Source organism: Muscardinus avellanarius (assembly GCF_963383645.1).
Source record: "Muscardinus avellanarius genome assembly, chromosome: 1".
NCBI classification, from domain to species: Eukaryota; Metazoa; Chordata; class Mammalia; order Rodentia; family Gliridae; genus Muscardinus; species Muscardinus avellanarius.
In genome coordinates this window covers 141,753,225-141,878,453 of record NC_137786.1, presented here as the reverse complement: position 1 = coordinate 141,878,453, position 125,229 = coordinate 141,753,225, and the positions used below count along the sequence as shown (strand labels likewise).

Sequence of the window (125,229 nt, the reverse complement as noted above, 5' to 3'; positions counted from 1 at the left end):
TCTATTTTTTATTTTTTATTTTTTGAAATGGTCTCACTAAGTTGTGGAGGGCCTCGCTAAATAGTTAAGGTTGTCCACGAACCCCGGGATCCTCCTGTCTCAGCCTCCCAAGTACTGGGCGTGCACTGCCCAGGTTCCACTTGCCCGCTTTAGATGTGTGATATTGACATTCTATTTTAAATCTTTTGAGTCTTTAGTTTGGCTTTTTTTTCAATTTCTTTTATCCACACAGGTATGGTGCCGTACATATCTGTAATATTAGTATTTGGGATTCTGAAACAGGAAGATTGAAGATTCAAAGCCAGCCCCAGCAACTTAGCAAGACCCTGTCTTTTCTTTTTTTTTCTTTTTTTTTTTTTTTTAATGTGGCTCTGGGGATTGAACCCAGGGGCATTCTACCTCTGAGCTACATCCCCAGCCCTACTTTTTTAATTTTTAAAATTTGAACCCAGATCCTCCTATCTAAGGCTCCCATGTACTGGGATTACAAGTGTGTGCTACCACGACCTGGGTTCATGTCCAGCAACCCCCCCAAAACACACACACACACACACACACACACACACACACACACACACACACACACACTTTTTTTCCTTTATCCAGTCTGTTTAGAGGATGTCAGGATCGTTTTCTCTGGACTTATTTGACAAATCTAAGAATTCCTAACCTACTTCTAGGGTCATCTTGCCATCCCTGGACTATTTGAGCTGTGCCTTCTTATAATTTAGCTTCACCTAAATCAAAAGTATACTTAAAATGCAAACACTACTCTTTGAAAAATGCAAAACAACGTTTAAGCAAGCCTACATAAGTGAACAGTAAAACTGTAGATCACCTAGCACTTTATAACAAAGGCTTGGATTCAATTGTTAAATTCCAGTGCAGTAGAAGTAGCAAGATACTTTGGCTATTCAAATTAGTTGAGCCAGTCCTCTCTGGGTCTTGAAGAACAGGTGTCAGGCCAAGCAGAAGCTTTGGTGCTGGTTGGAGACAGGGCCTCCAGAGTTTTAGTTGATTTCATTTTCAGTGAGTCTAGGTTTGTTACATCAATTTCCCAATATAATATCAAATGACACTGGGTAGCTGAGACAAGAGGATCTGGGTACATGGGCAGTCTCAGATACTTAGGCCCTTTGCAACTCCATGAGACCCTGTTTCAAAATAAAGATAAATAGGGCTGGGGGTATAGCTTGGAAGTAGAATGCCCCTGGGTTCCATCCCCAATACCATAAAAAAAAAAAAAAAAAAAAAAAACGTTGAGCTGGGCATGGGGTACATACCTGTAAACTCAGTAATTGGGAGGCTGAGACAGGAGGATTGCAGGTTCGAGGACAGCCTCAAGTAGTGAGGATCTCATTAACCTAATAAGACCTGTTTCAAAATAAAAATAAGCCGGGTGTGGTGGCTTATAATCCCAGCATTCGGAAGGCTGAGACCTAAGGATTACAGTTCACAGAGAGCCTCAGCTACTTAAGCCCTCCGCAACATAGTGAGACCCTGTTTCAAAATGAAGAATAAAAAAACAGCACAGGGGGTGTATCTCGGAGGTCAAATGCCCCTGGGTTCCATCCCCAGACCTGAAAAAAAAAAAAAAAAGATTGGGCTGGGGGCAGAATGCCCCTGGGCTCAATCCCCAGTATCACACACACCAAAAAAAGTTGACATTTAATAATCATTTATAAAGTTTGCAGTATAAACCTTTTAATTATAATTACTCTACCACTACTGCTTCTTCCGTTTGTTATTTGCAAAGTTTTACATAAATTCTGCGCTTCATTTTCTTTCAAATATTCTTTTTCATTTACTCTGAAGATTTTATATTTCTCAATTATATTTTCTACATGTTATTCTCTTAGCAGTTGTGCCTGCTTAAACATTTCCAGTTTAAGTAGGTGGGAAATAGTCTCTCCTGGCTGTTTTAATATTCAAGTTAGTTATTAGCTAGGCTGAACATATTTTCAAATGTTAGGTTTTTCCCCTCCAATTTCTTGTTGTGTTCTTGGTGTTCTCTGACCATCTGTATACTGGGGACTTGGAGATATAAACAGAGCACATCCTTATTCCAAATTAATTTTTTGGGGGTACTGAGGATTGAATTTAGGGTTGTTCCACCTCCATGCTATATCCCCAGCACTATTTTATTTTTTATTTTGAAGCAGAGTCTCACTAAGTTGCAGAGGACCCCCTTAAATTGCTGAGGCTGGTCTGGAACCTGCAATCCTGTCTCAGCCTCCCAAGTACTGGGATTACAGACCTGTGCTGCCACATTCAGTTCCAGTTTTTTGTTGTTGTTGTTTGTTTTTTTGCGGGTCTGGGGATGGAACCCAGGGGCATTTGACCTCCGAGCTACACCCCTTGCCCTATTTTTTATTCTTTATTTTGAAACTGGGTCTCACTGAGTTGCAGAGGGCCTCACTCTAAGTAGCTGAGGCTATCTGCAAACTGCGATCCTCCATTCTCAGCCTCCCGAATGCTGGGAATACAAGAATGCACCACCATGCCCAGCTTCCTACGTTTTCTTTAGCTCAGAAATGATGGCATACGTTTGGCTGAGCGAGGTGGTGCAGCTTGTAATCCCAGCATTTGGGAGACTGAGACAGGAGGATACAGGTTCATGGACAGCCTCAGCTACTTAGTGAGGCCTTTTGTAACTCACTGAGACCCTGTTTCAAAATAAAGAATAAAATATAGGGCTGGGGGTGTAGCTGGGAGGTAGAATGCCCCTGGGTTCCATCCCCAGTGCAAAAAAAAAAAAAAAAAAAACTTTCTAAGTACCTGCCCACTACAGTGGTACACATCTGTAATCCCAGTACTTGGGAAGCTGAGACAGGAGGTTCAAGGACAATCTCAGCAATAGTGAAACTTATCAACCTAGCAAGATCCTGTTTCAAAATAAGAAATAGGGTTGGGGGTATAGCTTGGAGGTAGAATGCATGCAATCCCCAGTACCACACACACACACACACACACACACACACAAAAAAAAAAAAAAAAAAAAAAAAAACAAAAAAACGTACCTAACAAAATGTTTAAGTCTTAGTTTACTATTTATTTATTTATTGGAGGTTCTGGGGGGTGGAACCCAGGGGCTTTTCTACCTCTGGCCTATATTTCCAGACCTATATTATATTTTATTTGGAAACAGGGACTCACTAAGTTACTGAGAGCCCCAGTCAGTAGCTGAGGCTGGCTTCTAACCTGTGTGATCCTCAGGTCTCAGCCTCCCAAGTGCTGGGATTACAAGCGTGCGCCACCACGCCCGGCCTAGTTTATTATTTTAAAAGACACAGATTCAGCCTACCATTTACCAGGTATTACAATAAACTCTGGAGGCACTGAAGAAAAATACAGACTGGATTTTTGCCCTCACTAGTAATACAGTTCAGTTTTGACAGGAAATGCACTCATGAACCAATAGCAATGTGTAGCTAATGGCTTTCGAAAGGGCCTAAGATTACTTCGTCTAGTGACATTGTGGCCGTCTTAGTTGGTGTGAGTGAACTCTTAAGAAGTTCATACAACCACAAAACAGCTTTAACAATACATTTTTTTTACTATCTAATAAAACAACGCTTTTGGCTACTTAAAAGAGATTCTTTAGTCACTGGGGCGTAACACAAACCCGTTTTGCAAATCCTTACTTTTACCCAGGGCATAATGAATCCTGCAGCAATACCTGCGAATGCGGGGAAGCACCTTCCGCTTGGCTGCCCTTCACACCATTTGGCCGGAAAACCTGTCACTCCCGTTTCCGGTGGGGTTACAAACCTAAAATTCAATCTGAGTAACCCAGGGCTGCCCAGGGCGGGCCCGGGCCGGGTCGTTTCAGGACCCGCAGGTGCACGCCCGCCCGGGCCCCGGGGAGGCGGCGCAGACCTGGGAGTCTTCACCCGCCGGCTGCCAGGCCTGGCCGACCCCGGCTTCCCGCCCTCGCACCCCGAGGCGCCGTCCCGCCTTCGGGGTCGCCTCTCCTAGGCCCCCGCCGCCCCCCGAGCTCGCGGCCGGGCCCGCGGCGGGGCGGCCGGTGGCGGCGCGGGGGTCCCGGGCCGGCCGGCGGGAGGGGGCGGGGGAGGGGCGGCGGGATCGCGCGGCCGGTTTTACGACACCGTGCGGCTGCGCGCCGCGGCTGACGGCAGAGCCGCGCCGCTCCCGGAGAGGTCACTGCGGAGACCGGAGGGCTTGGGGCGTGGGAGCCGGTGGCACTATGTGGCGCGTCTGTGCGCGTCGGGCCCACACGGTGGCCCCGAGGGCAGGACTCGGGGCTCGGAGGAGCGCCCCGCGGCAGGGCCCCGGAGCTCCGTGCGGGAGCCGGCGGCCCGGGCCCGCTCCGGCTCGGTGCAGCAGCACGGCCGCGGCGAATGGCGGGGTCCGGGCGCCGTGCGGCTGGAGCCCCGGTTCTGGCGCCGCTCCGCGGAACCGCTTGCTGCTGCGACTTTTGGGATCGCCCGGCCGCCGCGCGTACAGTCTGCCCCCGCATCAGAAGGTGAGACCCGGGTCCCGGACGCGGTTGTCCTTCAGGGCACACTTGCTGGCCCGGGATCCTCCTTCAGAGGCCTCGGGGATCTTCCAGTTCCTTCCAGTGTCTGTCATCGCCCCCTGAGCTTTGCTATACTGAGCTGCCTTCTGGGGATCCGTTCCACTGAAGGAAGAGCTCCAGGCCTGGGGCAGTATGCTGAACGTCGGCTGAGGTTAGGGGCCTCGCCAGACCCACAAGACTGCAAGAGGCGCCCTGCTACTGGGAGTCATACACTTCTGGTGGGCAGGAAATCCCTTGGTACCTCCAGTGCCCGGTGTGCAGTGCGACTCCGTGAACCCTTGGCGTGAAGCTGATTGAATGAAACCTTAAACTAGACCAAGAGTTAAATAGCCTTTTTCAATTGAGTGCTTCTCCTTTTTCCCCCTCCAGGTTCCATTGCCTTCTCTTTCCCCCACAATGCAAGCAGGCACCATAGCCCGTTGGGAGAAAAAAGAAGGGGAGAAAATCAATGAGGGGGATCTAATTGCAGAGGTAAGTTTTAAAATATGGAAACGAGTTCTGTTTGTGTGTGTGTGGTACTGGAGGTGGAACCCAGGGGCTTTTCTACCTCCAGGCTATACTCCCAGACCTATTTTATACTTTATTTAGAAACAGGGTCTCACTAAGTTGCTGAGAGCCTCACCAAGTAGCTGAGGCTGGCTTCGAACCTATGCGATTCTCCTGTCTCAGCCTCCCAAGCGTGGGGATTACAAGCGTGCACCACCACGACCGGCTTGGAAATGAGTTCTAATGGACTGACTGCAGAACAGATGGAGCTTTACTTTCTGAGTGAGAAGTTTTAACCTTTGCTTAGGAAACATGATTTTCACAACTTGTTATTAGAATTAATTGGTAAGTTGTCAAGCAGCTGGCCAAACTGAGTTTTACGCAAGGTGCCTTTTTTTGGTAGTACTGAGGAATGAAGCCAGGGGCATTCTACCTCTGAGGTCCACCCTCAGCCCTATTTTATTTTTTATTTTGAAACAGGATCTCACTAAGTTGTAAAGGGCTTCACTAAGTTACAGAGGCTGGCTTTGAACCTTTGATCCTCCTGTCTCAGCCTCCCAAGTACTGAGATTACAAGTGTGGTCCACCACACCCAGCTTTACACAAGATGCTTTTTAATTCCTCCTCCTCTTCCTCTTTCTCCTTTTTTTTGGGAGGGGTACTGGGAATGGAACCCATGGGGGCAGCTACACCCCAACACATTTTTGTTATTTTGAAACCGGGCTCACAAAGTTGAGGCTGACCTCCAACCCGGGATCCTCCTGTCTCAGTCTCCCAAATACTGGAATTGCAGGTATCCACCATGATCCCAGCTAATTCCTTTTTTCCAAGTTTGTTATAGTGGCTTTATCTTCATTTGACTATTGATATCTGTAATTCTAGACACATGCTAATAAACTGTGAACTGGTAGTACAAACCTAAGCTATGGCTTTGTGTTGACAGGTTGAAACAGATAAAGCTACTGTTGGATTTGAGAGCATGGAGGAGTGTTATATGGCAAAGATACTTGTTGCTGAAGGTACCAGAGATGTTCCAATCGGAGCCATCATCTGTATCACAGTTGGAAAGTAAGTAGAACCCTCAATTTGTGAAAGTTTCATGTTTATCAGAATAATTTAACTCAGAATAGAGAAGTTAGTAAGGACTTGGAAGACTTCTGTGGGAGCTGAATCTGCTCCCCCTTATGTTTAATGCATTCTCTCTCTCCTTTAGGCCTGAGGATGTTGAGGCCTTTAAAAATTATACGTTGGATTCCTCAGCAGCGCCTACCCCACAGGCAGCCCCAGCACCAAGTCCAGCTGCTGCTGCTCCTCCTCCTCCTCCTCCACCACCTGCACCGTCTGCGCCTTCTGTTCAGGCTCCTGGTAGCTCGTATCCTACTCACATGCAGGTGAGGCTCAGCTCCTCGGTGTTTGCTCAGGATGGCTTATTGTTTATCCTTTTTTTTTTTTTTAGATGGCTGTAACATTCTGAAAACTGACATTAAATGTGTGGGGTCTTGTCATATGTGGGGTGGGGTATTGAGGGTTGAGCCCAGGGGCATTCTACCTCCAAGCTACACCCCCAGCCTTTTTTATTGTTTGTTTTGAAACACAGTCTCGCTAGGTTGCTGCAGCTCTTGCTGATTGTTGTGGCTGGCCTCCAACCTGAGACTCTCCTGACTTTGCCTCCCAAGTACTAAGATTAGAGGCATGTGCCATTGTGCCTGGCAAAGAGATTTAACTATGAAAATTGACAACTCTTTTAATTTTTTTGGTACTGGGGATCGAACCCAAGGCATTCTATCTCTAAGCTACACCCCCAGCCCCTTTTCTCTTTTATTTTGGAGCAGAGTCTTGTTAAGTTGCCGAGGCTGGCCTTGAACCTGCAGTCTTCCTGTCTTAGCCTCCCAAATCAAATCCTGGGATTATAGACAAGTATGTACCACTACACTTTGCTAAAATTTGACATTTTATTCCTAGTTATTTCCAGGTTTGTGAACTTGGATGATTCTTTGAACCTTTCTTTGAACCTTAGTGTAGTACTGAAGATAATGCTTGGTACTTTTGATTTAAGAGCATTATGTGGTAGATTTTGAGGATGATTTTTACTTCTGTTCTACTCCATATGTAAATAGAGTTTATGGCTTCAAGTGCCATCCATTGAATAAAGCCCCTTTGACATGTGGTGGTCTCTTTTCTACAAGTGGGTGAAGTATTCTGTAGTATTAATAAATGAGAAAACTTGACAGTTAAAGAGTGTGAACTGGGCATAGTTGTGTATGCTTGTAATCCCAGTACTGGGGAGGACAGCAAGTTTGAGGCTAGCCTCAGCAACTTAAATGAGACTGTTTTCAAATAAAATAATCAGGCTAGGGGTATAGTTCCAAGGTAGAATGCCGCTGGGTTCAATCCTTAGCACCACAAAAAAAGAAAAATAAAAGGGATATGTGTGAAATAGACATGTAGAATAGTTTTGCAACAAATCTGAAAGCCACGATTCTATTAGCAAGATTGGTTTCTAGGAAATTAGCTGAGTAGATATTAGGGGTATGTGGTGTGTGTGTGTGTGTGTGTGTGTGTGTGTATGTGTGTGTTTTGTGGTACTACGGATTGAACCCAGAGGCATTCTACTTCAAAGTTATACCCCCAGTCCTTTTTATTTTTATTCTGAAACGATCTCACAAAGTAGTTGCAGAGGCTGGCCTAGAACCTATGATCCTTCTGTCTTCAGCCTCCCAGGTACTGGGATTACAAGCATGCACCACTACACCCAGCTGTGGATTTATGTGACTTTTTGTCTTTGGAGGTGTTTCTGGTTCTGGGGGTTGAACCTAGGAGCATTCTACCTCTGAGCTATACCCCCAGCCCTTTTTCATTTTTTTATTTTCTTTTTATTTATTTATTTTTAATTCTTTATTTTGAAACAGGGTCTCAGTAAGTTGCAGAGAGTCTCACTAAGTAGCTGAGGCTGTCTGCAAATGACGATCCTCCCCTCTCAGCCTCCCAATTTTTTTTTTTTTTTAACTCAGGGGCATTGTACCTGTGAGCTACACCCCCAGCTCCATGTTTTAGTCTTTATTATTTTTGAAATGGTCTCACTGAGTTGCAAAGGGCCTTGCTAAGTACCTGAGGCTGTTTGTGAACTGCAACCCTCCAGTCTCGGCCTCCAGAATGCTGGGATTCCAAATGTGCACCACCATGCCCGGCTGAAGTTCTTTTTATTTTTTTATTTTGAAGTAGGGTCTTGTTAAGTTGCTGAGTCTGACCTCGAACTTGGGATCTTCCTGCCTCAACCTTATGAGTAGCTGGGATTACAGGTGCACATCACTTTTTCTAGGAAAAAAAAAGTTTGTATTATCCTAAATGCTATAAAAAGATGCAAACTGTGCTTAGATATTTATTGAGGAAATAATTTTGACTGTAAAAAGAAACTTTTTCAGTCAGGTATGATGACACATGCCGATAATCTCAGAATTTGGGAGGCTGAGACAGGAAGAATGAAGGTTAAAGGACAACCTTAGCAATGTAACAAGACTCTGAACAATCTTGTGAGACTCTGTTTCACAACAAAATGTAAGAACCAGGTACATGTCTGTATCCCCAGTACTTAGGAGGCTGAGACAGGAAGATCACAATTCATGGACAGCCTCAGTTAATACTTAGTGAGGCCCTTTGCAACTCAGTGAGATCCTGTTTCAAAATAAAGAATAAAAACTAGGGTTGAGGGTATATCTTGGAAGTAGACTACCCCTGAGTTCCATCCCCAGTACCGCAAAAAAACCATAAAATGGGCTAGAGGCTGGGTGTTGTGGTGCATGTTTCTAATCCCAGTTATTGGGTGGCTGAGACAGGAGGATCTCAGGTTCACAGCCAGTCTCAGCTACTTGGTGAGGCCCTGCACAATTTAGTGAGACTCTGTTTCAAAGTAAAGAATAGCCAGGCGTGGTGGCACCCACTTGTAATCCCAGCATTCAGGTGGCTGAGACTGGAGGATTGCAGTTTGCGGACAGCCTCAGCTACTTAGTGAGGCCCTCTGCAACTTAGTGAGACCCTATTTCAAAATAAAGAATAAAAACTAGGGCAGGGTGTGTAGCCCAGAGGCAGAATGCCCCTGGGTTCCATCCCCAGACCCACACACAAAAAGAAAAACAAAAAGTAAGGAATAAAAAATAGGGCTTGGGCTGGATCTCAGGTAGAATGCCCCTGGGTTCAATCCCCAGTACCACAAAAGGGTATAGCTTAGAGATAAAATGCCCCTGCATTTAATCCTAAGCACCACAAAACAAACCAACAAACCTTCCCTTCTGCCTATTGCTTTTAACTTTGGAGGCTGGGTCAAAGTATGTAAAGCTTGAGGTCTGAAGAAACCTAATATAACTGGTGGAAAGTAGAAAACTATCGAGACACCAAGCTTTTGCTGTGATGAATTTTAAAACTGTATAAGCTTGCCGGATTGCTCTTGCACCCAGTGCTTCCTTGTATTAAGCAGTGATATGTGTTTGTTTCTACAGGTACTTCTTCCTGCCCTCTCTCCCACCATGACCGTGGGCACAGTTCAGAGATGGGAAAAAAAAGTGGGTGAGAAGCTAAGTGAAGGAGACTTGTTGGCAGAGATAGAGACTGACAAGGCCACTATAGGTGAGATTTCTGCAGCTCTTAATAGTGGAAGCACTAAGTCTTCCAATGAGAGGAAGAGGATTGTCATCCTTTCCTGTAATGAGTGAGTGATAATATGAAAATTTCATATTTCTTAGGATTCATTTCCAGGGACAAGATACTTTATAACAAAAATGTATATAGTCAGATTTGTCACACTCATACTCCTCAGTGAACCAAGGGTACATCAGCTCAGAGATTCTTCTTTTTTTTTTGGTACTGGGGGTGGAACCCAGGGTCTCACTAAGTTACTGAGAGCCTCACTAAGTAGCTGAGGCTGACTTTGAACCTGTGCAATCCTCCTGTCTTAGCTTCCAAAGTGCGGGATTACAAGCGTGCTCCACTACGCCTGGCTCAAGAATCTGTTTTAAAATAAAAACAAAAAGGTCTGGGGGCTCAGAATGACCCCGCATTCAATATCCAGTACCACAAACACAGAAACTCCACATAGTCATTTGTGGTAATCCGCTGTCTTCTGCAGTGGTAGTTTTTATTTTTCTTCCAAACCCCACCATTCCTGGATGTCATCTTGGGGTAGAGGGGAATTGAAGACTAGACTCTACAATGCCCTACTCTTACCCCCAATCCACCGTAGTAATACTGTAATATCTCTTTATCTTTTACTTACCATACTACATTCTCTACAAGGTTTTTTGTTTTGTTTTGTTTTGCTTTTGTGGGTCTGGGGATGGAACACAGAGGCATTTGACCTCCGAGCTATACCCCCTGCCCAATTTTTTATTCTTTATTTTGAAACAGGGTCTCACTGAATTGCGGAGGGCCTAAGTAGCTGAGGCTATCTGTGAACCGCAATCCTTCGGTCTCAGCCTCCCAAATGCTGGGATTATAAGCATGCGCCACCACACCCGGCTCCTACAAGGTTTTATTAGAAGAAAGGATTTTCTTTCTTAAACAACCCTTGGGAATAGTTATTCCTCAAGGTTCATAGGAGACTGATACCAGAATAAAAGTCTGCATATATTCAATTCAGCTGCATTTTCCCCCAAAATGTTTTCAATCCTTTGGATGTAGAACCTGAGGACATGGAAAGCTTACAGTACTATAATTATTCCTATTTATTCTTTATTCTGAGACTCAGGTTGAATAGCTTTCAGAAAAGTTACATAGCTAGTTTGAATGAGAAAAGCCTTTTCCTTCAAAAGCCACCAGGAGTTTATAAGGATAGTGGAGTTTTTTAAAGTATCATAATGTTTTCTTTTCTCTCTATTTAAGGTTTCGAAGTACAGGAAGAAGGTTATCTGGCAAAAATCCTGGTTCCTGAAGGCACAAGAGATGTCCCTCTAGGAACCCCACTTTGTATCATTGTAGAAAAAGAGGCAGATATCTCTGCGTTTGCTGACTATAGGCCAACTGAAGTAACTGATTTAAAACCACAAACACCACCACCCACCCCACCCCCGGTAGGTATGCTTCCGTAATCAAGGGGACTTTTGTCCCGTTCATCTCTACATTAAAGGCATCTGATTAGATGGTGTCTTTGGAGCTCCTTTCAGCTCCTACTCAAGGTACCAGGAATAAGAAAGGAGACGGTTTGTAAACATTTGTAAACATTCGTGGAGACCTGTAGGCTCCGCTGCGCTGAGCCATCCACCTAATGGTCACTAGTGTAATCCTTCCAGCCTCCCCCATGCACCTGCTGTCTTGAGTTCTTCTAAGAACAAAGCTGAGGTGGCATGTTCCTTTTCTGCTCTAAGTGTAAATATAATACTTAAGGAAGGTAAGGTTTCATTCCCTATTTCCTGTTGATTTTGCTATATAATCTATCACTTTCAGTTCTCTTGGTATTCATATAGTGGGTCCAACATATATTTCTAGTACATTGGAACCTTGACATGTATTTGTTTTTGATTGACATGTAATGCATTTGTTTTGCTCAGAAGTTAGTGTACCATGATATACTTGTGCTGTACTCTGTATACCTATAATACCTTTAATATGAACTTATATTAACTCCAAGCATAGATTCTACTTTTTTTTTTTTTTTGCAGTACCAGGGATTGAACCCAGGGGCATTCTACCTTTGAGATACACCCCCCACCCCTATTTTTAACTCTTTATTTAGAAGTATTGGGATTATAAGCCTGCTCCAGCATGCCTGGCTTTAGATACCAATTTTTTTTTTTTTTTTTTTGCGGTATGGGGGCGGAACCCAGGGACATTCTACCTCTGAGCTACATCGTACCCTGCCCTATTTTTTATTCTTTATTTTGAAACAGGGTCTCACTGAATTGCAAAGGGCCTCACTAAGTAGCCGAGGTTGTCTGTGAACCGTGATCCTACTGTCTCAGCCTCCCAAGTGCTGGGATAACAAAAGTGTGCACACCACGCCTGGCTTTAGATACCACTTCTAAAGAAGCTTCTGCATATATGTCAGTTTTAGAAGAGTTGCACATTTATTTATTTTATTTGTTGTTTTTGTTTTCTTTGTGGTGCTGGAGATTGAACCCACGGGCATTTTACCTCTGAGCTACATGCCCAAACGCTTTTTATTTAAATCAGACAAAACTTGATTTCTGAGTTCTCTACATTCTTGGGGAGCTGGCAGTTAATGATGTTGGTTTATTTAAGATCGTTTTCAACATGGAATCTTCTAACATAATTTTGTATTTTGAAATTAGGTTAAGAAAAAATCATGTTGGTGACGAACTTAGTTGAAATAATGAAGGTGGCAAGAGATTAAAGTGAAGAAAGTTGGGCATGGTGGTGCATTTTTTTTTTTTTTTTGGGTGGTACCGGGGGTGGAACCCAGAGGCTTTCTACCTCTGGGCTATACTCCCAGACCTATTTTATATTTCGTTTGGAAACAGGCTCTCACTAATTTGCTGAAAGCCTCACTAAGTAGCTGAGGCTGGCTTCGAACCCGTGTGATCCTCCTGTCTCAGCCTCCCAAGTGCGGGGATTACAAGTGTGCGCCACCATGCCTGGCTTGGTGCATGCTTATAATCCCAGCATTTAGGAGGCTGAGGCAGGAGGATCGTGGTACACAGACAGCTTCAACTACTTAGTGATGTCCTTTGCAACTTAGTGAGACCCTGTTTCAAAATAAAGAATAAAAAATAGGGTTGGGGTGTAGCTCAGAGGTAGACATTTTATATCAGTCAGCAGTATTAAATTTCATACCTCTTAATGTTATCCTGGAATAAGATAAATTGACTTTTTATTGTTCTTACTATTTCTGTTGCTATATAATGTTGGTTAAACAGGAAAAAGTATACTACAATCTTTGGGGAAAAAAAGATAAATGTTACATAATTAAAATAGCTTTTACCTCTACTTTTTTTTTTTTTTTTTTTTTTTTTTTTTTTTTGTGGTACTGGGGATAGAACCCTTTTACCTCCGGACTACACTCCCAGACCTATTTTATATTTTATTTGGAAATAGGGTCTCTTAAGCCAGCGAGGCTGGTTTCGAACCTACACAATCCTCCTGTCTCCACCTCCCAAGCGCAGGGATTATAAGTGTGTGCCATCACGCCCGGCTACCTCTACCATTTTGTACCCCATTAAGATGTATGACAACAGCCAGGCGCGGTGGCACACGCTTGTAATCCCTGCATTCAGGAGGTGGAGATGGGACGATCGCAGTTTGCCGACAGCCTCAGCTACTTAGTGAGGCCCTCTACAACTTAGTGAGACCTTGTTTCAAAATAAAGAGTAAAAATTAGGGCAAGGGGTGTAGCTTGGAGGTAGAATGCCCCTGGGTTCCATCCCCAGACCTGCCTCCAAAAAAAGATGTATTGCAACAATATACCAATAAAAATAATAATAATAAATAAAAATAGCTTTTAGGCCGGGCATGGTGGCGTATGCTTGTAATCCCCGCGCTTGGGAGGCTGAGACAGGAGGATCACACGGGTTCGAAGCCAGCCTCAGCTACTTAGTGAGGCTTTCAGCAACTTAGCGAGACCCTGGTTCCAAATAAAATATAAAAAAGGTCTGGGAGTATAGCACGGAGAAAGCCTCTGGGTTCCACCCCTAGTACCACCAAAAAAAAAAAAAAAAAAAGCTTTTAAAATATAAAAAAAAAAACATGATGCAAATGTATTTACCATTTTCCTTTATTTAAAAAAAATATTTTTTAATAGCCAGGTGTGGTGGTTCACAGACAGCCTCAGCTACTTAGTGAGGTCCTTTGCAGCTCAGTAAGACCCTGTTTCACAATAAAGACTAAAAACTAGAGCTAAGGGTGGAGATCATAGGTAGTATGCCCTTGGGTTCCATCCCCAGTACCACAAAAAACAAAAAATAGCTTTCAACTTCTTTTTTTTTTTTTTTTTTTTTTCTCGTGTCTGGGGATGGAACCCATGGACATTCGACCTCTGAGCTATACCCCCACCCCGCCCTATTTTTTGTTTTTTATTCTTTATTTTGAAATAGAGTCTCACTAAGTTGCGGAAAGCCTCACCAAGTAGCTGAGGCTATCCCTGAACTGTGATCCTCTGGTCTCAGCCTCCCAAATGCTGGGATTACAAGTGTGTGCTGCCACACCTGGCTAGCTTTCAACTTTTTTTTTTTTTTTTTTTTTTTTTGTGGGTTTGGGGATGGAACCCAGGGGCATTTGACCTCTGAGCTACACCCTCTGCCCTATTTTTTTTTTATTCTTTATTTTTGAAACAGGGTCATCTCACTAAGTTGCAGAGGGCCTCATTAAAGAGCTGAGGCTGTCTGTGAACCGCAGTCCTCTGGTCTCAGGCTCCCGAATGCTGGGATTACAAGTGTGCGCCACCACGCCCGACTGCTTTCAACTTCTTCTTCAAACAGAAACTCTTAATCTTTCAGACCAATCTTTGCAGTATGAATGAATAATTTGTAACTTTTTTCAAAAGGTGGCCAGTGTTCCTCCAACTCCCCAACCTTCAGCTCCTACACCCTCAGCCACTTCTCCGACTACTGCTGGACCAAGGGGAAGGGTGTTTGTTAGCCCTCTTGCAAGGAAGTTGGCATTGGAGAAAGGGATTGACCTTTCACAAGTAAAAGGTAAGTCTGTTGCTGGGGTGTGAGGTTACAAAGTTAAAATTTAGTTGAGTTTCCTCCTTAAGACCAGTATATACAACTATATATTGAGCCCAGGGGCATTCTACCTCTGAGCTAGACCCCCAGCCCTATTATTTTTTCTTTATTTTGAAACAATGTCTTCCTAAGTAGCTGAAGCTGGTCATGAACCTGTATTCTTACTGTCTCAGCCTCCCAAGTACTGGAATTACAAGCATGTGCCTGGCTTGAATTTGAGATACCTTTTACAACTTTCCTCTACTTGTGGGGACTGCTTAATTATTGGTGAAAGTATACATGGTTGTTGAGCAAATTTGGGTTATAGGTTTTGGTTATGTAATAAGAAATCTCTCTAAGTGCTAGGTTGACGGTGTAGCAATAAGCAAAACAAAACATGATGGGGTATTTTAAAATGATGTAATAAGTGCCGGGCGTGGCGGCGCACACTTGTAATCCCAGCATTCGGGAGGCTGAGACTGGAGGATCGTGGTTTGCGGACAGCCTCAGCTACTTAGCAAGGCCCTCTGCAACTTAGTGACCCTGTTTCAAAATAAAAGAATAAAAAATGGGGCAGGTGGTGTAGCTCTGAGGTCAAATGCCCCTGGGTTCCATCCCCAAACTGGCAAAAAAAAAGAAAAAAAAAAGATGTAATAAAATTTCTATAAAACTGAACTAGAATTCCTTGAAAAATGCCATACAGGTTATTGAAGAGAACATGGGGTTTGGAATCTTGGCATTACTATTTTCAGTTTCATTTGTGGCCAACAGCAAAGTATTGAGGGAACACAGAAAGACACTCTGGAGCCAGAGTGCTTGTGTTTAAATGACAGCTCCTCCTTAGACTAGCCTGTGACCTTTTGTGTCTCAGTTTATTTGTGTATAAAAATAATAGCTGACAAATTGTGAGGATTAAATGAGCAAATAACAATGTTTGTGCAGAGGATGAATTTTGCGGCATTAGCTATCATGTTAGTCATGTCCTTATTATTAAATAAGATGATTTAAATGCTAAGAAAGAAATAAACTAAGAGATATACTAGTGATACCATACAGTCATGACTACTTAGACGGAGTATTGGGGAAGACCTTTCCTATGGAATGACCTTTAATCTGATCTGAAGGACACATCAGCTGGGAGCCAACCATGTGAAGTGCTGAGGAAAGGCCATTCCGGTTGGAGAGACCAGCAGTACACAATCTGAAATGGGAAAGAGCTCGGTACATGAAAAGTGCAATGGGGCAGGGGGAGCAGAGTGTAGAGGTAGAACAAAAGGTTGGAAAGAAATAGTTGAGACTATCAAGGAGAGGTTGTGTGAAATGGGAAGCTACTGACAGGCTTAAGAAGTGAAATAAAATCTTTTATATAAAATATGTTTGTTTTTATTTTTGGCATGTCTGGGGATGGAACCCAGGGGCATTCTACCTCTGAGCAACACCCCCAGCCCTATTTTTTATTTATATATAATATATTATATAAATATATTATATAATATATATATATATATTTTTTTTTTTTTTTTGTGGTACTGAGGGTGGAACCCAGAGGCTATCTACCTCCAGGCTATACTCCCAGACCTATTTTATATATTTTATTTGGAAACAGGGTCTCACTAAGTTGCTGAGAGCTTCACTAAGTAGCTGAGGCTGGCTTCGAACCTGTGTGATCCTCCTGTCTCAGCCTCCCAAGCGCAGGGATTACAAGCGTGCGCCATCATGCCCAGCTTTTATTTTATATTTTGAAACAGGGTCACACTGAGTTGCAAAGGGCCTCACTCAGTAGCTGAGGCTGTCTTCAAACCATGATCCTACTGTCTCAGCCTCCCAAATGCTGGGATTACAAGCCTGCGCCACCATGCCCAGCTTTATTATTTTATTTTCATTATTTTCTTTTTATATAGACTCAACAGAACTTAGTCAAGGATCCCATAAATGACAGTAATAATTTCAGAAGAAAGGTGGGGTGCAAGCCAACCTGGACGGGTCGAAAACTGGGTGTGAAGTGGAGATGGTATTGTGGATAACTCATGAAGTAAAGGTGTAGCTTTAGCAAGACGTGGTCTTGAGAGAGGGCTTCTGGAGGTGAGCGACAATAGAATGAGTCTAGTTCAGAATCTCTCCGCCGTGTCACTGTTAGCATTTTGGGCTGATAGTTCCTTGCTGTGTGTGGTGGTGTATCCTATACATTGGAAGATGTTACTGAAGTCCTTGGCCTCTACATAGTAGCAACCCTAGTCACTAAAGTAGAAATGTCTCTCACATTGCCAGATATCCCCAGAGGAGCAAATCTGCCCTCCTTGAGAACCAATGATCTAATTTAAAAAGATTAAAAGATGACACCAAAGGGGATTATTTGTAGTACCATATCTTAGGGAAGATGCAAAGTCCTTGAGAATATAAAAAGGAATGGTATTAGCCTTTATAGGAATTAGGGACATTTGATCTCTTTATTTTTTAATTTTTAAAAATTTTTTAATTTTTTTGTCACTAGGTATTGAACCCAGGGGCATTCTACCTCTGAGCTATATTCCCAGCTCTTTGTTTAATTTTGAAACAAGGTCCTGCTAGGTCTGACTTTTTGCTGAGGCTGTCCTGGAACCTGCTATCCTCCTGTCTTAGCCTACCAAGTACTGGAATTACAAACATGAGCCACCACACCTGGCTTACCTGTGTTTGTAGGAGAGAGGAAAAGATGTATCAGTTTGGTGGTAGAAGAGAGTTCCTCTCTGGTTGCTACTGTTTAGTCAATAAAATATGGAGTGAGGGTATCAGTTGGACAGTGAGTCATGGGAGGACTGAGATTATAGAGATTGTAAAGTAGTATAGTATTCTCAGAGATTAGAAAGGTGAATTTAAAGTAGACAATTTTCTGAGCAGTTTTGTGTGTCCATTTTAGGTTTGTGGTTCTATACTTACAGTATAGTCAGCCAGCATACCAGGTATGTGCTTTTTTTCCTTAGCAACATTAAGCTCCTCTGAGATGCTGCCACTGAGAAAGGTAGCATCACACTTTCTTTTTTGCGGTACTGGGGATGAAAACTGGGACCATTCCACCGCCAGTCCTATTTTTTATTCTCTATTTTGAAACAGGGTTTCATTGAGTTGTGTAGGGCCTCACTCTGTAGCTGAGGATGTCTGTGAACCACGATCCTCCTGTCTCAGCTTCCCAAATGCTGGGATTATAAGCGAGCGCCACCACGCCCAGCTTGCGAGCACACTCTCAGGTGTATTTTTGCGGGGAAGTGGTCATAACAATAGCCTGTGGCATGGAAGCTGGGTAGGGAGCAAAGTGAAGACAAGAAGGGTCACGGGTGATCAGAGCAGAGGACCCGGCGGAGTGGAGTCTTGAGGTTAGAGAGATTCTCTTCAGTGGTTGAGGGAGTGGTGTAGGCTGAGTGAACTCAGATGAGCTATTACTGCGATGTTTCCCCTGTAACCCTCAATTCTCTGACACCAACTGTGTATTCAGCAACTCAATCCAATTCTGACATCAGACTCCATAGGTGTAAGGACCTGGTCCCACAAGACTGTCCTTACTTCAGATCCACCTGCAAGGCCTGGGGGTCACCTATGTGTCTATCTCATTGGCTATAAATCAGGAGTTCCCAGGGCCTTTCCTTAGGATCCATTAATTTGCTAAATGATTGACAGAACTGAGGTAAACCCTTCACTCACAATTAGTTTATTATAAAGGATATAGCTCAGAAACGGCCAAATGGAAGTGATGTCAAATGGAATCTGGGGAGGGCCACACAGTGCCAATGCCCGCTCTGGGCGCAGTGCCCTCTCAGCACAGTGATGTGCTTACCAACATGGAAGCTCTCTGAATATCACTGTTCAAGAATTCTTATTTTCAGGGCTGGGGCTGTAGCTCAGTGGTGAAGCGCTCGCCTAACATGTGAAGTGTCAATTCCCAGTATTGGGGGAGGAGATTTTATTTTCATAGACGTATCATTACAAATACATGATTGACTACCTCATTGACCATTTGTCATTGAACTCTGTCTTCAGGAAATAGAGCAGTGAAGGAGGAAGAATATGGGGAGAGGATTGAGGGGGACTGAAAGTTACCGCTTCAAACACGTGTTGGTCTTTCTGGGTGACCATCCCTTGTCCTGGTAGCCATCTAGGAGTCCTATCACCTCCTTAGCATCAACTCTGGGGTGGTGTGAATGGGCTGGGTATGAATAACAGAAGACACAACTCATGGAATGCCAAAGGTTTTAGGAAGTCAATGCCAGGAACCTACACAAAAACCAAATGTATTTCTTATTATACCTCAGTGATGGCAGTCAGAGATATGGTTGCTTAAATTCTAGATTTTAAGGCCGGGCGTGGTGGCGCACACTTGTAATCCCCACGCTTGGGAGGCTGAGACAGGAGGATCACACGGGTTCGGAGCCAGCCTCAGCTACTTAGTGAGGTTTTCAGCAACTTAGTGAGACCCTGTTTCCAAATAAAATATAAAAAAGGTCTGGGAGTATAGCCCGGAGGTAGAAAGCCTCTGGGTTCCATCCCCAGTACCACCACCAAAAAAAAAAAATCCTAGATTCTCGAGATGTTTAAGTACTAGTGATAATCTGGTTTATGATTTGACTTTAAAGGCTGGGGGCAAGCGGGTGTGGTGACACACACTTATCATTCCAGTATTTGGGAGGATAAGACAGGAAGATTGCAGGTTCAAAGCTAGCCTCTGATTTAGCAAGGGCCCTCTACAACTTAGTGAGACCTTGTTTCAAAATAAAATAGGGTTGAAGGTGTAGCTTCAAGGTAGAATGCCTCTGGGTTCAATCCCCAGCACCACACACACAAAAACAGAGGACTGGGGAAGTAGCTCAGTGGTAAAGCCCTTACCTAGCTTGTGTAAGGCCATGGGTTTAGCCCCCAGTACCACAAAAGTTAGACTAATTTATAAAATATAAAAGCTGTATTCTGAGACAGAAGGCTGAGGGCAAGGCTGAGACTGCTTCCCACTGCAGTTTGGTAGTGAAGCTTGGGAACTTGTCCTTCACAGTCACGGTGTTGGCCTCTGTGGAGATCCATTGGCGTCCTGTCACACATGTGATGTTTATGTGTCTTTCAGGAACGGGACCAGACGGCAGAATAATCAGAAAGGACATTGAGTCTTTTGTGCCTAGTAAAGCTGCTCCTGTGAGTTATATTTGGCCTGTATATATTTTTTGCATTTTTGTCCATACATAATGCTTTGTTCTGCCTGTTAGACCATTTGATACATTATTTATGAATGTAATAATTTAATAAGAACTATGTTTTCTTCTAATTTTTGGTGCCTTAACAATTTTTTTTTTTGCATATTATCATTCACATACAAAATCACATACTACAGTGACATATATTGTATTGTTTTAGGTAGTGATACTGAATTTTTTCTAACATATCCTGTCCTCATTTAGCTCCTATATATTTTTTTTTTTTTTTTTTTTTGTGGTACTGGGGGTGGAACCCAGGGGCTTTTCTACCTCTGGGCTATACTCCCAGACTATTTTATATTTTATTTGGAAATAGGGTCTCACTAAGTTGCTGAGAGCCTCACTAAGTAGCTGAGGCTGGCTTTGAACCTGTGCGATCCTCCTGTCTCAGCCTCCCAAGCGTGGGGATTACAAGCGTGTGCCATCACACCCGGCTAGCTCCTGTATTTAAAAATCACATTTACAAGTTTATTGTCTAGGGTTTATGTGTTCAATTATTTACAAGATCATTGTCTGTGGTTTTAATTAGTCCACAAAAATTTAATCCACATATTCAACCTCTGTTTACTTTGTTAAAGTGCTAAGATAATCAGCAAATATTAAGGGAAATCATTTATTCAAATGTTTGCTTTAAAATGAAAGAGTTAAGCCTGGGCATGGTGGCGCTCATTTGTAATCCCAGCATTTGGGAGAGTGAGACAGGAGGATCACGGTTCAAGAGCAGCCTCACCTATTTAGTGAGGCCCTTTGCAACCCAGTGAGTCCCTATTTCAAATAAAGAATAAAAATAGAGCTGGAAGTGTAGCTTGGAGGTAGAATGCCCCTGGGTTCCATCCCCAGCACCGAGGGAAAAAAAAAAGCGAAAGGGTTGTTTTTCTTAACATTGCTTAGGGTAATGAATTAGCTTATGCTTACTTCCTAATCCTTTCAATTTATGAATGCTTTGATTACTTTTCTTTAAGATAATTTTATGAAAATAATATTATTTTTTACATATACTGTTATTTAATATACTCCCTAGCTCTGCCCCCTCCTTTTTTTTTTTTTTAGGCATTAAACCCAGAGGGGTTCTACTGCTGAGCTACCTCTGCAGCCTTTTCTTATTTTTTATTTTGTGTGCTACTGAGGTTTGAGCCCAGAAGCACTTTTACTCCAAGTTATACCATCAGCCCAATTTTTTTTTCCTTTCTTATTTGGAAACAAGATCTCACTAGGTTGCTGAGAGCCTCACTAAGTTACAGAGGTTGACTTCGAACCTGTGAACTTTCTTTCTCAGCCTCCCAAGAACTGAGATTACAGGCATGTGCCACTGTGTTCAGCTTATTTTTTATTTTGAAAAAGGGTCTTGCTAAGTTGCTGAGAGTGGCCTCAAACCTGCAATCCTCTTGTCTCTGCCTCCTAAGTACTAAAGGCATATGCCAGCATGCCTGGCTTTCATTTTTTTACTTTTTTTTGTCTCATAACTTCTAAATTTCCTTTATGTCAAACCAAAGGCAAAAGGTGTTTATATTGAAATACAAATGTATACAAAGAGTAGAGCCAGTGTGAAAAAATATGGAACATTTCACAAATTTGTATATCATCTTTGTGCAGGGGCCATGCTAATTTCTGTATTGTTCCAGTTTTAGTATATGTGCTGCCAAAGTGAGCACTATGTTTTTTGTTTCTTTTTTTCCTTTTTGTGGTACTGGGGATAAAACCCAGGGGCATTCTACCTCCAAGCTACACCCCCAGCCCTATTTTTTCTTCTTTATTGTGAAATAGGGTCTCACTGAGTTGCAAAGGGCCTCACTAAGTAGCTGAGGCTGGCTGCAAACCACGATCCTCCTGTCTCAGCCTCCCAGATGCTGGGATTTCAAGCATGCACCACCATGCCCAGCTTACTTTTTTTTTTTTTTTTTTTTTGAGACAGGGTCTCACTAAGTTACTTAGGCTAGCTTCGAACCTGTGAGCCTCCTATCTCAGCCTCCCTAGTTTTGAGATTTGCAGGCATGTGCCACCACTCTCAGGTTACAAACAAAACCCTTAGGCAGTCTAATACATGTCCCTTTTGCTCCCAGGGGATAGAAATAGCTATTCTTCTTTAAGACTTGTATTTTTACCTTGCCAGCTGTAGAGTCACTGGTAGTTTTTTTATGCTAAGGTTGAGCCACAATTACTAAGTGCTTTTTCTTTCTCCTTGTAGGCCCCAGCAGCAGCTGTGCCTCCCCCAAGTCCAGGAGTGGCCCCAGTTCCCACAGGTGTCTTCACAGATATCCCCATCAGCAATGTTCGCCGAGTAAGCGCATCGCCGTAATCTGCAGCCATGCTGTTGGGGCATCTCGACTGATTGTTCAATTGTGTCCATAGTTTAAAATACTAACAAAGGCCTTTTGGGTTGTGAATACTAGATGATTAGTTTAAAGTAAGTTAGGTTTGGTCAGTTGAATACTTGGGATAAAGAAATTACTGTGTTGTGGTTACATCTGTTAGAAGGTATAAAGAGTTATGGTGCAGTCCTTCATCTTGATATTCTGAAAATGCTTGAGATTAGTATTAGCAGGCAGCAGAGTGAAGAGGCAAACAGGTCTGAACTAGGTAAGGTTTCCTCTCAACTCGAGATAATTGATTTTAATCTCTGTGGCTTTAGGTTATTGCACAGCGGTTAATGCAGTCGAAGCAAACCATACCTCATTATTACCTTTCTATCGATGTAAATATGGGAGAAGTTTTGTTGGTACGGAAAGAACTTAATAAGGTAAAAGTTCTGGAAATTCTCACTCTCTCAATTCTATCTTTCCCCACCAAACGTTTCTATTTTGCTTATGTATTTTGTTACATTATGCCAAGTGGTAATAGAAAATGAGTTTCATCTTAATTTTAACTTGCAGAGAATGTCCTAGAGAATTTTCCTTTTCTAACACTTTATTTATTTATTTATTTATTTATTTATTTATTTATTTATTTATTTTTGGTGGTACTGGGGTTCCTGGAAACCCTTCTACCTGCGGGCTACACTCCCAGACCTATTTTTATACTTTTTTATTTGGAAACAGGGTCTCTTAAACCAGCGTGTGCGGCTGGCTTCAAACCTGCGCGATCCTCCTGTCTCCGCCTCCCAAGAGTGGGGATTACAAGAATGCGCCACCACGCCTGGCATTCTTTTTTTTTTTTTGCAGGTCTGGGGATGGAACCCAGGGGTATTTGACCTCTGAGCTACACCCCCTGCCCTATTTTTTTTTTATTCTTTATTTTGAAACAGGGTCTCACTATGTTGCAGAGGGCCTCACTAAGTAGCTAAAGCAGTCCAAGAACTGCCAATCCTCCAGTCTCAGCCTCCCGAATGCTGGGATTACAAGCGTGCCCCACCACACTTGGCTAACCCTTTATCATTTAAAGTTGACTTTGCTGTGGGTAGATTTTAGCTTGGCAAAGTCACTATGTGATACTTGAGTTATCCTTTGGTTGGTTAAAAAAAAATTGTAATTGCTTTCTGTTTACAGTCAAGTACCATGCACCTGCTTAGTGTTTAGCTTTAGCCTAAGTCGCTTTCTGGAACCTAACATAAGGCTCAATCTTTTTTCATGATTGAATTTGTAATCCAGTTGGGGAGATAACACATGTGAAAAAGAGAAAAGGCTTTTTTCTTTGTTTTTCTTTTTTGTTGTTTGTTTTTTGTTTTTGTCAGTGATGGGGATTGAACCCAAGGCCACAGGCATATGTTAAGTAAAAATATTCATTTCCGGATCTGTCTCTATGGTAGTTGTTTGTGGTAGTACCCCTTATTTGTCTGCTCAATTATATTGTGTAGGTTGAATGTTACAGGAGTTCAGAGAAGGGATGGACAAATGAGAGTAGTTGGGGAATTCATAGTGACCGAGGACAAACTTAGTTGAATCATGGAAGAAAGGAAGTGCTCGGATTGGCAGAGAAGTTGAAAGTGGTTCATTCTAATGATGGTGCATCAGAAAGATAAAGTGCTTTAAAAATGGAAATAAGCTTAACATATGTAGAATACTTAGCAGGTATCACAGTAGTCGATTTAAGGAAGAGTTTGGTTTCAAAGGAGAAGAATTTGGATATAATGAACTAGATATTAAATGTAAAACCAGTATTTATTTATTTATTTATTTATTTATTTAATTTTTAGTACTGGGGATTCAGCCAAGGGACATTTTGCCTCTAAGCTATACCCTCAGCCCTTTTTATTTTTTTACTTTGAAACAGGGTCTCACTAAATGCTGAGGCTAGCCTTGAACCTGCAATCCTCCTGTCTTGAACCTGCAAGCCTCCAAAGTACTGGGATTACAGGTGTGGGCCACTACACCTGGTTGTTTTCTGGTGTGTGTTTGGCAGGCAAGTAACTGGGGACTGAACCCAGGGGTGTTCTACGTCTGAGCTGTACCCCAACCTTTCTTAAAATTTTCATTTTGAAACAGTCTCACTAGGTTGCTTTGAGTCTTGCTATGTTTCTGAGGTTATCTTCAAACCTGTGATCTTCCTGTCCCAGCCTCCCAAATACTGGTGGTATGTACCACCACACTCAGCCTTTGTTTTTGAGCAGAAAAGTGACAGGATAATAGCAATATTATAAGAAAGGCTAAACTGATAGGGGTATACTTGTACATATTATTACAGAGACTAGTTAGTTACACCTTTATTGTAATCCAAGCAAAAAGAGATGGCACTGAGAGTGCATTAAGAATGGAATAAGAAGCCTGGCATGGTGGCATACATCTGTATCCCAGTACTGGAGAGGCTGAGACAGGCTCACAGGTCCAAGACTAGTCTTGGCAATTTATCGAGACCCTCTTTGAAAATACAAAAGACTGGGGGTGTAGCTTGAAAGTAGAATGTCCCTAGGTTTAATATTCAGTGCCAGAAAAAGAAAAAAGAGGAAAAACCCAACAGTTTCCTTAAAATGTTGAACATGAGCCGGGCGTGGTGGCGCATACTTGTAATCCAGCGTTTGGGAGGCTGAGACTGGAGGATCGAGGTTCACAGACAGCCTCAGCTACTTAGGGAGGCCCTTTGCAACTCAGTGAGACCCTGTTTCAAAATAAAGAATAAAAAATAGGGCTGGAGTGTATCTCGGAGGTAGAGTGGCCCTCGGTTCCATCCCCAGTACTGCAAGAAGAAAAAAAAAGTTGAACATTGAGCTAGGTGTTGGTGGCATAGTACTTGGGAGGCTGAGACAGGTGGATAGCAAGTTTCCACCTAGCGTCAGCAACTTGGCAAGATCCTGTTTCCAAAAAAAATAAAATAAGGCTCGAGATATTATAGCCCAGAGGTAGAAGGCCTGTGGGTTCCACCTCCAGTACCACAAAAAGAAAAGAAAAGAAAAAGTGCTGGGCGTGGTGGCACATGCTTGTAATCCTCACACTTGGGAGGCAGAGACAGGAGGATCGCGCAGGTTTGAAGCCAGCCTCACTGGCTTAAGAGACCCTGTTTCCAAATAAAAATATAAAATAGGTCTGGGAGTGTAGCCCAGAGGTAGAAGGGCTTCTAGGAACCCCAGTACCACCAAAAAAAGGGGAAAAAAAAAAAAGAAAAATGCTAGGCGTGGCAGTATATGTAATCCCAGTATTTGGGAGGCTGAAACAGGAGGATTGCAGGTTCATGGCCAGTAGATCCATGGTGGAGTACTTGCATAAAATGCACAAGGTTCTGGTGTTTATCCCAGCAATGTGCACACACACAAATATCATATGATATAAAATTCTACTCCTAGGTGTATGCCCAAGAGAAATGAAAAATTATGTCCCCACAAAATTTTTATAGCAACAGTATTCATAACAGATAAAAAGTGAAAATATAACCAAAATATAACCCAACTATCCCTCAGCTGATAAATAGCTAAATAAGATGTAATATATTCCATTACAATAGAATACTATTTAGCAGTAAGAAGCAAAAACCCAAGTACTGCTATTACCTCTAAGCTACATCCCTAGCACTGTTTTATTTTCTTATTTGAAACCGCCTCAATAAGTGGTTGAGTCTGGCCTTGAACTTGTGATCCTTATGTCTCAGCCTTGTAGTCACTGAAATTACAAGTTGCATCACTATGACTGGATTAACTTTTGGTTTAATTTCATCTTTTTCACTTTGGGTCATTTGTTCCCCTAGTCCCTTTCTCAAGATCATGTATATAGTCTTAGAGAGAAAATTTGAGAAAACTATAATGATCTCTTGTCTCTACAGATATTAGAAGGGAAAAGTAAGATTTCTGTCAATGACTTCATTATAAAAGCATCAGCTTTGGCATGTTTAAAAGTTCCAGAGGCAAATTCTTCTTGGATGGACACAGTTATAAGACAGTAAGTATAACTGGGGAAGTTTATATAGATCAGCAGCTTTCTGGTGTTACTTAGTGTGTAACTAGGAGCTAAAGGGGAGGTGACATTCATGAGTGAAATAATTTGAGAAACACAAAACTTCATGAGACAGTGCTGAATTGAGGTAGTAAAGGCTACAAACTCTTTGTACGAGTTCAGGAGAGGGAGTCACTGTACAGATATATTCAGTACAGATGGATATATGACAAAGACTCACAAAGCAAGGTTAAAGGGTTTTTTGTTTGTTTCTTTGTTTACCAATGAGTTCTGGTGAACTTTGAGGGTATGAAAACAGTATTTTGCCAGGTGTAGTTATGCACACCTGTAATCCCAGTACTTGGGAGGCCAAGACAGGAGGATTGCAGGTTCAAGGCAGTCTCAGCAATTTAGCATGACCTTCAGGAACTTAGCAGGACCTTATTTCAAAATAAAAATATAAAGGGCTAGAAGTGTAGCTTGGAGATAAAATGCTCTTGGGTTCAATTCCCAGTGCCACACACACACAAAAAAAAAACCCAGAAAATAGTGTTTCACATGACTGGCATGGTACTCATTATATTTCACATGTTTCATTTCAACATTATGAGCATTTTATGAGTTAAATGCTCTCACTTCCATTCATTCATTCATTCATTCATTCATTCATTCATTCATTGGCTCTGGGAATTAAACCCAGGGGATTCTACCTTGAGCTAAACCTCCAGCCTTATTTTATTTTTTTATGGAAACAAGGTCTTGTTAGGTTAATGAGAGTCTCACTACTTCTTGAAACTCCTCAAACCTGTGATCCTCCTGTCTCAGCCTCAGAAGTACTGAGATGACAGGTATATGCCACCATGCTCAGCTCACTCCCATTTTTTAGATGAGAAAACTGAGGCTCAGTGAATTGAGTAATTTGTCTTATTTTATTAAGTTAGTAAAACTATTTTTGGAACCAGGATTCTGACTCCTCTAAGTGTAGGCCTTTTGTAGTATGTAGATAGATGCTTTATTATCATCATTATATTATTTGTGTGTGTGTGTGTGTGTGTGTGTGTGTGTGTGTGTGTGTGTGTGTGTGTGTGTGTTATTAGGAATTGAACCCAGAGGCATTCTACCTCTGAGCTACATCCCTAGACCGATTTTATTTGGAAACAGCGTCTTAACTAGGTTCCCAAGAGCTTCATTAGGTTGCTGAGAGCCTCTGTAAATTACTGAGGCTGTCCTTGAACCTGTGATCCTCCAGTCTCAGCCTCCCAAGTACTAATATTACAAGTATGTACCACCACGTCTGGTTTTTATTATCATTATTGAAAAAAACAAGCTTTTTTCCCCTTCTTTTCTTACATACTTACATTACCACTTCCATGGCTGGATGTATGTGTGTTTTGGGGTAGAGAGGTCCCCACTAATCAACCAAGCAATCAATTCTATAGTGAACATTAGGCAGGTATTCTTCAGTTCAACTTAATTCTGACTCTATCGGGAATAGTGTCAGATCCCAGAATATGGGGACTTACTCTTTACCTGCCCCCCATCAGATGCCAGTCTCAAAACCGGCCACCCATACTTCTGAGTAACTAGTTATAAACCGAGGTTGCTATGACCCCCACTTATATTTGCTGGCTTTGGTAATAAAGAATATTACAAAAGACAAAATGAATACCAGATGAAGAGATGGAGACAAGCCAGTGTGCATGCTTGTAATCCCAGCATTTGGGAGGCTGAGACAGGAGGATCATAGTTCGAGGACAGCCTCAGCTACTTAATGAGGTCCTTTGCAACTCAGTGAGACCTTGTTTCAAAATAAAGAATTAAAAAATAGGGCAGGAGGTGTAGCTCGAAGGTAGAGTGCCCCTGGGTTCCATCCCAGCACCACAAAAGACAGACAGACAGACAGACAAAGAGAAAGAGAGAGAGAGAGAGAGAGAGATGGATGGAGACGGTATGGGGTGGGTGCAGAACTTCCATACCCCCTTGGGTGTAGCACCCTCCCATCACTTCCATGTGATAGAAACTTCTAAAATACTACCACTGAAGCCGGGTGTGGTGGTGCATGCTTGTAATCCCAGCATTTGGGAGGCTGAGATCGGAGGATCATGGTTCACGGACAGTGTCAGCTACTTAGTGAGGCCCTCTGCAACTCAGTGAGACCCGGTTTCAAAATAAAGAATAAAAAGTAGGGCAGGGGGTGTAGCTCAGAGGTTGAATGCCCCTGAGTTCCATCCCCAGACCCGCAAAAAAAATAAAATAAAATAAAATAAAATACTACCACTGAATATAAATAAATTTGAAAATGTCATGGAAATATAAATTATATTCATATCAATATTAAATATTTAAACTTTTTTTTTTTTTTTTTGGTGGTACTGGGGTTCCTGGAAGCCCTTCTACCTCGGGGCTACACTCCCAGACCTATTTTTACATTTTCATTTTGGAAACAGGGTCTCCTAAGCCAGTGTGCGGCTGGCTTCGAACCTGCGCGATCCTCCTGTCTCCGCCTCCCAAGCACGGGGATTACAAGCGTGCGCCACCACGCCCGGCAATATTTAAACATTTTTATGGCTTCTATGTATCTAAAATAATTGTGTACAGTTAAGATATATATTAGCCAGGGATGGTGGCGCCCGCTTGTAATCTTTGCACTTGGGAGGCTGAGACAGGAGGATCACACAGGTTTGAAGCCAGCCTCAACTGGCGTAAGAGACCCTGTTTCCAAATAAAAAATATAAAATAGGTCCTGGTGGTAGAGGCCCCTGAGTTCCATCCCCAGTACCACCAAAAAAAAAAAAAAAAAAAAAAAAAAAAAAAATCTATCTATCTATCTATCTACTATAGCCTGATTTTAATGACTGCTTAAGGTATATGTTGGGAGGGGGTGGTTTCTATGTACATATTGTGAATTCTTACTGAAACTACCAAGAGAACTTAAACCATTTCTCTATGAGTCAGACATACCGGGTAATCTATTGGTTTTTTTCCCCTTGTCACTCTCCTCTTATAGAACATCTGAATGTCTAATATTCCTATAAACTGTTAGTTTCCTAGGGCTGCTGTTATAAATTATTACTAAATTGATGGCTTACGACAGAAATGAGGACATGAGGTGTGGCACAGTGCTTACCTAGCATGCTTAAGGCTCTGTTTTCCATCCCTAGCACCAGCCAAAAAAACAAACAAAAAAATCCAGACATTTTTCCATCACTGTTTTGGAAGCCAGAAGTCCTAATTCAGGATGTTGACAGGGCTGTGTTCCCTCCAGAGATGGTACAGGGACATCTTTCCTTGCTTCTTCTAATTCCTGAGGTCACAGGCATTTATTTGTTAGCCCTCCATCTTTGCACAGCCTTCTCCTGTGGGTCTGTCTTCTCTCATTTAAACACTTGGATTAGCCAGGCATGGTGGCACATGTTTGTAATCCCAGCATTCGGGAGGCTGAGACCAGAGGATCACGGCTCGCGGACAGCCTCAGCTACTTAGTGAGGCCCTTTGCAACTCAGTGAGACCCGGTTTCAAAATAAAGAATAAAAAATCGGGCTAGGGATGTAGCTCGCAGGTAGAATAACCCTGGGTTCCATCCCCAGTACCACACACAAAAAAAACCGCTTGGATTTAGGGACATTCACATAATCCTAGATGATCTCATCTCAGGATCCTAACTATATGTCTAAAGGTCTTTTTCCAAGTAAGGCCACATTGATAGGTTCTGTAGATTAGGATATATATGTCCCTTATATATGGTGTTTTTGTATGTGTGTGTGTGGTGCTGGGGATAGAACCCAGGGCATTCTACCTCTGAGTTATACCCCCAGCCTGATTTTATAATTTATTTTGAAATAGGATCTCACTAAGTTGCTGAGGCTGGCCAAGAACCTTCGATCATTTTGTCTCAACCTCCCAAGTACTGGGATTACAAGCATATGCCACCGCTCCTGACTAGACCATTTATTTATTTATTTATTTACTTACTTACTTACTTACTTACTCACTTAATTTTTTGCGGTACTGGATATGGAACCCAGGGGCATTCTATCTCTGAGCTACACCCCCGGCCCTATTTTTCATTGTTTTTTTGAAAAGGGTCTCACTGAGTTGCATTGGGCCCCACTAAGTAGCTGAGACTGGCCACGAACCATGATCCTTCTGTCTCAACCTCCCAAATGCTGGGGTTACACCATGCCCAGCTTTTAAGGGCTACTATTTAGTCCACTAAATAGGCTTTACTTCAGTCAGTCTTTCTGGTTTTTGTTTTGTTTTGTTTGTTTTTTTGGTGGTACTGGGGTTCCTGGAAACCCTTCTGCCTCCGGACTACACTCCCAGACCTATTTTATACTTTTTTATTTTTGGAAACAGGGTCTCTTAAGCCAGCACGGCTGGCCTCGAACCTGCGCGATCCTCCTGTCTCCGCCTCCCAAGTGCGGGGATTACAAGCATGCGCCACCACGCTCGGCCTTCAGTCAGTCTTTCTGTTTTCGATACCCTGCCCATACCCCTGACTCATGGACAGCTTTCTGGGGTCTAAGCAGAAGTGTCTCATCGTATCACATCGAGAGCTTCTGACATTTGGTCAAGGCTTGCTTTCTACTGTTGATCCTCTTCCTGTGTCAGTCCAAGTTAGCCATGCTGCTGACCATGCTATTTGCATCTCTCCTTTTTGGGTGGTATTTGGGTTTCTCCTTGTTTTTAGATATATTCCTTTCCTGTGTTTTGATGATGACCAGCATCACAGCAGCTAATGTTTAATGAATACTTAAATCATTTATAGTCATTATTCCTCATGAAAATCTTGGGAAGTGGTTATCATTATTGTCTTCATTTCTCATGTGAAGAAATTGGGGCACAGAGAAGTTTAGTAACCTGCCCAAGGTCACACATCCTGTATGGTAAGCCAGCATCTGAGTCTCAGCTGTGTTGCTTAGGTTTCATCCCCGTGACAAACTTTCCAAGATAACCAACTTAAAAGGAGGAAAGGTATATTTTGGCTCATGGTTTAATAGGTTTCAGTCCCAGTCTCTGTTGCTTTGGTGGCACAGCACATCCTGGCAGGAGCAGGTGGCAGAGGCAGCCTATTCACCTCATGGGGCTGAGTGCCAATGTCCCCTCAGGGTCACTTCCCCACAAGGAAATTGTGACCTGATTTCCTTCCACAAGGCCCTACACCTCTGAGGTTCCACCACCTGCCAGTAACACCATGGACTGGGAACCAAAGTTGTAACAAATAGGCCTTTGTGAGACATTTCACATCCAGACTATAGCACCAGCCTTCTGAACCAAGACTACAAAGTGTGTGTGTGTGTGTGTGTGTCTGTCTGTCTGTCTGTGTATGTTACTAGGGGTTGAACCCATCCAGACTATAGCACCAACTTTCTGAACCAAGACTACAAAGTGTGTGTGTCTGTGTGTGTTACTAGGGGTTGAACCCAAAGGCATTCTACCTCCAAGCTACATTCCAGCCCTTTTTATGTTTTTTTTGTTTTGTTTTGAAACAGGGTCTTGCTAGGTGGTTGAGTGTCTCACTACATTGCTGAGCCTATCCTTGAATCTGCAAACCTCCTGTCTCAGCCTCCCAAATACTGGGATTATAGGTGTGCACCACCATGCCTGGCTGTAATTGTGCCTATTTTTAATGCAACCTTAAGTTCTACCTCTTTTAGTATCTTAGGAAAAAGTAAGCTCTCCCTCTGAATATTGTATATGTTACTCATTTTGAGCTTTCATTAATGCAATAATTATTAAGTACTGTTTTTAACTTTACCTTTTGTCTGCATGTAGGAAGTTTACCAGTTTCTATTTAAAGTGTAAGTATCTTGAAGGCAGTCTGTTTCTTTTACCTCTCTCTCTTTTTCTTTTCTTTCATGGAACTCAGGGGCATTCTACCTCCAAGCTACACCCCCCAGTCCTATTTTATTTTTTATCTTGAAATGGGGGGTCACTAAATTGCTAAGGCCTCAAACCTGCAATCCTTCCATCTCAGCCTCCCAGGTATTAGGATTATAGGCATTCACCACTATGTCTGGCTTCTATTTTCTTCTATTCCTTTCATGCTCCTTTCTGTCCAGCATTTAGGCAGGTTTTAAGCAGTTTTAATTAGCTATCATTTACATACCATAAAATTGAACACCCCTACATTTCTTTTTATAAATTTACAGAGGGCTGGGGGTGTAGTTCAGAGCTAGAATGCCTCTGGGTTCAATCCCCAGTGACAGACTATATGAAAAGTCCACACTATTGCTCAGAGTAGTTGCACCTTCCCGTTAACAGTGGATGAAAGTTCCAGTTTCTCCACATCCTTTCCAATACCTGTTGCTTTGTGTGTGTGTGTGTGGGGTATATTTTATTTAGAGTGTGTGTGTGTGTGCGTGCGTGCGTGTGTGTGTGCGTGTGTGTGTGTGTGTGTGTGTGTGTATTTGCGGTACTGGGGCTTGAACTAAGGGTCATTCTATCTCCGAGGTATACCCCCAGCCATATTTTATTTTTATTTTGAAACAGGGTCACTCTGGGTTGATGAGAATCTCATCTCGCTGCTTGCTGAGGCTGTCCCTGAACCTGCACGCCTCCAGTCTTAGTCTTCTAAGTACTGGAAATACGGTCATGCGCCACCACACCTAGCTGTGTGTTTGCTTTTTAAGTAGCCATTCAGGTCTGTGTGAAGTGAGAGCCATCAATTTTTAAGACTATATGAAAGCTGGGTGTTGTGGTACATGCTATACTTGGAAGGATGAAACAGCAGGATCACAGGTTTGAGGCCAGCCTCACCAACTTACTGAGACCCTGTTTCAAAATAAAAGGGTTGGGCATATATAACTGAGAAATAAAATGCCCCTGGGTTCAATTCCCAAAGTTCTGAGATAGGGCCTAGATACATAGATGCCCCTGATTCACTCTAGAAAAGACTGGAAGTCTCATTTCCGCATTCTTGAGACTCCACCACTTCTGCATTCTAAGCATTCCCATTTCTCCACATAGTGCAGCTCTTTTCCGCTATTCTTTCATCTGCTCAAGTTCTGCCTGCAGAGACCCAACTCCAGCTACTGCTCTTCCTTTAAAATCAGAGTATGTGGCACATGCTCATAATCCCAGCACTTGGGAGGCTGAGACAGGAGGATCACGCAGGTTCAAAGCCAGCCTCAGCTACCGAGTGAGTCAGCAACTTAGTGAGACCCTGTTTCCAAATAAAGTATAAAATAGGTCTGGGAGTATAGCTTGAAGGTAGAAAAGCCCCTGGGTTCATAAATAAATAAATAAATAAATAAATAAATAAATAAATAAATAAATAAATAATTTAAAATCAGAGTATCTAATTGAGTTGGGTGATTCAATTCTCACTCAATGTTGAGCTGCCTTTTGTGTGTGTGTGTGTGTGTGTGATACTAGGGATGGAACCCAGAGGCTTTCTACCTTCAGGTTGCATTTCCAAATTTATTTTATATTTTATTTGGAAACAGAGTCTCACAGAGTTGCTGAGATCTTCACTGAGTAGCTGAGGCTGGCTTCAAGCTTGCACAATCCTTCTGTCTCAGCCTCCCAAGTCCTGGGATTACAAGCGTGCGCCACCTCACCTGGCTTGAGCTTGTTTTTGTTTTTTTGACAGTTGCACTCATGGTTTGGTCAAAGATAGTAGAGGGTGTTAAAAGAGTGTGTGAAACCAACCTAATCATTTAACATTTATTTTTTGTTTGTTTGTTCCTTTAATTTGCCTTTTGTTTGTGGTGTTGATACCCCCAGCCCTTTTTAAAAAAATTTTATTTAAATTATTTTTTTAAATTGAAAATGGTATACATTTAAATTGTGTTTTGTGTCCTCTCCCTCCTCCCCGTTTTCCCTCCCCACCAACATTGAGTGTCCAAGTTAACCATGCTATATTCATATTTTTACACATATTCTGATATAACTCATCCATTAATCAACCTCAGCCTTCTTTCTCTCCTATCCTTCCATTCTAGCTTTGCTGAGATTTCACCTCTGTTATCTGGGGTCCCTCTGGTATCCCCAATGCTCCCTAGTTTGGGCATATTAGAGAAAACATATGTCCCTTCAGCCGGGTGTGGTGGCGCACGCTTGTAATCTCCACGCTTGGGAGGCTGAGATAGGAGGATCACGCAGGTTCGAAGCCAGCCTCAGCCGGATTAAGAGACCCTGTTTCCAAATAAAAAATATAAAATAGGTCTGGGAGTGTAGCATAGAGGTAGAAGGCCCCTGGGTTCCATCCCCAGTACGACCAAACACACACACACACACACACACACACACACACACACACATGTCCCTTCTCTTTCTGTGCTTGGCTGATCTCACTTACCATAATGTTCTCCAGATCTTTCCATCTTCTTGCGAATGGCATGATTTTGTTCATCTTTATAGCTGAATAGAATTCCATTGTGTGTATTTCCCCATAATTTTGCAATCCATTCATCTGTTGATGGGGGCCTAGATTGGTTCCATATTTTGGCTATTACGAATTGTGCTGCTATGAACATAGGTATGCATATGTTACTGTAGTTCTCTGATTTCAAGCCCTTTGGAAAACAGGGTCTTGCTAAGTTGCTAAGGCTTGTCTTGAACCTCAGTCCTCCAGTCTCAGCCTCCCAAGAACTGGAATTACAGGCCTGCACCACTACACCCAGCTGGTTCTCAAAAATTTGAAGTAAATGTCCATTTGCTTGTTTAATCTGGGGTGGATAGTTGGTTTTTTTTTTTTTTTTTTTTTTTTTTTTTTAGTACTGGGGATTGAACGCAGAGGCATTCTACCTTCAAGCGGTACCCTCAGCCTGATTTTATTTCTTATTTGGAAATAGGATCTCCCTAGGTTGATGGAGTCTCACCTTTTTGTGAGGCTGTCCTTGAACCTATGAATCCTCCTGTCCCAGCTTCTCAAATCCTGGGATTACTGGCATGTGCTTTGTTATTTGTTTTGTTTTGTTTGCTTTTTAGCACTGGTGATCAAACCCAGGGCCTTACGTTGCTAGACAAGTAGTCTACAAAAGCCCTAGTCCTTAAGCTTTTTTATTTTTTAATTTTTATTTATTTATTTATTTTTGGTGGTACTGGGGGTGGAACCCAGAGGCTTTGTACCTCCAGGCTATACTCCAGACCTTTTTTTATATTTTATTTGGAAACAGGGTCTCACTAAGTTGCTGAGAGCCTCACTAAGTAGCTGAGGCTGGCTTCGAACCCGTGCGATCCTCCTGTCTAAGCCTCCCAAGCGCAGGGATTACAAGCGTGCGCCACCACGCCCGGCTCTTAAGCTTTTTTAAAAAAAGTAAATGTTAATGACTGCGATTTCATTTTTCTTTTTAAACAGAAATCATGTTGTGGATGTCAGTGTTGCTGTCAGTACTCCTGCAGGACTCATCACACCTATTGTGTTTAATGCACATATAAAAGGACTGGAAACCATTGCTAATGATGTGGTTTCTTTAGCAGCCAAAGCAAGAGATGGTAAACTACAGCCACAAGAGTTCCAGGTAAAATATTTTACCCTGACCTTTAAGGCTTATGTTTAAGGTCAGCCTTATGCTTTTATTTCATTTTCCACCTTTTGATTCTGCCACATATTCTTAACTGACACAAGGTCCCAAAAATAAAGAAGAATTGTATGTATATGTCAAAATTTGGAAAAAAGACTTTTTCCAAATAGTGTGCAAATAGTGTGCACAACTGACTCTTATAGTGCAGTAGTGTATATTTTTTAGTAACGTGTATTGTATTTAGGCTTTTCTTAAAATTTTCACAGCTGGGTGTGGTGGTGCACATCTGTAATCCTAGTACTTCGGAGGCTGAGACAGGAGGACTGGAGTTTTGAGGCCAGCCTGAGCAACTTAGCAAGACTGTTTCAAAATAAAAAATAAAATAGGGCTGGGAGTGTAGCCAGAGGTAGTCTTATTTGTGTTGGATGCAGTTAATATGATCTTTTTTTTTTTTTAACAATTTTTCCTTTAGGGTGGCACTTTTACAATCTCCAATTTAGGAATGTTTGGAATTAAGAACTTCTCTGCTATTATTAACCCACCTCAAGCATGCATTTTGGCAATTGGTGCTTCTGAAGATAGACTGGTTCCAGCAGATAATGAAAAGGGGTATGTGCCAACGTGGAGAGAAAGTTAGAAGCTCACTTCCATTATATTATATACTGTGTTTGACTTTCAGTTTTACAGATAGTTACTGGTATGGTATATTGGAGCTTTGGTAGAATCAGATATAAATATAGAAAAAAATTCACCAGGGCAACAACTTTGTATTTTATTAAAGGCAGTCAATCCTACTTGATACAGGATCCCACTTGAGATTTACTCTAGGTGGGAATTTTTTGTAGAGTCAGACAGTAAATATTTTAGGTTTTATGAGCCATTTGGACTCTGTTGCAAATACCCTGCCATTATTGTATGAAGGTAGGCATAAAAGAATTCCCACGCTGGGCGTGGTGGCGCACGCTTGTAATCCCTGCGCTTGAGAGGTAGAGACAGGAGGATCACGCAGGTTTGAAGCCAACCTCGCTGGTTTAAGAGATCCTGTTTCCAAATAAAAATATAAAAATAGGTCTAGGAGTGTAGCCCGGACATAGAAGTTTCCAGGAACCCCAGTTCCACCAAAAAAAAAAAAAGAATTCCCCAAAAAGTAAACCTCTGTATATGAAATCAGGCAGAGGGCAGGATTTGGCCCATTCAGTAAGTTTGCCAACCCATGTTGCCAAGGGTCTATTTGATCTTTTTCTTCAAGCTAGTAATTTAAGCTACAGATAGGACACAAAGAGTGGGTGGAAAATAATATTACCTGAGTGGGATTATAGGGTATGATGGACATGTAGGTATCGACTGGCTAAAACCCATTGATTACTTTTAAAATGCCTAATGATGTTTTTACTTTTTCTAGGTTTGATGTGGCTAGCATGATGTCTGTTACACTCAGTTGTGATCATCGAGTTGTGGATGGAGCAGTTGGAGCCCAGTGGCTTGCTGAGTTTAAAAAGTACCTTGAAAAGCCTGTCACCATGTTGTTGTAATTAATCCAAGCATTTCCAGATTCTTCCAGATCACACTGATTTATTCTTATCAAGATATTTATATGTTATTAAACAGGTGGTTCTTTTAATGTTAGCCAGTTATTTTCATTATTGAGTCTGTCTACTTAAGTTATTTGTAATGGGCATTACTGGATTTTTTTAATGCCAATTTTACCCAAATATTATGCACATTTAACAGTTAAACACCAGATTTTAAGCTATGTATTCTGAGTCAAGGGGACGTGTGGCCTAGCCTGGTAATAAATACTTCCTTAAGAGAAATGGGATAGGCAGAACTGTGGTTCCCTAGAGACAGGTACATAAAAGTAATATGGATAAAACCACACAGTTCAAAATTTAGTTGCTTAAAGTTGTTTAGATGTGAGGGAAAGAGAAGTCAGGAAAATTGCTTCTCTTAGGGGAAGGTTTTGAGTTGAAGCTTTAGTTTGAAATTTAACACTGGTTTAAATTTTTCTATTACATGATTTTGATTTTGGTTTATCATATTTGGGAAAGATAGTGAACTTCCAGAGAAGTAAGTGAAACTTTAAGAGTTGAAATTTTCTTAGACCCCTTCAACCAACTGTTCTTTATTTTTCTATAGATTCTTAAGTGAAATGATTGTTTTCCTCTCTTAAAGATATAACTATAAACTACACTTTTTCTATAAATGAAAATATATGTGGGTATTTGTTTAAACATGTAATTCTGAGAGCAGGATTCTACAGTTACCTCCAAATAAAAGAACATGCTTAGAGAATTTAACAGAAGTTAGTAGCCGGGCGTGGTGGCTCATGCTTATAATCCCAGCATTTGGGAGGCTGAGACAGGATGAGGATCGTGCTTCATGGGCAGCCTCAGCTACTTAGTGAGAACCTGTTTCAAAATAAAGAATAAAAAAATAGGACTGGTGGTGTAACTCAAGAGGTTTAATGCCTCTGGGTTCCATCCCCAGTACTGAAAAAAAAAAAGGAAAAAAAAAACGTAAGTTAAGTTGAGGTAGAATTTTCCCTGTAAAATGGTTAATTGGAAGCAAACTTGATTTTCAGAATGTTACTCAAATAACTGGAATACTATAGGAAGTAACTATGGGATCATATATAGAATAGTGTACATATGTAAAATATGATTACCAGAGTTGATATGTGCCAAAGTACATTTATCCTCAATCATGTCTGAAGAGAAAGGGATACTGGGTGAGTGGTTTAGAATGCTAAATAAATGATGCTCCAGCCAGGCTTCCCTTTTGCTCAGGAGCCTGATGCTGGAGGATCTTAAGCCCAGGAGTTTAGGGGCCAACATGGGAAATGTAGCAATACCCCAGCTCAAAAAAACAAAAGTAATGATGACCCCCCCAAAAAAAAATAATAAAGGTAATTTCTGGTTGGATAAAGTAAAAAAAAGTTAAATGTATATTAAAAAGTGTTTTTTCTACCCCAGCATTGTCTCATGTAAAATAAGATAGCTCCAGAATCCTGCATTAGGTGACTACCTTATCAGCCTAAATACTTTCTTCCATTTTACTATGTTTTACCTTTCTTTCGGAGGGAAGGAAGACATGATATTCAGGATAATAAAAATGAATTTGGAACATTATCACAGTTCTAGACTTTCGGTTGAATTGATACATTTTAACAGATATTTGGAATTATTTTTGACTATTTAAAATAAACCTGACCAGTGCTTCCTTGTATATGTAACGTGTACCTATCCCTGAAATTTCCTTTGTTTCAGTGTTGAATATGTTTTTAAGTGTTCATTATTACATGGTGCACAAGTGACACTCCATATATTCCACAAACATTCACTTTGCTGTACTATTATGATGATAATTCAATACATTATTCTGATTTTTCAGTACTTAGTATTTTAGGTTGAACTGAAGATGATGCAAAAAGAGTAAACTTCTCACAAGGGACCATAATTAGTATGAGCCAGACTGGTTCAAATAAGAAATTTCAAGGAGAATTCATCCTTTGCTAGTGCTTATGGCTCTGTTGTTCCCTTGAAAGAAAAATAAAAAGTTGCCATCTAATGAAAGTTGTTCTGAGTTAAAAATTAATCTCACCTATAATTTAAATCTGGATTTAGTATCTTTCTGTGTTAACAGAATGGAAAGAAGAAAAATAGAAATAGTATTTTGGGTTCAAATAATATCGTTTGAAAATTAAACTCTTTTCAGTGTGTTTGATTTACTATTTGATCTGTTGAGAATTTTTTTAGTTGATTAAGGTCCAGCATCAGCTATGTAGTTTTAAACTCTAATAGAGATAAATTGGTAAAATAAGGAGTGCATTTAGGAAGATATAATTAAACACTTTAAGCTCAAGGAACTGTTGATGCATCCCATGTTAGAACTTGGTACTTACTACCAAAATGGAAAGAAAGTAAGGTCTGGCTCTATTTACTCCCAGTTCTGAGGTTAGTGAGTTTGGAGTTATGGTTTCCTGCGGGATGGTCTATAAGAGTAAACCAGCATGTGAAAGACGCTAGGACTGTGCTGCGGGGAACTGTCATCAAGCAGTGCACAAACTGAGATATACGGGGAGATCATCATCATGCTGACAGGCGATCAAAAAACATGTGTGGAGAAAAATCTGGTCTTTGTTTCTAATATTGAGGGGGGAAAAGCCTTAAGAGAGTTCAGGTTAAAACCAGTCCACAGCCAGGCAAACAACTTAGACCCTCAGCAACTTAGTGAGACCCTGTTTCAAAATAAAAATAAAAGTTGGGCACGGTGGTGCATGCTTACAAACTCAGAATTTGGGAGGATGAGACAGGAGGATCGTGGTTTGCAGCCAGCCTCAGCTACTTAATGAGGCCTCTGCAACTCAGTGAGACCCTGTTTCAAAATAAAAAATAGGGCTCAGGGGTAGAATGCCCCTGGGTTCCATCTCCAGTACTACAAAAAATTAAAATAGGGCTAGGGATGTAGTTCAGAGGTAGAATATCCTTGGGTTCAATGCCCAGCAATATTACACATACACTCCCCCCCCCCAAAAAAAAAAGGCTCCACATTTTACTAATGCCATTCCTGGGCAACATTATGCTTTTTATAAAGAGGAAGAGGGGGCCTGGACATAGTGGTGTGTGCCTGTAATTCCCATACTTGGGAGGCTGAGATAGGTGGCTTGCAGTTTTGAAGCCAGCCTTAGCAATTTAGTGAGGCCCTCAGCAAGTTAGATCCTATTTCAAAATAAAAAAATTATAGCCCCTGGGTTCAATAATTGATACCACAAAAAGGGAGGGTAATAATGTTTTATTAATATAAAATTCATTAGAATATGAGAGGATATTTTTAAATTTCTAGAATATAAATTTAAAATTAAGTATATTAGACGTTGATACAGGTTTTATTGATGAGTATAGAAACACTGATCCAAGTTACACCAATATGTTGAGTGCTCAACATATTGGGACATATTTGATGGGGGATTTTCTAGAAAATACATTTTGGCTCTCTTTTCGTAAAATAGATAATGGTGAAGACATTCCAAGTGTTTTGAGGAGGGAGAATATAGTAGACTGGTTAATTTTAGGACATCATGCCATTTCTGAAAGCTTTTTAGGAGATAAATTATCCTCTTGAAAGCCTTTAGAATGTAAATTATTATCTTTTATTTTTTTTATTTTTATTTATTTTTTTATTTTTTGCGGGTCTGGGGTTGAAACCCAAGGGCATTTGACCTTCAAGCTATACCCACTGCCCTACTTTTTTTATTCTTTATTTTGAAAAAGAGTCTCACTAAGTTACAGGGTCTCACTAAGTGGCCGAGGCTGTCCACGAACCATGATCCTCAGGTCTCAGCCTCCCAAATGCTAGGATTATAAGCGTGCGCCACCACGCCTGGCTGTAAATTATTATCTTTCTAATAGAATTCAAAAGCTTAAATGTCATATAAGAATTATTTCTACTATACATACATTAGTTTCTAAAATTAAAGTTTTGGAATTAGTAAAAAGCCTTATAAACCTTATGTTGAAGTACACACTAATAATTATAAGAAAGCTGTTTTATCTAGAAAAGGCTACAGAATGTTTAAAATGTGATGTGTATATTGTTAAATTGGAATACAGATTAGATAGTTGATACTGTTCTGATAGCTTATTGGACATGTTTGCAAAACAAATATTACAATTTCTGTAGGAGAAAAGCACCTGCCCAAAATGAGAGATGGATATATTTTTGCTTATGATGTGCAATAACATCCAGTTACTGTGTCACTTTATCCAATCGAGAGACACCTGTCTGCCACCAGGAGTGCCGGGTAAGGTGGCACACACATGTAATCCCAATACCTGGGAGGCTGACACAGGAAAATTGGCAGGGTCAAGGCCAGGCTTAGCAACTTAACAAGACCTCAGCAATTCAGGGAAGCCTCATTTCAGTATTAAAAATAAAGCAGGGCTTGATGGTACATTTCTGCAATCCCAGTATTTGGGAGGTTGAGACGATAGAGGATCAGAGAGGATCGCAAGTCCACAGCCAGCCTCAGCAACTCGTCAAGACCCTGTTTCCAAATAAAAACTAAAATAGGGTCCATCCTCAGTACCACCAAATAAGTAAATAAGTAAAATAAAAATATAAAGGGCTCAGGGTATAGCTTGGAAGTAGAATGCCCCTGGGCTCAGTCCATAGTTACAAGGGGGTGGGCAGGAATCTGGCTGGGTTAGAGAGTCAGAGAAGCATAGGTTTGAATATTCTTATATTGCATCCTTTATCTGAACTATTGGAGGAAACTAACTGCTAGAGTCCATCCTGATATTAAAAAACTTTGCACAGCTGGGCGTAGTGGTGCATGCTTGCAATCCCAGCATTCAGGAGGCTGAGACCAGAGGATAGCGGTTCTAGGACAGCCTCAGCTACTACTTAGTGAGGCCCTCTGCAACTTAGAACCTGTTTCAAATTAAAGAATAAAAAATAGGGCAGGGGGTGTAGCTCGGAGGTCAAATGCTGCTGGGTTCTATCCCCAGACCTGCAAAAAGAAAAAGAAAAAAAAACTGCACAGTCAGCAAATTTTTTTCAATGCAAAACCTTACTAGAGATTTTTTTCCAAGTAATAAACCAAGAATTCAAGTTAATAAGATCACTACACATATCTTCAAGGATATCCTGGTTATGCTGTTTGTTTTTTAATACTTTCTGGTTGATGCCAAATTTGAGAGAGGGGGAAAATGAGTTAAAAATCATATATAACAGCTGAAGGGAAAATGTTACTCCATCAAAAGGAACTCTTAAGCCAAGCATGGTGGCACATGTGTGTAATCCTAGTATTTGGGAGGCTGGGATAAGAAGATGGAAGGTCCGAGGACAGCCTCAGCTAGTAGTGAAGCTCTCATCAACCTAGAGAGACCCTGTTTAAAAATAAAAATGAAAAAATAGGAAGCCAGATCACAGGCATGGTGGCGCACACTTGTAATCCCAGCATTTGGGAAGCAGAGATAGGAGGACCCTGGTTCGTGGACAGCCTCAGCTACTTAGGGAGGCACTTTGCAATTCAGTGAGACCCTGTTTCAAAATAAGGAATAAAAAATAGGGCTGGGGGTATAGCTCGGAGGTAGAATGCCCCCTGGGTTCAATCCTGAGTATGACACACACACACACACACACACACACACACACACACACACACACACACTATGGAATATTAGAAAATATGAAATTAAATTTTATACAAAAAAGATAGAATGCTCCCTGAGTTCAATCCCTAACACCCCCTACACAAAATAATCAGAATAAATTTATGACTAAAAAAAATACGGAATTAATGTTTAAGACAAACCACTACCTCTACCCATAATGTAGGTCCTATAATTCACATGACTTGCAGCACTAAAAACCCAAGACACGATGCTCTTATTTCACACCAATGGCATTGTGACAATTAATGTAGACTTCTCTTTGATAAGTTTTGCTGTAGTCATTTCAGTATTAACAGATTCTGGAAGGTTCAGGTGTAATCGGTACTTCTCAGAGACCTCGATCAGCAAATCATCCTAAGAATAAGAAAGCAAGAGGTTTGTTTGTTTTGCAGTACTGGGATTGAACCCAGAGATACACTACCTCCAAGCTATAGTTCCAGCTTTCAAATATTCTTTATTTTAGCTGGGCGTGGTGGCACATGCTTGTAATCCCCGCAATTGGGAGGCTGAGACAAGGATCACACAGGTTCGAAGCCAGCCTCCAAATAAAAAAATATAAAATAGGTCTAGGAGTATAACCTGGAGGTAGGGAGCCTCTGGGTTCCACCCCCAGTACTATCTATATATATATATATTCTTTATTTTGAAATAGGAGCCGGGCATGGTGGCGCATGCTTGTAATCCCCGTGCTTGGGAGGCGGAGACAGGAGGATCGCACAGGTTCGAAGCCAGCCCCGCTGGCTTAAGAGACCCTGTTTCCAAATAAAAATATAAAATAGGTCTGGGAGTGTAGCCCAGAGGTAGAAGGGTTTCCAGGAACCCCAATACCACCAAAAAAAAAAAAAAATACAGGTCTGTATTTTCTTTGTTAAAATCTCTGGATTAAAGTAGACTTCAGTAAATCCTTGCATTTGGATAAAATGACAATTAAGTCTAAGAGGACAGTCAAGTCGGCCGGGGGTGGTGGTGCAGTCTTGTAATCCCCATTTGTAATCCCCACGCTTGGGAGGCGGAGACAGGAGGGTCGTGCAGGTTCCAAGCCAGCCCCACTGGCTTCAGAGACCCTGTTTCCAAATATGGGGGCGTGGTGGTGCACACTTGTAATCTCAGCATTCGGGAGGCTGAGACAGGAAGATTGCGATTTGTGAACAGCCTCAGCTACTTAGTGAGGTCCTCCGCAACTCAGTGAGACCCGGTTTCAAAATAAAGAATTAAAAAAAAAAATAGGGCAGGGGGTGTAGCTTGGAGGTCGAATGCCCCTCCCTGGGTTCTATCCCAAGACCCGCAAATAAATAAAAAGAAATATGTGGTATAGAACTTACTGGAATAAAAGAAAAACAGCCTGGACTAAAGGAACTGACTTCAAAATTTAAAATATCCCTTTGGACCGCCGGGCGTGGTGGCGCACGCTTGTAATCCCCGCGCTTGGGAGGCGGAGACAGGAGGATCGCGCAGGTTCGAAGCCAGCCGCGCTGGCGTAAGAGACCCTGTTTCAAAAATATAAAATAGGTCTGGGAGTGTAGCCCGGAGGAAGGAGGGCTTCCAGGAACCCCAGTACCACCAAAAAAAAAAAAAATATATATCGCTTTGGACCACTAAAATTCCATGAGCAGAAAACAGGCTGAGCGCCCCTCAGTGCCTAAGAATGACATATTATACAACATTCCAAGGACTGGTGTTGCCAAGGTAGATACTGCAGAGGAAAGAACCTCCCAAAAAATAGAGTTGAAGGTCAAGGTGAACAATGGACGAGAGAGCCAGGCAACTGATCTTCTGGAGGCATCTAAGCAAGAAATCCCCTCCACTGCAGCGTAGGGGCCTCAGGGAGTTTCAGAATTGCAGTGTCCCAGTTAACTGCAGTACCCCTCAAATTTTTCCTACTTCTGAAAGGTAGTCTGGCTACCTGGGCAGACTGGTTAACTGGTTTTCTCTACCCATTTTACTTTGCTGTCTTCTGCCATGGTCTGTGGTTCAAGAGAAGAGCAGATTTCAAAGGCAAAATACTGTACTTTGCCAGGCATGGTGGCACATGCCTGTAATCCCAGTACTTGGGAGGCTGAGACAGGAGAATCACAGGTTCGAGGCCGGCCTCAGCAACTTAATGAGAGTATTTCAATAAAATAAAAATAATAAAATAAAGAGCTGGGGGGGGCAAGCCTGGCGTGGTGGCGTACGCTTGTAATCCCTGCGCTTGGGAGGCTGAGACAGGAGGATCACGCAGGTTTGAAGCCAGCCTCAGCTACTTTAGTGAGGCTCTCAGCAACTTAGTGAGACCCTGTTTCCAAATAAAATATAAATAGGTCTGGGAGTATAGCCCAGAGGTAGAAAGCCTCTGGGTTCCACCCCAGTACCACCAAAAAAAAAAAAAAAAAAAAAAAAAAAAAAAAAGAGCTGGGGGCATGGCTTGGAGGTAGAATACCCAACCACAGGGGAAAAAAAAGAGAAAAAAAAATTCTGTACTTTGGAGTCAATTAATGAGATCAGAGGATTGACTGAGGAAACAAAGAAGTAAATATACTATGACCAAGAGGTCAGACTGGTTGACTATAAGAATGTTTACTGTTAAGAATGTGTATTTGCTGCTTTTCTATAAGGTAAGAGGATTCTACTTCTCTGCCATTTGACTTCCTTTGATTACCTTGAGAAGATTTTACATTCCAGTCCTATTGATAAAAGGCTCAGCCAATGTAATGCAAGCATGTGCTATATCTGGTCTTTTTTTTTTTCTTTTTTTTTTTGGTGGTACTGGGGGTGGAACCCAGAGGCTTTCTACCTCCGGGCTATAATCCCAGACCCATTTTATATTTTATTTGGAAACAGGGTCTCACTAAGTTGCTGAGAGCCTCACTAAGTAGCTGAGGCTGGCTTCAAACCTACGTGATTCCTGTCTCCGCCTCCCAAGAGCGGGGATTACAAGCGTGCGCCACCACGCCCAGCTGCATGTGCTGTATCTGAAAGATAGGTTCTAGATCTACTACAGGAGCTGGCCATTTCTGTTTCCCTTCTGCCATGTGAAAGGCGTATCTCAGCTGCGAGTTATTCCTTCACCTGGATCATGGAAGAGCAGGCCTACCTGATTAAACCTTAACAAATTATAAGCCCCTGGAAAAAGGGGGTACTTGGGATTGAACTCAGGGGTATTCTATCTCAGAGCTACACCCCAAGACTAATTTTAATTTTGAAAGAGGGTCTTGCTAAATTGCTGAGGTTGGTCTCAAACCTGCAATCCTCTTATCTCAGGCTTCCCAAGTACTGGCATTACAATCATGTACCGTCATGTCTGCCAAACCCCTAAAATATTGGAGTTTCTTACTACAACAGAATAACCAACGACACCCCCAGCTCTGTTTTATTTCATATTTAAGATAAATATGCAACTGGGCATGGTGGCACACACCTGTAACCCCAGTATTTGGGAAGCTGAGACAGGAGGATTGCAGGTTCAGAGTCAGCCCCAGCAACTTAGTGAGGCTATCAGCAATTCAAAAAATAAAATAAATAAATAAAATAGGGCTGAGGGTATAGCCCATAGGTAGAAAGCCCCTGGGTTCTACCCCAACCATAAATAAATAGATAAATGAATAAATAAATAAATAAATAAATAAATATAACAAGGCCTTGCTAAGTCGTGGCACGGTGGCCTCAAACCTGTGACTCTGTCTCAGCTTCCCAGATCCTGGATTACAGGTGTTGCCAATGCACTGAGCTCCAGACATTTTCTTCTCATTAGTCCTTAAACAGTATTCTAACTACTTGCTATAGTTTGGGTCTTACGTGTCCCCAGGCATTCATATGTTAAAGGTCTGCTCCCTGGAGAAGCAGCTGGGAGACAGAACCTGGTAGGGGTGCTTAGGTGGCTAGAGGTGTGCCCCAAAGCAACTCATGGACCTTGGGCACTGCTTTCCTCCCTCTCTTGCTACCTGGCTGTGGGATGGACGGTTCTGTCCTACACACGCTCTGGCCCTGACGTGATGCTTTGTCACAGGCCTAAATCCTACTGCTTGGGAGGCCGACACAGGAGGATCACAGCTTTGCAGCCAGTCTCAGTCTCAGTCATCTTCAAAATGGAAAATAACATAGGGCTGGAGTTATAGCTCAGAGGTGAGAATGCTCCTAGGTTCAATCCCCAGTACAAAAAAAAAAAAAAAAAGCAAGCAGAAAAGGAAAGCCACCTGATTGTGTACTAGAACCTCTGAAACTATAAGCCAAAATAAACCTTTTCTCTCTTGTCTCCCTCGTTTTTCCCTCCCTTCCTCTCTGTCTCTCTCTTTCTCTGTGTTACTAGGGACTGAACCCAGGTGTGTGTGTGTGTGTGTGTGTGTGTGTGTGTGTGTGTGTGTGTGTGTGTGTACACCACCAGCCCTAGTTTGGAGGGTCTCACTAAGTAGCCTGAGGCTGGCTGTGAACGTGATCCTCCTGTCTCAGCCTCCCAAGTAGGATTACAAGCGTGCGCCACCGCGCCTGGCTAACTATACCATTTTATATAAGGGACTTGGGCATCCATGGATTTATGTATCTGTAGGAGTCTCTGAAAACAATCCCCCATGGATACCAAGGGACCACTGTATAATTGACTCAACGTACCTCAGAAACACTAAGGTCACAGAGAGAGACTGAATTAATACCAGGTAATTCAACTTGCAATTCAATTGTCAAAGGTTTCTTGTTCTGATCCTTCACGATATTCAATGCATAGGCTGGCATCCTCATCTCCACCTGGGTTTCAGTACTAGAAATCTCTTCTATCAAGCATCCTGTTTTCCCTGCAACTTGGTCTTTTGGCAGTAACAGCGGAGGCAGGTGAGCCGGACTGATTTCAGTGCTGCTTTTTATCTGTCCAAGAGTATGTTCTTTATGGGAAAAAATGGAAGAAGTAAAAATACGATGAGTTTGTGAGCTATAAGACATGTAGTGTTAGAGGAGACGGCAGATAAAGCGGCAGTTAAATTGCTTTGGGAATATTGAACCAAAAGAATCTGAGGACATAGCTCAAGGTAGAGGGATTGCCTGGTATGTGAGGCCCCGGGTTTGTTCCAAAGTGCTGCAGAAAAATTAAAATAGAAAAAAGAATTTGATTAAAAATTATCAGGATTTATAAATCTTCATGAATACTCTTTTTTTTGTGTGGTACTGGGGATCCTGGAAGCCCTTCTACCTCTGGGCTACACTCCCAGACCTATTTTCTATATTTCTGAAACAGGGTCTCTTAAGCCAGCGCGGCTGGCCTCGATCCTCCTGCCTCTGCCTCCCAAGCACAGGGATTACAAGCGTGCGCCACCACGCCCGGCTTCATGAATACTCTTTAACATTTCTATTATCTAATATATATTTATATTTTTAGATTTATTTATTTATTTATTTATTTATTTATTTATTTAATGGTACTAGGGATTGAATCCAAGGGCATTCTACCTCTGAGCTACATCCAAAACCCTATTTCACTCTTTATTTTAAACAGGGTCTCATCAAGTTGCAGAGGGGCTCACCAAGTTGCTGAGGCTGGCTGGCCGGGAACCTGCAACCCTCCTGTCTCGGCCTCCCAAGTACTGGGATTCCAAGTGTGCACCACCACGCCCGGCTTATCTTTGAAAACTGAAGAATTCTATCTTGCAAAATGTACACAGGTTTACATTGGAGAAAAAAATCTTAAGCCAATTTAATTTAGTGTTTTGTTGTTGTTATTTTGGTACTGGGGATTGAATTCAGGGCATTCTACCTCTGAGCTATACTCCCAGCTCTATTTTATTTGGAATCAGAGTCTTGCTAAGTTGGGGAGAGCCTTGCTAAATTGCTGAGGCTGGCCTCAAACCTGCAATCCTCCAATCTCAGCCTCCAAGTACTGGCATTACAGGCATGTACCACTGCGCTCAGCAAAATCAGTTTGGTTTTAAACTAAATTTTAAACTAACTATTCATCTTACCCTTTGTCATCTTCTCTCTCACATCTCTGCAGTCAGCTTGGATTCCCATCAGGTTTCGTTTCATTCTTTGAGTGCTTCCTTTTATTCTAAATTTGGTAATATAGTAAGACGGTGAGAGAGTGAACTGGAGTTTCTCTTCAATGCATTTCATGGCCATTTTTATTAACTGATCTTTTTTCAATTGGTCTTTTTCTGCTGCCTGGAGAATGTCAGGATTGTAGGCAACATCGACAACTGTGTAAGTATCTGTGTGTAATTCAGAAGACATGAAGTAAAGACAACTGGCTTCTCCAATGACACTGCCTCGTAGTATATGAAACTATATTCCTGATAAAGCTAGAAAGTGAAAAATCCCTTGACTGTATTTTCAGAGGCAATTACAATGACACTATATACATAAAATTCCAATTAAGGCACTGCTTAGCATTTTTGGATGGGTTAAACGTAGCTCCTATTAAAATTTGTTCTTTATACTGAGGATTAAACCCAAAGGCATTCTAATCTCTTTCTTTTGTTCTTTCTTTCTTTCTTTTTTCTTTTTTTGTTTTTGTTTTTCTTTTTTTTCTTTTTTTTTTTTGCGGTACTAGGTACGGAACCCAGGGGCATTCTACCTCTGAGCTACACCCCCAACCCTATTATTTTTATTCTTTATTTTGAAACAGAGTCTCAATGAGTTGCAAAAGGCCTAAGTAGCTGAAGCTGTCTGCAAACAGCGATCCTCTGGTCTCCACCTCCCAAAGTATTGGGATTACAAGTGTGTGCCACCATGTCTGGCTTCCCCCAGTCGTCGTCGTCGTCTTCTTCTTCATCGTCGTCTTCTTCTTCATCGTCGTCTTCTTCTTCATCGTCGTCTTCTTCTTCTTCTTCTTCTTCTTCTTCTTATTATTATTATTATTATTATACTGGGTGTGAAACTCAGGGGCTTTCTACCTCTGGGACTATACTCCCAGACCTATTTTGTATTTTATTTGGAAACAGGGTCTCACTAAGTTGCTGAAAGCCTCACTAAGTACCTGAAGCTGGCTTTGAACCTGTGTGATCCTCCTGTCTCAAACTTCCAAGTGCTGGGATTACAAGCGTGCATCCCCACGCCTGGCTATTATTTTTGTTTTGAAAGAAGGTCTTGCTAAATTGCTGAGGCTGGCTTTTAACCTGCGATCCTCTTGTCTCAGCCTCCCAAGTACTAGGATTATAGGTTTGTGCCACCATGCTGGCTTTTATTAGAAAATTTCAACAGTATCAAATTTGCATGGAGCTAGATGTGGTGAGGCACATGTGTAATCCCAATACTTGGGAGGCTCAGACAGGAGGAGAGCAGGTTTGAGGCTAGCCTCAGCAACTTAGACCCTGTTTCAAAATAAGATGTAAAATCTGGCTGGGCATAAAGTTTGGGGGTAGAATGCCCTTGGTTCAATCTCCAATAACCATACTCCCAATATTTTTTGCATGGAGGTAAATTAATTGGTCATTAATTATGTTACCACCAAATAAAATATCTTTCTTAAAATGCTTTTACTAAGAAAATATGACCCATGCTTATTCCCAATAAAATTCATGAAATGCTTCCTCTTCTTCAGTGCCATGTACCTGATTTCTCAGAGATATCTTCTGGTCTGCCAACACTTAGAGGTACAGGATGAGTGGCTGATTTGGGAGCAGGGATACTTTTCCACTGACACAGGTTGATAAAAAGCATTTTTTCTTCTGGTTTCTGGAAAGCAAATAATTTGGACATCTCAAAAAGTAGTTTTTTTTATAGTACTGGGAATTGAACTTAGAGGCATTCTACCTCTGAGCTACACCTGCAGCCCTTTTTGTTTTTGTTTTGAAACAGGATCTGGCTAGGCTGCTGAGACTCTTGCTATGTTGCTAAGGCTGTTCTCGAGCTTGCAACCCTCCTGTCTCAGCCTCCCAAATACTAGGACTACCGGAGTGCATGGTGATGCCTGGCTAAAAGAACTAGCTTTTGCTAGTATGCTAAAAGCAATGCATCACAGGGCTAGCAGAGAGAGAATTTTAGGCACAGAACCATTCCAAACTGTATTTCATCAATTATATGTTTACTACTTGATTTCTCCAAAGCTTCTCACTTTTCATCATGAATCCAGCTGCTGTTCCCTCCCAGAAGAACTTGAGAGAAGGGGAAATTGAGCTAAGCAGCTGTTTCAGGTGCATTTGACCCTACTTCATCACCTCATTATCTAGCCAACAAAATAAATTCTCTAATCCCAGTATTTGGGAGGCTGGGACAGAAGAATCACAGGTTCAAGGAAAGCTTTAGCAAATAGTGAACCTCTTAACAACCTAGTGAGATCCTGTTTCAAAATAAAAATAAAATAGGATAGGGGGCTGGAGGTGTAGCTAGGAGGCAGAATGCCTCTGGGTTCAGTCTCCAATAACACACACACACACACATACACACACACACACACACACACACACACACACACACACACACACACTTCTGACGAGCATGGTAGTGCACGCTTGTAATCCCAGTGCTTGGGAGGCTGAGACAGGAGAATCACACAGGTTCTAAGCCAGCCTCAGCTACTTAGTGAGGCCCTGTTTCCAAATAAAATATAAAATAGGTCTAAGAGTATAGCCCGGAGGTAGAAAGCCTCTGGGTTCCACCCCCCAGTACTACCACCACCAAAAACCAAAAAAACAAAAACAAAACAACAACAAAAAAAAAACACCTTCAATTCCACGATTCTCTAGTAAATCTTCCTAGAAACTCATGTTGAGATTTACAGAAAAAAAACTCATTTACAGAAAACAAAACTCATGTTGAGATTTACAGAACATATTGGACACGAATTTCCCATTCTTACTCCTTCAACACAATCTTACACACTGTGTTTTATTTTCTGTTTACAGTTTCCACCAAGTTTTTTTAAGTTGGAAATAGCCACAGTTAGAGGTGAGGTATTCTCTGGTTATTCCAGGATCATTTAAGACCTCCCCATCTCAGGCACTAACTCTACATACCAATATCCTGGTGCGTAGGCAAAGATGCGGTTCTGGTCCAGCATAGAACTGTTTCCCCTCTCTCATCTCCTGTTGGATGAAGTTTTTGTATCTCTCAGGATCACTTTCAGCCATGTCATCTAGGAGGGTCCAGAATTGACTAAGTTGGGTGAATAGACCCTTTGAAGATATCTCCATGATTGATGGTGAAATTGGCCTCCGAAAAACACAATTGAAGGAAAAATATGTGTAGCTATTAACTCATTTCCTGTATTTAGGAAAAGAAGAACACATCAGGATTACTTTGGTGATGTTAGCTGTCCTTAACACCTGTGTCTAAAAGATTGTGGCTTAGCACCACGTTTGTCTTTTCAATTATTAATACCCCTTCCTAAATTCTCAAGTTGTCTCTCAGATAAGGCCTTATCTCTACCTGGACCTTCACAAACCCCAAGGGAGCAGAGAAGCCCATTTTAAATCAGGGCTTTCTGGTGATCTTCTTCCAGCACGTTGACTGGCTGACCAGTCCACAGTCCTGAAATTGCCAGAAGTTTGTGTGTATGGGGTGAAGGACACATGATATTTCCTTAATCCCCAGTGTAGATTTTTTTTTTGTGTGTGTGGTACTTGGGGTGGAACCCAGAGGCTTTCTACCTCCGGGCTATACTCCCAGACCTTTTTGTATATTTTATTTGGAAACAGGGTCTCACTAAGTTGCTGAGAGCCTCACTAAGTAGCTGAGGCTGGCTTCAAACCTGTATGATCCTCCTGTCTCAGCTTCCCAAGCGCGGGGATTACAAGCGTGCGCCACCACACCCGGCTATTCCCCAGTGTAGTTTAACAGTAAAGCGCAAGGACTCTGGAAGGAAGATGTCTAGATTCTAATTTTAGATCTGTTTCCTGCTAGCCATATGACTTGAACAAGAAATGTATATATATGCCTCAGTCTGTTCTGCTCAAAATGAAGATGATAGGTATCCTGTAGAATTATTGCGAGGACCAAGTAAGCCAATATAGAGAAACTGGGCCACTTGGCATACATATAAGAGTAATATATTTTTTCAAAGCCTACACAAGTATTTTCATATCTGTGTATACAGACCTCCCACAGCTTGCAAAGGCCATAGAGGAAGCATCTCTACCACAGAGGGGTCCACAGTCATTGTCTTCCCCTTGATGTAGGATAGAAGGAATAAGTAGGTAGAAAGGAGACAGACAGGAAGGAAAAGTAAAAATATAACTTTGATATAAGAACCTGGGGCTGAAGTGCTTCAGCCTCTAGTCCACAAACCACTTCTCTTTCCCAGGCCTGACTCTACCATAAATTCCTGGGAAACCTGTAGATCCTAGAATTAATATCTCTGAGAAAACCTATAATTTAGGATATCCTAGCTTATCCATCAATCAACTAATGAGGACCCCAATCAGCCCAAGATCATCCATCCTAAGGCTGACGAGACTACCAGAACATCAGGAAGCGCCTTGGGACCACTGGACTGAGCTCATCCACCCTAAGGCCGACCAGAACACCTGCCCCTCATAAACCGCCTTGGGACTACCGGACTGAGCTCATCCTCACATACCTTCTCTAGCCCACCCCTCACAAAAGTCCCCTATAAGAAGAAAACCCTGAACTCCCCAAAATGCTTTCCTCATCTTGAGGGGCCCGCATTCTCTCTTGAATGTGTATTTCCTCCCCTTTTCCCCAATAAACCTCTGTCTATGTCTCTAACTGGCACGTGCTGAAATTCTTTTCTGACACGTTAGCCAAGGACCCTGCAGACCCCGAGTTCCTGAGCCAAGAACTCACCCCAACATCTTTGGCACCCCAACACCCTCACTAGTTCTTTGCCCTTGTAGCCTAGCCTACCTTCACCCTGTATCAGCTTCCTGAAGCACAACTATTTCTTTTCAGCTCATGTCCAGAAAATGGTCACAGAGAACAAACTTCACAAACCACCTGGGCCACCTGTGTTCTTCTATGTTGGGTACTCTTTCTCCATTGTCACGTTTCTATGGTATTCCCCCCCCCCTTTGGTGTCTTTTCTTCCTTTCCTTTGTACTGAACCCAGGCCCATTTTATCTTCAGGCTACACTCTTGCCCCACCTTTTTATTTTGAATCAGGGTCTCGCTAAATTGGGGAGGCTGGTTTTGAACGTGCAATCCTCCTCTTTCCAAGTACTGGGATTACAGGCATCCTCCACCACACCAGTACTTTTCCTTTGCTCAGCCTCTGGCCCTGCAGGCAGAATGCTCTTGACAGTTTGGAGAAGAGCTTCTTTCTGTTCCTCGGGAATTGTTTACTCTCTCCCACTATCAGCTAGGATCTCCACAGCAGTCACAAGCCTGTGATTCAGCACCTGCAGCCTTTCATCTTTGGTCAATTGGTTTTTCACTGTTGTGCTTGTAATCCCGGTACTTGGGAGGCTGGGACAGGAGGATCGCAGGTTCGCGGCCAGCCTCGGCTACTTGGTGAGCCCCTCTGCAAATTAGTGAGCCCCTGTTTCAAAATAAAAAGAATTTAAAATAGGGCTGGGGATATAGCTCGGAGGAAAAATGTCCCTGGGTTCAATCCCCAGTACCGAAAGAAAAAAGAAAAACTCTGACAATTTCAGAGTGCTGTGGCTTCAGGGTATTTTTTTTTAGTGTGTATTTTTAATGTTTCCTAGATGATAATATTAAAGTTCTATGGCCCAGAACTGTGTTTATTCTTTCCACGTCTTTTATGCTATTTAAGATCCGTTAGTAACTGGAACACCTCCTAGTTACTACGCAGTGCAGAATGTGCACCCTTTACTCCCATGACGTTTTCATAGCACCTCCAGGAGCCCCAGTGGAAGAATCCGAGGCCGCATCGACCACTACAGCAACAATATTCTTTCTACTTCTCAAGATAACCCTCCTCGCTCCTGCCTCTCCCACTTAAAGAGGTGTCCCAGAGCATCCATAGAATGAGGCAAAGAGGAAGAGACCAGAAAGCTATATTATGTTTAAACGAAATAGTCATTTTATCTAGTGGACAATCTTTCCAAAAGTACAGCAACCCACCTCTCCTATCAGTTCCGAGACAAACCGCGATGTCTGTTACCAAGGTAACCAGACTGTGTACAACATCTAATTGAGTCCGGAAAGCTCCGGGTAGAACGATCTCTTAAACTCAGTTCCGGACTCTCCCCCTCGTGGGGCCGGGCTTTTTTGACTGGACCCGACCCACTCCTCCAAGAAAGCGCCGGCTTTCTTTCCACGCCCGTCGGCATCTAGCGTGTCAGGAAACCCTCCCACTGGGAGTGTCCGGGACTCCGGTCGGAAGGAGGGGTTTCTCGGGAGCACGACTTCCGGCCTGAACAGGAAGCCTCCGCCTTTTTCTCCCCGGCGGCTTCCTGCCCCCTCCCCCGCCACGCGAGGCTGCGGCGCACGGTATGGGTGTGTTTGTGTGTGTTTGTGTAGGGAGGGCGTTTGGAGGGAAGACTGCCGGGAGCGCCGAGGCCGCCGCGGCGCGGGGATTCCCGTGACAAAGATGGGGGCGCTTCCTCTGGCTTCCCCTGGGGAGCCTCACCCCCTCCCTCGGGCGCCCTAGACGCTTCCTGGGGGCGCGGAAGGCCGCGCTCCGGGGCGGCCCCGTCTTTCCTGGGGCGAAGCCCAGCCCCGGGCCGGCCCCGCGGCGCCCGCGGGGGATGCGCGTGCAGCCCGGCTCCGCCTCCGCGCCGGCGCCCCCTCTGGTCTCCGCCAGGCGGTCTGGGCTGGGAGGCGGCCGTGGCCTGCGCCACGCTCGGGGGCAAAATACCCGGTGGGAAGGCTGCGTGTTCGCGGAGGACGGGGTGAAGCTGCAGAGCTGCCTTTGAGCCTTGACTCCTCGGCTTCCCGGGGCGGAGGAGATCTTATAATGGAGTGGTTCTTCGTCTCACACTAACAAGATGCCTGATCTCCTCAGGATCGAGGGGTGAGTGAGCGTTTGGGGGTGGTTACACAAAGCCCCAGCCAGCTGCATTTGTGAATATCTTTGCCATCTAGCTTGGGAAACTTACGTGCAGAATAGGAAATAAAATGCCTCGAATCAAGACATTGAGGAGTCATTTTCTGTTATTGTTGACTTGTGGTTTCTGACACTCTTAAATTTAAGAATGTGCTTCATCGCAAACTAATTTTGGGGACTCGAGATTTGAATCCTTTTTTTTTTTTTTTTGGGTGCTACTAGGGATTGAACCCAGAGCTATTCTACCTCCCAGGTTTTTGTTTGTTTGTTTGTTTTGTTTTTAACAGCTTCTAGCTAAGTTGATGGGACTCACTACTTGATGAGGCTGCCCTTCAACCTGCGGTCCTCCTGTCTCAACCTCCCAAGTGCCGGTATTATAGGCCTGTGCCACCACACCCGGCTGGAGATTTGATTTCTAAACTGGACAGTGATATACATTGTTTGCATATATGAACTTTAGGGCAAGGCGTGGCTTTTTTAGGGAACTTTTTTAGGAACAAAATAGGAATGGAGATGCAGTCTGCCTTCTGCGGTATCCAGAGTTTTCCATTTTTGCATGTTCTGTTCAACCAACAGCCAATTGAAAATATCAGGAAAAAAAGTTGTCTTTGTACTAGTAACCATTTACATTTACATAGCATTTGCATTGTATTATATGTAATCTAGAGATGTGTGTAGGTTATATGCAAATACTACACCGTTTTAGTTTTTTTTTGTGTGTGTGTGGTACTGGGGGTGGGATCCAGAGGCTTTCTACCTCCGGGCTATACTCCCAGACCTATTTTATATTTTATTTGGAAACAGGGTCTCACTAAGTTGCTGAGAGCCTCACTAAGTAGCTGAGGCTGGTTCAAACCTGTGCGATCCTCCTGTCTCAGCCTCCCAAGCGCAGGATTACAAGCGTGCGCCACCACGCCCGGCTACTACACCATTTTAAATGAGAGACTTGAGCATCCCTCACATATTCCAGGACCCTCACAGATTTTGCTGTCTATGGGGTCCTGGAACCAATCCCCCTTGGAAACTGGAGGACAACTATTTGCCTCATTAAAATATTGTGGGAATTAAATAAAATGGTGCTCATGAAGGCATTTAATTTGCTGGGCATAGTGGTACATGCCTCTAATCCTAGTACTTGGGAAGTGGAGACAGGAAGATCGCAGTAACTTGGTGAGGCTTCCAGCAACTTAGCCAGACCCTGTCTCCAAATAAAGAATAAAATAGAATCCCAGTACTTGGGAGACTGAGACAGGAAGATTGTAGGTTTGAGGCCAGCTCCAGCAACTTAGGCAGACCTTGTTTCAAAATAAAAAGGTCTGGGGGTGGAGCTCAGAAATAGAATGCCCCTGAGTTCAACTTGCAGCACCATGCACACCATACCCAGACACACAAGCACTTAAGTTTGTGAAGTCTTGTACAGTTTTAAAGAACTTTAATGTAGTTTATTTCCTTTCATCCTTACATTAATTGTGGACAGGTGTTTCTCCCTTTTAATGGTGATGGAAAAACTATTCCTCACTACCTTTGATTTCTAGTTCAGTTATCTTTACTTCATACTTCTTTATAAAGTTTAATAAAAAGATAAGATAGTCAAGGAACTTATTAAATGTTTATGGATTCATTTCAGATTGAAGAATGTCCCGGGTTCCACTGGGGAAAGTCCTCCTGAGGAATGTCATCCGGCACACAGATGCTCACAATAAGGTGGGAGGTACAACCCAGGCATTCCTCAACACTTATTGAGAGAATACAGTGTACCAAGCATTCTTTTTGCACAGTTGGAAGATACAAACATGAATAAATAGTCAGTTTGATAAGTACTATATAGAAGAGACTTATAAAGTGCCTTAGAGCACTGAAGAAGAAATGAAATCTGCCTTGGGAAATCAGAAAAGATTTCACAGAACGAATGGTATTTGAGCTGCTGATATTTGAACTGGATCTGGATGAATGGCTATATATTTATCAGATAAAAAAGATTATTCTAGACAGAAAGGCTTCATGTACTTAATAAGTGACAAGAAAGGGCCTGGGCCAGGGAGTATATCTAAGTGGTAAAGTGCTTGTTTATTATGTGCAAGGCTGGGTTTGATACCCAGCATGCCACTCAAACAGAAGACAGCATGAATTATGCAGGAATAAAATGTGTTCTTGTTCTTTGAGTTGTCATAGTCTGTTTTACAGGAAATTCTCTAGCAGCTATACTTTTTTTTTTTAATTTTGCTTTTGACAAGAATTACAATATGAAAAGAGAAGTAGCCTAGAGAATTTAAAGACCTATCCTTACTAGGTCATTGTTTTTTGTTTGTTTGTTTGTTTTGGTGGAGTTGGGGTTGAATTATTCAGAAGCATTCTACCTCCTAGCTACACGTACATCCCCAGGTCTCCTTTTATTTTGCTCTCCATTTATTTTTTGGTACTGGGAATTGAATCCAGAGGCATTGTACTTCCAAGCTATACCCCCAGCTCTAGTTTATTTTTTAACTTTGAAACAGAGGCTCACTAAGTTGCTGAGGATGGCCTCGAACCTGTTATCCTTCTGTCTCAGCCTCCCAAGTACTGGGATTAAAGTGGTGTGCTGGTATGCCCGACATCCCTATCCCTTTTTACTTTATCTATTTTGTGGTACTGGGATGGAACCCAAGGGCATTCTACCTCTGAGCTACACTCCCCAGCCCTAATTTTTATTCTTCATTTTTAAACAGGGTCTCACTAAGTTGCAGAGGGCCTCATAAGTTGCTGAGCTTGGCTGGGAACCTGTAATTCTCCTGTCTTAGCCTCCCAAATACTGGGATTACAACTATGCACCACCCTTCCTGGCTACATTCATTCATTCATTCATTTATTTATTTATTTATTTATTTATTTATTTATTTATTTATTTATACTGGGGTGGAACCCAGGGGCTTTTCTACCTCTGGGCTATCCTCCCAGATTATATTTTATTTGGAAACAGGGTCTCACTAAGTTGCTGAGAGCCTCACTAAGTAGCTGAGACTGGCTCTGAACTTGTGTGATCCTCTTGTTTCAGCCTCCCAAGCACTGGACTTACAAGTGTGAGCCATCATGCCCGGCTACTTTTTAAACAGGGTCTCACTAGGTTGCTGAGGCCAGCCTTGAACCTGCAATCCTCCTATTGCAGCCTCCCAAGTACAAGGGTTATAGGTATGTGTTATCACACCCGGCTACTAGGCTTTTTTTTATTACTGTGGTAAAATCTCTTAAATCTTCGTTTCTTAGTCAAATGTAATAATGACATGTGCCTTGATTTCTTCATAAGATTACTTAAGGCTCAGTTGAGATTAATTACACAAGATCACATTGCATCTTAGAAACGTGAGATTATGATTTGCTAATAGTAGCATGATTATAAAATTGGTAAGGTGATAGATGCATTTATGCAGGGGTTAAAAAGTTCTGTTGCTGCAGAATTCTGCATAGTTGAGATTTCCTTGGTTACATTATTTAACTACTTATTTTAGAAATCAGAATTTATTTTCCAGGTGCCTCATCATAGCCTAGTCTATAACCCTTAATTAGTGTAGACTTTTTTCAGTTAGTTACTTTTCTGTAATGGAAAGTGTTATTTTCCATTGTTTTTCTTTCTTTTTAAAAAATTCTAGATTCAGGAGGAATCGGATATGTGGAAAATAAGAGAACTAGAGAAACAAATGGAGGATGCTTACCAGGACACCAAAAGGAAAATGTTACCCAGCAGTTCCAGGTGAAGTTGCAGCTCTGAGAACCAAAATAATTCTCATCTTTTTCATAAACATTAACTTTTGCTTAAAAACATTTTAAGATGTTAAGGTAGATGAGTTCAGTTCTGTGAGTTCCTACAACTTCCCTGTTTCACAGATCTAGACCCAACCATAAATAATAGTGATGATGAGTAGGGCCAGACTCTGTTTATTTGAATTTTTGGTGGCATTGGGGATTGAACCCAGAGTCTCCTGTATGCAAGGCAAATGCTCTACCACTGATCTACACCTCAATCCCCAGTTAATTAATTAATCTGCTGGGGATTGAACCAAGGTTATATCCCCAGTTCTGTTTATTTATGGTTCTAGGGATTGAACCTGGGCATTCTACCACCTACCTACATCCCCAGACTGTTTGTTTGTTTATATCTTTTGGCAGTACTGGGAATGGAACCCAGGGGCATTCTACCTCCAAGTTATACCCTCAGCCCTATTTTTTATTATTCTTTATTTTGAAACAGGGTCTCACTGAATTGCAAAGGGCCTCTTAAGTAGCTGAGGCTGTCTACAAACCACTATCCTGTCTCAGCCTCCCTAATGCTGGGATTTTTTTTTTTTTTTTTTTTTTTGCCGGTCTGAGGATGGAACCCAGGGGCATTCAACCTCTGGGCTACACCCCCATCCCTATTTTTTATTCTTTAATTTGAAACAGGATCTCACTAAGTTGCAGAGGGCCTCACTAAGTAGCTGAGGCTGTCTGCGAACCCATGATCTTCCAGTCTCAGCCTCCCAAATGCTGGGATTACAAGCATGTGTCACTACACCCGGCTGGTTTTGTTGATTTTAACCTTGCCTAGTAGCTTTTTTTTTTCTCCTCTGGTTCTGGGGATTGAACCCAGAGCATTCTATTTCCAAGCTATGACCCCAGCTCTTTATATTTTGAAGTACAGTCTTGCTAAGTTACTCTGGGCTGGCCTTGAACCTGATATCCTTCTGTCTTAGCCTCCCAAGTACTGGCATTACTGGGATTTAGGACTGTGCTATAATGCCTGGCACCTAAAGGTTTTTTTTTTTTTTTTCCCCAGTGTGATACTGGGGATTAAACCAGAGGCATTCTACCTCCAAACTACACCTCCCAGCCCAGTTTTATTTTTAGTTTTGAAACTGAAACAGGGTCTTACTAGGTTGCCGAGAGTCTCACTACTCTCAGCATCCTTGAACTTGCAATCCTCCTGTTTCAGTTTTCCCAGTACTGGGATTACAGGTGTGAACCACCATCTGGACTGCATCTAACGCTTTTAACTGCGGATGTTATATTGGAATTTTATGGTCACTGAACTGATAAGTCACTCCTTTTCTCTTTTAATCTTTTATTCATTTCAGCCTTTTCTTTACTTAATCTACTCCCTGTCTTTGCCAGGCCCATAGCCTTTTACATTTCCTTCATAATTTTTGGTACTGGGGATTGAACCCAGGGGCATTCGACCTCTGAGCTACACACTAGTCCATTTATTATTATTATTATTATTATTATTATTATTATTATTATTATTATTATTATTTTGGTGGTACTGGGTTTGGAACCCTTCTACCGCCGGGCTACACTCCCAGACCTATTTTATATTTTTATTTGGAAACAGGGTCTCTTAAACCAGCGTGGCTGACTTCGAACCAGCGCGATCCTCCTGTCTCCGCCTCCCAAGCGCAGGGATTACAAGTGTGAGCCGCCACGCCAGGCTTTTTTTAAATTTTGAAACAAGGTCTCACTAAGTTTCAGAGGGCCTCACTAGCTTGCTGAGGCTGGCTGCAAACCTGTGATCCTCCTGTTTCAGCCTCCCCAAGTACTGGGGTCACAGTTGTGTGCCACCACACCTGGCCCCTTTATAACAATTTGAATGTGAATATGAAGGGTTATGCTGGTATAGTCTTTTACCTGTGGAGGTATAGAAATGTCTTGAGTAATTAGGAGCATCTCTTAGGCCTCATAAGCCTATAAGTATAGGTGCTGTTTGTATGAGAAATGAATATAAAATTATCCTGATTTTGTAAGCCACTATGGGAAATAAATAGTTAAAAGTGAGATAATTAAGGATAATAAGGGTTGCTAGCGCAGTATGTGGACTTTTGTGTTTGGCTATGTGTGAATGGCTTTAGACAAGAAATATTTAGGGTATACTTGTTAAAAAGGCTGAGTTCAACATAAATATCTTAGGTTTTTATTTTTTTCTTTGAGAATTTAAAAGTACAGTTAGAGCCCCGCATGGCAGTGCATACCTATAATCCTAGTACTTGGGAGAGTGAGACAGGAGCATCTCAGGTTTGCAGCCAACCTCAGCAACTCAGGCTTTCCACAACTTAGTGAGATCCTATTTCAAAGTAAACAATTAAAAGGAGCTGGGGTGTAGCTGAAAGGCAAAATGCCCCTTGGTTCAATCCCTATTACCACACATTGAAAAAAAAAGTAAAAAATAAATGAAAATAGAGTTAGTAAAGGTGATACATATGTATATGGTGCTTAATTCCAAGTGGCACTTCCAAAAACAAAATGATTGCTTTTGTAGACTCTACTTACTTCCTGACCTGGTACATAAATCTTTTCTAAAAATTATTTTATTTTATTTTTGGGGGGTTACTGGGGATTGAACTCAGGGCATTCTACTCCTGAGCAAACCTTGAGCCCTTTTATTTTTTGTTTAGAAACAGGACCTTGCTAGGTTGCTGAGGCTGGTTTTGAACCTGTGATTGTCCTGTCTCAGTCTCCCAAGTACTGGGATTACAAGTATGTGCCATCACGCCTGGTTTAAAAATTGTTTGTTTGTTTGTTTTTTGGCCAGTCGTGGTGGCGCATGCTTGTAATCCCCGTGCTTGGGAGGTGGAGACAGGAGGATCACGCAGGTTAAATTGCAAAGGGCCTCACTAAGCAGTAGCTGAGGCGTCCGCAAACAGCAATCCTCCTGTCTCAGCTTCCCAAGTGCTGGCTTAAGAGACCCTGTTTCCAAATAAAATATAAAATATGTCTGGGAGTGTAGCCGGAGGTAGAAGGGCTTCCAGGAATACCAGTACCACCACCAAAAAAAAAAAAATTTTTTTTTTAAATTGACAAAGTGAAGACATCTTTAAAACAGCCTAGCACAGTGATACATACATGTGATCTTAGTACTTAGGAGCCAGAGACAGGAGGATGCAGTTCAAGGCTAGGCTCAGCAACTTGGTGAGACCTTGTTTCAAGATTTTAAAAAAATGGGGGTTTATAAGCCCAGAGGTAGAAGACCCCTGGATTCTATCCCCAGTACCAGAAACAAACAACAACAACAAAAATATACATATATATATATATATGTTAAAACATAAAATCAGATAATTCTGATTGTCTCATTGCTGTTATATTCTTCACAACTAGAACAATAATGTCTGGCATGTAGGAGCCTCTAATAGCTGATGAGCTGGCTTACTGGCTGGTTAATGGACATTGTAAGCAGAGGCAAAATTAATGGTTTTCGACCTTTTCCCTACCTTAACATTCCCATGGGTTTCTCTTTGTCCCCGTTGTTACTGTGACCTCGTTATAGCGAGTTGCTGGTTTGCAGGGGAGGGAGATGTCTTTCAGAGTCTCTAGAATAAGGTTCCACAGCTGTGATTTTGCTCTGCTTCTCTCTTTGCATGTCTTCCTAGTTGAGAATCAGTGAGTGAGCTACAGCAAGACACAGTCCAGAAGTTATTTCATCTGTACTCTACAATAGGATGGGTGGTAATGGTCAGAATTTTTTCATTGGTTTTTTTTTTTTTTTTTTTTTAATCTCCCGGTTGGGTCTAATCATTGGTCTTTACAAATATATAGAGAGTACCAGGCATTATGGCACAGTCCTGTCTCAGTACTTGGGAAGCTGAGACAAGAGTTTTATAGGTTCAAGGCTAGCCTCAACATGCTTGTAATCTCAGCACTTGGGAAGCTGAGACAGGAGGATTGCTGTGTGCGGACAGCCTCAGCTACTGCTTAGTGAGGCCCTTTGCAATTCAGCGAGACCCTGTTTCAAAATACAGAATAAAAATAGGGCTGGGGGGGGTGTAGCTTGGAGGTAGAAGGCAGAATGCCCCTGGATTCCATCCCCAGTACTGGGGGGAAAAAAAAAAGTATAAGCTGGGGATGGTGGCACATCCTTGTAATCTTAATACTTGGGAGGCTGGTATAGGAATAGTTCAGAGGTAGAATGTTCCTGGGTTCAATCTCCAGTACCAAAACAAAACAAAAACCCAAGTACATACAATGTGTTAGCTCTATATCACTGTAACAAGCTATCAGAGATCATCAATTTATAAAGAGGTTTATTTTGGCTCATAGTGTTGGAGGCTTCAGTCCATGATAAATTGGCCTCATTACTTCGGCCCAAGAATGGACAGTTTAGCAAAACTGCTCACTTCATGACCAAGGGTCAAGAGGAGAGCTAGGGATGGGCCAGGGCCCCATCATTTCCTTTGAAGGCACACACACAAATGACCTAAAGATCTACTAGGCCTTACCTACTGAAGGTTCCACCACCTCCCAACACCATCATTCTGAGGACCAAGCCTTCGATATGCAGGCCTTGGGGAAGCTATAGATCCAAACCATAGCAATTTCTAATATATGTGTTTTTTTCTTTTCTTTTTCCTTTTTTTTTTTTTTTTTTTTTGGTGTGTGCGCGCATGTGTGTGGGGTATTGGAGATTGAACCCATGGCATTCTATCTTTGAGCAGCACTCCCAGGCCTTTTTATTTTGAAACAGGGTCTTGCTGGGTTGCTGAGAGTCTCACTAATTGTTGAGGCTGGTCTTAAACCTATGATCATCCTGTCTCAGCCTTCTAAGTACTGGGATTATAGCTGTTTGCCACCATGCCCTCCTTTTTGTTGCTTTTTTTTTTTTTTTTTTAACAGTATTAGGTTGTTTTGTTCTCTTAGCCTGTTTCTTGAATTTTATTCATAATGTCCTATAAAGTAACCTCGTGATTGTGTTTTGAAATCTAAAAGTTCTTCTCTTCTATAGTCGGATGCGTAGTGATGGTTTTGATGAAGAGAGTCAGAGAGACTACTGGAGGCCAAAGAATGAAATTTCTGGGACACTGGAAGACAATTTCCTTAAGGGCAGATCCTGGAACAAGAAGTTATATGATTATGAAGCTAACATGCCAGACAGGTTTGTGACTAAATTCCTATGACCTGAAGTTGTATTTTGGCTGAGAATCTCTACAGAGACTTGTACACAATGTTCTTAGCAGTTTTATTATTAATGGCCAAAAAGTAGAAACCCAAATGTCTGCTGGTGAGTGGATAAAAAAGATATCCATACAAGAGGGTATTAGTTGTCTGTGAAAGGAATGAAGTACTGATACAAGCTACATCAATGAGCTTTGAAAGTCTATGAGTTGAAAGAAGCCAGACACAAAGACCGCATATTACATAATTCTGTTTTTGAGGCATGTTCACAATAGACAAAGCCATAGAGACAGAAATTCAGATTAAAGCTTAGTGTGGTGGCACACATCTATAAGCCCAGTACTTGGGAGGCTGAGACAGGAAAATCATAAGTTCCAGGCCAGCCTCAGCAACTTACCCTGCCAAAGGAAAAAAATAGAAATCATTGTTACCATGGTTTAGAGGCAGAGAGAGAGAAAAAGAGGGTGTGGGTGTGGTTGTGTGTTTTACTGAGTATTAAATCCAGGGACATTCTATTCATTCCCTTCCTCCCCCCCCCCCCTTTCTTTTTTTCTTTTGTGGTCCTGGAAAAAAATATTTTTTTGAGGTGCTGGGGTTCCTGGAAGCCTGTCTGTCTACCTCCGGGCTAAAACTCCCAGACCTATTATATACTTTTCTTAAATTTGGAAACAGGGTCTCTTAAGCCAGCGCGGCTGGCTTTGAACCTGCGTGATCCTGTCTCCGCCTCCCAAGCGCGGGGATTACAAGCGTGCGCTACCACACCTGGCTGGTCCTGGAAATTAAACCCAGAGGTATTCTACTTCCAAGCTACAATCCTACCTCAATTTTATTTTGTATATGGAAATAATCTCATTAGGTTGCTGAGAGCCTTGCTAAGTTGCCAAGGCTGACTGAACCTGTGATCCTCTTGTCTCAATCTTCCAAGTACTGGAATTACAAGCATGTGCCAATATGGCCAGTGGCCTTCTACCTCTGAGCCATACCCCCAGCCGTATTTTATTTTTAATGTTTAAACAGGATCTCACTAAGTTGCAAAGGGTCATGCTAAATTGTTAAGGCTGGCTGCCAACCTGTGATCTTCCTGGTTCAGCCTCCCAAATACAGGGATTATAGGTGTGCACTATATTTTAAAAGGATAATTCTTTTTTAGCTGGATGTGATTATGCACACCTGTAATCCCTGTACATGGAGACTGAGACAGGAAAGGACCACCTCAGCAACTTAATTAAAATTCTCAGTAACTTAGCAAGACCCTGTTTAAAAATAAGGACTAGGGGTATAGCTTAGAGGTAGAATATTCCTGGGTTCAATCCCCAGTATCCAAAAAAGGGGGGCGGGGACAAATTTATTGATATATGGATTATATTTGAATAAATATTTGAAAATTAGTCCTTTTTAATAAAATTGTTCCAGCCGGGCGTGGTGGCACACACTTGTAATCCCAGCACTTGGGAGCCTGAGACGGGAGGATCGTGCAGGTTCGAAGACAGCCTCAACTACTTAATGAGGCTCTCAGCAACATAGTGAGACCCTGTTTCCAAATAAAATATAAAATAGGTCTGGGAGTATAGCCCAGAGGTAGAAAGCTTCTGGGTTCCACCCCCAGTACCGCCAAAATAAATAAATAAATAAATAAATAAATAAATAAATAAATAATAAAAATAAATTTGTTCCAGTGTAGATAGCATTATGTTATGAAATGTGTTTAAAACAGTGCTTCACCGCTAAAGAACAGTATTTCTTTTTTTTCTTTTTCTGTTTTTTTGCGGGTCTGGAGATGGAACCCAGGGGTATTCGACCTCTGAGCTACACCCCCTGCCCTATTTTTTATTCTTTATTTTGAAACCGGGTCTCACTGAGTTGCAGAGGGCCTAAGTAGCTGAGGCTGTCCGTGAACCGCGATCCTCTGGTCTTAGCCTCCCGAATGCTGGGATTACAAGCGTGCACCACCACACCCGGCTAAAGGAACAGTATTTCTTAAAAAATAGAAAAGGGGGAAGCCGGGCTAAAGAACAGTATTTCTTAAAAAATAGAAAAGGGGGAAGCTGGGCGTGGTGGCGCACGCTTGTAATCCCAGCATTCGGGAGGCTGAGACCGGAGGATCGCAGTTCGCGGACAGCCTCAGCTACTTAGTGAGGCCCTCTGCAACTCAGTGAGACCTGGTTTCAAAATAAAGAATAAAAAATAGGGCAGGGGTGTAGCTTGGAGGTCAAATGCCCCTGGGTTCCATCCCCAGACCCACACACACCAAAAAAAAAAAAAAAAAAGAAAAGGGAAAAAGAGAGAAAGGGAAGTTTTCTTACAAATGGACAAAACAATCCTTTGTACCTGAAATGAAAATGTGTAGTACCAAACATGTAGCTTTTACTGAGCTTTAATAAGGGTATGGCTTTATCATGTCTCTGTTTTGTTCTGTGTGCCTGTATATGCATATACTCTAAATTCTTTGTAGTTTTCATTTCCAAATTGTATGCATTGCTTCAATAACATCTTTGTCATCTTACAGATGGGGTCACAGTGGTTATAAAGAGTTGTATCCTGAAGAGTTTGAAACAGACAGGTAAGGTAAATGAATAGGCTTACTGTAAAATAATTAAAAGCTAAGAGTACAAAGTCTGTACTGTAAACTGTACCTTTCTTTCTTTTTTTGTTTGGTACTAGGATTGAATCCAGGGGCATTCTACCTCTGAGCTACACTCCTAGCCTTGCTTCATTTTCATTTTGAAACAAGGTCTCACTACTTGCTGTGGTGTCCTTGATCTATTTTAGCCTCCTAAGTACTGGGAGAAACAGGTGTGCACCACCAACCTGGCTTACATTGCATTCTCTTTTCTTTTTTTTTTTTTTTTTTTCTTGGTGGTTACTGGAGTTCCTGGAAACCCTTCTACCTCTGGGCGACACTTCCAGACATCTATTTTATTCGAAAACAGGGGTACATTGCATTCTTTTACAAATGACATATTTGCCATTGAAAAATGTAGCTACAGCTGGGACTTGTCCCAGCCATTTCAGAGGCTAAGGTTGGATTGCTGAGGCCTGGGAGTTGGAGACCAGCCTGGGCAACTTAGCCAGACCTCCATTTCCAAAAAACATAAGCCAGGCGTGGTGGCGCACGCTTGTAATCCCCGTGCTTGGGAGGCGGAGACAGGAGGATCGCGCAGGTTCGAAGGCAGCCTCGCTGGCTTAAGAGACCCTGTTTCCAAATAAAAATATAAAAAATAGGTCTGGGAGTGTAGCCCACTAGCCCGGAGGCAGAAGGGCTTTCAGGAACCCCAGTACCACCAAAAAAAAAAAAAAAAAACCACCATAACCTTTCTTGCCCCCCTCCATCCCCAAAATTCTCGTGACTTAATTGGGAGGAAGCAGTCCCTATTGTCCCTTTCTCTGATTGATGTTTGGCATGTTTGTAAACATTTTGCTTACATATTAGTAGTTCCCCCATTAGCCACAGGGGATATACTTCAAGACCCCATTGAAACCTCAGTACAAAACCCAGTATGTTCTGTGTTTTCTTCTGAACCTACAAAGTTTTGATAAACTTTCATCTTTTCACTTTAAGGACACATTTTATGGCTTCTCTTTGGCATATCTGAATTGTGAGCATCATTACTTTCAGCTTTGGGGCAATAACTAAGCAAACATGAGGGTTTCTTGAACACAAGCACTGCTATACAATGATAACTGATCTGATAACCTATATGCATACTAAATGACTGAGGGATGGGATGATTCAAGTCCCAGGTGGGATAGCAAGAAATTTCATCATGCTCCTCAGAATGACATATAATTAAATTATTTCTGAAATTTCCTATGTAATATTTTCAGACTGTAGTTGATCACAGATAACTGAAACCATAGAAAATAAAACTGGATGAGGGGAGACTGGTGTTTACTGTTTCGTATAGTAACTCATGGCAGGTTAGAAGTTTATCTTTGTTTTAATGATAAGAAAACAAAGTTGAAATGTCAGTGTCATAGTAAGCCTCTGTCAGAGTTGATACAAAATTCAGATGTTAACAGTTTACCATATAGCATGCAGAATATTAAAATATAAGTGTACTTTTATTTTCTGCGTAAAAGTTTTATCCTTTTTACTGTTTTATTAGTAGTGATCAACAAGATATTGCCAATGGGAAAAAAACATCTCCCCAGGTAAAATCATCTACTCATGAATCTCGCAAACATAAGAAGTCAAAGAAATCCCACAAAAAGAAGCAGAAAAAAAGGTCACACAAAAAACAGAAGAAAAGCAAAAAAGAAGCCACAGATGTAACAGCAGATTCCTCGAGTGAGCTCTCAGAAGAAACTGGGGCTTCTAGTACCAGGAAAAGGAAACAATCACATAAGCGCAAGAAAAAATCAAGGAAAAAGTCTCTCAAAAAATCTGCTTTGTTTGTAGGAGCAGAAAGTGACACTTCCCGTTCAGATGATTCAGCATCCAGCAGTTCTGAGGAAACTGAGGAAAGAGACACTAAGAAAACCAAAAGGAAAAAGAGTGATAAAAATGTTCACATCCCTGTAGCCAACAACGAAGTACAGACAAGGACAAACAAACGCACAAACTGGAAAGTAGCTACAGATGAAAGGTCTGCCGAGAGCTCAGAGGATGACTAAGCGGGAAGGAATATGCACTTCACACCTGAATGGTTTTTTACAGCTCTTACACCTTCAGGTTTTTGCCAGTAACTCCTTCAGAGGCGGCTCTGAGGTTAGAGCTGTTTTGTGCCATCTACTCTTTGTCTTCTACTTTGGCCTGTTAAACTTGATTCCATTTTCTTGTTAATAGGGAATCTGGTATTTTGTTATGAAGGTTTCCTGAAGAGATTATTTTTTGCAGTCACATCTAGCATAGAGAACATATACAGCAAATTAAAGGACTTAGAAAGCTGATCCAGTAGTAACCTGGATACACCAATTGGAATGTTGAATTTGGGGATAGAGAGCTAGAATCAAGAGGTGGACTGACTGGAAGCAGTGCTATGTAGAATGGCTTGACAGGCAAACACTATGTTGCTTTCTATTTCTATTGCAGGTGTCATAACTGACTTCCGCCTTGGTGCTTTGATTCTTCTGTATTTTGACCCCACAGGTGTGGTCCAGTTTAATTAGGAAGTGGGCATAAGAACAAACCATTTCTCTTGGTGTTAACATCTACAGACAACTGTTAGAAAGGACTAGGGTTTGTTTTTTTTTTTTTCCCAAATTTCCCTGCTGGCCGGGGTCCATACTTAGTATACCCTACACTTCTGACACATGGTAACTGGATAGTAAATGGTTTTCTAGTTCCATTTGCTGTATATTGCCTAAGTGGACTTGTGTTGAATTTTTTTTTTTTTCATTTGTCATATATAATCTCTACCAAACCGGGAAGAATTAGGAATTAGTCATGCTAATGATGCTCTGAAAGGGATTCAGGGTTGCAAGCCATCTAAATGTTGTCTTCCTTGTTTTTCCCCAGTACTGGGGATCAAATCCAGGGTCTTGCGCATGCTAGGCAAGCACTCTACCACTGAGCTATACCCCCCAACCCTGTTGTCTTCCTTGTTCATTTCTAATTCTAGTAATGAATTTTAGGTTTTCCCTGAAATTAAGTTGAATTACTTCCAAAATGAAACAGGCTTCTCAGGGACATGTCTACTTTTCCCAGTCTGCCTTTGAGTTGAAGCACCAAGTAGAGACCACCATTATATCCCTTTGTTAAACTGTGATCCCTACATTAGTTCTTAAGAAACCAAAATACACTAAAAGAAGGCTGGCAGACATAGGGTTATTTTTCACTATGAGGCAAAAGGCCAAGTGATACTGTCAGTTTTTTCCTGTTTCACTTTATGAGCTGAGTTTAAAAAAAATCTGCTTGAAAAATCAGACTTTTGATCTTGGTCTGCCACTAATTGAGTTCTAGAGCAGGTAAAGTTAAACCCCCCAGCCTTACTTTCCCCATGTGTAATACAGAAATACTTCATGGTAGCATGACAATTTGACACCAGCAATAGAATACAATTATGACAATATTCCATGAAGTGGTATTTTACAGTTCTACTAAAGTTGTTCTCTTTACAGAACAGATTTCTAATAAAGTTCTTGGTTTTAAAATACATGGTTGGCCAGAGGTGCCCTATCACTTGGCTGAGTGGGTGCTACCTTATGGTATATTTATTTGAAATAGTAATACTTTGGTACTTATTTGCCAATGTTGGATGGAGTGTATTTTTATCCTTGGGATTGGTGGAAGCCTAATGGGAAGAGGAGTCTATAATTACTACCTCTTAACCTTGGAGCAAATGAAGTACTTGTTAGGTGTTTTAGTATGCATTTCTTAGCAATGTTTTGGTGCTTTAAAAGTTCTCTTTATAGATTTCTAATAAAAATAACTAAGCACAGATTGAAGAAAATGAGCGAGTGGAATAAGGCACCTCCAGGAAGTGGGCTCTATTTGAGTCTGGACCTTTCTCTCCTATACTAGCAGGCTCATCTCTTTCCCAAGAATACATATTTTTCCTGTTTTTTTCCTTCCTCTTTTGTCATGTTTACCTTTGCTTGGTCATGTATAAGCAATAAAGCCATTTTGTTTTCCACATTTCTTAACCCCCAAACCTCTTCTCTGCCTTAGGCTGAGGCTCTTGAGGTTCTTCCAATCCCTTTAACTATGGCTTAAAGCAGCTCACCAAAACCTATGACCTCTCATTTGCACTAACAGCTTTGGAACATGCTTATTTCTTTTTCCTTTTTTTTTTTTTTTGTGGGTCTAGGGATGGAACCCAGGGGCATTCAACCTCCGAGCTATACCCCCTGCCCTATTTTTTATTCTTTATTTTGAAACCAGGTCTCACTGAGTTGCAGAGGACCTCACTAAGAAGCTGAGGCTGTCCGTGAACTACGATCCTCTGGTCTCAGCCTCCTGAATGCTGGGATTACAAGCGTGCGCCACCACGCCTGGCTTGTAACATGCTTATTTCTAATGTCCCTGCCAAAGAGATCTTTACATTAAATCTAAAAAGGGATTTAGAAGAAAAAAAAAGTTGAAAAATTCACATTTATTGAATAAGCTGATGTGATAGAAACTGGAATTTATGAATTCCAAATAAATAAGTTTCACTTTTTGAACATTTGGCTGGTTACTACTTAGCACAGACAGTTATGGCCTGATACTGAGCTGACAATGGGCTGACAACTTCTCCCACTGCCCCTTCAATCTGCTTAAGTCATTCAATCTGCTCCTGCTGTCATTCTCCTAGAGGATGGCCTACTGTCCTCCCTTCTGTACAATCTGGGCAAACCGACTGGTGATAGCAAGAGTAGTGTCGATGAAGCGGTCCACACAGCTAGAGAGGCAATTTTCAGTGCGAGAGTCTAGGCGATTCCCTGGCTTCTCCACACATTTATCCCAACATAGTTCCATGAAGTGATGCACCTAAGAGGAAAGAAAAATAGTAATTACTGGGCATGCAGATATATCAACTATGTCTACTTTCTTAATTCTCGATAAAATCATTCAGTCAAATCATGGGATCACTTTGGGCTCACCTCTTGACTTTCTAAAGTCATCAGTATTGTGAAATTTTTATCTCTACAGGTAAATTCTCAAAACCAATACCTTCTTTCATAGTCCCCAAAGCAGCCAGCATCACTGTAAAAGGTGAATGTATGGTACCAATTAATTTTGCCAAACCACGGTTAACTTTTTTTTTTTGGGGGGGGGGGATCATGGATACATTTAAGAATTTGATAAAGGGTGTTGATTCTTCCCCCAGAAAAATACATATGCAGGCAAAGAAAATGTGTGTACCTTAAGCATGTTGAGAAATTTTTTTTTTTTTTTTTTTTTGCGGGTCTGGGGATGGAACCCAGGGCATTCAGCCTCTGAGCTCACTGAGTAGCTGAGGCTGTCCACTGATCCTCAGTCTAGGCCTCTCGAATGCTGGGATTACCAGCGTGCGTCACCAGCTAGGCTTGAGAACTCCTTTCTATCCAGGGTTCTTACACTTGTCCTGTGTGGTCCCTCCACATATTCCCAACAAAAAGACAACCGTTCACGGAGAGATTCTATTTGGGAAGCTAAGTACTAAGTTAACTCCGAGGTCCTAAAATACGCCACAGTAAGTATTCTTAGGTCTTGCACCCAGTAAGGGCCACACCCAGGTCTGAACCACTTCTAAAAAGTCTCCAAGAACTTGGCCCCAAACCAAGTCTACACTGTTAACTGCAGAGCCCACTTTTCTCCAATGATCATCTAGTGTTCGCTACTTTCAAACACGTTATTAATATGCTGCCCACGATCCAGTAAGGGAGAGAGCGATGGCGAACCACAAATCAGTGTATTTGGCCTCTGGCCTGGGGGCACATGGGCTCCCAGGAGGGCGGGCAGGGGTGTTCGAACGCCAGCCCTGACGGCTCCACCGGCTAAAGTGGCTCCGGGGCCAGCGGGTCGCCCAACATTTCTCGCTGCTTTACACCTCTCCTCGCTGGGCACAGCGGTCGGTCACCTGAGGCCCGAGGGCCGTGACCTGTCTCGAGAGGGGGCCGGGGCGCCCGGCAGCGAGCGGCCTCAGCGCGCCGCCGGAGCTCCGCGGAGGCCCGGAACCTGTACTTTCCTCTCCGCCCCACGCGCCAGGGCTGTCCCTGTCCTCCAACCTGTGCGGTGAACTGCGCCTTCTGCTGCTCGGCCGCCACCAGGCGCTGCAGCTCCGCCTCGTCCGCCTCTCCCAGCTCCGCCATGCTCGGGGTTCCGGCGCCCAGCTCCGCGCCGCGGTGTGCGCATGCGCGGGGCGCGCCGCCCCGGCTTCCGGTTCCTTCGGCGCCTTTTCTCTGGCGTTCTTTTTCGTCGCCGCGGGGTAGGAGTTGTCGCGAAACTGCTTCCGGGGTGGTGGATGACCTTGAGCTCTCAAAAGCGAGATGGCGGTTCTGTTGAGGCTGAGTGTCCTCTGCGGCGCCCAAGGAGGCCGAGGTGAGGGTGTGTGTGCGTGTGAGTGTGTGTGTGTGTGTTACTGGGGATTGAACCCAGAGGCTGTCTCCCTCCGAGCCACTCCCTTTTTAATGTTTTGTTTTGAAACAGTGTCTCGCTAGGTTGCTGAGAGGCTCGCTATACAGCTGAGGCTGATCTCGAACCTGCGATCTTCCTGTCTCATCCTCCCTAGTACTGGGATTACTGAGCGCCACCACGTCTGCGTAATGGGGTAATTTGAAAGCAAGCCCCCTCTGGAAGTTACCGTGCTCCCGAGGGTATTCCACAAAGACCTTCCTCTCCCTTTCTGCCCTCCTCATCCACTGTTCTGAGAATGTGCCCACCTTGAATCGGGAAAGAGGACCAAGATCTGAGCCCCAATGCCTGGTCTTGGTGTTTCCCCTGCCTTGGTGTATTTGAGTGCAGGTGTAGAGGATCCGTTTGATAATTGTTTAACCGGGCATTTGTGTTCTTCTAGGTACTCTAGTAATTCTGGGATACAAACATGAATAAAACACAATTTCTGTTCTCAGAAAGCTTTTTTCTTTTAGGGAAAATACAGGTAGTCAGACGAGTTGGCACTTGTCTGTATTGATCCCAGTGCTTGGGAGGCTGAGACAGGATTACAGGTTCGAGGCCAGCCTCAGCAACTCAGCTAGACCCTCAGCAACTTAATGAGATCTCGTTTCAAAATAAAAAAAAATTATAATGTGAGACTGTAATGCACCAATAAAAGTATAAAAAATAAAATAGGGCTGGGTGTAGCTTAGAGGTAGAATGCCTCTACTTTCAATCCCTCCCCCCAAAGTGTCAATTATTTGCAGAATAATAAAACACTTTACAGAAGTAAATTGGAAAGAGAAAGACGAAAGAGAGCAGGGGAAAGGTTGAATGAGCGTTCTTTAAAGGACACAGAATCAGGGGAAGGGTTGAGTATAGTACATTGAGGGGAAATGGCCAAAGGGAAAGGAGGAAAAGTTAAAAGACACTGGACAGTAATTACCTTTTCATTTGTGTTTGTTTCTTTAACATTCTGGTGACTGTAACCTCCTTGCATACAGCATCTTGATTTTTAACAGTATCGTGAAGTAAGTGCTATTATTCTTTTACAAATGAATAAATCAAGGGTTAGCCTATTTTAGCTCTTTTCTCCCAGCTAATAAGTGCTACAGCTGGTTACACTTATGGCTGACTTCTTTTAGTTGGTTGGTTTTGTAGTGCTGGGGATTGAACCCAGAGTCATTCTACCACTGAGCTACCCCCTACAACACCCCCATTTTAAAACTTTGAGACAAGGTCTTGTTAAGTTGCTAAGTCTGACCTTGAACCTGCAATCCTCCTGTCTTTCCACGTACTAGGATTACAGATATGTACCAGTGCTCCTGGCTGTCTGTTTTTTAACCAAGAGTTCTGTTTTAAAACTGAAAGGAAGCCAGGTGTGTGGTGCACACTTGTAATCCCAGCATTTGTGAGGCTGAGACAGGAGAATTGCAGTTTGCGGCCAGCCTCAGCTACTACTTAGTGAGGCCCTTTGCAAATCAGTGAGACCCTATTTCAAAATAAAGAATAAAAAATAGGGCTGAGGTATAGCTTGGAGGTAGAATGCCCCTGGGTTTCATCCCCAGTACCACTAAATAAATAAATACCAAAAATTGAAAGGATTTAAAAGGGGATAGAAGTGGTCGAAGAGTATAAGTAGAGGTATTGGTCTTGAAGATTACATAGCAGGTGAACTTCCTGAACTAGACTGAATTTCTTCTTGAGTGTAGCAAATATTAGATGTAAACAGATAAACAGAGAGAAAGAAGATATCTTTTTGTGTGTGGTATTGGGATATGAACCCACGGGCATTCTACCTTTGAGTTACAGCCCCCAGCCCTATTTTTTTCCTACTTTTTTATTCTTTGTTTTGAAACATAGTCTCACTAAGTTGTGCAGGACCTCACTAAATAGCTGAGGCTGTAAGCCAGGCATGGTAGTGGACGCTTCAAATTCTAGTACTTAGAAGGCTGAGACAGGAGGATCACAGGTTCCTGGCCAGCATCAGCAATTTGTGAGGCCCTCTGCAACTTAGCAAGACTCTGTTTCAAAATAAAGAATAAAGCCAGACATGGTGGCGCATGCTTGTAATCCCAGCATTTGGGAGGCTGGGACAGGAGGATCATGATTTGCAGATAGCCTCAGCTACTACTTAGTGAGGCCCTTTACAATTCAGTGAGACCCTGTTTCAAAGTAAAGAATAAACACACACACACACACACCTTAGGCTGGCTGTGAACCTGTGATCCTTCTGTCTCAGCCTCCCAACTACTGGTATTATATGCATGCACCATCATGCCTGGATTAGAAGCTGTCATTTAAAAAAAATAAAAGAGAGGTCCTTTTACTTAAGTGATCAATTGATTCTTTGATCACTTTTGTTTGTTTTTGTAGTACTGGGGATGGAACCTGGGGGCATCCTACCTCCAAGCTGCACCCCCAACCCTATTTTTTATTCTTTATTTTGAAACAGGGTCTGTCTCACTGAGTTGCAAAGGGCCTCACTAAGTAGCTGAGGCTGGCCGCGGTCCTCCTGTCTCAACCTTCCAAATGCTGGGATTACAAGTATGTGCCACCATGCCCGGCTGATTCTTTGATTTTTTTTTTTTTTCTTTTTGTGGTACTGGGGATGGAACCCAGAGGCATTCTACCTGAGTTACACTCCCAGCCCTATTTTTTTTATTCTTTATTTTGAATCAGGGTCTCACTGAGCTGCAAAGAGCCTCACTAAATAGCTGAGACTGTCTGCAAACCACGATCCTCCTGTCTCAGCCTCCTGAATGCTTTGATTACAAGCATGGACCACCACATCCGGCTTCTTTGATCTTTTGATGGCTACTATTTGACTTAATTTACTGTTAACTTCCAGTAAAATCAATGCTATCTTCATTTCACAGATGACATATTACCATTATTGCGATCATTTAGAAAGTCTGTCAATCCTGATAAAGAAGAGGTTCTTAGCCAGCTATGATAACACATACCTGTAATCCCAGTATTTGGAAGGCTGAGACAGGAGGATCACAAGTTAGAGGTCTGTCTCAGCAATTTAGCAAGACTGTTTCAAAACATATATAATAAAATGGGGCTGGGGGTATAGCTAAGAGGTAGAATATCCCTGGGTTTAATCACAAGTACCACACACAGAAAAAAAAAAAAAAGGGAAAGAAAAGAAAGAGAAGGAGAAGAGGTGCTTATGATTGTTGTAATGTTTCTTTCCTCAGCTCTGCTCTTCCGACCCCCACTGGTCAGACCTGCCTGCGTCTCAGCATTTCTCCAGGACCGCCCTACCCCAGGATGGTGTGGAACACAGCACATTCACCTGTCACCGAGCCGCCACGGTATGGTCTTTCCATCACTGCCTCTTTCCTGGCCCTGACCATCTTTGCCATGTCTTTGTTTTGTTTTGTTTTTCTCTTTGTAGTACTGGGGATTGAATCCAGGGGCATTCTGTCTCTGAGCTATACCCCCAGCCCTATTTAATGTGTGTGATTTTTTGTTTTTGTTTTGTTTTTGTTTTGGTTTTTTTTTTTTGCAGTCCTGGGGATTGAACCCATAGGGATTCTACCTCTGAGTTACACCCCCAGCCCTGTATTTTATTCTTTATTTTGAAACGAGCTCTCACTAAGTTGTAGAGGGCCTCACTGAGTAGCTGAGGTTGTCTGTGAACCTGGGATTCTCCTGTCTCAGCATCCCAAGTACTGGGATTACAAGTGTGCACTGCCATGCTTGGCTTCATGTCTTTGATAGGTGTCTATTAGGGGAACTCTCAAGTCCATCTCTGTCAAATGAAGATCTAGTTTCCACCTTAGGGCAAAGGGCAGCATGGTTGATACCATTAATACTCATAGAGGACCTTCTGGCCTAAGTCTTTTTTTTCTTAAAAATTTTTTCTTAAAAATTTATCTTGGCTGGGCGTGGTGGCGCACACTTGTAATCCCTGCGCTTGGGAGGCGGAGATAAGAGGATCGCGTGGGTTTGAAGCCAGCCTCGCTGGCGTAAGAGACCCTGTTTCCAAATTAAAAAATACAAAATAGGTATGGGAGTGTGGCCCGGAGGTTGAAGGGTTTCCAGGAACCCCAGTACCACCAGAAAAATCAAATAATAATAATAATAATAATAATAATAATAATAACAACAACAACAACAACAACAACAACAATAATATTTTTTCATAAAAAGCCAGGCATGGTGGTGCATGCTTGTAATTCCAGCATTTGGGAGGCTGAGACAGGAGGATCACAGTTCACAGCCAGCCTCAGCTACTACTTAGTGAGGCCCCTTGCAATTCAGTAAGAGCCTGTTTTCAAGTTAAAGAATAACAAATAGAGTTGGGGGTGCTGCTTGGAGGTAGAATGTTCTTATTTAGTTAATGGAGAAGAGCCAGATGTGAATAATTGACAGTTTTAAAAGTTATATCTTATGAACTGCATAGACTGTATAACTAGAATTGTCTTGCTTATATGTTGATTTTTTTTTTTTTTTTTTTTTTTTTTTTGCGAGTCTGGGGATGGAACCCAGGGGCATTCAACCTCCAAGCTATACCCCCTGCCCTATTTTTTATTCTTTATTTTGAAACATGGTCTCACTAAGTAGCTGAGGCTATCTGTGAACCACGATCCTCCGGTCTCAGCCTCCCGAATGCTGAGATACAAGTGTGCACCACCACGCCCAGCTTTTTATATGTTGATTTAAAGCAGTATGGTATTCCTAGATGAAAACTGTTCAGATATTAGCCTTAGAAAATATGAAGGTGATTAACAGACTGGCTGAGACCAGTATTTTATGTCATCGACTTTCACAGTTATATCTGAGCTGGGAGATAGTAGGCAAGTGTAGTTGCCCGTGTTTTTTAAACTTTTTTTGAGGAGGGTGCTGCCCATGCACATTTTTCTGGGAAGAAACTCAATCCTTTTATTAGAATCCCTATAGAGTCTCTAAACCTCCTCCCCCAAGAAAAGAGCCTCTCAAAGAGATGTTTGAAGCTTATGTTTCACTTGTTTAAAACTTTCACATTTCATTTGTATTGGACTAATAAGTAAAAGGACAGAAGAACTATGATCCTAAGAATTGACCTCAGACTTTTGCTTCTCTTAAACTTGACTGGTTTAACTTTGTTTCAGGAGGATAATACGTATTACTTCCAAAGATTAGAAAGTATCAATAAACGAGTATTGTTTTAATGGAATTTATCAGACACCACCAACTTATATTCATAGATATGTATTTCACTGAAATTCAAGATTGGCTTAATACACAAAGATATTTTGGCCACTTCTTGCTTAGAAAAAGCAAGACGATGGTAGATCTGTCTCTCTTCTAATCAATATATTCAGGCACGGAGGCACCTTGTGCTAAAAGACATCAAAGAAAGGATGTAGCTTCTCTCAGGGATGTGTGTTTATATTGTATCCTCTTGATGCTCAGAGTTAAATCTTACATGTATACAGTTTGCCATTGGTGAATGTTGAAGGTGAGAAGTGTGTGTATGTTCCCTCAACTCTTCCTCATCTGGTCTGTCTTGAAGCTGGTTCCAAGGCTGCATCTCTCCATTGGACTGGTGAGAGGGTTGTCAGTGTCTTGCTCCTGGGCCTGATGCCAGCTGCGTATCTGAATCCCTGCTCTGCGGTGGACTACTCCCTGGCTGCGGTTCTCACTCTCCACAGTCACTGGCAAGTACAGCAGTCCCTTCATATTATGTTATCTGCCGACTTTGTTTGCTGTGAGCTTGCCTCCTGTATATGAGGGAGAAGTGGGTGGAGGTACTCAAGAACTGTAGAAAACTTCTTATTGATTGATTGATTGCAGTACTAGGAATGGAACCCAGGGGCATTCGACCTCTGCGCGACACCCCCAGCCCTATTTTTTATTCTTTATTTTGAAACAGCGTCTCACTAAATTGTGGAGGCCTCACTAAGTAGCTGAGGCTGTCCACGGACCAAGATCCTCCTGTCTCAGCCTCCCAAGTACTGAGATTGCAAGTGTGAGCCACCATGCCTGGCTAAAACCAGAATTCTTAACCGTGGTCTATGGACTCTATATGATCTGGGGGTGTGGTGGTCTGCCTGTAGTTGTAGCTACTTGAAGGCTGAGATAGGAGAATCTGGAGCTCAAGGCCAGCGTGGTGACGTAGAAAGACTTTCTCTTTCTCTCTAAATGACCCCCTCCCCCAGCCCCACTTCCCTTTTTGCAGGCTGTTCTCTTTCATTCACATGAGCTTCCTTGATATTTCTCCAACACACCAGGGACACTCTGGGCTTCAGAGACTTACTCTTTCTGTTCTTTCTAGCTAAAATTTTTTTTTTTTTTTTTTGCGGGTCTGGGGATGGAACCCAGGGGCATTCGACCTCCGAGCTACACCCCTGCCCTATTTTTTATTCTTTATTTTGAAACCGGGTCTCACTGAGTTGCAGAGAGCCTCACTAAGTAGCTGAGGCTGGCCACGAACCGAGATCCTCCGGTCTCAGCCTCCCGAATGCTGGGATTACAAGCGTGCGCCACCACGCCCGGCTCTAAAATTCTTTTTTTGTTCCCTCATTTCCTTCAGATTATAAATCCCACCTTTCAAGAAAGCCTTCACTAAGCACTTATTGATAATTACAGTGTTTTTTTGTGGGTTTTTTTTTTTTTGTTGTTTGTTTGGCGGTACTGGGAGTGGAACCCAGGGTCTTTCTACCTACAGGCTGTACTCCCAGACCTATTTTATATTTTATTTGGAAACAGGGTCTCACTAAGTCGCTGAGAGCCTCACTAAGTAGCTGAGGCGGGCTTCAAACTTGTGCAATCCTCCTGTCTCAGCCTCCCAAGTGCTGGGATTATAAGCGTGTACCACCACACCTGGCTCAAATTTAAGACATTTGCTTTAATTATTTATGTATGTATGTATGTATTTATGTATTTATTTTTGTTTGTGTGGTACTGAGGGTGGAACCCAGGGGCGTTTCTACCTCTGGGATATATCCCCAGACCTATTTTATACTTCATTTGGAAACAGGGTCTCATTAAGTTGCTGAGAGCCTAAGTAGCTGAGACTGGCTTCAAACCTGCATGATCCTCCTGTCTCGGCCTCCCAAGTGCTGGGATTACAAGCGTGCACCACCACGCCCGGCTATGTTATATTCTTTATCTTTCTCTCTTGTTTGAATTTTCTTAGTAGCACACATTACCTTCTAATATGCTATATCTTTTATTATTCTGTATATTTATCATTTTGCACCCACACTCCTTCCTCATAATGAAAGTAGCTACAGAAAAATCACAAGAATCAGATCTACTGTTTAATGAATTATCAGGAATACTACCCAGGTCAAAAATGGAATTTTAACCTGGCTTGGTGGTGCACACCTGTAATCTTAGTATTTGGGAGGCTGAGACAGGAAGATCACAAGTTTTCAGATAGCCTTAGCAACTTAGTGAGGCCCTTTGCAACTTAGTGAGACTCTGTTTCAAAATAAAAGAGCTGGGATTTAGCTCAGAGATAGAATGAGCTAGCCCCAGTACCACCAAAAATAAAATAAAATTTTGCCAGGTTTGTGGTGCATGTTTTAATCCCAGTACTTGGGAGCTAAGACAGAAGGATCTGGGTTTGTGGCCAGTCTCAGCTACTTAATGAGGCCCTTCGAAACTTAGTGAGACCCTGTTTCAAAATAAAGAAAAAATCGGGATGGGGGTGTAGTTCAGAGGTAGAATACCCCTAGGTTCAATCCCCAGCACCACAAAAATAAAGTAAAATTTTGCCATGTATTCCAGTAGCCTCTTCCTTGTGCTCCATCTCAGTCATAACTGTTCAATATTTTCTCTTGCCTGGAACCATTTACCTGGCTTTCATAGTAATCACTTTCTTGCATTTTGTTATAGTTTTATTTTTGAAATGTGCAGCCCTAGATATTATAGTGCAATCTTGCCTTAAAAAAAAAAATAAGCTGGGTGTTGTGGTAATGCATGCCTGTAACCCAGTGCTTGGCTAAAAACAGAAGGATCTAAGGTTTGAGGCCAGCCTCAGCAATTTAGCAAGACCCTGTAGCAAAATTAGAAGTGCTGGATGTGAGCTTGGCGTGGTGGTGCACGCTTGTAATCCCAGCATTCGGGAGACCAGAGGATCGCAGTTCGCAGACAGCTTCAGCTACTTAGGCCCTCTGCAACTTAGACCCTGTTTCCAAATAAAGGATACAAAAAAATAAGGGAAGGGGGTGTAGCTTGTAGGTCGACTGCCCCTGGGTTCTATCCCCAGACCTGCAAAAATGAAAAAGAAGTGCTAGATGTGTAGTTCCAAGGTACAATGCTCCTGGGTTCAGTCCCCAGTACCGTAAAAAGAAAAGATGAGTTTTTTACTTTCTTTGATTGCTGTTGTAACTTTTGTCTAGAATAGTATCTGACACAAAGCATATGCTAAATACTTTCTCAGTGAATGAACATTTAGCTTCTATTTATATTATCTTATTATTACTATTTTAGCACTGGGGATGAAACCCAGGGCCATTTCACCTCTGAGGTACACCCCCAGCCCTATTCTTTAATTTTTATTTTGATACAGGGTCTCACTAGGTTAGTGAGAGTCTCAGTACTTGCTAAGGCTGTCCTTGAACCTACAATCCTCCTGTCTCAGCCTCCCAAGTACTGGGATTATAAGCGTTCACCACCACACCTGGTTATCTTACATAATTTAAAGACTTTCTAAGTAATGAACCTTCTAAAAGAAGTGTGAGTAACAGGTTGAATTCCTTGAGTTGTGCCTCTGTCTGTTGTTTTTACACTTTTTTTTTTTTTTTTTGGTACTGGGGATTGAGCCAAGGCCTCATTCATGCTAAGCAAGTGCTTTAACACTGAGCTACATCCTCAGCCCTTTTATTTATTTTTTATTTTATTTTATTTTTGGCGGGTCTGGGGATGGAACCCAGGGGCATTCAACCTCCGAGATACACCCCCTGCCCTATTTTTTATTCTTTATTTTGAAACCGGTTTTCACTGAGTTGCAGAGGGCCTCACTAAGTAGCTGAGGCTGTCCACAAACCGTGATCCTCCGGTCTCAGCCTCCTGAATGCTGGGATTACAAGTGTGTGCCACCATGCCCGGCTCCTCAGCCCTTTTAATTAATTTTGAGATTGGGTCTCACTAAATTGCCCAGGTTTGCCTTCAATTTGGAATCATTCTCTCCTGAACCTTCCCAAGTGGTGAGTAGTTGCCATCACACCAGACTGAGTCTTGAGTTGTTTTGCAAAGACAATATGTCATCATTGGGCAGAGATGGACGATGTTTTGAGGTTGTTAAAACTGGAAAGTCTTGGAATATCTTAACTTTTTTTTTTTTCTTCAAAAGTGTGAATTAAAGCCGGGCATGGTGGCGCACGCTTGTAATCCCTGCGCTTGGGAGGCCGAGACAGGAGGATCACGCAGGTTCGAAGTCAGCCGTGCTGGCTTAAGAGACCCTGTTTCCAAATAAAAATATTAAAAAAAAAATAGGTCTGGGAGTGTAGCCCGAAGGTAGAAGGGCTTCCAGGAACCCCAGTACCACCAAAAAAAAAAAAAAAAAAAAAAAAAAATCCCCCCCAAAAAAAACAAAAAGAAAAAAAAAAAAGAAAAAAAAATCCCAGGGAGGTTAAGTGTCTTGTCAGAGTGGTAGTCTGGATAATGTTAGAGGGGGTTTTACTTACCAGGTTTTATAGAATTGGTTAGGTCTTTCTTACCAGATAGACCTTTCAAAATAAGGGATTCTGGTTGCATATGGAATACTCAGACCACAAGTACAGTTATATTTCTCTAAGTCTATTTCTTGGAAAGAGATCTAGCTAAATTAATAGAATTTCAGAATAAGAGAATAATCCTAAATAAATACATTTTTATTTGAGTTGATTTCTTGACTCCCATTTCTCCTCCACTTGCTAATTTTCTTACCCCCCACTCCCTTTTGGGTACTGTAGATTGAACCCAGGGCATTCTATTTCAAGCTATGCTCCAGCCCCTTTTTATTTTGAAATAGGGTCTCACTGAGTTTCCAAAGCTGGCCTCAAACTTGTGATTCTTTTGTCTGAACCTCCCAAGTATTAGGATTATAGATACGTGCCACTGCGCCTGCCCCTCTTACTCTTTTCACAGAAAAAATATTATTTGAAGTCAGGTATGGTGGCGCATGCTTGTAATCCCAGTGACTGGGAAGGTCTGAGGCAGGAAGAGCATCTATATGAGGCCAGCCTTGGCAATTTAGTGAGACCCTGTTTAAATATTTAAAAAAAAAAAAAAAAGGAGCTGGGTTTGGTGGTACATGCCTGTAATCCCAGCACTTGGGAGTTTGAGACAGGATCATAGGTTCAAGGTCAGCTCCTCTACTACTACTTAGCAAGACCCAGTTTCACATAGAAATAAAAGGGAATGGGCTGGAGGTGTATAGGAGGTGTATATCAGTGATAGAATACTCCTTGGTTCAATACTCAGTTCCAATGAATCAATGAATGAGTGAGTGAATGAATATATAGTTCAATAATAGAACACCGTGAAGCTGGCGTGGTGGCTGGGGTTGTAGCTCAGAGGTATAATGCCCCTGGGTTCAATCCCTAGTACCGCAAATAAATAAATAAATAAATAAGTAAGTAAGTAAGTAAGTAAATAGTATAGAGCACCCTGAGTTTTATCACTGGTAACACACACACACACACACACACACACACACACACACACACAAAAGAATTACGTGAGTTGTCTATAATTGTGCTACTGGAGACGGAACCTGGGGCATTCTACCTCTGAGCTATGCCCCTGTTTTTTATACTTTATTTTGAAACAGGGTCTCACTGAGTTGCAAAGGGCCTCACTAAGTAGTAGTTGAGGCTGCCTGCAAACCGTGATCCTCCTGTCTCAGCCTCCCGGCTTCCAAGTCCTTTTGTGTGTGTGGTGCTGGGGGTTGAACCTAGGGGCAATCTACCTCTGAGCTTCACCCTTAGTCCTATTTTTTAGCATTTTATTGGAAACCAGATCTCACTAAGTTGCTGAGGCTGGCCTCAAAACTGCAATCTTTTTGTCTCAGCTTCCCAAGTTCTGGGATTACAGGCAGGTCCTGCCATGCCCGGCTTCCAATTCCTTAGCATACAATCTCATTTAACTGATATAAATTGGGATTTTATGTCAGCTGTGTAACTTGAGTCATTTGTACCATGGTGGCCAAGAACTTATTTCCAAATCCAGTTGTCTATTTTCTGCCTTGCACTTACTTAAACTCTGAGCAGCATTCAGTTCCATTGACCATTATCTCCTTAAATCACTTTCTTTGGCTCTCTAGATGTTTTCTCTGCCAGCTTCTCTTTTCTGACCTCTGCATGGTAATATCCACAGGGCTTCATCTCAGCTTTCTTCACCTCTTTTCCTGTTCCCTTTAAGTAGGTGAACTCAGATTTGACTTCTTGAGGTGTAAAAGTATATACCCAGTTGTTTAATTAACATATCCACTTGATCTCTGATAGTCATTCCAAATTTTTTTGGTGATACTGAGGCTTGAACCTAGGGGTGTGCTCTATCTATGGTTGTTTTTGTTTTTATTTTGAAACAGGGTCTTGCTAAGTTGCTGAGGCTAGCCTCAAACTTGAGGTCCTCTTTTCTTAGCCTTTAAATTACTTGGATTATGGGCCACTGCACCCAGTTGTCGTTCTTTTTTTTTTTTTTTTTAACCCAAGGACATTGTACCTCTGAACTACGCTTCAGTCTTTACTAAATTGTAAAGGTTGGCCTCAAACCTGCAATCTTCCTGTCTCCACCTTGCATGTACTGGGATTACAAGCACACACCATCGTGCCTTACTTGTGTCATTCCAAAAAAGAAATAAACATTTACTTTTAACATTGCCCAAATCACTCTTTTTTCCTTCTTCCAAATTACTTTGCCTTACAACCTCCTCCTCAGTTAAATCCAGTTGCTCAGTCTAAAAATTCTAGGAGTCATTTCAGCTATTTCTTTCTGTCTTACCTACATTTGAACCATCAATGCTGTTGCTTCTCTCTTCAGAAATTAGCCTCAATTGTGACTGTACATCATCTCCTTGGTCATAAATCTAGGTGATACCGTCTTGCCTAGGTTACTTCAGTTACCTTTTAACTAGTGTTTTGCTTTTGTTTTTGTCCTTTCTCCCTGCTTTTCATTTCCCACACTATAGCCAATTTTTCTAAAGAATATACACAAATGGTCAGTAAATACATAGAGAATTGTATATCAATTTGTCATTAAAGAAATGCAAATTTGTAAAAAAAAACTGTAATGAGATATCACTTCACACCTAGTTAGGATGGCGGTGATAAGAAATAAAAATGGGCAGCCATGTGTGGTGCGTGCTTGTAATCCTAGTATTTGGGGAGCTGAGACAAGGGGATCACTGGTTGCAGCCAGCTTCAGTAACTTAGTGAGACTCTATTTCAAAAGAATAAAGTAGGGTTGGGAGTGTAGTTCAGAGGTGGAGTGTCCCTGGGTTCCATCCCTAGTCTCTCTCTCTCTCTCTCTCACACACACACACACACACACACACACACACACACACACAGCCAATAGGAAGTGTTCCTGAGGTTGGTTTTATATTTTGGAATGTAAAACCTTGCAGCCTCTGGGGAAAATACTTTGGCAGTTCCAACAAAAGGTTAAACAGAGAACATATAACTCAACAATTCCACTTTTAAGTATATAGCTAAGAGAATTTAAAATATGTGTTCACACCAAAACTTGTGGAAAATGTTCATAGCACACTATATATAGTAGCACACTATGTAAACTAGCTAAAATGTACAAGTAGTCCTAGTGTCCAGCAACTGAATGATACCAAAACAAAATATGACATGTTGTTACAATGGATTATTCAGTCATACTAAGGAATGAGGTACTGATGTATGCTACAGTATGGATGAACATTGAAACATTATGCCATATACTGTATGATTTCATTTATATGAAATGTCCAGAACAGGCAGATCTCGATCTACAGAGACAGAAGCAAATTAATTGTTGATTATGGGCTAATCCATAGAAAGTTTCTTTTTGGGGATGATGAAAATGTTCTGTAATTAAATAGCAGTGATAGTTCACAACTCTATTAAAATAAAAAACACCTACTTTTACAGTTAAAAAGATAAAATGTATGGTGTGTAAGTTACATCTCAATAAAACTGCTATAAAGGTAGTAGAGTTAGATCACTTCTTACTTAGGGCATTCCCTGCTTAAAACATGTCAGTTGTTCCTATTATGTTTCAAATAAAAAGTATAAATTTGTTTTGTTTACTTCAAGGTCTTCTCCAATCTGCCCCTGTCAACATACCCTGATCTTTACCCACGTGCTCCAGCTGAACTAACTTCCATACTGCTGCTTAGAGATGTTCAGGTCATAGTCACATTTGTTTGGAAGGTTCTTTTCATTAAGTCATCCTTTTTAACATATTTACTCATACTACACATAATTTACTTTTTCTTTTTCCACTAGACTGTTTATTCCATAAAAGTTGGGATGGTATCTAGATTATTGTACTCTCAACATTTACGACATGTATCTGGTACATAATACCTGCTTAATAAATTCCTTTTGAATTAATGAACAACTATATAAAGCTGGGCATGGTGGCACACACTTGCAATCCCAGCATTTGGGAGGCTAAGACAGGAGGATCGTGGTTCACGGACAGCCTCAACTACTTAGGCCCTGTTTCAAAATAAAGAATAAAAAGATTTGGCTGGGGGTAGAAGCTTGGAGGTAGAATGCTCCCAGGTTTCATCCCCAGTAACGCAAAAAACAAAAAACAAAAACCCTGTAGACTATTTGTACAACATGTACAATCAACCACCAATTTTAAAAAATTGTAAATAGAGAATTTAGTTACTGCCCCTGATATAAATGACTGAAAAATTTTTTCAAAGAATGAAAAAAATCTTTATTAAATATTAGAAAACTGTTGATTCCTTCTTTTTGATTTTTTATTTTTATTACCAGGAGTTTCTTTGGTTTATTGTCTCAAAAAAAAAAAAAAAGTATAAATAGCCAGATGTGTTTGTGCACATCTATAACCCCCAGTACTTGGGTGGCTGAGACTGGAGGGATTGCAGGTTTGAGGATAACCTCAGCAACCAGTGAGGCTCTGTTTCAAAACAAAAAATAAAATGGACTGAGAATGTGGCTCAGAGGTAGATTGCCCTAGATTCAATTCCCGGTAAAACACACAAGCGCGCGTGTGTGCATGCGCACGCGCGCACACACACACACACACACACAGAAATAATTCTTCCTATAAAAATGGCTGCACAGAATCCCCTAAAGTAACAATTAATGGAGTAACATTTCATTTTGAACCTAGTGTTGTATTTCTGCAGCAAGATTATCTTATGACTTTCTAACTTCACTTGTGATTTTTCATTTGTGCTTTTGTTTTTTTTTTAGGGGCCTTGGACAAATTGTTACTGACTATGTTCACGGGGACATGTTGGAGAAAGCTGCCAAGGCAGGCCTTTTGGCACTCTCAGCTTTAACCTTTGCTGGGCTTTGCTATTTCAACTATCACGATGTGGGCATCTGCAGAGCTGTTGCCATGCTGTGGAAGCTCTGACCTTTTTGACTTAATACCTTAAGAATGGATTGTATGCCTCTGCCTCTGCTCTGTCATGCCATTCAGCTTACAAGGAGGAGGAAACAGCAGATAAGTCCACGAGTGGACAGACCTTTTCTTAACCACTTGGTTATCTTAAGAATTTAATTGTTGAGGAAAAGGTTAGAGAAGAAATTTATCCAAGCAGTTATAAAACTGAATTTTGTATTCTGATGAGTTAATGGGGTTGTCTCCCAGCTCACAGTATAGCCAAACTTTACATATGAGCTTTTGCCTTCTAATTTATCGATCTCTTAAAGAGAATTCAGCTTTATTATTATTGATACATGGTCATACGTCTGTATTCTTCTTGGGAATAATAAAAAAAGGGAAAGACTGTTAATTCATGAGTAAAGACCTTGCAGAATTAGTGTTTAGTTTTTGGAAATGTCTCTCTGTTCATTTGATACCAGTGACGTAATAGTTCCATGTCCTAGGGAAACTTTAAAATTAGGGGATGCTGAATTCTCACATTACAGATTTCTAAATCCCTGGAAGGAAAATTTAGAGAACTCCTGAATTTAGAGAAACTTTAGGGAATTTTCCTTGTAGATGAAGATTCGCTTGTAGAAGTATCAGTATATTATAGGTTATAAACAGATGTAATCCTCAAATGTGTTTTACTCATCCTAAAATGATCTGTTCATAAATATAAAACTATGAGTAGTAAATGATTTTCTCATTGTGGGAATTGGTAATGAGAAAATTTATTCCATGAAAAGAAGAAAATTTTTAAATAAAATTTGTATGATAAAAATGTATTCTACTTTTTATTATTTTTGTGGTACTGGGGGTTGAACCCAGAGTTATTCTACCTCTAAGCTAAACCCTCAGAACTATTTTTTTATTCTTTATTTTGAAACAGGGTCTCTTAATCCTAAGCTAAGTTGTTGAGGCTATCCTTGAATTTGCGATCCTGTTGTCTCAGTGTCCCAAGTACTGGGATTACAAGTGAGCATCACCACGCCTGGCTATATTCTACTTTTTTTTTTTTTTTTGGTGGTACTGGGGTTCCTGGAAACCCTTCTACCTCCGGGCTACACTCCCAGACCTATTTTTATACTTTTTTTATTTGGAAACAGGGTCTCTTAATCCAGGGAGGCTGGCTTTGAACCTGCGCGATCCTCCTGTCTCCGCCTCCCAAGCGCAGGGATTACAGGCGTGCTCCACCACACCCCGCTATATTCTACTTTTTATGTATTTGCTGTCCCAAGGTTTTTGTTTCTTTGAGATGAGAGTCTATTGCCCGGGGTTGACTCTGGTTCCTGGGCTCAAGTGATCCTCCTGCCTTAGCCTACTGAGTAACTGGGACTACAGGTGTGCACCACCAAGCCTGGTCTTAGTTTTATTCATTAGAATTAAGTGTTGTATTTCTATCTCTAAAATAGAACTGTTTATATTTCCTTCTGGGGCTTAGCAGTTAAGCAAATCAATAAAAAGTACTGTAATAAGATAAAGCTCACTTGTAGCCAGGCGTGGTGGCACATGCTTGTAATCCCAGTACTTGGGAGGCTGAGACAAGAAGATCTGGGTTGGTGGCCAGCCTCAGCTACTTAGTGAGGCCCTCTGCAATTTAGTGAGACCGTTTCAGAATAAAGACTAAAAAATAGGGCTGGGGGTGTAGCTCAAAGGTAGAATGCCCCTGGGTTCAATCTCTAGCACCATAAAAAATAAAACAATAAAAAATCAGATAAAGCTTACTTATGATAGGCAGAAGTAAATAAGCATAAAGAGTTTGGTATGAGTAGAATATGAAGATATAGTAGTAGAAATTAGAATTGTGTTCATATAGCTTAGGCATGGTGACACACTTGTAAGACTGCAAGGATTGCAGGTTTGTTGCCAGCCTCAGTTATTTAGGCCCTCTGCAACTGAGACACTGTTTCAAGATAAAAGAATAGTCTCAGCACTTAGGAAGCTCAGATGGGAGGCTCTCAGGTTTGTGGTCAGCTTTAACAACTTATGAAGGCCCTCTACAACTTAGACTCTGTTTCAAAATTAAAAAAAAAAAAAAAAAATAGAGCTGGGGGTAGAGCTCAGAAGTAGAATGCCTCTGGTTTCCACACCCAGTTCCACACACACAAAAGTCCATGATCTAGCTTCTGAAAGTCATGATGTTCTAGCCTTTGAAATTCAAATTATGTTCTGTATGCTGTCAGTCTGAGCTAAGAGTCAAGTGTAAGACTTGATGGTTTTCTAGTAATACAGAATATTGGAATAGCACATCTCACTCATTGAGGACTTAACTGAGTAGCTGAGACAAACTGTTGAAGTGTTAGTCTATGAATGAAGTTGGAGATCCCTTTAATGTAAGAGCTTCAGATGTGCATTGGGGGTTTTGGAAGAAATGATTAATTGTGCCTCAGAATGGGTAACGTATCTTTCAGAAAGGAGCCGTACCTGAGTAACAGTGGCTCATATAGGGTAATGGTGGTGGGACCAGTAGGAATACTTTTATTAATGAAGTTGTTTAGAATTGTTGGTGCTTGATGGTGATGAAAAGCAGATTGACAGCTGGGTGTTGTGGCACACACTTTAATCTCAGTGCTTGGGAGGATGAGACAGGATCACAGGTTCTCGGCCAGCCTCAGCTACTTAGTGAGACCCTCTGCAACTCAGACCCTGTTTCAAAATAAAGAATAAAGCCCGCTACCCGTGCACTCGGGGCCCTGGACATGGGTGGCCTCTTCAGGCACGCGGCGCTGCAGGCGCTACTGTGTGGCCCACGCCCCCTGGTGCACCCCACCTCTGGAGGGCCCTCACGGACCCTGGTTGCAGTGAAGCCAGATAGGGTGCAGCGGTGGCTGGTGGGGGCGGTGATTCAGCGCTTTGAGAGACAGGGCTTCAAGCTGGTTGGGATGAAGATGCTTCAGGCCCCTGGAGCATCCTTGCTGAGCACTACCAGGACTTACGGAGGAAGCCCTTTTACCCAGCCCTCATCAGCTACATGAGTTCTGGGCTGGTGGTGGCCATGGTGTGGGAAGAGCACAATGTATCCGCTCCTCGAGGACCATGATAGGACACACTGAGGCCACCTCTGGGACCATCTGGGGGGCCTTCAACATCCACATTAGCAGGAACATCATCCAGGCCAGTGACTCCATGAAGGGGGCCAGAGAGAGACCCAGCTGTGGTTCAAGAACAGTGAGTGGCGCCAACAGGGGTCAGCACAGCAGCAGCTGCCCAGCCTGAGGGCTGGTGCTGCCCTGGTGCCCCAGCATCCACCCAGAACAACTCCATTGGCCAACAGAGGTGGTGTGGGCCCAGCCCAGCCCACACCATCCTGTCTCCCCCAAACCGTGTTCTTGTTCATCTTCTACCCAGCCCAGAAAAGTCTTAGCCCCAACTTTATGTGCCTTTCTGTACCTTAAGCCAGCACAAAATTGGACCAAATCCTGTACCAAAGTGCCAGACAACCTTTGGGTGTCTTCAAAGATAACCTTCCCTGCCCCACAAAAGAGGCATTAAAATTCACTGCTTAGTAAAAATTAAAAAAAAAAAAAAAAAAGAAAGGAAGGAAGAAAGAAAGAGAAAAGGCTGGTAGTGTAGTTCAGAGGTAGAAGGCCCCTGGGTTTAATTCCCAGTACAAAAAAAAAAAATTGAGCCGGGCGTGGTGGCGCACGCTTGTAATCCCCGCACTTGGGAGGCGGAGACAGGAGGATCGCGCAGGTTCGAAGCCAGCCGTGCTGGCGTAAGAGACCCTGTTTCAAAAATATAAAATAGGTCTGGGAGTGTAGCCCGGAGGAAGGAGGGCTTCCAGGAACCCCAGTACCACCAAAAAAAAAAAAAAAAAAAAAAAAAAAAAAAAATTGACTTCCTGTCAATTTTATTACCATTTTAAAATTCTCTTTTTGTTTTTGGTAATAGAGATTGAACCCAGGGGCATTTTGCCTCCAAGTTATGTCCCTATCTTTTTTTTTTTTTTTTTTTTTTTTAATTTTGGAACAGGGTCTGAGTTGCTGAGAGTCTCTGGCCTCAAACCTGCAATCCTCCTGACTCATCCTCCTAAGTACTGGGATTACAAGTGTGTGCAACCATGCCTGGCTTGTTTAAAATTCTCTATAGGCAGTGACTCCACCTTTAGTGTATTTTATGTTTCCTCTCCTCCAGCCCCCAGTATATCACTGCTGTATGATGGAGTGATGAAATGGAGTTCCATAAATTAAAAATGGGGAGGGAAGTGGCTGGATAGTACGGGAATCCCGTCGTCATCACCAATGGCAGACCCTAGTGTGGATGTGGAGTGCTGAGTGCTGATCGGCCTTGGCTGGTAAGGGAGAAGTGTGAGTGCCCCAGGTCCCAGTGGGTGCTTAGGACAGAGCTGAGTGCCCCAGGTCCCAGTGGGTGCTTAGGACAGAGCTGAGTGCCCCAGGTCCCAGTGGGTGCTTAGGACAGAGCTGGGAAATCTGGGTTGCTGTGAGCTGCAGAGCAGCAGGGGAAATGGCACAAAGGCCAACAGCAGTACGAGGTTTCTGAGGGTAGGCAGGACATGACCAGAACTTGCTTTAGGAAGATTTTTAGGTGACATTAAGAAGGACCCTTTGATAATAAGCTAGATGTAGAACATGTGAGAGGTCTGAAACAGACAAAAGGACCTGAACTTTGGCAGTGGAAAGTGGGAGTCAATTCCTAATTCATTCTACTTGTGAGACTGAGTCAGGAGGATCAGAAGTTCAAGGACAGCTTCAGCAATGTAATGAGGCACTCAGCAACCTAGTGAGACCCTGTTTCAAAAAATGAAAAATAGAGGCCGGGCGTGGTGGCGCACACTTGTAATCCCCGCGCTTGGAAGGCAGAGACAGGAGGATCACACAGGTTCGAAGCCAGGCACATGCGCTGGCTTAGGAGACCCTGTTTCCAAATAGAAAAATGTAAAAATAGGTCTGGGAGTGTAGCCCGGAGATAGAAGGGCTTCCAGGAACCCCAGTACCACCAAAAAAAAAGAAAAAAGAAAAAAAAGAAAAATAGCCGACACACGCCTTCACTCCTGAGAGGCTGAGACAGGAGGATTGGAGGTTTGAGAATAGCCTCACCACCACGCCTGGCTCAGAAACAATATATATATATATATATATATATATATATATATATATATATATATATATATATATTTTTTTTTTTTTTTTTTTTTTTTTTTGTGGTACTGGGGTTCCTGGAAGCCCTTCTATCTCCGGGCTACACTCCCAGACCTATTTTTACATTTTTTAAAATTTGTAAACAGGGTCTCCTAAGAGAGCGTGCGCGGCTGGCTTCAAACCTGCGCGATCCTCCTGTCTCTGCCTCCCAAGCGCGCCACCACGCCTGGCTCTCTCTCTCTCTCTCTCTCTCTCTCTCTCTCTATATATATATATATATATATATATATATATATATATATATATATTATTTTTTTTTTTTCGGGTCTGAGGCTGGAACCCAGAGGCATTTGACCTCTGAGCTACACCCCCTGCTCAATTTTTTATTCTTTATTTTGAAACAGGGTCTCACTGAGTTGCAGAGGGCCTCACTAAGTAGCTGAGGCTGTCCATGAACTGAGATACTCCTGTCTCAGTTTCCCAAATGCTGGGATTACAAGCATGCACCACCATGCCCGGCTTCAGAAGCATATATATATGGTTTTGTTTTTTTTGTTTTTGGTGCTACTGGGGTTCCTGGAAGCCCTTCTACCTTCGGGCTATACTCCCAGACCTATTTTTATATTTTTATTTGGAAACAGGGTCTCAAGCCAGCGCAGCTGGCTCTAAACCTGCGTGATCCTCCTGTCTCTGCCTCCCAAGCACGGGGATTACAAGCGTGCGCCACCACACCCGGCCAGAAGCATATTTTGATTTACTACATTTGTTAGATAAAACAGAGGAGCTAAACTGGGCGTGGTGGCACATGTTTGTAATCCCAGCACTTGGGAAGCTGAAACAGGAGGATTGCACAGGTTTAAAGCCAGCCTCAGCTACTTAGTGAGGCTTTCAGCAACTGAGACCCTGTTTCCAAATAAAATATAAAATAGGTCTGAGAGTGTAGCCCAGAGGTAGAAAAGCCCCTGGGTTCCACCCCCAGTACCACAAAAAAAGAAAAAACAGGAGCTAATGTTTTAAAAATCACTGAATTTTTTAAGCTTCTAAATCATGAGAGGAAATAAACCAGTGATAAATAAACCCCTAATCCTTCTCTAACAGCCTTGAGGGAGAGAAATCAGTTTGGGTGAGGGGAGGCAGGGCCTTGTCCACAAACCTGAGTTGTGGCTCAGGTCATACTCATCGTTAGACTATCAGACCAGGAAGAGAGTTGGTAGACAATAGAAAATGCCACTTCCTACCAGGCGTGGTGGCGCACGCTTATAACCCCCGCGCTTTGGAGGCAGAGACAGGAGGATTGCGCAGGTTCGAAGCCAGCCTCTTTGGCTTAAGAGACCCTGTTTCTAAATAAAATATAAAATTGGTCTGTGAGTGTAGCCTGGAGATAGGAAAAAAAAAAGAAAAAGGCTGGGTGTGGTGGCACACGCATATAATCCCCGCGCTTGGGAGGCAGAGACAGGAGGATCGTGCAGGTTCGAAGCCAGCTGCGCGCGCTGGTTTAGGAGACCCTGTTTCCAAATAAAAATGTAAAAATAGGTCTGGGAGTGTAGCCCGGAGGTAGAAGGGCTTCCAGGAACCCCAGTACCACAAAAAAAAAAAAAAAAAAAAAAAGAAAAAGAAAATGCCACTTCCTTATTTATTCACAGCAGCTGTGGTTGCAGTTTTCTTTTACTTTAGTGTATGGTGGAAAAAAAAAAAAGAAAATCATATTGGTAAAAACAGAGATAGCAAGAAAAGATTTGGACATACTAGTTCTGATCTTCTTTTGCAGCAATACTCCTTCCTTCCAATAGAAGGAGCAGTTCCCTTATCCATAGTTTCCACTACCCTGGAAGTTACACCCACTTCTCTCCACCAAAAATCACAAAAGGATAAAGAAAGAAAAGAAAAACCCAGGAGCCTTCTCCCCCCGGGGTACACCCTCAGCCCTACTTTATTTATTTATTTATTTTTTGGAAACAGAGTCTCACTAAGTTGTGGAGGGCCTCACTAAATTGCTGAGGCTGGCTTCAACCTGTGATCCTCCTGTCTCAGCCTCCCAAGTACTGAGATTACAGGGGTGCACTGCCGTGCCCAGCTAAAAACAAACTTCTGATAATGGCCTTTCTCCCCTCCCTCTCTTCCTCCTTCCTTCTTTTCTTCCTTCCTCTCCCCCTTCTTTCTTTCTTTTTTTTCCCTTCTTATTGAACCGAGGGGCACTCTACCACTGCGCTACATCCCCATCCCCATCCCTTTTTATTTTATTTCTTTATTTTTATGGTACTGGAGATTGAACCAAGGGGTATTCTACCTCTAAGCTACACTCTCAGCCCTATTTTATTATTTTTATTTTTGAAACAGGGTCTCACTAAGCTTCTGAGGGCCTAAGTCCCTGAGACTGACCAGGAACCTGGGATTCTCCTGTCTCGGCCTCCCAGGTACTGTGATCACAGGCGTGTGCCACCACAGCCAGCCCTTTTAATTTTATTTACTTTTTTATTTATAGTACTGGGAATTCAATTCAGTGGCATTCTACCTCCAAGCTACTCCCCTAGCCCTATTTTTTTTTTCCCCCTGTGGTACTGGGGGTGGAACCCAGAGACTTTCTACCTCTGGGCTATACTCCCAGACCTATTTTATACTTTTATGTGGAAACAGGGTCTCACTAAGTTGCTGAGAGCCTCACTAAGTAGCCGAGGCTGGCTTCGAACCTGTGTGATCCTCCTGTCTCAGCCTCCCAAGCGTGGGGATTACAAGCATGCGCCACCACGCCCAGCTCCCTTAGCCCTATTTTACTTTTACTTTTGATACAGGGTCTTGCTAGGTTAATGAGAGTCTCACTACCTGCTGAGGCTGTCCTCAAACCTGCGATCCTCCTGTCTCAGCCTCCCAAGTACTGGGATTACAAGTGTATGCCACTATTTTATTTTATTTTGATAAAGGTTCCCCCTAGGTTTCCTCAGGTCAGCCTCAAACTTGTGATTGCCCATCTCAGCCTCTTGAGCAAAGGGGATTGCAGGCCTGTGCCACGAAGCCTGGCTATAGCTTTGTCTCTAAGCAGATTTTTTTTTTTTAATTGGGAAGTGAGTATATTGGCTAATGATGGACACTGGGCTTTTTAACATTTGACACACTTATTGTGAATGTACATAAAAAATGAGTACATCGACACTTTTGTTTGTAAACTGACTCTTTAAGTGCACCAGAATTTGATCTCTGATGGGAATCTGCACGAATATGAGACTCTGACCCTTAAACCTGAAGCCCAGGTCTGTGCCCCCTGGTGAACCCACTAAGGCCAGACAGTGGCCCAGGCATTCGTCAGTTGATGTCTCCTTCCTCTTTCTCAACTGGCAGAACGTCCCAGTGGTCAAAGATGCTGGATAAATGAGGATTCCTGAAAACGCGTGAACTTTTTTCTCTGTTGCTCATATTTATGTTGTAACTGCTGCTTTATAGCTTTGGCATCAAAGTGGAAACAGATCCTGATGGCATGTTATTTATGTCCTGGACAATAAACATTTTTTTCTTTCTGGGGGAGGGGCAGGAGACTGAATCCAGAGACATCCTACCTCCTAGCTACACCCCAGCCTTATTAAGTTATTTTTCTTTATTCTTTTCTTTATTCTTTTCTTTATATTATATTATTTATACTGGGGATTGAACCCAAGGTCATTCTACCTCCAAGCTACACCCCCAGCCTTATTTTAAGTTATTTTTCTTTATTCTTTTCTTTATTCTTTTCTTTATATTATATTATTTATACTGGGGATTGAACCCAAGGTCATTCTACCTCCAAGCTACACCCCCAGCCTTATTTCTTAATTTTTATTTTGAAACAGGGTCTCACTAGGTTGCTGAGAGCCTCACTACTTGCCGAGGCTGTCCTTTAACCTATGATTCTCCCGTCTCAGCCTCTCAAGTGCTGGGATTACAGGCGTGCACTATCGCCCCTGGCTGATAAACATGTTACATGAAGAAGCCAGGCAGCACGGATTGTGAAACTTAAGAAAGATTGATCACATGGGTAGTAGTAGAGCTGCTTACTACGAATAGAACTTTCTCTTCGGGTCGTTTCCCTTGAAATTGGGCGGAAATCCCCATATTCATTACTCAGCTTGACAGCTGCAGAAAACGCTCACAGGCTACAAATTCTCTGACTACACTCAAAAGCTGTAGCTATGTGGGTTATCACAGTAGTTAATCCATTTTGTTTTGAACTGTTCTCTAGAGGCTTTTAACAAGTATGAATTGCTAGGGCTTTTTTTTTTTTTTTTTTTTTTTTCAAACTGCGATCCTTCCATCTTAGGCTCCCAAATGCCGGGATTACAAGCGTGCAACACCACGCCCAATTTCTGCTAGAAAAATTTATAAGTTAAAAAAAAAAGATGATTAGGAATCCAGAACTTTAGCAAAATCTATTCTATTTGGGGTTGTTTTTAAAATGAATTCAATTTCAATTTGGATGTGATTTGCAATGAATTAGTCTTATTATTTATTTTTTTTTTTGCAGTACTGGGGATGGAACCCAGGAGCATTCTACCTCTGAGCCACACACCCCCCCCCCAGCCCTATTTTTCAGTCTTTATTTTGAAACAGATTCTCGCTGAGTTGCAAAGGGCTTCACTAAGTAGCTGAGGCTGTCCGCAAACCACGATCCTCCTGCCTCAGCTTCCAAATCCTGGGATTACAAACGTGTACCACCATGCCCGGCCTCTCTTGAGCTTCGTGATAATTTCCTTTGTTGCATTTCCACATATTAATCCTTATTTTAATTCTTGTGGCTTTGGGTCTTGTTAAGGAATTTTTATTTATGCCTGTATGTTGGAGTCTTGGTCCTGTGCCCACTTTAAATGACTCGGTCTCTGGTCTAGTTTCCATGTCTTTGATCCATCTTGAATTGACTCTTGTGCAGGGTGAGAAAGCAGGATTTACTTCCCTTTTTCTGGATATGGATAATCAGTTTTGCCAACATCTGGGCTTTTCCCCAGTGTATGTTGCATGTTTTTTGGTCCCTTTGTCAAAAATAAATTGACCACGTGTGGATTTTTTTCTGAATTTTCTATTCTTCTCCATTGGTCTATGTGATGTCACTACTTTTGAATGTCAGTAGTACTAGTTTAATACTAGTTAAAAGTCTGATTATCTAAACGTTTTGTTTTTTTTTTTGGTGGCACTGGTGGTGAAACCCAGGGGCTTTTCTACCTCTGGGCTATACTCCCAGACCCATTTTATATTTTATTTGGAAACAGGGTCTCAACTAAGTTGCTGAGAGCCTCACTAAGTAGCTGAGGCTGGCTTCGAACCTGTGCGATCCTCCTGTCTCAGCCTCCCAAGTGTGGGGATTATAAGTGTGCACCGCCACCATGCCCGGCTTATCTAAAGGTTTTAAAGTCTCTAAAACTTAACTCATTTCTTCTTCCTTTCTTTCTTTCTTTCTTTCTTTCTTTCTTTCTTTCTTTCTTTCTTTCTTTTCTTTTCTTTCTTTCTTTTGTGGCCTTGAGGATTGAACCCAGGAACATTCTACTTGAGCTATACCTCCAGTCCTATTTTATTTTTATTTTGAAAACAGAGTCTCACCAAGTTGTAGAGGGCCTCACTAAATTACTGAGGTTGGCCTTGAATTTGTGATCCTCCTGTCTCAGTCTCCTAAGGACTAGGATTACCATGCTTGGCAACTTAACTTATTTCTCTTTCCTATTGCAAAGGAAAAGTAAAGTTTAATTTTAAAGCTGAATTTGAATGAGAATGCAAAGATTCTCAAGTTCTAACCTAGTTATTATAAGTGTAGCTTGAAGCCAGGTGTGGTGGCGCATGCATGTAATCCCAGTACCTGGGAGGCTGAGACAGGAAGATTGAGGGTTTGGGGAAAACCTCAGCTACCCAGTGAGACTCTCTGTAACTCAGTAAGACCTCATTTCAAAATAAAGAATAATCACTTCTTGCCCTTTTGGCTAATATTAAGTGTAGTATCAAAATAAAGAATAAAAAATAGGACTGCGATTGGGAGGCTGAGACAGGACAATTGCGGTTCACAGAGTCTGAGCTACTTAGTGAGGCCCTTTGCAACTCAGTGAGATCCTGTTTCAAAATAAAGAATAAAAAAGTAGGGCTGGGGATGTAGCTCAGAGGTAGAATGCTGCTGGGCTCAATCCCCAGAACCACAAAAAAAAAAAAAAAAAGCAACAAAAACAAAACAAACAAGGCTGGACATGTAGCTCAGATGCAGAATGCTCCTGGGATCCATCCCCAGCACTGTAAAAATAAATAAATAAATAAATAAATAAATAAATAAATAAATAAAGCTGCTGCTTTTTTTTTTGGTGGTACTGGGGGTAGAACCCATGGGCTTTTCTACCTCCGGGCTATACTCCCAGACCTATTTTATATTTTATTTGGAAACAGGGTCTCACTAAGTTGCTGAGAGCCTCACTAAGTAGTTGAGACTGACTTCGAACCTGTGCAATCCTCCTGTCTCAGCCTCCCAAGCGCTGGGATTATAAGCGTGCGCCACCACGCCCGGTTTATGCTGCTTTTTAACACCCTTACCCCAGTGCTAGAGATTGAACTCAGGGGTGCTGTACCACTGAGTAGCACTCCCTGCCCTTTTTATTTTCAGACAAGGTCTTGCTAAGTTGCTGAGGCTGGCCTCAAACTTGGAATCCCTTTGCCTCAGCCTTCCAAGTCGCTGGGATTACAGGTGTGCACCACTGGGCCTGGCCTGGCTACTTCTTGACCTTTAAGCAGAGGCAGCAAATTGCTTATAGCAGAAGTTATCCAATAAAATCACTTGCTTGCCCTTTCTTGGCTATGGAATTGGGCTTTTTTTCTTCTTCTTCCCTTACCCTAGGGAGAGAAGATAACCATATCCCCTGCTGTGGTTTGAATGTATTCCCAAAAGTTGGAGACTTAATCCCCAAACTTATGTGTCAATGGGACTTGGAAGTGGGGCCTTTGGGTGGTGATTAGGCTTCCCTGTGACCATAAGGGGAGGTCAGCCTGGTGCATTAGTAGATTTATAAGAAGAGGAGGGAGCCAGGTTACAGCTACCATATGACGCTTGTGCCATGCCATATCATGGCAGGAAGTCCACCAGAGGCAGAACAGATGTCCACACCATGTTCATCTATTCTTATATGTCTGTGTGTGTTACTGGGAACTGAACCCGGAAGCTTCTGCCTCTTAGCAACACCCTCAGCCTTTTTTTTTTTTTTTTTTGTACTGGAGATGTAGGCATTCTACCTTTGAGCTACACCCAGCCTTATTTTTTATTTTGAAATAGAGTCTCACTAAGTTGCAGGGGGCCTCACTGAGTTATTGAGGCTGGCCTTGAACTTGCAATCCTCCTGTCTCAGTCTCCCCAGTACTGGGATTACGAGGGTTCTCTACCACATCCCCTTTTTTGTTTTTGTTTTTTTTTTTTTTTTTTTTTTTTTTTTTAATTTATTTTTTATTGGTGCAATGTATTCATACATCATAGTGGTATAAAGAAAATACTTTTGTAGACATACATGCACATATCGCCCAGTTAGCCCCTACCCAATCCCCACCCCATTCCCTCCCCATCCCTCCTTCCCATGCTTGGTTTAGTAGTTGACATCTAGTATTATAGCAATTTATACAATATTAACATTGATAATCTCACATAACAGTTTCATTTGTCTGGTACCAAACTCTTGATGACTTAAAGATAACATTTCAATATTTCTTTTTGCTTTCTTTCTTACCAGAGAATATTTTTTTCTTTTTTTTTTTTTTTAGGTAAAACTATCATACATTTATTAATTTATTTTTCAGAAAAAATCTATCCTGATATGGAATATGGACTCTAGATACCCAAAACAATCTCAAAGAAGAACAAAGCTAGAAGATGTATATTTTCTGATTTCAAACCATATAAAGCTACAATAATTGAAACAGTGTAGTACTGTTCTAAAGGCAGATATATAAACCATTGGAGCTAAATAAAAGCCTAGAGATAAATTCTTCCAAACATTGACAAGTTATTTTTGACAAGGTTTCCATGAAGTTTTGGTGGAGGAAATACTAGTCTTTTAACCAAATATTGTTGAAAAATAATAATAAATGAAAAAGAATAAAATTGGACCGTTACCTAACACATATACAAATATTAACTCAAAATAGATAAAAGACCTAAATATAAATCTTAATACTATAAGCTTTTAGAAGAAAATCTGGGTTATAAAACCTCACAACATTGAAATTGGAAGTGATTTCTTGGATATGATTTCAATTGCACAGGCAACAAAAGGGTAAATAAACTCCCTAAAAAATAAAAAAAATATTGTATATCCAAAGACAATGTAAACAGAGTTAAAAGTATGACCCATTTCTCCCTAACTCTCACATATTAGGGAAAGCATCTGATTTCTTATTTTTTGTGCCTGACTAATCTCACTTAGCATAATGTCCTCCAGTTCCATCCATTTCCCTGAAAATGATGTAATTGAGTTTTTTTTGATGGCTGAGTAAAATTCCATTGTGTACATATCCCACAGTTTTGTAATCCATTCGTCTGTTGATGGACATCTTGGCTGGTTCCATAGTTTGGCTATGGTGAATTGTGCAGCTATGAACATAGATACACATGGATTAGTTTGGTAGTTTGGTTTCTTTTCTTTTGGGTAGATACCCAACAGTGGTATTGCTGGATCAAATGGTAGATTTGTTCCCATTCTTCTGAGGATTCTCCATACTGTTTTCCAAAGTGGTTGCACTAATTTGCAATCCCACCAACAATGTCTTAGAGTTCCCACTTCTCCACATCCTCGCCAGCATCTGTTGTTGTTCGTGTTTTGAATGATGGCCATTCTAGTTGGAGTTAGGTGAAATCTCAGGGTAGTTTTGATTTGCATCTCTCTGATTGCCAGTGATGTTGAGCATTTTTTCATGCATTTATTGGCCATTTGAATTTCTTCTTTTGTGAAGTGTCTATTTAGTTCATTTGCCCATTTTGTTATTGGATGTTTTGTTTTCTTAGTGTTGAGTTTCTTGAGTTCTCTGTATATTCTAGATATTAGTCCTCTATCAGTGGTGTAGGTGGCAAAAATCTTCTCCCATTCTGTTGGCTCTCGATTGAGATTCTTGATAGTTTCCTTTGCTGAACAGAAGCTCTTCAGTTTCATGCAATCCCATGTATTGATTCTCCTTTTAATTTGCTGTGCCTTTGGGGTCTTGTTGAGGAAATGTTTGTCTGTGCCTATGTGTTGTAGTGTTGGACCTATGCCCTCTTCAAGGAGCTTCAAAGTCTCTGGTTTAATTTCCAAGTCTTTGATCCATCGTGAGTTGACTTTTGTACAGGGTGAAAAAGTGGGATTAACATCCAATTTTCTGCATATGGTTAACCAGTTTTGCCAACACCATTTGTTGAAGAGGCTATCTTTTTTCCAGTGTATGTTTTTGGCCTCTTTGTCAAAAATCAATTGGCTGAAAGTGTGTGGACTTGTTTCTGGGTCTTCTATTCTGCTCCACTGGTCTATATATCTGTTCTTTTGCCAGTACCATGCTGTTTTTATTACAATGGCTTTGTAGTATAGTTTAAAGTCAGGTATTGTGATTCCTCCTGCATGGTTTTTGTTGCTGAGAACTACCTTGGCTATTCTGGGCTTTTTGTTATTCCAGATAAATTTAAGGACTGATTTTTCTATGTCTGTGAGGAATGATCTTGGTAGTTTAATGGGCATTGCATTAAATCTGTAGATCACTTTTGGGAGGATGGCCATTTTAATGATATTTATTCTGCCAATCCATGAACATGGAAGGTCTTTCCATCTTCTAAGATCTTCTTCGATTTCTTTTTTCAGTGTTTTATAATTTTCTTTGTAGAGATCTTTTACCTCCTTGGTCAAGTTTATTCCTAGGTATTTTATTTTTTTGTGGGAGATCCTGAGTGGAAGTGTTTCCTGAATTTCTTTTTCAGTGGATTTATGGTTGGTGTACAGGAAAGCTTCTGATTTTTTAAGATTGATTTTGTATCCAGATACTTTGCTGAATTTGTTGATCAGTTCTATAAGCCTTTTGGTTGAGTTTGTTGGGTTTTCTAAATATAGTATCATGTCATCTGCAAATAGTGAAAGCTTAAGTTCTTCTTTTCCTATTTGTACTCCTTTGATTTCCTTTTCTTGCCTTATTGCTCTGGCTAGAGTCTCTAGTACTATATTGAAGAGAAGTGGTGATAGTGGACATCCTTGTCTCGTTCCAGTTTTTAGGGGGAATTCTTGAAGTTTTTCCCCATTTAATATGATGTTGGCAGTGGGCTTATTGTAGATTGCCTTAATAATGTTGAGATATGTTCCTTCTATTCCAATTCTCTGCAGTGTTTTTATCATAAATGGATGTTGAATTTTATCAAATGCTTTTTCAGCATCTATTGAGATGATCATGTGGTTTTTGTCTTTGATTCTGTTTATATGATGAATTACATGGATTGATTTTCGTATATTGAACCAGCCTTGCATCCCTGGGATGAACCCTGCCTGGTCATGGTGAATGATTTTCTTGATGTGGTTTTGAATGCGTGTTGCTAGTATTTTGTTTAATAGTTTTGCATCCAAGTTCATCAGAGATATAGGCCTGTAGTTTTCCTTCCTTGAGCTGTCTTTATTCGGTTTGGGTATTAGTGTGATGTTGGCTTCATAGAATGTATTTGGGAGAGTCCCGGTTTTTTCTATTTCCCGAAATAGTTTGAGTAGTATTGGGATTAGTTCTCCTATAAAGGTTTTATAGAATTCACTTGGGAAACCATCTGGTCCTGGGCTTTTCTTTGATGGTAAGCTCTTTATTGCTATTTCAATCTCTTTGATTGTTATTGGTTGGTTTAAGTGTTCTATATCTTCTTGACTCAGTTTAGGAAGGTTGTATTTATCTAGGAAGTTGTCGATTTCCTCCAGATTTTCCATTTTGTTGGAGTATAGTTTTTCAAAGTAGTTTCTGATAATCCTCTGGATTTCTACGCTGTCAGTAGTAATGTCTCCTTTTTCATCCCTTATCTTCATAATTTGGTTTGATTCTCTCTTTTTCTTAGTTAGGTTGGCTAGTGGTTTATCAATCTTGTTAATTTTTTCAAGAAACCAGCTTTTGGTTTTGTTGATTTTCTGTATTGTTTTTTTATTCTCTATTTCGTTAATTTCTGCTCTAATTTTAATAGTTTCCCGACTTCTGCTGGCTTTGGGGTTCAATTGTTCCTGCTTTTCAAGGGCTTTGAGGTGTGTCATAAGGCTATTTATTTGAGAATTTTCTGTTTTTCTTATGTGAGCACTCAGTGCTATAAATTTTCCTCTTAATACTGCCTTCAAAGTGTCCCAGAGGTTTTGATATGTTGTTTCTTTATTTTCATTTGTTTCTAGAAATTTCTTGATTTCACCTCTTACATCTTCTATGACCCATTCTTCATTCAGAAGTGTGGTGTTCAGTCTCCACATGTTTATGTTGTTTCTCTGGGTCTTCTTATAGTTGATTTCTAGTTTCATTCCATTATGGTCTGAAATGACACAGGGAAGTATGTAACATTTTTTAAATTTGCTAGTGCTCATTTTGTGTCCCAGGATGTGATCTATTTTGGAGAAGGTTCCATGAGCAGCTGAGAAAAATGTAAACTCTGCTGTAGTTGGGTGAAATATTCTATATGTGTCCAACAGGTCCATTTGGTTAATGGTGTTCTTTAGTTCTGAGACATCTTTACTGACCCTTTGTCTGGACGATCGGTCTAGTATTGTGAGAGGTGTGTTGAAGTCTCCCAGTATTATTGTGTTGGGATTTATGTGTGACTTCATATCACAGAGAGTTTGATTTATGAAAGTAACTGCCCCTATGTTTGGGGCATAGATGTTGATTATTGTTATTTCCTCTTGCTGGACTATTCCTTTTACCAGTAAGATGTGACCTTCTTTGTCTCTTCTAATAAGTTTGGGTTTGAAGTCTAACTTGTCTGATATCATAGTTGCTAATCCTGCTTGTCTTCGAGTGCCATTAGCATGGATTACCTTGCTCCAGCCCTTTACCTTGAGTTTGTTCCTATCTTTACTTGTAAGGTGTGTTTCTTGTAAGCAGCAGATGGATGGATTCTGGCTTTTAATCCATTTTGCCACTTTATGTCTTTTTATTGGGGAGTTGAGGCCGTTTACATTCAGTGTGATTATAGAGAGATAATTTTTAATTCCCAACATGTTAAGATCTTATTTCTGTTTAAGATACTGTTTATTCTTCTTTGCTTAGTTGTCAGCTGGATGGGAATTCTTGTTTCTTTGGTTCTGGCGTGTATTACCCATTTCCTCTTTGCAGTTAATCTCCTTGAGTATTTTCTCTAGCGCTGGTTTTGAAGACATAAATTCCTTCAGTTGCTGTTTGTCATGGAAGCTTCTTATTTCCCCATCTAATTTGATGGATAGTTTTGCTGGGTAGGAAATTTTTGGCTGGAAGTTGTTTTCTTTCAGAGTTTGGAATATGTTACTCCAAGCCCTTCTGGCTTTCATAACTTGGTTTGGGAAGTCTGGAGTGATTCTAATTGGTTTGCCTCTGAATGTCACGTGGCCTTTTGTTTTTGTTGCCTTTAAGATTCTCTCCTTGGCTTCCACATTAGTCATTTTGACAATTATGTGGCGTGGGGATCCTCTTCTCTGATCCTGTCTAAAGGGAGTTCTATAAGTTTCCTGGACCTGTGTATCGACCTCTTGCTCTATGTTTGGAAAATTTTCTGCTATTACTTCCTTGAAGAGATTGTTGATCCCTTTGGTTTCACCTTCTTTTCCCTCCTCTATTCCAATTATTCTTAGGTTAGCTCTCTTGAAATGGGCCCATATTTCTTCAATGTCAGATTCCTGCTGTCGGGTTTTTTTTTCTAAATTAGAAACTATGCGTTCATTTTTAGAATGATCATCTTCAAGAAGCGAGATTCTATTCTCCATGTGGCCTAATCTGTTGTTTATACTTTGAATTGAGGCCTTTACTTCATTAATTGCATCCTTTATCTCTTTTTGACTCTCTCTAAATTCTTTTCGAAAGTCCTCTATTATTTCTAAAGTTATTTTCCTAATTTGATCTTCTAGAGATCTTTGGGTTTCTGTGTTATCGGATTCTGATGTTGTGGGGTTGTTGGCATTCACTGCTCCATTGTTATTTCTCTTTCCCATGATTTTGGAAATTTGTGCCTTCTCTGGGTTCTTCCCTGAGTCACTACGAGTTCACTTAAGATGCTCTGGATCTCGTGTCTGTGGTATCTCTGTCACCACTACTCCTTAACTGGGTTGTATCACAAAGTCTCAGACCCAGGGAGTCAATTAAGGCTGCTTAGACCGTGGGGAGTGCCAAGTTGGGCGTTCTCCAGTGGGGAGTTGTGACTATGGTATGATATCTCTGCCACTGCCACTCCCCCACTGGGCTGCACTGCTAAAATCTCCGACCCAGGGAGACTATCTGCGCGAGTCCCTGGGAGTGCCGAACTGGGATTTCTCCCCTAGGGGCCGCAATTTGACTCACGGTTATTGAGTGCGCTGATGGAGCTGTAGTGAACTCGATGGATTCGCTGCTGCCGCCACTGGCAATTTGGCACCACTGCCACGCCCTCGGCCGTGATATGGCGTATTTCTTCTCTGGTTTTGAACTCCGCTCTGAGTCCTTGCCAGTTGTGCTGTGCCCGGCCCTTGGGAGTTTTAGATGTTCCCGCTGCCGCCAGCAGTAAGACACTGCTTCTGCGTCCTAGGCCGCGAGGCCAAAGTACCTCCTCTCTGGATTTGAGCTCTGTTTTGAGTCTCCCTCCTCTCTGGATTCTGGTGCTGCTAGGGGAGATGTAGTTAGGAGGTTGAGACAGGAGGATTGCAGGTTTGAGGCCAGTGTGTGGTAATTTACTGAGACCCTGTCTCAAAACTAAAAAAAACAAAGTAAACTGGAAGTGTAGCTCAGAGGTAGAATGCTCCTGGATTCAATTTCTGGTTCCACCAAAAAGAAAAAAAAAATGTGCCCTGGTCCTTTGTCTCAGAGCATTTATTTTGGAAAACTTGAAATTGGTTGTTAGTTATTTCTTATCTCCTTAAAATATATAAAATTCAGCCAAGTATGGTGGCCCATGCCTATAATCCCACTATTTGGGAGGTTGAGACAGGAGGATTGCAGGTTCATAGCCAGCCTTAGCAACTTAGCGAGAGTCTCACCAACCTAGCAAAAAATAAAAAAGGGGCTGGGAGTAGAGCCTGGAGGTAGAATACCTCTGGGTTTAATCCCTAGCAACACACACACACACACACACACACACACACACACACACACACACACACTCCACCTTTTAAAATTTAAGCCTTTGCCAGCTTTAGGGCCCAGGAATGTCTTTTCCAGTTTCTGTGGGCGGGAGAAAGCTAAGTTCAGCAGAAACCTGGCTCCCAGTTATGAAACTACCTTTTGTTAAAAAGATAGGAGAACTTGATTTTTCCTCTGCGTGGTTGCCCCAGTTACCTCCTTAAGTGAGGATGAGCTGGGTGACGCCTGGCGCTGTCAAGGCTTCTCACTCAGGGACTATCTCTGGTTCATCTTGAGAACATGGATGGAATGAGTTGTTTGCTCAACTGTGCAGAAGGATAAGATTCCTTGCCGCCTTTACAGTCTCTTAGTGATGGCCTGGGATGTGTATCACACTGTTGTTTGATGCTTAGTGAATAATAAAAGTGTATTCTTTCTCTTCCTTTGTCAAGAGGTTTTCTGGGTGGGGAAAAGATTTGTTTTAAATTGGCTATTGTTGTGTCTTATACTTCTTGTCAGCATAAATGATTATAATTCTATAAAGCCATAAATAACTGCAATAATTTTTTTTTTTTTTTTTGGTGGTACTGGGGTTCCTGGAAGCCCTCCTTCCTCCGGGCTACACTCCCAGACCTATTTTATATTTTTGAAACAGGGTCTCTTACGCCAGCGCGGCTGGCTTTGAACCTGCGCGATCCTCCTGTCTCCGCCTCCCAAGCGCGGGGATTACAAGCGTACGCCACCACGCCCGGCCTTGCAATAATATTTTTTAAAAGGATTGATCATCAGTCCACAAAGGTGAAAACCAGGCTCTTCCTTGCACGGCACAATCAACTGACAGAAGCTTGCGACCTTGGCGGCCAGGCAGCATAGGCTTAATCACTACTCAAAGGATCAAGAAAACCTGCCCTATCTCTAACACTTCAGTGTGTTATTGCTTCCCGTAGCAACTCTCCTGGCCTTTGGAACACATTTGTGCATCAGGAATGTGTTTTATGGCTATTTGTGCAGTTAAATGAAGTAATGTCTGGCACATGAAAGCATTTCATGAGGAGTTTCACGATCCTTTGCCTAGACATAACCATCCCGGTGAGTTTGGTGGGAAGGAAGGGCGGAGCCTTCCTGCTTACTGGAAGGCGAGGGTGTGAGGTGTTTGGAGCTGGGAGAGGGCTGCTAAACAGGCGGAGCCCTCTGCTGGGTTCTACATTGTGTCACCTGCAGCAGCTGTCCTCAGTGGCCCTGGGTCCAGGAGGTGTTGGTGACCTCTTTTCTATTGTAAATCTTTAACCATGCAAGATAGGGAGGCCACCAGCCACTGCTAAGTGACAGGCAAAATCCTCGGCCACAGCTGCTGCCCTCTGCCCTTCCGTTCAGAGGACCGAGGCTGGCGACTGGGGTCTCCAAGACTTCAGAGAGCTCGGAATTGTGTGTATTTTATCCACTTGACTCGCTTACTCTGCAAGGAAGTACTAAGCCCCTGAATTTAAACTTTTTCTTCTTCATTCGCTCATATGTATTCATCTATTGAGCACCTGCTAGGTAGCAGATTTTGCTTTGGGTGCTTGGGATACATCAGTGAAAAGGGACAGAAATTCCTGCAGTGTGAAGCCAGCATTCCACTGGGGTATAGACAGTAAACAATAAGTATAGCATATAAGTTAACTATATGTATCATATAATTTAATTATATAATTAATTTATAAAGCATGTAAGTTAATTAAACAACTATTATATAATTTAATTATATGTATACAGTTAACTTATAATTAAATACAGAGGCTCCACATTCCAACAGAGTAAAGAACAAAGCCCTTATAATAGCTTATAAGACTCAATACTATCTGGTTCACAGTGACCTCTTGGGTTTGGGGTAATTATATATATATTATATATATATAGACAATGAGCCTATAGATGAAAAGTACTGTGGTATAAAATGTCTGAAGGGGGGATAAAGCAGGCTATGGTATTAAATACAGTAGTTGGTGTTATGGTTTAAATGGTGGGGGTTCTTTTTCTTATTCAACTAAAGTTTGTTGAATAGAAAAATTAAAACTAAGAGGCAGCTTAGTGTAGCTTTAACAAGTATTACAAAATCAGTAGGAAATAGAGAAGAGAAGGAAAAAGCAGCGTGCTGGTACACATGCTGGAGAGCCTAAAAGTGGAACTCTCATCCTTTTTGGGACCCCATCTTTTATATAGATTTTGTATTGGTATCTTTCTTATCAGCATTACCAAGGTAATGGGCTAGTAACTTATTTCTAGGCCAGATGGTGCCTTTTTGTCTCCGTACTTAATAAGTGCAGGGGTCAAGAATCCACCTGGCCCTTGCCTCTATTGTTTTGGGCAGTATTGGTTGCTCATCAAATTTCAAGCCGCACATGAAGTTTACCTTTCCTACACCCAGGCCAGGTCACAGAGGAGAGGAGGTAAACAGAGGCACTGTTTGCCTCTCTGTAGTTTGAGGGTGAAAGGCTTCAATTGACTCTGAGGCTTTTTACTATAGGTTAATCATTAGAATGAAGGGCAAAGACAGAGGGGAACTCTGCTTTGTAACAGCTGCACGCCCTCCCTGCCTGAGTGCCTGCACAGCACCCAGGCCCTGACTATATTTTGCATTTTGGAGGTTAATACCAAAGCAATTTTCCAATTGCGGCACAGCTGGTATAAGTCTCATTGAAAAGGTGAGATTCCAACAGTGTTAGAGTTGCAAACAGAAGTGACTCCTTTCCGACCAGAAATTCCCAAGTCTTCCTCAGTACATCCTTCCCCAGGCTTCTCGAAAATGCCCCTACTATTGTAATAGAGCCCCACTGTTGGGTGCCAGAACTATAATGGTGCTCCACTGATGGGCGCTGAAACTATAATAGTGTGAGATGGAGCAGTAGGTTCTTGTTCTTAGCTAGTTTAGAAAAAAAATAGCAGAACTATACTGCTATAAGCTTAAGCAATTTTTATTATTACAAAGGTAAAAAGAAGGGACAGAGTAATAAAGCACTACATCAGAGGGATGTAGTGGAGTGCCTTGAAAATAAGACACTGAAGTTTTTGAACACAGAACAGGTTTTATAAAGATTCACTATCTCCCATCTTGCTTAACCAATGGTCTTTCTATCTGCTCCTGATGTAGGTGTGGGCCCGCCCTTTATCTCTGGTGCAAGCTTTTTGATATGATTATGATAATTTACTATCTCCCATCCAGCTTGACCAAAAGCTTTCTTATCTCTATCTGCTAGAAGCTATTCATTATGTAAACTTATCTTTAAAATATGAAGGTTCTGGGCTACAACTCTTTTGTGTAATTGGTAATTGCCTGAGTGTCTGTGCAACATTCAGGTTCCCTCACTGCTTTTTACATTTTGATATTAATATCAAAGCAATTTTCCAATACCGGCACATTCCCCATCATTATCTTGCCTAAGACTTGCCCAATAAGCCCCTTGCTTATCAGAACCCTTTGCATAGCACAAAGCCCCATTATCTTGCCTATCCCTAATGTAACAAAGCCCCCTTTAGCAATAGTTAACCAACACCTGCCCCTGCCCTGTAGAATCTCCTTTAACACCCCTCCCCCTTGGTAATAGCCAACCACCATTCCTGTAGAATCACTTCTTAACTCTTAATAACCCATATAAACCTCTAGACTGTAAGGGCTTCATCTTTCCTGGACACCCTTTCTGCAGGTTTTATCCCAATAAAGTCTGTTGTGCTGTTGAGCCATGTCTCCAGTCTCCTTCTCTCCTGAACCTTTCAATCAGAGCCTCGGAGCAGGTGGGGGATTTGTCAAATGCACTTGTGAGAGAAGAGAATTCCAGGTAGATAAGCCAGTAGACCCCAAGGTGTGCTTGGGCTGTTGAAGGAATACAAAGAGAGAGAGCGGCTGGACCAAAGCGAGGGCAGAGCAGAGAAGCAGGGACAGTCACAGAGGTTGCGGAGGATGCCGGGTCTGAAGCTATTAGAAGGGCTTTGCCATTTACTCTACTGAAATGTGGAGCCTGTGCAAGATTTGGAGCAGAAGGGTCTCAGAACTTGACTTAAAGGCTCTACGGACAGGAGTGAGGATCTGATCAATAGCCACTGTGCAAATAGTTACCCAGGAGCCACAGAGAATGGGGGCATCTCGCAGATGTCAGGGTCTTGATGACGACCGAGGACTGGACTCCCTGCCCGTGCCCTCCCTGATGCTCTGCGGAACTCAGACACAACTCTGGAGAAAGACGGATGCACGGCAAGTACTGAAGTTAAGTGCCCACTGCCCTTGGAATAGTGAGAACTTGGAAAAGAAACTAAAATAGAGGAAACAATGTTGTATTTCTTATCCTTCAATTTGTGGACAAGACTCATACCTGCTGCCCTCTAACCTAGAGGGATAACTTTTTTTTTTATTAATTTATTTTTTAAATTGGTGCATTGTAGTCATATATCAATCACATTGGAGTACAAGACTTGAGAGGATATACAAGCACACATCATCCAATTAGCCCTCCTCCAGCCCCCATCCCATTCCCTCCCCCTCCCTCCATCCCACGCTTCTTTGGTGATTTACTTTGATACATTTGTTTATGTACCTCCTGCGTTTTAAAGAGGCTCCGTCCTCCAGTATTACATACCCTCTGATTGGTCACATTAGTTGCTTCACTATAGGGCCCTTTCTATAGCTCAACCTCTTCCTGTTGCCCTTTTCCTCCTAGTTATTGCTGATTGAGAGAAGCGTCTAATTTATATTTTCTGCGATATTTCTCTGTGCATGCTGCGTTGCAAGTACCAATCCCACTCTTGATGGTCCCAGTAGTGGCCTGGCTACTCAGTGGACTGATCCAGACCTCGCTGGCTCAAGCAGCGGCCTTGCCTCATGAAAGGCCCCAGTTCTGGTCTCTCTGGCCCCTGCACCGGTCTAACCCCTAAGCTGGCTTTGGTCCCGGCCTTGGAGGCCGCAGGAGTGAACTTGCCTCACGCCAGGCTCTGATGCTGGCCATTGGCCCCTGCACCGGTCTAACCCCTTGGCAGGATTCTAATCCCGGCCTCGTTGGCCCCAGCACCGGCCTAGCCTCACGGCAGGCTCCAATGCCGGCCTCGTTGGCCCCAGCACCGGCTTAACCCCTCGGCAGGTTCTGTTCCCGGGTTAGGAGGCCCCAGCACTGGCCATGTCTCACGGCAGGCTCCGATGCTGGCCTCGCCTTACGGCAGGCTCCGATGCCGGCCTTGCTGGCCCCAGCACCGGTCTAACCCTTCGGCAGGTTGTTATCCTGGCCTCGGAAGCCCCAGTACCGGCCTTGCCTCACGGCTGGCTCCAATGCCGGCCTCACTGGCCCCAGCACCTGCCTAACCCCTCGACAGGCTCCAATCCTGGCCTCGGAGGCCTCAGCACCGGCCTTGCCTCACGGCAGGCTCCAATGCTGGCCTTGCTGGCCCCAGCATCGGCCTCACCCCTCGGCTCCAATCCCGGGCTTGGAGGCCCCAGTACCGGCCTTGCCTCATGGCAGGCTCCAGTGCCGGCCTCACTGGTCCCAGCACCGGCCTAACCCCTCGGCCGGCTCCGATACTGGCCTCGGAGGTCCCAGCACCAGCCATGCCTCACGGCAGGCTCCGATGCCGGCCTCACTGGCTCCAGCACTGGCCTAACCCCTCAGCAGGCTCTTATCCTGGCCTAGGAGGCCCCAGTATCGGCCTTACTTCACGGCAGGCTCCGATGCCGGCCTTGCTGGCCCCAGCACCTTCCTAACCCCTCGGCAGGCTCTTATCCTGGCCTCGGAGGCCCCAGTACCGGCCTTGCCTCAAGGCAGGCTCCAATGCCGGCCTCACTGGCCCCAGCACCGGCCTAACCCCTCGGCAGGCTCTTATCCTGGCCTCGGAGGCCCCAGCACCGGCCTTGCCTCACGGCAGGCTCCGATGCCGGCCTCGCTGGCCCCAGCACCGGCCTAACCCCTCGGCAGGCTCTTATCCTGGCCTCAGAGGCCCCAGCACCGGCCTTGCCTCACGGCAGGCTTCGATGCCGGCCTCGCTGGCCCCAGCACCGGCCTAACCCCTCAGCAGGCTCTTATCCTGGCCTCGGAGGCCCCAGTACCGGCCTTGCCTCAAGGCAGTCTCTGATGCCAGCCTCGCTGGCCCCAACACCGGCCTAACCCCTCGGCAGGCTCCGATCCCGGCCTTGGAGGCCCCAGCACTGGTCATGCCTCATGGCAGGCTCCGATGCTGGCCTCGCTGGCCCCAGCACCGGCCTAACCCCTCGGCAGGCTCTTATCCTGGCCTCGGAGGCCCCAGTACCGGCCTTGCCTCATGGCAGGCTCCGATGCTGGCCTCGCTGGCCCCAGCACCGGCCTAACCCCTCGGCAGGCTCTTATCCTGGCCTCGGAGGCCCCAGTACCGGCCTTGCCTCAGGGCAGGCTCCGATCCCGGCCTCGGAGGTCCCAGCACCAGCCTTGCCTCACAGCAGGCTCTGATGCCGGCCTCGCTGGCCCCAGCACCGGCCTAACCCTTCGGCAGGCTCTTAGAGGGATAACTTTTTAACAAGTTCATATTCACATAGCAGGGGGAAAGGTCCTTCTTCATAGTTGTTTCCTGCAATTTTTCTTGTTCATCAAGGCTTAGCCAGAAGAATACTTTTTCAGTGAAGGCTTTCCCTACCAGCCAACCAGAAGTCTTTCTGTCCCTCTGTATTTTGCTTTTGTTGTTGTTGATGTGTGTGTGTGTGTGTGTGTGTGTGTGTGTGTGTGTGTGTTGGGGTTTTAACCCAGGAGCATTCTACCTCTGACCTACACCCCAGCCCTTTTTATTATTATTATTATTATTATTATTATTATTATTATTATTATTATTTTTGCAGGTCTGGGGATGGAACCCAGGGGGCATTTGACCTCTGAGCTACACTCCTTGCCCTTGTAATCCCAGCATTCGGGAGGCTGAGACCGGAGGATCTCAGTTCGAGGACAGCCTCAGCTACTTACTGAGGCCCTCTGCATCTCAGTGAGACCCGGTTTCAAAAAATAAAGAATAAAAAAAATAGGACAGGGGGTGTAGCTTGGAGGTCAAATGCCTCTGGTTTCCATCCCCAGAACCACAAATAAATAAATAAATAAATAAATAAATAAATAAATAAATAAAGAAAGAAAGGCCTAGATCTTCTCTCCTACTGACTTGTTAATTACTTTTAGCTAGGTTAATTTACATTGGAATAGATGCCTGCTTTTAGGCAAAAACCAAGTCCTTGCACAGATTTGCCCCTCACCCAATTTCTGAAATATATTAATAATCATAGCTTTCTTAAATCTTCCTATGCCATTCCCAATACTGGTACACTTATAATCCCAGTATTTGGGAAATTGAGACAGGAGAATCACAGATTCTCAGCCAGCCTCAGCTACTTAGTGAGACCCTGTTTCAAAATAAAAGAATAATATAGGGCCAGAGATGTAGGTTGGAGGTAGAATGCCCCTGGGTTTCATCCCCAGTAACACACACACACACACACACACACACACACACACATACACACACACACAGTGAGTTAATGACCCTGAAGATCTCTTGCAGACAGTCTTTTAGTTCAAGAGCCAGAAAAAGGAAGTGCTTCCACTGAATCAGAAGAGGAAGTGTTTCCATTGAAAGTCAACTGCAGAGCTATTTTGGAGCAGAGGTAGTCTCGTTGTGTCTTGACCCAAACTTTGTTGTAGTTTCCAGAACGAGACTCCATGGGACACACTGAATTTACGTCCTACGCAGGGCCCATCTTGAGGACGAGGGCCCGTCCTTGTGCAAACCCATCAGGAAACATTAAAGGACAAATTTTGAGCATGTCTGCAGTTGTGAATAAAAAATTTCATTCAGACGGGCGCAGTGGTGCACGCTGGCCATCCCAGCAAGTATCATCACAAGTTCCAGGTGAGCCTGGGCTGCTTAGTGAGTGAGATCTTGCCTCAAAACAAAGAATAAAAAGTCCTGGGGCATTAAGCTCCATGGTAGAGAGTCCCTGAGTTCAATCTCAAGCTCTGGGGAAAAAACAAAAAACAAAAAACCCATCATTCAGCTGCATAGGTTTTGTGAGTCCAACTAACTAACTGCAAGTAGCTTTAGCAAAATTTCAAACTGTGAATTGCTACTTTCAACAGGCTAGATTTAAAGTGGAATTCCTGAGCCGGGCGTGGTGGCTCAACGCTTGTAATCCCAGCATTCGGGAGGCTGAGACCTGGAGGATCGCGGTTCGCGGACGGCCTCAGCTACTTAGTAAGGCCCTCTGCAACTCAGTGAGACCTGGTTTCACAATAAAGAATAAAAAATAGGACAAGGGGTGTAGCTCGGAGGTCAAATGCCCCTGGGTTCCATCCCCAGACCCGCAAAAAAAAAAAAAAAAAAAAAAAAAGATAAAGTGGAATTCTTCCGTGCAACAAATTAAAGGCTTAGAATGTGCAAAAACCAACAAGCCAAACAAAACAGGTTTTTCTGTCCTGGCCCTTTCTTTGAATCATAAATCTCTGTGTTGAGATAAGATAGGGGGAAGCAACATTTGTCCAAGAGGCAGAAAGAATGGTAGAAAAATGGTGATGAGTTTACTCTTTGAGAGCGAGAAATGAATTGCAGGAAGAGGCATAAAGCAGGGTGGGGCTCCTGTGGGCAGGAAAGGGAAACCGCTTCTGAGCTCCTGAGTCCCAGTGCCCGGCCACGGCCACGGAGCACTCTGCCCCCTCTGTCTGCACAATCAATGGCCCTCTGAGGTCCGTATGTCTTTCATTTCCTTTTGTTACAGGAGGAAACAGCCTTCAAGAGATCATGTCTAAACCTACAACTCTTGTGTATTTTGGGTCTGGGACAATTCTTGAATTATGGGACAAGATTCAAAACAAGATTATATGGTTCCCAAAACCACTCTCCCTATTTCATCCTTTCACACGGTCTCTTTAAATAAACATCCACATTGCATTATCAGAAGTCAAAATAAGAAAGCAAAGCCAAAGGAGCTTAGGAAACAAAACGCAGGTCCCAGTCCTTAAGTTTCTTTACCCTGACAAAACCAGAGATACTTGATCAGGGATTATTTTTTAAAACGCTGCTCTCAGCATTTTATATTATAAAAAGTTTAAGAAAGGCCGGGCGTGGTGGCGCACGCTTGTAATCCCCTCGCTTGTAATCCCCTCGCTTGGGAGGTGGAGACAGGAGGATTGCGCAGGTTCGAAGCCAGCCGTGCTGGCTTAAGAGACCCTGTTTCCAAATAAAAAATATAAAATAGGTCTGGGAGTGCAGCCCAGAGTTAGAAGGGCTTCCAGGAACCCCACAAAAAAAAAAAAAAAAAAAGCTTATGAATGTCAACCTTAATAAAACAGAACTTGAGCCAGGTGTGGTGGCATATCCTTGTAACCCCAATATTTGAGAGGATGAAACAGGAAGGTCACAGGTGTGTAGTCAGCCTCAAAAAAAAAAAAAAAAAAAAAAGGGCTGGGATTATTTCAGAGGTAAAATTCCCTTGGGTTCCATTTCTAGTACCACACAACAAACAAACAAATAAAAAATGAACTTACAGATAAGTTAACAGCACCTAAGATTTATTTTTTTAATGGGATAAGTGGTACACACTTGTAATCCCAGTCCTTGGGAGGATGAGGCAGAGGTTTTCAGATTTGAGGCCAGCCTCAGCAATTTAGAAAGACTGGTTTTTTTTTTAAAAAAAAAAAAAAAAAAAAAAGGGCTGCGGGTGTAGCTTGGAGGTAGAATGCCTCTGCCTCTGGGTTCAATCCCCAGTACCAAAAAAAAAAAAATTTTTTTTTCTTTTCCTAACACACAGGTCTATGGTAAATGATTTCAAGCGGAGCATGGTGGTACACAATTATAATCTCAGCATTTGGTAGGCTGAAACAGGAGGATCATGGTTTGCAGACAGCCTCAGTTACTAAGTAATGCCCTTTGCAACTCAGTGAGACTCTGTTTCAAAATAAAGAATAAAAAATTAGGGCTGGGGGAATAGTTCGGAGGTAGAATGCTCCTTGGTTCCATCCCCAGTACCACACACACACAAAAAAAAAAAAAAAAAAAAAAAGAAAGAAAGAAAGAAAGAAAGAAAAGATTGATTTCAGATTCTAGCCAATTTAAAAAGTGTTTGAGTTGGGCGTGGTGGTACACGCCTGTGATCCCCGCTCTTGGGAGGCAGAGACAGGAGCATCGCACAGGTTCGTAGCCAGCCTTACTGGCTTAAGAGACCCTGTTTTCTTTTTTTCTTTAATCTTTTTTTTTTTTTTTTTTTTTTTGTGGTACTAGGGGTGGAACCCAGAGGCTTTCTACCTCCAGGCTATCCTCCCAGGCCTTTTTTATATTTTATTTGGAAACAGGGTCTCACTAAGTTGCTGAAAGCCTCACTAAGTAGCTGAGGCTGGCTTCGAACCCGTGCGATCCTCCTGTCTTAGCCTCCCAAGTGCAGGGATTACAAGCGTGCGCCACCACGCCCGGCTTAAGAGACCCTGTTTTCAAATAAAAATATAAAATAGGTCTGGGAGTGTAGCCCGGAGGTAGAAGGGCTTCCAGGAACCCCAGTATCAAAAAAAAAAAAAAAAAAAGTGTGTGGAGCTGGGTTAGTGGCACCACTTGTAATCTCAGTACTTGGGAGGCTAAGACAGGAGGATCACAGGTTCGAGGACAATCTCAGCAAATACTGAGACTCTCAACAACTCAGTGAGACCCTGTTTCAAAATAAAAATTTTAAAAAGGGCTGGGGGTATAGCTCAGAGTTATACCCATGGGTTTGATCCCAACTAACACACAAACATACATACATAAGACCACAGTTATAATGCCAGTACTTGGGAGGTTAAAAAAGGAGGATCACAGGACAACCTCAGCAAATAGTGAGACTCTCACTAATCTAGTGAGACTGTTTCAAAATAAGAATAAAATAGGGTTAGTGGTATAGCTTAGAGGTAGAATGCCCCTGGGTTTAATCCCCAGTGCAACACACACACACACACACACACACACACACACACACACACACGCACAGTGATCAAACTATGTAAATAAGAGGAAAACATTACTCTGTATAATATGATACTACTTTTTATTATTTTTATTTATTTATTTATTTTTTTGGTGGTACTAGGGTTCCTGGAAGCCCTTCTACCTCCTGGGCTACACTCCCAGACCAATTTTTTTTTTTTTTTTGAAACAGGGTCTCCTAAGCCAGCGCGCGCGTTAACAGGGTCTCCTAAGCCAGCGCGCGCGGCTGGCTTCGAACCTGCGTGATCCTCCTGTCTCTGCATCCCAAGCGCGGGGATTACAAGTGTGCGCCACCACGCCCGGCACTGATACTACTTTTTAATTTAATTAATTAATTTATTTTGTGTGATACTGAGGATTGAGCCCTGTGGTATTCTACCTTTGAGCTATACCTCCAGCCCTATTTTGTCTTATTTTGAAACAGGGTCTCACTAAGTTGTGGAGGGCCTCACTAAATAGCTGAGGCTGGCCACAAACCTGCTTTTCTCCTGTGTCAGCCTCCCAAATACTGGGATTACGGGCATGTACCACCACACCCAGCTTGTACTTTTTTTTGCTAAATTTATTTAAAAGTATAATAGTTTCCTCTTATCAGTAGAGAATATGTCCCAAGACCCCCACTGGATGCCTGAAAACTTGGATAGTACTGAATCTCATATGTTTCGGTTTTTCCTATACTTAGGTACCTATAAAACAAACGTTCACTTTTTCATGCAGAGAAAACTTTATAGTTTATCTTTGGCATATCTCAAATTACCAGCATCACCATTCAGGGCCATTTTTCAGTAAAATAAGAGTGATTTTGATTTGAACACAAGTACTATACTGACAATTAGTTGTGTGTGTGTTTTTTTAAGGCAGAAGATGGATAGTTTATTATCTAGTCATAAGACAGGAACTTAACAAGCAACGTGAATACAGAGATCTACTTAGCACACTTTTTCTTCTTGCCCTTCAGGCATACCATAGTTTATTTGACTTATCAAAGCAAAGAACATGTTGTTTACTTTTTAAATCCATGTGTTTGTTGAATCATTGTTTGTGACAGTCAATTTGATAACCAAGATGGCTAGTAAGTGACTAATGGGGCGGGCGGCATATGTAACATGGATATGTGATAGGCAAAGGGATGACCTGTGTCTTAAGACAAAGCTTGACTGAGGCCAGGCGTGGTGGTGCACATTTGTAATCCCAGCATTTGGGAGGCTGAGACTGGAGGATTGTAGTTCACGGACAGCCTCAGCTACTTAGTGAGGCCCTCCACAAATTAGTGAGACCCTGTTTCAAAACAAAGAATAAAAAATAGGCAGGAATGTAGTTCGGAGGTTGAGTGCCCCTGGGTTCTATCCCCAACCCCCCCAAAACAAAACAACAACAACAACAACAACAAAAACTTGACTAAGGGGTTTCATCATGCCACTCAGAATGGCACACAATGGAAAACTTATGACTTATTTATTCCTGGAATTTTCCATTTAAAGTTTTTCCACTATTGTGCCAGTATCAGAAAATTGCTCTGGTATTGATTTCCAAAATAGAGGCTGCTAGAGTCTGGGTGCTGCATAGGCGCTCAGGGCGGAGGGGCTGCAGCTGTTACACTACAGAGCTGTTCTCTCCCTCTGTCCTGTGTCCTAGTATTAACCTGTGGTAAAAGGCCTGTAGCCTTAGAAACCTGTAGAGACAATTGAAACCTTTGGTCTTAGAAATATGTAGAGGCAATATTCACCTCTGCTTACCTCCTCTTCTTTGTGACCCAGCCTGGATATAAGAAATGTAAACTCCATGCATTCTTTCAAAGCACCTGTAGTTGATAGGCAACTGATACAGCAGAGGTAGAAAAAAAAGATAGATCATTAACCCCTGCACTTAGTAAGTGCACTATCCTGAAGACAAGAAGGCACCACCTGCCCGTTCCATTGGCAATGCCAATAACAACATACCAATTTTTAAAAAACTGTATTTAAGGACTGGGGACAGAGATGGGGCTGAGTTCTACTTTTAGGTTCTCCAGTGTATCTGCTAGGCATGCTGCTTTTCTTCTTTTTCCTTTCTATTTCCTACTGACTTTGTAATAAAGATTTGTTTGAAGCTGCAACCAAGCTATTAGTTTTAATTTTCTGGTTCAATTTATCTTCTTTGGTTTTTTTTTTTTTTTTTTTTTGTGGTACTGGGGTTCCTGGAAACCCTTCTACCTCCGGGTTACACTCCCAGACCTATTTTTATATTTTTTATTTGGAAACAGGGTCTCTTCAGCCAGCGCCGCTGGCTTTGAACCTGCGCAATCCTCCTGTCTCCACCTCCCAAGCGCGGACATTACAAATGTGCACCACCACCCAGCTCAATTTATCTTCTTTGAATTGAGGAAAAGAGCCACTTCACCACTATAACTTAACAACTATGGCTGGTTATAGATAAATAAAACCACAGGAAAAGAAGTGAGACAGGCGAGGGAGACTACTATATTTTATTTCCTTTAATGATATTGTGAATGTAATTGTTACCCTAATTTTATTTTCAGGTTGTTCATTGTTGGTATATAGAAATACAATATTTATTTATTTATTTTTGTTTTTTGTGGTAATGGGATGGAACCCAGGGGCCTTCTACCTCTGGACTACACTCCTGACCTATTTTATATTTTATTTGGAAACAGAGTCTCATTAAGTTGTTGAGTGAACCTGTGTGATCCTCCTGTCTCAGCCTCCTAAAGAGCTGGGATTACAAGCGTGCGCCACCATGCCTGGCTTACAATTTATTTTTATAAAATCAAAATTTTATTATTCTGTAGTCTTGCTGAACTTGTTTATTAGTTCTAAGAGGTGTGTGTGTGTGTGTGTGTGTGTGTGTGTGTGTATTCTATAGGATGTGTGTGTGTGTGTGTGTGTGTGTGTGTGTGTGTGTGGTACTGGGGATTAAATCCAGGAACAATCTAACTTTGAGCTACACCCTCAGTCCTATTTTATTTTTTATTTTGAAACAGGGTCTCATTAAGTTGTGACTCACTAAATTGCTGAGGCTGACTTCGAACCTGCAATCCTCCTGTTTCAGTGTCCCAAATACTAGGATTATGAGTGTATACCACCATACTCAGCTGTAGGATTTTATAATACAGAATCATGTTGTCGTCATATAAAAACTTCTTCCCTCCTAATCGGGATGCCTTCTATTTCTATTTTTTCCCTCTGATTGCACTGGCTAGAACCATCAGAATAGAAGTTGCAAGAGCTGACGTGCTTGCATAATTCTTGATCTGAGAGTTGAAGCATTCTGTGTTTCACCATTAAGTATAATGTTAGCTGAAGGGTTTTTTCTTTTTTCTTTTTTTTGTACTGGAGATTGAACCCCAGGGCCTTCTACCTTTGATCTACACCCCTGGCCCATTTTAGTTTTTGTTTTGAAACAAGGTCTGTTCTTAAACCTGTGTTCTTGTCTCAGCCTCTCATACTGTAGGCTTTTCATAGATGACCATTATCATGTTGAGGAAATTTTGTTTCAAGTTTGTTGAGAATTCTTATGATCTGGACTTTTTCAAATGCCATTTTTGCATCTATTGAGATAGTAATGTGGTTTTTTTTATCATTTATTTTACTAATATGGCTTATTATGGACCTTGCATTCCTGGGATGAATGCTACTGGTCAGGATATACAGTCTTGTTTTTATATTGCTGGATTCAGGATCTAACTGACTTTTAAAGGTATCCTGACTTTGGAAGTAATTAAGAAACTAGTCAAGTAAAGTGGCCTTCTTATAAAAATTTCCTTTTTTTTTTTTTTTTTTTTGCGGTTCTGGGGATGGAACCCAGGATCATTCGACCTCCAAGCTACACCCCCTGCCCTATTTTTTTATTCTTTATTTTGAAACCTGGTCTCACTAAGGTGCAGAGGGCCTCACTAAATAGCTGAGATCCTCCGGTCTCAGCCTCCCGAGTGCTGGGATTACAAGCGTATGCCACCACGAAATTTCAATGGTATTAATGCTATTTTTAAAATTAGAAAATTCAAATACTGATATCTTTCATACTTAGATCAATAACCCAAAACACTCAAAAATTCTATTGAATATAATCTATGTGCTAATTAAAATGTAGAATATGTTTTAAAACTATGCACTTTTGGCAGGGTGTGGTGGCACACACTTGCAATCCTAGTATTTGGGAGGGTGAGATAGAAGGGTTGCAGGTGTAAGACCAGCCTCAGCAATGTAGCAAGACTTTCAACACCTTAGCCAGGCTTTGTTTCAAAACAAAAAGTATAAAAGGGATGGGAGTGTAGGTCAGAGTTAGAATGCCCCTGGGTTCAATCTCTAGTACCACAAACAAAACAAAACATGTTTTATAGCATTGTATGAATATTTTATTCACTTAGATAACTCAGTTTTGTGAAAGCTTATTTTTTTCGTAGTATTGGGAATTGAAGCCAGAGGCAGACACATACTGGATAAATGCTCTACCACTGAGTTATGCCCATCCCACTTTTTTCCCCATTTGCTGGGGATTGAAATCAGGGCCTTGCATGTGCTAGGCAAGCTCTGTACCACTGAACTACCAGACAAGAAATAGAAATAGAAGGCATTCAGATTAGAAAGGAAGAAGTTTTTATATGGAGACAATATGATTCTGTATTATAAAATCCTACCAGCGCTTGGCTCCCTGGTCTTACCATCTACTTAGTTTTTAATGAGTGTGTGTGTGTGTGTGTGTGTGTGTGTGTGTGTTACTGGGGATTAGACCCAGGAGTGTTTTACTTCTGAGCTACACCCCCTAGCCCTATTTTATTTATTTCTTCCTTTTTTTGGTACTGAGGACTGAACTAAGGGGCATTCTACCTCTGAGCTACACCCCCAGCCCTGTTATTTATTTATTTATTTATTTATTTATTTATTTATTTATTTATTTATTTTTGGTATTACTGGAGTTCCTGGAAGCCCTTCTACCTCTGGGCTATACTCCCAGACCTATTTTTATACTTTTTTATTTGGAAACAGGGTCTCTTAAGCCAGTGTGGCTGGCTTCGAACCGGCACCTGCGTTATCCTCCTGACTTAGCCTCCCAAGCACGGGGATTAAGAGTGTGTGCCACCACGCCCGGCTTTTTTTTTTTAATTTGGAAAACAACGTCTCATTAAATTGCAGAGGGCCTCACTAAATTGCCAAAGCTCGTGTTGAACCTTTGATCCTCCTATTTCAGCCCCCTAAGGTTGGGATTATAGGGGTGTGCCACCATGCCTAGCCCTCTTTTATTTTTTATTTTTAAACAGGGTCTCACTAAATTGCTGAGACAAATCTATAATCCTCCTGTCTCTCAAGTGCTGGGATTACAGGCATGTGCTACTACACCTGGCTTAATGATACATTTTGAGATCATTATTAATTTTATTTCACCACTACAAGTAGAGGATCTTTTATGGTTCAGACATCCTTTGTTTGCCAAAGGTTCAGGTGTTATAAGCTTGGCCCCCAATGTAACAAAATTAAAGTGTGGAACATTTAAGAGGTGGGTCTTCTGAGAGATGATTAGATCCAGGGGGCCCCATTCTTGGAAAGAATGAAGGCCTGTTTCTCAAGAGTTGGTTGCTGCTTGGACCCTTATACATGTGGTTAGTTTCCTTCTACTTCTATGTCATATTGTGAGGAAGTCATGGGGCCCTTACTAGAACACTGGCACCATGCTGTTTTTACCCTCCAGACACTAGAATCATGACAGAAACAGCCCTTTTTACTTTATAAGTTTTTCTCACCTTTTTGTATAGCAACATAAAATAGACTACAATAAGGCTCATGAACTCTTAACATCTTTCCAAAACACAAAAACTCTGAATTTTAATTGTTGAATTTTAATATTTAGTCTTGATTTTGAACAGTGAACATTACAGAGTTATCCCCATTTTCACCGCTTTTTTTCAAAATAAGTTTGTACTGGTCTTTCTCTTTTATACAAGCTAGAAAGTATCCTTCATACAATGAAGACTCAAATTGCATCTTATCCTCATGTCCTGGAACACTTCTCTGAAAGAATATGACGTCACTTTTTGTTTCTGGGATCTCATCAGGAGGATTGGTTTCCTATAGAGAAAAAAACATTACCTAAGTTTTTAAAGACACAAACAATTTCAATGTATACAACTTATTTAGAAGTATATTATGGAACCAAAGCAGAAATAAGCAGCTATAAGTAGTTTTACTTCTTGAGAGGTAAGAAAAAAAGTCTCTGAATATAGGAGTACTGATCTCTTCTTAAATCTAATCTCCTATTTGTACACTCTGACCCTTTTCACTGTGGAATGCACACCCACAAGCACGTCTCTCACTTCTCCACCACATCTGCTCAAGATGAAGTGAGGCTCTAGCAAAGACAGCATCTTCTTTGGGTTGATGTCAGTTCCTATCTTCTCCAACCTTTCCAAGCTGAAAATATTAGTGACCGCCTCCCATAAACCTAGGCAGCTCTAGGTTTTTTCCTCTCTCAGAAGTATTTAATCACTTAAATACCTTTCCTTTTTTCCTTTATAACTAAACTACAGCATAGTATGTCTCTTCCTTCCTTCCTCCCTTTCTTCTTTCCTTTGTTCTTTGTGGTATTGGGGCATCCTACCGCTAAGTTATATCCTCAGCCCTATTTTATACTTTTATTATTATTATTGTTAGCGGTACTGGAGATGGAACCCAGGGGCATTTGACCTCTGAGCTACCCTCCTGCCCTATTTTTTTCATTCTTTATTTTTTAGTTTTTGTAGTACTGGGGATGAAACCCAGGGGCCTTCTACCTTCGGGCTACACTCCCCAGACCTATTTTATATTTTAT

The 125,229-nt window shown here is 42.1% G+C and overlaps 6 protein-coding genes and 1 pseudogene across 18 annotated transcripts in view; 4 read left to right on the top strand and 3 right to left on the bottom strand.

Annotated features, from left to right (window-relative positions):
• Positions 1 to 4,207: 4,207 nt before the first annotated feature.
• On the top strand, positions 4,208 to 37,178 carry DLAT (dihydrolipoamide S-acetyltransferase; the record flags this gene model as incomplete). Of its 9 annotated transcripts, none has more annotated exons than XM_080717917.1 (14): positions 4,208 to 4,486; positions 4,943 to 5,011; positions 5,970 to 6,094; positions 6,240 to 6,417; positions 9,520 to 9,646; positions 10,898 to 11,085; positions 14,511 to 14,661; positions 19,757 to 19,824; positions 22,069 to 22,161; positions 22,513 to 22,620; positions 26,067 to 26,182; positions 35,481 to 35,643; positions 36,119 to 36,255; positions 37,049 to 37,178. In XM_080717917.1, 14 exons carry the CDS (start codon positions 4,208 to 4,210, stop codon positions 37,176 to 37,178), a joined length of 1,932 nt encoding a protein of 643 aa, XP_080574043.1. The 9 variants fall into 9 exon arrangements, with proteins under 9 accessions (XP_080574043.1, XP_080574042.1, XP_080574041.1 ...); XM_080717916.1 differs by having other exon boundaries at positions 4,910 to 5,011; positions 35,502 to 35,643; XM_080717915.1 differs by having other exon boundaries at positions 4,910 to 5,011.
• A 1,986-nt stretch (positions 37,179 to 39,164) lies between these two features.
• PIH1D2 (PIH1 domain containing 2) lies at positions 39,165 to 51,910 on the bottom strand (the record flags this gene model as incomplete). 2 transcript variants are annotated; one of them, XM_080705901.1, is made up of 5 exons in its annotated part: positions 39,165 to 39,182; positions 47,406 to 47,671; positions 48,743 to 48,988; positions 50,330 to 50,453; positions 51,734 to 51,910. In XM_080705901.1, the coding sequence occupies 5 exons, from the start codon at positions 51,908 to 51,910 to the stop codon at positions 39,165 to 39,167; spliced, it is 831 nt and encodes a 276-aa protein (XP_080562027.1). The 2 variants fall into 2 exon arrangements, with proteins under 2 accessions (XP_080562027.1, XP_080562026.1); XM_080705900.1 differs by lacking the exon at positions 39,165 to 39,182 and adding an exon at positions 43,041 to 43,175.
• Positions 51,911 to 57,321: 5,411 nt separating this feature from the next.
• Positions 57,322 to 69,192, top strand: NKAPD1 (NKAP domain containing 1; the record flags this gene model as incomplete). Of its 2 annotated transcripts, none has more annotated exons than XM_080707859.1 (5): positions 57,322 to 57,390; positions 59,310 to 59,410; positions 64,409 to 64,558; positions 67,085 to 67,138; positions 68,688 to 69,192. In XM_080707859.1, the coding sequence occupies 5 exons, from the start codon at positions 57,322 to 57,324 to the stop codon at positions 69,190 to 69,192; spliced, it is 879 nt and encodes a 292-aa protein (XP_080563985.1). The 2 variants fall into 2 exon arrangements, with proteins under 2 accessions (XP_080563985.1, XP_080563984.1); XM_080707858.1 differs by having other exon boundaries at positions 68,685 to 69,192.
• Positions 69,193 to 71,821: 2,629 nt separating this feature from the next.
• Positions 71,822 to 73,299, bottom strand: TIMM8B (translocase of inner mitochondrial membrane 8 homolog B; the record flags this gene model as incomplete). Its single annotated transcript, XM_080708253.1, has 2 exons — positions 73,210 to 73,299; positions 71,822 to 71,989 (listed from the first exon to the last, which is right to left on the bottom strand). Exons 1-2 carry the CDS (start codon positions 73,291 to 73,293, stop codon positions 71,822 to 71,824), a joined length of 252 nt encoding a protein of 83 aa, XP_080564379.1. The 5' UTR covers positions 73,294 to 73,299.
• Positions 73,300 to 73,470: 171 nt separating this feature from the next.
• On the top strand, positions 73,471 to 88,117 carry SDHD (succinate dehydrogenase complex subunit D; the record flags this gene model as incomplete). 2 transcript variants are annotated; one of them, XM_080701190.1, is made up of 4 exons in its annotated part: positions 73,471 to 73,522; positions 76,783 to 76,899; positions 79,086 to 79,230; positions 87,952 to 88,117. In XM_080701190.1, 4 exons carry the CDS (start codon positions 73,471 to 73,473, stop codon positions 88,115 to 88,117), a joined length of 480 nt encoding a protein of 159 aa, XP_080557316.1. The 2 variants fall into 2 exon arrangements, with proteins under 2 accessions (XP_080557316.1, XP_080557317.1); XM_080701191.1 differs by lacking the exon at positions 76,783 to 76,899.
• A 2,714-nt stretch (positions 88,118 to 90,831) lies between these two features.
• Positions 90,832 to 91,348, top strand: LOC308263156 (nucleoside diphosphate kinase, mitochondrial-like; annotated as a pseudogene). The gene has a single exon. The product of its transcript is annotated as a nucleoside diphosphate kinase, mitochondrial-like (transcript).
• Positions 91,349 to 124,268: 32,920 nt separating this feature from the next.
• Positions 124,269 to 125,229, bottom strand: part of IL18 (interleukin 18) — a gene marked incomplete at both ends in the record, with an annotated part of 13,260 nt that continues 12,299 nt past the window's right edge. Inside the window, one exon of the mRNA XM_080716975.1 lies at positions 124,269 to 124,490. Within this exon, the coding sequence (XP_080573101.1) occupies positions 124,269 to 124,490 (222 nt within the window). The remainder of the gene's footprint in view (positions 124,491 to 125,229) is intronic.